Source organism: Melanerpes formicivorus, unplaced genomic scaffold, assembly GCF_026170545.1.
Source record: "Melanerpes formicivorus ecotype bairdi unplaced genomic scaffold, bMelFor1.0.p_v2 SCAF_34, whole genome shotgun sequence".
NCBI lineage: Eukaryota > Metazoa > Chordata > Aves > Piciformes > Picidae > Melanerpes > Melanerpes formicivorus.
This window is the reverse complement of record NW_027142386.1, coordinates 8,565,865-8,684,277: the sequence shown is the minus strand read 5'-3', so window position 1 is coordinate 8,684,277 and position 118,413 is coordinate 8,565,865. Positions and strand designations below refer to the sequence as shown.

The 118,413-nt window shown below is 46.7% G+C and overlaps 3 protein-coding genes and 1 long non-coding RNA gene across 7 annotated transcripts in view; 2 read left to right on the top strand and 2 right to left on the bottom strand.

Annotated features, from left to right (window-relative positions):
- Positions 1–875: 875 nt before the first annotated feature.
- On the bottom strand, positions 876–14,835 carry BNIP3L (BCL2 interacting protein 3 like). Its single transcript, XM_068156808.1, has 6 exons — positions 14,655–14,835; positions 9,464–9,644; positions 7,602–7,674; positions 5,721–5,824; positions 4,797–4,946; positions 876–3,603 (listed from the first exon to the last, which is right to left on the bottom strand). Exons 1-6 carry the CDS (start codon positions 14,737–14,739, stop codon positions 3,555–3,557), a joined length of 642 nt encoding a protein of 213 aa, XP_068012909.1. The 5' UTR covers positions 14,740–14,835; the 3' UTR covers positions 876–3,554.
- A 7,504-nt stretch (positions 14,836–22,339) lies between these two features.
- Positions 22,340–51,288, bottom strand: PPP2R2A (protein phosphatase 2 regulatory subunit Balpha). Of its 3 annotated transcripts, none has more exons than XM_068156807.1 (10): positions 51,066–51,288; positions 48,626–48,700; positions 30,296–30,393; positions 27,473–27,638; positions 26,831–26,943; positions 26,434–26,611; positions 25,647–25,811; positions 24,943–25,112; positions 24,191–24,282; positions 22,340–23,426 (listed from the first exon to the last, which is right to left on the bottom strand). In XM_068156807.1, exons 1-10 carry the CDS (start codon positions 51,070–51,072, stop codon positions 23,147–23,149), a joined length of 1,344 nt encoding a protein of 447 aa, XP_068012908.1. In that variant the 5' UTR covers positions 51,073–51,288; the 3' UTR covers positions 22,340–23,146. The 3 variants fall into 3 exon arrangements, with proteins under 3 accessions (XP_068012908.1, XP_068012907.1, XP_068012906.1); XM_068156806.1 differs by lacking the exon at positions 51,066–51,288 and adding an exon at positions 50,413–50,488; XM_068156805.1 differs by lacking the exon at positions 51,066–51,288 and adding an exon at positions 48,844–49,113.
- Positions 51,289–51,354: 66 nt separating this feature from the next.
- On the top strand, positions 51,355–52,692 carry LOC137450365 (uncharacterized). 2 transcript variants are annotated; one of them, XR_010989572.1, is made up of 2 exons: positions 51,355–51,548; positions 52,330–52,692. It is a non-coding gene; the product is annotated as an uncharacterized lncRNA (long non-coding RNA). The 2 variants fall into 2 exon arrangements; XR_010989571.1 differs by having other exon boundaries at positions 51,355–51,562.
- Positions 52,693–75,260: 22,568 nt separating this feature from the next.
- Positions 75,261–118,413, top strand: part of EBF2 (EBF transcription factor 2) — a 100,792-nt gene continuing 57,639 nt past the window's right edge. The window contains exons 1-6 of the mRNA XM_068156804.1: positions 75,261–75,900; positions 78,329–78,485; positions 79,497–79,560; positions 79,854–79,909; positions 80,239–80,312; positions 86,037–86,105. Coding sequence (XP_068012905.1) covers positions 75,770–75,900; positions 78,329–78,485; positions 79,497–79,560; positions 79,854–79,909; positions 80,239–80,312; positions 86,037–86,105 — 551 coding nt within the window. The 5' untranslated portion in view covers positions 75,261–75,769. The remainder of the gene's footprint in view (positions 75,901–78,328; positions 78,486–79,496; positions 79,561–79,853; positions 79,910–80,238; positions 80,313–86,036; positions 86,106–118,413) is intronic.

Here is a 118,413-nt window from a genome sequence, read left to right as displayed (position 1 = left end):
TCCAGGAGTATCTTAAGGTTTTAAAGTGATGTTTGAACCATACAGCCCAAGGAGCCTTGCATTCCATTTGGTTTTCAAGAACCAAAATGCAGAGGTCTCTTTCTGTATAAGCAAGCATGAGGCACAGAGCCTACAAACACCTGCAGAGAATCAGGGTTTTGTTTTTATTTACTTGATTCTTTTGCAAAACAACTAAAAACAGTCCAAAGCATCCAGTGAGGCTTCCCCCCCAAGATACCTGCTAGGTGAATGTGTTTCTCTCGGTGCCTGCAGAGTATCCATCTGCTCAAACCCACAGCTCTGCTCTCCAAAGCACCAGCAATTCAAACCTTCACGCCCGAATCTGAGCCATCTAAACTTGGACTGAACCACTCTCCACATGACTCCTAGAAATACCCAGGGCACTTGAACCAAGAATATGGAGGTAGATTAACAGGTAGGGTTTCTCTCCCCTATTCTTTAATCTGCAACAGAATTAGGTAACAGAAGAGAAATACAAGGAGTACAGCAGAGTTGACCCACGATACAAAAATCCCCTTGATTGGACTTCACATTTTATGTACCACTGTATTAGTTTGCTTTAAGTTTCCCTGGACAAGGTGCTGGAGGGCTTGGTGCAGGTCTACAACACTGACAATGGAAATTCCTTTATTAGGTGCTTCAGGGAAAGAAGCAAATGATCCCATGTCACTGCAGAGAAAACAAACCCCAGCAAGCTTTCAGAAGATGATTCCAGTCTCTGAACAGCAGCTTCAGGGCTCGTGTAACCCAGAACACAACGGTTGCAGTGAAACACTGCACACAGCAGTCCTGCAAAAGCAAGGACAATAGGAGAGCGAGAAGGGCGCAGCATGAAGTGATTCCAGACAAGAGAGTTTTGTGAGAGCTTTAATGGCACAAAATGCTGGTAAGCTACAACTTATACATGAGCTGTAAACGGTATCTGTTACAAAGTGCTAACTAATGGATGAAGAACGCAGACTCACTTTGGCTCAGTTAACTCCAATATCTCAACAAATGTCAATTAAAAAAGTTTGAGTTTCTAACAATCTTCAGCTTCCACTTTAGAACAGTCAGTCAGCGTGTGCTGCAGTGAGCTCAGCCTGCTGCATCTTTAATGTGCGAGTTTATGCATTGTTTCTTTTTCCTTTGATCCTATTTACAAATGCTCTAGGCCAGTTTTCACTGAAGGTAAGAAAAATTAAGCCTGCGGGTTTTATTTAGTTGTTTTCCAAAACTGTAAACAGGTATAAAGCTTTTTAAACAACATTTAGCAAAACTTCAACTATCAAGAGTTGAAACCCCTTTTCAAACGATACAACCACCTGTTTCTGCTTGTTGTACGAGTTGCAGCCTCTCATCCAAAGCTTATAGCAGAGCATCAGTAAATACTGCATTGTATCACAGCGAGTGTTACAGTCACCACCTCCGCTCCTCCTCCAGAGGTCTTGCCACTTTCAGCCACACCATGGTTCCTTCAGGCACTCCAAGCTGTGTTGACACTCCAGCCACGAGCTTGTAACACTCTTGATCAGATTTTCATTTAGAAAGGAGCCTTTTCCAGTACTCCCTACTCAGTACAAATCTATTTCCCACTATTGCAATTTCCATACAAAACAAGGTGCTGCAATTAGAACTGAAAGTGTTTCAGCCTTTCCCCCACCTCCCTGGGTTTTAGGGCTGTCAAAGGATGTACTTGGTCCTACCTAAAACACCTTTCACCACGTCCCCCCTCCTTGTCCCACCTTTGGGTGAAACCCAGTTATCAATGCTTGGAACAACCAGGCAGTGGCAGGCAGCTCAAGGGCCACCAGAAGAGAAAAAAGCAGATGTCAAGAGAATTTCCTTGCCCAGACTGCCCTTGCACCCTGAAAGCATTCTCTGTCAACAGTCAGCAGTAGAGAATCAATACAAACACAGCTTAGCAGGGGGTGATACTTCTCTTTCTTACTTCATGGGAGCTAACTAAATTCTTTTCAACCAAATCTCACTTGGAATTTAGCTTCTATGCATCAACTGTTTCAGGCAATCGCTGCTGTATCAAATAATCAACTTTGTAGTCTGATGCAAGCAAACAATTACAGGTAGCTGTTCTCTCCACTCCAGCAGACTAGATCTTGTTTTCCACGTGTCAGCCTGCTAAAGATTTTATTTAAATGAGCTTTTTGCTAGTCTTAAAATTAGCACTGGTTCCCTAGATACTTAGTATTAAAGTCTATATCATTTTTTAATATATTCATATATATATATATGTATATATAAAAAAAAAAAGAGTATTCTACCCTTCAGAGTCATGCTACATGTTCTGAAATCCAAGAAAACCTATTTAAGGACAGGCCTGTCCCAATGCTTTGTAACAATTTGGTACTAAAGCTTCACATTTTGAGAAGTGTCACTGAAGGAGGACAACGTTAATGTTCCCTAAGAGAAGAGTTCAACAACATTAGTGATCAGCCTACCTAACATGAGACATCACAAGTGACTTCCAGGTTCCACGTATCCCCAGAGGAGACTGTACAGTACACAGCGAGGGGAATGTCGAAGGCTCCTGCAGAAGGATTCGCAGAACTCGGCAGCTCAGCAATCCTGACGTGCCTGCCAGGCTGTCCCCCTTGAAGTCAAAAGCTCTGCTCTCTGAAACTGCCCTGTCAGTGTGACCAAATGGGTCCACAACAGTCACCCTTTTGTACAGAGTCTAGCTATACTTACAGCTCTTGGGTTTTTCCTTAAGTTAAAAATACTTGAGGAGGAAAATTTCACATTTAAAATTTCCCCTTAAGAAAACAGGTAAGGAAAAGAAAAGCTTCTTCACATGCAAACAATGCAACTCCTCTAATATTTTCTAGGCATCAGACAGGTTTTCCTACAAGGAACAGGGAGCAGACTTCATAGAAAAGACAAGATTACAACAATTACTTAATATTAAAATGTGCTGACAGATTGAGTTATCCTGCTTTCAGTGTACCTTCGCTCTGCCTCCTGCAAATGAAACGGTGTTAGCCAATACCAGGGGCCAAGTAAACTCCCCCAAAAAGCTGATTTAGATTTCTTTATTGCCAGTGATTTCTTGCTTTATTTCACAACCAGCTTGTTTTTCAAAAGGAAAACTCAGTTGCACTCCAATCAGTTAATTTTCTTCCAAGGAAATTTATCACTGTAATGCAGTCAACATTTACACCATGCACAACTGCAATTTAAGTCAGGTTGCACTGAAGAGGCAACAGCATCACTGATAAAATGAAAACTTGCTGGTGGCATTTTGCATTGAGAGAAGCCCTTGCAACATATGGACAGTTGTAAACTCCGTTCGGCAACTCTGACGTGTCTTGCAGGCCAAGAGGCAGGGGAATGGGAGGAGAGGGAAAGAATGTGGATAGCGAAACACCTCAACAGAGTTCCAACACAATACTGAGTTCCAGAGTTAGCAACAACCTGGATATGTAAGGAAAGGGTGAAGTCAGGGTCATGCTTAAAATGGTCTCAAGTCACATGTACTAAATGAGACAGTAACACCTTCACAGGTCACAGGGGCTTCCAGGGTCTGCACTCCACCTTCAATAAGTGCTGGCTGAAGGTGTGGTCAGTCGCTTCCCAATGTAGATGCTGAAACAGAGAGCATAAGGCAGAGGTAGTTCAAGGAACAGTCTGGTCTCCAAACATCCTCAAGCACTCAGCTATTCTGATTTGTCCTTCAAGCATGTCTGATGAGATTCTTCCAACTCAACCCCTGTAGAGTGAGATTTTCAGATGAGCCCAGGAGTTGTCGCCCTACCCATGCCAGTGCAGTGGGCTTCTGCCAGCCCCAAACTCATCTGAAAACCACAATCAAAAACTTCTGTCTTGTTTGTGGAGCACCTGACACAGGGGCTCCTGAACAGCCAGCCAACACCACCAGATTATCATGGCAAAACAAAGTGCTGCCTGCAAAAGGAGGGGGCAAGCTTCCACACAGAGCACTGAGGAGCTACACAAATGCTGACCTCTAATAAATAAATCCTGCAAGATTTACTTGGTCACGGGAAGGCACAATTTGCTGAAGCACAAATACCTCACAACATAGACTCATGTGTCCTCTGACAGTTTGCAAGAATGTGAAGTGGCACTCCATCCCCAGAAACACAGCTGAAGCTGAAGAAAAGCACACTTTGTGTACATGTCTGCCCCGCCAGAGCAGAACATACGATGGATAAACACAAGGTCAGGATTGAAGCAAGCCCAGAGCTTACGTGAGATTAAGCAGGCAATGCAAACACTGCTGCAGGGTCACAGCTGATCTCCCAGAGCACATCCAGCATTTCATGTACCTAAGCATTCACACCTTGACTGTCAGTTGTATCTCACAACTGCAGTATGAGACCCCGAAAATTCCAGGCCGTGTGCCATACCCAGGACTTGGGCACCGTAACTTTTATGTGCCCCTGGAGTGGTTCAAGTTGCAGCAGCTTTCCACCTATTCCATTCTTACTTTGGCTGTGTGATATCCCAAAGCCTAAGCAGAAGGTGTGGACCATCAAATGGCACATGTTATAACTGCAAAGACAACTGGCAATTAATGATAATCCAGGAAACAAAACCAAACCTGATCTAGTCTCAAAATAAAACACAGTAATAGCTGCAAAGTTGCAATTGCTACAGAGTTTTCCTCCACCTCAAGAAGTGTCCCAAGTCTGCCTTGAGCGAGGTGCAGCAACACTCCAGTTATTCTAGACACAGCCCTTTCCAGCAAGCACCTGACACACAAGCCAAACAGCAAAGCCAGATGCAAAAGTTGAGGTGAGAATTAGGTCGATACTTACCCTAGTCCCAAAGCCAAAACATGAGATATGAAGAGAGATGGAATGAAAACCTTGAGAAATTCTGCAGAGAAAATGCCACCTTTTTTCATTGCTCCACTTTTTCTCATACTTAAAGACACTGAACGTTTAGGATGTCTGAAATGAAATTCCCTGAAAGAAGAGGGGGAGGGGGGGGGAAATTCAACAAGGTCTTTTTGTTTCTTTCCCTTTTTGCACACAAATGCACAGATCTCTCTAGAAGCATTTCTTTAAACAGTACAAAGAGCTAGAGATCAAAGCAAGAGATCCCTTACACGGAGTAAGGAACCAAAGAGAATAATAGGAGGTATTGTGGAGAGACCACTTACACAGACAGTACAGAGACAAAGGGAGCAGTAGCTGAAGAGAGAGGTAGGTCCGAGAGAGGGAATTTCAGGATGTGATTTGTTAGCAAGAGCCTCATTTTTTGCTCCAAAGAGAGATACAGAAGTCTGCCAGATTTAGACAGCATCCTCTATTTTAACAAAAAGGCTTTGCATTCACGGGTCTCAACGTTTCCCCTTCCATGGATGAACATTACATATTTTACATAGAAAGAAAAAGAGGTACAGAGAATTTAGGAGATTTCTAAGCATTATCCCCTTCAATAAGCCAAAACTAAATCCCATGAATCCCAGCTCCAAGTACCCAGCTCTCCCAGTAAATACAATTGTGTCAAGAAACCCTCATCAGCTTGGTGTGGGTTTCTATCACTTGAGATTACTTTACTGTTGCTATTAAGATTTTCACACTGAATTGTTTTGACTTTCTAGAGCCTCCCCAGAGAGAAATCTTTCTCTAAGAAGATCCTATGTGGAGAGCCAGAGCAATTACATGTCACTGTGACTTATGATTCTTCTCTCCTTCATATCAAAGAATATCCATTGAAAAAAGAAGTTGACTCACTTGGGAGGAACGTTTTCAGGCCTACTTGACCAGTCTGACACCCAGTCAGTACTTTTCTTCAAAACTTCCAATTCTTTCTCTCCTTCTACTGCTTCTTCTTCAGACTGAAAATAGACATGGGTCAAGCCTTGTAACACTCAATCAGCTCCTCCTTAGGGTGTTAAACTGAGAGCGACAGCATCAGTGGTAAAGTGATAAGCACCAAATGGTGACACCTGATAAATGAGCAAGTGTTGTTGGACTGCTGGTTATGCAGAAGAGATTTGATTATGCTAACAGGAAGATCTGCAGCAGTCAGTACACTACAAATGTTATTGCTATGTTCAGGACATCCATATCCCTCCAGCTTGTCTGGTTGGGCTTTTTAAAACAACCTCCCCAAAACCTCTCTTTATTACACTTAGCATTAAACAGTACTGGGCAAAAAATATCCAGGTTTTACAAACAGCAAAACCTTCAAGTTGATGCCACTGGATTTAAAGCATACAGAACATGGCTAAAGCCCAGGAAAACAGTCAAATAAGAGGGCTTCAAACCCAGCATCTTCACCTTCTTAAAGGTGTTAGTAGTCATTTAGAATTCATACTGCCTGCGACTTGCAGCTTCTACTGTGTGTGTCCCAGATGCAATAGGGAAAGGCAAGCCCCCACTACAGCTGCCTTGAACCAATGACTTCACAGAACATCACTTCACACAGATGTTACTACATAGGAAAAAAGAAAACTGAAAGACCTGAGAATGCCTCTGACTTTGGTACAAATTCCTCCTTAGTAATAAAACAATTTGCTGAGGGACTCTTTGGAGAATCAGATAAACCATTTAGAACATCCCAAAACCAGAGGTAATCACAGAAGTGAGACGGCAGAGCCAACCAGCCACTTCATTCAGAGGGTTCTGGCTCTGTTAGGGCAGAACTGCAGCAGTCCTGCTGTTGGGCCAGGTCTTTGACACAATTAAATGCAAGGTTTCATTCTTCCAGGAATGCTTTTTATTTATAGTGCTGAGAACAGCAAGTTCTATTAAGTGATCGAAGCAAGGGTTCGGCGTTGCTCTCCTCTCAGTTTGCATTATGGATATTACTCACTATCATGTGAGCTGACTGTCTGCAGAGCCATCAACTCAACACCCTGACATCTTGAGCTGAAGTAGAAACATTTCAACAACCAAGCAGGTGTGACACACACAATGGAAGCAGCACTAGACAAGAGACCTGCTACTAACAAGGCACTTCTCAGCGTTAAGAGGGGAAGCCTTGTTCCTCCCCTCACTCCACAGCTATTCCCCTCTAGAAGTCAAATCCCAACTCATGTGAAATCTAAGTTGAAACAAAGTTTACCAACCCTGCCTTGGTACTAGAGATAAGTGTTCTGGAATGTCTTTTAATTAGTAAAATGTAATTCTGAAAAATAAACCTTAAAAGAAAAGGCAATTTAGCTCAGCTGCCATAGGCTGGAGAGCCCAGAAATGGTTTACTACCCCTGTTTATGGGAGGTACCAGACAAGGATCTGGTAAAAAAGCCTGAGTGAAAACCTGCAAGAGCGAAATCCAAGAGAAGTGAAAAGCCTGGCCCAAATGCCTAAGGGACACCTCCACATTTTGGACAAATAAGGTTTATAGAATTCATTTGCTTGCATTGCAGCTAACAGCCAAGGTAAGGGTCTCAGAGGGAGAACAGCTGCTAGTAAGCAGTAGTGTAATGCACGTTTTGATACACCACACCCGTGACATCTTAGATCCTTTGACATAACAGAGAGCTTGCCCTGTCCCTCGAGTACTCCCCACAATGATGTACCCAAAGACAAGATCTCTGCACAACACTCACAACTTTACAAGGTAGCTCTTTGAAGGTTAGATATTTTAAAGGTTAATGAAGACAATACCTGAGAACTACTGTCTTTACTTGTGTGCATTTCCACATCAAAAGTTATCTGTCCATCTTCTTGGGGTGAAGGGCTGAAGAAAAATTGATGTCATGTCAGTTTGCAACACTAGACTCTGTCAGCTAAAGAATTATCAGTGTAACCAGCATTGCAGCTGAATCATTTCCCACACACTCCTGCATGCTGCTCAGGTAAGGCACAGGACATGCTGCCCTTCAGAACACAAACAGCAGTATTAGGAAGCCTTCCAAACACCCTCACCTCTCCCTTTTTTTCTTTTCCATTGATAATCCTACCTGACTTGAGTTTTCAAGAAATCTTAGAATCACAGACTGGGCTGGGTTGGAAGGGACCTTAAAGGATCCAGTTCCAACCTCCCTGCCATGGGCAGGGACATCTCCTACCAGACCCGGTTGTTCAAGGCCCCATCAAACCTGCCTTTGAACACTGCCAGGCTTAGTGCCTCCAGAAGCTCTTGGGCAACCTGTTCCAGTGCCTCACCACCCTTATGGGGAAGCATTTCCTCTCAATGCAGTTTCTCCCAGTTTGAAGCTATCACCCCTCACTCTGTGCCTTTGTAGAAGTCCCTCTCCAGCTGTCCTGTGGACCCATTCAAATCCTGGAAGGCAGCTCTAAGGTCTCCCTGGAGCCTTCTCTCTCCAGGCTGAGCAGCCCCAACTCCCTCAGTCTGTCCTCACAGGGCAGGTGCTCCAGCCCTCTGATCATCTTTCTGGTCTCTTTGGGCCATGCTCCAACAGCTCCATGTGCTGAGGACTCCAGAGCTGGACACAATACTCCAAGTGAAGTCTCAGCAGAGCAAAGAGGCAGAATCCCCTCCCTTGACTTGCTGCCCATGCCTCTTCTGATGACTATCCAAAAAGAACTCAAAACATCATGTTGAAGACCAACTTACTCTGCAGAGCTTTTAGAGAAGCACATTAAGCATCAAAGCACCTCCCCTTTCCTGTGTGCTACTTCAACTATCAAAAAGGCAAATAATTACCAAGATGTGAACCAGTGGAAAAACAAGTGCAAAAAAACCAAACCCAGGAGTCTCTTCTTTCACTACAAATGTGGGCAGTGACTGTAAAACTCCTTGCTAGTAGAACTCCTCAACAACCATCACCTACCAAACATTCCTGGCTGGACTGCAAAGTATGAAACTACTGACAGCTAGTTTCTTAGCAACACAGACGTAAGAAAATGCTCTATAAATACAACCATTCTATTTGAACTATCAGTGTGGCTCCCTTTAAAACACTCTACTCCATTCAGGAATTAGATCAGGCCTAACTAACTTTAAGCAGCTTTTATCTGATCAACTGCTTATATAACAAGGCACACGGCAGACATGAGAGCGTTCACCCAGCAAAACTGAAGGAGGCAGGAGCAGAGGGACAGCTAAAATTATAGACAGAACCCACAAGAGGATTCCCACAGCTGCCCCAAAACTCCCTGGGAAAAAAGGTGTAATGAACACCTAAGAATATCATCGTGCTCACATGCACCTCAAAGGGTTACAGCTTTAGGTAAGAATCATCACAGAACTGTCTCAGCTGGAAAAGACCTCTGAGAGCACCAAGTCAGTGACATTAGGTACTTTGAATCCCGTTGGCATAAATCACATGTGCTAAGTTTAACTGTGATGCTGATGTGAGCTTCCTGCTCCTGGACTACTCAGTTTTCTGTGGTAATGAAGTATTCTTCAATTCTGAGGTGGTTTTTGCTAGCCATGAGCCGGTAAATACTCCAGACACCGGAGCATAACAAATTCAAGCCCAAGGAAAAGCTTTACCCCCACCCTGCACTTAGAGGACGAACACTGCAGTAAGCTGCACACAGGGCAGCAAACATTCCTTTACCTGTCACAGTGGGAGCTCCCCCTGGAACTGCTCTGTCCCGACTCGTGCTGGGCGTCCAGGAGGATTTTCTCCATGTCTCCATTGTGGATGGAGGATGATGAAGGGACGTGCTCCAGGCCGCCGTTCTTCCCAGTGCCGTTATCGTTGCTGTTGCCGTTCATCTGCAGCTCCACCCAGGAACCTGTTGGACCAGCCAGATGTGGCTTAGTGAAAGCAGTGGAACTGAAACCCACCTTCAGGTTATCAATTACACACAGAAAAACACACCAGCATGGGGGATTCAGATAACATGCCCTGCTGCTGGAATAAAGCTCATAAACACCCACTGCAAGCAGGACTGACCTGGCCTTTCCTCTTTCATCAGCATAAACACCCCTAAAAAGTTCTGGGGTGGTGTTGTCTACCTACCCCCAGAGCCAGGCAAAGAGCATGGCCCCTCTCTCCTCAACTGTTCACACTTTAATGGGCCATGTTTCTCTCTGCAGTTTGAAGCTTCAATTACCTGTCTCAATCACAGTAGTCCCCAAGCTTCCTTGCTCTCCTGTGCTCCTACTGTTCTGCTTCCCTTTTTTAAAGCAAAATTCTCATTCCCCAGCCCCCTGCTCTACAAATCCTCACTTGTGATTCCCTCTTCTCCTCCTTCCCTCTCTTCCCAAAGGCCCCCAGTCAACCCCTTGTCTACACACGACACAGGCTGCCCTCCTCAGGCCTCGTTCCACTCTTTGCCCTGGCCCCTAACAAACATCTCCCTCATTGCACGCCAGCTCTCCTATCCTACCATGACCATACTGGGTCATACAACAACCCTGAACTTGGCACTGAGCTTCCTCACACAGCAGAAGGACACAATGACACAAGCACAACTGCAGTCAGGTTGAAACACTTCCCTGCTAGTAAGCCAAACCAAAGAGCTGAGCAGCACGAGGAATCCCAAACTCTCACATGTAGTAAGTTAATAATTTCATTGCCTTGACTTCAGCCTCCTTCCCCTGCCCCTTCCTTCCCTTTCCATAGCCAAAGAGTGCTGCACAGCCCAAAAGTTGAAGGTTTCCAGGGTTTCCCTTTATTGTATAGTCCTGCCTATAGGCTATCCAGCTGTGCACTGGCATTTGACAAGGAGCAAGAGGGCATGGCAAATGCTAAAAGCACCTGCTAAGCTCATGTGCTCCGCAGCAGGGCTGAGGATTTTTATCTTTGCTTTTAAATGTCTTCACTTGTACTCAGGTGCAGAGTAACCAAATGCAAAGCTGTTCATCAGGCACGTGTTTCAACTAGAAACAAACAGGTTTGGGAAACCTGTTTCATTCATAAATAAACTGGTAAAGGCAGAAGAGACTTCTCTTGCTCTCTGTTCCCCATTCAACTGCAGTCCCAACTTCCTCATCAAGCCATGTAAGGAGGATCATACAGCCATGATTAGGGAGCAGAAGATCTCCAATTTCTCAGAAGGATCCTGTTCTCAAGGCAACATTATGTCCCATTATCAGACAGAGAATGTGTGATATCATCACAGCTCCTGCAGAACTTAATCTGGCACCTGAATGTCAGAGCTTTCAGAGCTTGGGTGGGTTTTGTTTTCTGAGGGTTTGGCATCTTCAGCACTGAGGCAAAACCTATTCAATAAAGGAAGCCTAAAGACATGAATCAAACAGCTTCTGTGCACGCTCAGTGTACAGCTTCTACATTTTAACACTGATTTCTTGGCTTCTGAAACGCATCTTAGACTGCCTGCACTCATCTTTTAATTGCAAAGTTTTGGCTGGGGGGAGGGGCACCGGCAACAGCGGGGGGGGGGGGGGGGGGAGGGGAGGGGCACCGGCGACACCGGGGGGGGGGGGGAGGGGAGGGGCACCGGCGACACCGGGATGGGGGGGCACCATCTCATCACAAATTCACCTATTTTCAACGTGATCTTGGGAAGATGAAGCAGAGTTTATCCTTAGCACCGATTATTATCTAGACCATTATGCTGATGACCATGGAAGCACCACAGCCCTACAAGTCCTAGTGGTTTACAGCCTGGTTTCCCCAAGCTGTGCTGACAGAGGAGGAATTTCAGGCTGTGCACGGGCTCTGTGCAGAGGGTGGGCTGCTCAGGGAACGGGAGCAGGCAGCTTTTGCTCAGGTCACTCAGCATGAGGCACAGTGAGCATATTACTCCAGATTTATGATGACTGCTGGTGTCTAGATTTAAAACCAAAAAGGCCATGTTGCGAGAGCCACATCACTAAGGTAGATTTGCCTTGTAGCAACACTTCCATAGCAAGAAGCCATGCAGAAAATCGTGTGGCAGCTGCAGTGAGAAGACAGACCAGAAAGCTGCCCAACACGCAGTTTGGAGTGGAGAGCATCTGCTGGGAGGAATATACTGCCCAGGATCTGCAAAGATATCCACCACTACAAAACCAGCAAGGAGTGGTGGAAGCAAACCAGCAAACACTGTGGGAAGAATAGAGGGGAAAGGTGCAGGGAGAAGTCTCCCTCTGACACCAAGCAAAGGAAAAGCCCAGCAGATGATCAGAACTGGCTGCTCTGGCTGCTCTAAACACTGCTCCACAGCACTGAGAATTGTGCACAAACCAAACCTTTATTAACACTCCCCCCCCATGTTTATCTAAAACGTGTTCTGGAGGAAGAACACCCAAATTAGCCTGTGAGTAAGGAGCCCCAAGCAGCCGAGCGGCAGTTTACATGACAAGCAGCACGTTCTCCCTCTGACCTCACTCATGAGTCAAGGCACATCCGAGGAAGCGCAATCTGACATCAGGCTCAAACATGCTGCATCCTCCCACTGGCAGACACAACCGGTTTGGAGAGGGAGCCAGAGAGCTCAGGGAGTTTCAGAATGGCCAGAGGAACCTGCATCGTTGTTGCTTTCAAAGGACGCACAGGAGCACATCCCAGGGTGAGCTGCCTACCAAAGAGCGTGCCTGCTGCCCCGAGCTCTCCTCAGAACACAGGGACCTACAATCATCATCCACAGGAGAACTCCTAACTTCACCATGTTTCAAACCTGACAGTAAAACAGGAAATGTGGTAGAATTCTTCTCCCTTCACAAATCACCTGAGAGACACTTTGGGGAGGAAAAAAAACCACACCACAACAACACAACAAAATAACAAACTGCCTCATAACTCTTTATCTGAGTGGCATTTTCCTCCATATGGGTGTGAATTTTGGCCATGCTTTAAAGCTCATCACCTCACTATCCGCTGATTCAGGCTGTTTTTCCACAGCTGGTGGGCTGCTTCTACACCAGTACCTAAATGCATTGGGCAAAAGGGGTCTCATGTTGCTTAGCCACCCTGTGACTTCACTTGGGTGGGGGAGATATCAAGCACAAGATATACATTTAATATAAATACTGCATAGTCAACTTGAATAAACTAAGAACTACCACTGGTTGATAAAAACAAAGAAGACAGGCAGAGAAGAACGCTGTTCAGATTCCCAGCATGGTAATTATTAAGCAGATTTTCCATGACAGAGCCTAAGGTGAGATTTCTTGGTTTTGTCAACATGTAAGAGAGGTTTATAATAATTAGAATACAAGAAGCACCCAGAATTCCCATTGCAAGCACCCAGAATTCCCATTACAAGCAAGCCTTCTGCTTTATCTTTGATGAACCCAACAGGTTTATTCCCAGGTCTTCTACCCTTTGAGTCAAGGGCTAAGGGATCTCTGCATGAAAGGCCTTAAAGAGGCACAAATGACAGAGAACAAAACGAATCAGTGTCTAAGCTCATTAGTCTGAAAAGGTTCACTGAAAAGCTCATATAGTGGCAGAAAATGTACCTATAACACCAAAGCATTGTGGAAAGGCTGAACGTCTGAAAGCAGCACTAAGCCTAGATGGAGCTGGTTGGCTGCATTTGTTTTGTCCAGGGAGCACAGACTATCAAACATTTCCTCTCATACCTTGTGCTCACCACCTTCAGTAATCACATTGATTCTGCTAAGCCCTTCCCTGCTGATCCAGCAGTAAGATCTGCGTGGGCAGATCCAGGCTTACAGAGCACTCCTCTCTTGTTGCTCCTATCTCACAGCAGATTAACACGTCCCACAGAGCCAGTTAACTACCAAGAGGAAACAAAGAGTGGATGTTAAAACACAGAAGCATCAGAGGCAGCAGCTTCTAAAGTCAGTGCCCAGTTAGGCATCAGGCATGCCTCAATTCCAAGGTGTCAGAGTTGTTAAAGTCTGCTAACAGCCCTGAATCATTTGCTGAAGTACAGATTTGACTCAGGTGAGCACTGCTGTGAGCTGCCACGGCTCTCACAAGAGGCAGCGCTACCACAACACAACAGCAGTGTTAGGAACGGGCCATGGTTTATCCTTCCTTCACACAACTCCCATTGAACTAGAGCAGCTCAGCCAACCAAGCTATTTCGTGGCCAGTTTAACTTCATTGTAAACTATGAGGGTAACAGTTAATCATTAATGCAATTGATTCACCTCCTCAAGCAGCAGCATCCTTCGTAATTACAAGCAAACGAAGGGCGGCATTGCTCTAGACATGTAACACGAGGGAAAAGCATCTGCCCAAGGACGGGAGCCTAAAGACAGCCCCAGCGTGCCTCACCGATGCTGTGCAAGGGACAAAAGACGGCAGAAGGGCGCTGACAGCGCTGCCGGATACCGCGGGGCAGAGCTCACGTCAGTGGCATTGCCTCAGCCGCTGAACAAACTCATTCCACAGCCATGCTCCTCCCCTGCTCTGCTCCATCCCCATCTTAGCTTGCCAACGCCAGCCACCGAATGAACTCCGTTCCACCACGGAGCAAACCTGCTCCGGCTCGTCTCGCACCAAACCACGGCGCTTGCTCGCTCCTCCGGCTGCCCTCCCCACGGCCGATTCAGCCTCCACCGCCGTGGTAAAGAGCGGCGCCCCCCGCGAAACCCCCGGGGGCTCATCCCATTTTGGGCGGACAGCCTCCTCGGCGCTCCCACCCCGGGCCCCACTGCCGCCAACCCGGCGCCCCCCGGCCCCGCTCCCGCCTCTTCCCCCCGGTGCCCGCCGCCGGACCGATCGGACTCGCTCCGATTGGCCCCCGGCGGCTCGCGCGGCCCCGACTTCCACCAATCACAGCCCAGATAAGGGGGGCAGGGGGTCGCGGCCCCACAGCGGCCTCACAGCCGGGGGGCCCCGCCCGCGCCCTTCAGCGCTCGCTGCCGCCCGCTGCACTCACTGTTGAGGCCCGGCTCGGTCTGCGTCCCCTCGGCCGGCGGGTTGTTGTTGTTGTTGTGCTGCGGCAGCTCCTGAGGGCTGGACATGGCGGCGCAGGAGCGGCAGCGGAATGAGTGAGGAGCCCGCTGGGGCTGGGACAACAACAACAAACCTGGACTCCGCTCCGGGCCCGCCGCCCCGCCTCCCGCACTGCGCAGCCGCGGCCACCCCGCGCCCGCCCTCCGCCGCTGCGCACCACGGGGTTCACCGCCCCTGCGCACGTCTCGCCGCTGCTGCCGCGCCTGCGCCGGGCCCCGCGCACCGAGGCGGGGAAAGCGCGGGAGGGCGGCGGGGCCTGGCCTGTGCCGCCCGCCGGCAACGAGGGGAAATGCGCAGAGCAGCGGAGCCGTGCGGGGCCGGCCGCGGGGGTGTGCGGCGCCGGTCACCCCGGAACGTGCGGCTGGAGTTACCCCAGGCGCGGCCCGTGGCTGTGGCAGAGCCTTCAGGGGGAGCCTGCTGCTCCTCATTTGTCCATTCACGTTCCCTAGCACAAAGCAGCAGTGAGACTGACGTCCCACAAGTTAGTTAATTTGCCTTCCCAGCTTGAGAAATCTTTGCTGGCTTCACTCCATTGGGTGTCACCCAAGGTTTGTTGTTTGACATCATCCAAGGTTTCTTTTGAAGCTGGGAGTCCCTTTGGTGGAGCTTTGTGGCTGGAGCCCTGCCTCACACTCGTGTGGCAGGCGCTCTCTGCCCCGCAGCAGCACAGACCTTCAGTGCCACACATCCCACCCGCAGCTGTAGCTTGGGCTGGGTGCCCTCTGCTGCAGGGTGTGCCCTCTCCAGAGGTACAGCCAGAGGGTGGACACAGGACGTTAGGTTATTTCCTACCACGATCCCTTGCACCACTATAAGTCTCACGGCAGGGTCTGGCACTTCCTCTTCCCTTCCTCTCCGACACCTGGTACCTGGGGGAGAGGTCTCCCAGCCAGGCCCAGGGGCACGGGGGGATGGGCAGTCTCAGATCTGGCCAGCTGAGACTAGCCTAGCAGTGGGGGGGGAAGGAGGAGCCCTGGGGGTGCACGCTTATAGTTACCTTTGGGACCCCCCTGGTCCCACACTACAAACAATGTTCACAATATATAAACAATGCTTATAGTTACCTTTGGGACCCCCCTGGTCCCAGCCCAAGAGCTCTTTTACCTAGGGGTGCACTAAATGCCTCTCTCCCGCGCAGGGCGTCCCCTCGCGACTTACGGAGCTACCCCTTTCCTAGAAGCACACCTTCTCTGTGCTGGCAGTCTCGTCTGTCCCTGCAGCGACCTGATGAGCAGCGGAGCTCTCCTCGAGAGTTTCTCGGCGGGCCCTGAGAGGTCCGGCTCCTCAGCAGGTCCTGCAGCCAAACAGAGTCGTCCTGCCGCGGTCGCCAAATTGACTTCAAGAAGGATACACGAGAGACTCAGTAAGTTTCTTGTGTTATGCTTCTATTCTGGCGCCTGACACAGGTCTTTTGAAATGATTCTACCTGTGTCAGGCGCCAGAATAGAAGCATAATACAAGAAACTGAGTCTCTTGTGTGTCATTCTCTAAGTCACCCTCAGGTGGGGATGGGATCCTTCTGGGCCTGTTTTGGGGTTCCTCTGGTTTCTGGCTCTCTGCACACACTCACTGTTCTCTGTTTAAACTTTCCATCACTTTTGCAATCAGTTTTGTCCAAGTCGTTATTTCTGCCCGTGGTGGGGAGGGGGTTTGCCCCAGCCCATTACAGCATTGGTCACAACAACCCCAGGCAGTGCTGCAGGCTGGGGACAGAGTGGCTGAGAGCGGCCAGGCAGAGAGGGACCTGGGGGTGCTGGTTGATGGTAGGATGAACATGAGCCAGCAGTGTGCCCAGGGGGCCAAGAAGGCCAATGGCATCCTGGCCTGCATCAGGAACAGTGTGGCCAGCAGGAGCAGGGAAATCATTGTACCCTGTGCTCAGCACTGGTTAGGCCACAGCTTGAGTCCTGTGTCCAGTTCTGGGCTCCTCAGTTTAAGAAGGATGTTGAGACACTTGAAGTTGTCCAGAGAAGGGCAACAAGGCTGGGGAGGGGTCTGGAGCACAGCCCTGTGAGGAGAGGCTGAGGGAGCTGGGGTTGCTTAGCCTGGAGAAGAGGAGGCTCAGGAGTGACCTCATTGCTCTCTACAGCTACCTGAAGGGAGGTTGTAGCCAGGTGGGGGTTGGTCTCTTCTCCCAGGCAGCCAGCACCAGACCAAGAGGACACAGTCTCAAGCTGTGCCAGCGGAGGTTTAGGTTGGATGTTAGGAAGAAATTCTTCCCAGCAAGAGAGATTTGCCATTGGGATGTGCTGCCCAGGGAGGTGGTGGAGTCCCCATCCCTGGAGGTGCTTAAGAAGAGACTGAATGAGGCACTTGGTGCCATGGTTTAGTTGATTAGATGATGTTGGGTGATAGGTTGGACTCTATGATCTCGAAGGTCTTCTCCAACATGGTCTGGTCTGGTCTATTCTATTCTATTCTATCCTATCCTGCCAGGAGAGTATAAGGTGGGATTTTAAATCAGGAGTAGGAGTTCCGTCACAGCAATGCCACCAGAGACTGGACTTGCACAGACACATTGCCATTAACATTCTTTGTTGTCTCCCCATTACACACAGAAACCCCCCTTGGTGTCGGTGTCAGAACTGCTTCAAGCTCAATAAAAAGCCTGTAGATACAACTGTCTCATCTGTCCCGTGCTGGAATGCTCATTTCAAATGTTCTCACCTGTCCATCAGCACTGTGTTGATGATCATCCAGGTGGCCCTTCCAAACCCACCTTTCCTAACGCAGCACCACGCCCTGCAGGACTGCTCTGAATGCGTGGTCGTGTAGGAAACCTGGATGTCTCGGGGGGTATTGCCACAAGAGGATTAACCACATGCAGTAAAGAGAAAGCATCCATTTAAATGATTGAATAGAACAGCTGCTTACAGGCAGAAGGGCCACAGATAGGCTCTGGATTGGAGTCAGAACAATGAGCTGCTCATGACTGAACAGAATCCTGCCCAGGTAACCCTGTCCTCCTTTGCAGCCCTTCCAGTCACAGGTCTGTGGCATGAGTATTTGTCATCTCCATCATTCAGGAAGCATTTGCCATCATACTTGTGACATGAATATTTATCAGTGCAGTGGGACTAATTAACATTTCTGAGTCATAAATAAATTGATCAAGATTATAGAGTGAGCCAATGCAGAGCCAGAAATAGCATTCACAAGCCCTGACTTTCAGACCTGTGCTTTAACCACTACACAGTTGCCTTAGGGCAACTGCATGATGTAATTAATGTTTGTAAAGTCCTTTGAATCCGTGGATGGAAAATGCTCTGACAACAGCAGGGTTGGAGGGACAGAAAACCACTTGTAAACAGAAGAGAAACAGTGGCTGTAAACTGGGAAAGGCCTTTGTACTGAAGTGCAATGTAAAGGTTTTTCTTCTAGAAAGTTATAAAGAGTCCTTAAATTGACACCAAACAAGAACTCCTCTGGTGTATCTCAAAGAGCTGAGCCAAGCTCAATGCTCTCAATGCTTGAAGCAATTTAAGTAGATCTAAAGTCTTAAACGTGCTGCCATCGCTTCTGTTTTCTTCATTTAGTGCCCCACGCCTGCAAAAAGTGCTCCCTGATGCTCAGATGGATGGCACCCAGCAAAGTTTTCTCCCTGTGCACCTCTGTTGGTTTCCTTATGCCGGGGGCAGTGATGACCTTATTGTGGCCTTCCAGTATCTGAAGGGGATCTACAAGAAGGCTGGGGAGGGACTTCTCAGGATCTCAGGTTGTGATAGGACTAGGGGGAAGGGAATGAAGCTGGAGGTGGGGAGATTCAGGCTGGACATGAGGAAGAAGTTCTTCACTGTGAGAGTGGTGAAGCCATGGAATGGGTTGTCCAGGGAGGTGGTTGAGGGCCCAGCCCTGGAGGTGTTTAAGACCAGGCTGGATGAGGCTCTGGCCAGCCTGATCTAGCATGAGGTGTCCCTGCCTCTGGTGGGGGGGATGGAACTAGATGGTCCTTGTGGTCCCTTCCAGCCCTGACTGATTCTATGATTCTAAGTCTACTGGGATCCTGGCATGGTGAGGGTGGGAAGGGACCCACACCAGCTTGTCCAGGATCACACTGTCCAGGTGAGTTTGGAATCTCTCTGGAGAAGGAGACTCCACAGCCTCTCTGAGCAGCCTGCTCCAGGGATCCAGCACCTCAAAGTAAAGAAATTTCTCCTTAAGTTCAAGAGAAACCTCCTGTGTTTGTGCCCATTGCCCCTTGTCCTGTCCCTGGGTACCACTGAAAAGAGCCCAGTCCCATCCTCTTGCTGAGCATTGATCAGATCCCCTCTGAGGCTGCTCTTCTGCAGGCTCAACAGCCCCAGGGCTCTCAGACTCTCTCCCCATCATGTGGATGCTCCAGGCCCCTCAGCATCTTCCCAGCCTCTGTAAGACTCTCTCCAGGAGTTAGTTCTCTGTCCCTCCTGAATTGGGAAGCCCAGAATTTATATTCTCTTAGCAGCAGCTGATCAGAGTTCTTGCAGACAACTGGTGGATCCACTGGATCCCTTTCTGGAGCTCCTGTCGCTGGTCGGTGATGCTTTGCCTCCTAGTGGGGAGCACCCACACAGAAAAGCATCAGAGCAAGCCACAAGCACCGCTTCCTGGGAGGGAGACACAAGGGCTGTGTTGTTTGCAAACGGCTGAGATTATAAAAATGCAGGAGTAGGTTGTGTAGAGAAGTGAAATTCCCACTGCTAGAGGCTGTCAGCTGGATCACAGCAGGAGGAAGCCCTCAATCCAGCCACTGCCGCCCTTCTCCTGCTGCTCATTTTTCCAAGCCAGCACCTTTCTGTCCCAGGTTAAACAAGACCTTACAGACCAGCACTAAAGAAACTGTGGTTCTGCACAGCAGCCTCACTTTCCCCACTCCACCCACTCCCAACACACCTCTCCCTACCTCAATGCCACGTCCCAGTCCTTCTACTTACAGCAGCTTATCACAGGGCAAAGGGCAGAAGGAAACATCTCCTGCCAGCAGGCAGCAGCGATGTGCTGCGTGGGGGGCTCATCACCTACAGCCCGAGATAGAATCTGAGGCCAGTGCACAAGAAATTATTTCCCAGCTGTGTCATGCCTGAGAACACCCAGTTTGGCCTTCTTTTCTCCAGGCTGAACAACCCCATTTCCCTCAGCTGCACCTCACTGGACCTGTTCTTTGATACCATCTATTCCACCACCCAGCAGCCTCTGAGAGGGCAGGGGGAAGAGAAAAAAACCCAAGGGATTTCTGCTCACCAGCACCAGCAGAGCCTGTTCAAACTAGGCTGAGAACAAAACAATGTGCAGTAAAATACTAAATGCTGAAGGTCCAACCCCACCAGAAGAGCAGAGGCAAGCAGGCTGCAGCTGACTCTCCATGTTTTCAAGGCAGCAGACACTTCTCAGCAGGACAATGAAGGGCCTCCAAGCACAGAAGTTGCCTTCATCAGACCTCAGCATTGGTGACAGCAAGCAGTGAACGCTGGCAGTGACATTGCTGCAGTTCAGCCTGGCTGCAATCTTGCAGACACTAGCTGCCTAAGGGGCAGTTGTTGGATTTGGGTATCATCACTGGCTTCATGACAAGACACTAGGGAGCAGAACTCCTTTTCTGTGTTTAGTCCAGTACCCAAGGACTGAGATGGGAGAATTCAGAGATTTCACTGGAAGAGGCTGCTGGAATGAAGCATTCATTTCTGTAACTGTGCCTGTTGGTGGAGGGCAGAATTACACACACCCCCTGCCTGGCCCAGAAACCACAGCACAGGAGTCAGAGAACTGCTCAACTTGCAGAAGGGGAGAGCTCAGCAAGTGCACAAACACCTGTAAAGAGAGAAAAGGAGAGGGACTAGGCAGAAGATAAAAAGCCACCTGACAAAACATATTCCAGGCATACTTTTATTAATAAAATATAAGATTTACAACATGTGTCAAGGGACAGTGTGCTTAGAGAATTATCTAGTTGGATAGTATGACAGCAAGGTCAGTAGCTGGTTTTGGTGAGGGCAAGTTAAACATGCCAGGGGTCACCACTACTGACAAAAACCAGAGCTCGTCCCAAGCCCAGCTTTAACCCACTTCCATCCCAACACACAGGCTGAGGTCCCAGAGGCAGTTTCACTTGGGTGTGGTATTGCTGGGAGGCTATACTGTGCTCTAGGGCAAGCTACCTGCTTAGTCTGTGTCCTCTTTGCATCCTCACTTCTTTGTGTCTGTGCTAAGCACCTTTCCAGGTGTTCAGTGCACAGAGTCACAAGAGCAGCAGTCCCCACACCTCTGTCTTCCCAGAGCAGCAGGCCCAAACCTTGTGCTGTTCTGCACACAGTGCAGATGAGTTTTACCTGCCCTGGTGTCAGTCTCATTACCTCTTTACCCTTGCAGTAAGAACAAACCTTGGCCCTGATCCTGTAAACACCCATACACATGATTAACTTTACTCACCAGTTGTCTCCTCAACTATATTAGCAAGTAGTCATTTGAGTACAATTAGTCACATGCTCTGTAGGCAGGAGTAGGACCTACTACTGCTTCATTCACCCACTGGAAAACAGCTGCTCTCCCTGGGGCAGTTAAACATTTTTACAAGGCTAACAGGTGAAAATAAAAAGGTCAAGTCCTTACAAAGGCTCATGGTCAGGCATGCATGGTGCAAGACAAATACTTAAGCAAACCAGATCTAATAAATATTAGAATCTTTACATTTTCAAACCACTGCACAAGGACTTAAAGAAATTAAAGTATGTCTGCAAGAGTAATCTTGTAACAACCTCACCCAGCCACAATTTTACAGCAGAAAGAGTACCTTAGCTGATCAAATAGAGGCATTAGAATATCTACCCAGAACAAAGCCACAGAAAGAATTTCAATATAGGTAACTGAAAAGCGAAAATCCTCCCAGTCAGGGCAACTTTAAATTCCATCTGAACCTCTCCATGAAGGAAGACTAAACCTAAAAGCACAATTTGCAAAAATACCTGGCAGTAAAAACTCATGAGCCTTACAAAGCATCAATATCTGGTTCATCTTTGGCTAAACCTCGTTTGCTGAGGACTTTCAATCTCTCAACTGCAAGCGTTTATGTCATGCAGCTGCTGCACTCCAGGCGTTTCTGATCTGCACCATGCACCTTTCTGTAAGTGCAACTCTGCAACACCAGAAGGCAGGAGAAACACCTGTACAGTCAGTCAGACCACAGTTCCAGTGCTCTTGATAGCAACAGACAGGAGAGCAGCTCAGGATGCTGCAGTGAGCTCTGCACGTGCTCTGCGTCTGCACTACAGACAAGAACTCAGACAACTGAAAAAGCCACAGGGGACTCAGCGCTCCAAACAAGGCATTAAGGTTTGCATTCTAACAAAAGGCAATCAAGAAACCAGGACAAAACTCAACATTAAGACATTATTCCCATAAAGTGGATTTCTAGGCCCAAAATCTCACTTCCTGTTCCAATTAAAAATAGGGAAAAAAAAAAAGCAGCAGCCAAGCCTTTGGGGCCACTGCCAGAGGAAGTGCCCTGCTCAGGTGGCACAACTGAAGCTGCAGAGGTCAGCATACACCGCAGCTGGTGCTGCTGCCACTCACGGATGTGGATTCTGCTGAAATCCCTCCCTCTCCTCATTCCCATGAAAAAAATTAATACTGGTTAAAATCTTTACAAAAAAACCATCATTTTATTTCCATGCATCTAAGGTAGAACACAGAGGAGTTGCATCAAGAGGTAGATTTAAAAAAAAGAAAACAGATTCTCCATTCTTTGTCACTTTTATTCAGTAGTTTGTTATTGTCTCCTGTTTGTTTTTTTTTCCCTCCTCGTTTTGGTGCCAGACATGGCAAGGAGTGATTACAGTCAACTGTTTATTGAACATTTGTTGCAACCCAGCCCCCCTTTACCACTGACCCCAAACGGCCCCACTTCGTGTGCTTTCTTCTGGTTTTTCTCTATACACCACCACCGAAGCGAGGTGGAGGGGGATGAAAGGGGAAGGGGAAGTCCAGGAGGCCAGGAGGAGGAGGAATGCTACAAGCCACAGCAAGAATGAGCTGTCTTTAATAAAAAAAGGGGCCACAAATGATACAGTAATGAGGTTACACAATTAAATCCCATAGCATGATTGAAGGCTTTCCCTGTGTCTGACGTCATCACAATGGAAGGCATAAAAAGTGGAGTAAACCGAGGTCGGTAGAGTCCAGGCTAGTCCATTAGGCAAGATGGTGCAAGTAGTCATCTTAAATTAAAAAGTGCCCTACCCTCACCTAAATGGCTGGCAGGCATGGAGGGGAGCAGCAGGGCTCTCTCCATGCAGCTGTGAAGTGTGTTGTCATATGGCACATGTCAAACACTGCCAAGGGGGTGCCACAATGGACCTCTTGCTTGCTCTCCGTTACAGGTACAAATACTAGATTCAACTATTTCAACTATGCAGGAAGTGGACTCTCCAGTTAGGAATGCCAACCCTAATTCATTTTGTCTTGAAATATATACAAGTTGTTTGTGGTGGCTACAGCTATGATGTTCTCCTTGGGGTGCCAGGCTGTGTGCAGAATCTTCTTGTTGAAGTCCAGGCTGTCCACGCTGATCTCATCCTTCTTCCGCTTGCCGCTAGCGCAGACCTTGCGTGGCTTCAGCACCGTGCGGGGCTTGTTGTTCTCCCGGGACGCCTCCAGGGTGACATCTCGCTTCGTGTTCCTATCAAACATCCTGAAGAAGTTGTTGTAGGACCCTGTCATGACTATGCTGCAGGGAGGGGAAGGAAGAAAGGAAAAGTTCAGCCAAAAATAACCTCTCCCTATTTTAGGAGCAAAGATCATGCCTCAAGCATGCACCTTCTGCAGTCTCAGGTGAAACTCAAACCGCTTGAGTGCTTTGTGGATTTATTTAGCAAGGAGCATCTTCCTCCTTCACTGGCCCTTTGAGGTACACAGACAAGGAGAGCCAAGAAAAAGCTCCTGCAAGTTTTTTCCCCTAGTGTTCCACCTTTTGACAAGACAGCTGAAACAGAGAGCTTCTACACCAGCTGCCCAATGGGCCTGGCGTGTTCCCATACAGATCATTCCAAAGTCAGATCATAGCAGATGACACTGAAAAAAACCCAAACCGACCCAAAAACACAAGGCATAGGGATAAAGCAGCTAGTGGACTCAAGTATGGGTAGTGCTGCCCCAGAAAAAAAATGTACAGCACACCATCTCTGACCTTTCTGCACTGCCAACCTCTCCAGTCTGAGCAGCAGCTGCAACATTTCATTGCCATTTCACTCTGGCAAAGTCACACACCTCAGCTCCTAGTCCCACTACATCCCTTCGGCACACCAAGGCACCTGTCCATTGCTGCAGCACCAAGGTTTCAGAGCTAACATAAATCAGCATCTACTCAAGTACTTCAACATCACCTAAACCAGGTCATGAACAAAAACAGGTGTTTGAGCCATGCTCCAAGGTGCCTGCTTCAAGAATAACTTGGAAAGACCTTAAGTGCGTACAGAAAAGAATTAAACTGACCTGTCTGATCCATTCCAACAGCACTCAAACTTATCAAAGATGCAATCATTCTCATACAGGGAACAAAGTTTACTTCTGAGGTATTCATGCACCTGGGAGAAAAAAAACACAGTGAACTGAATGAGACTGTTCCAGAAGCAATTGCTCACCCCCTGCCCAGATACAAAGCAGCATGAACAGATGCAGGAGCTCACAGGTCCTGCTCTGCAGACTTCCAAAGAACTCAGCGGCAGTTCACTCAGGGTGGGGAAAGCAGAGGCTTTCCCTCTGAGCCCATCAGCCCCTCACTACCCCTGCAGGTATCCAAAAGGATTTATCAGACTTTGCTTCTCTCTCAAAAATGTGCTTTGATGACTGATCTTCCTCCTGTCTATGATGAAGAGGAGCCTTTCACAAATGCTCTTACAAAAGAAAACACAAAAGCCATTCTCAGTGCTGGATTCTGCAGAGAAATGTTTTCCCTCTGGCAATTACAAAGTCACCTGCAGACTCTGAGGGCCGTGCTAGCTCATGGCTGAAGGTTACCGAGCCACATTTCCACTCTGTAGGAGGGAGGCTTTTTCATACCCAAGCATGGGTTTGAGTTCTGCAATCAGTGTGCAAATAGCAAGATCCTTTAGACACGTCTGGAACCCACAAATCTTATTGATGCTTTTCCTGGACATGGCAATCTCTAAACAAAAATGTAACTGCCAGCAACACAGCATCCTCCAAGGCTCTCCTTTCGAGCCTACATCATCCTCACCCAATACCTGGTATGTTTCCACAGGTCTGTTTTCCATATTTAAGTCCCAGATCTTCACTGACAGGTAATCTCTAGTCATCATATAGCGACCACTATGGCTAAATTTGACATCAGATATGGAAGAGATGATTTCAGAGAAAAATGATCTGTTGCTAGGATCTTCTGGTTCTTCAAACACTGTATAAAAACAAGAGAGGTATTTCAAGAGGTAAGTTTGGCTTTTCCAGCACAAGACACAGCATTTTCTCCAGCAGCTTGCTGCCCTGGGCTCCTCCGCCTGCCTCACACACTGCAGCTTTCTGCCAGAAAGCCCTAATGGTACAGTGACAATACTCTCCAACATTTCACAGTGAGTCAGGGGCAGCCTCTAAGTGCACTGCTCACCAAGACCTGGAGTCTTTATTCACACAGGGAAGATGGCTTGCATCAATGGCAGACAAAACTCAACCTGTGCTTGACCTCCTGAAGCCTGCAGAAAGTCATTCCCACTCCTCCCTGGGCAGACTGCCCCGCTTAAGCTGGTCAGATTTTGGGTGATTTTCGCCAAAGTAATGAATAAAGATAAATCTACTTTTAAAATCTAGATTTTTGGGATTAAATCCATTTGGCAGATTGCAGAATGCAAGACAAGCACACACACACACACACACACACACACTGCAGGGTGCTTCCTTCCACCCAGCAGCAAGCAGGTAACACACTGGAGCTTACATTTTGAGTGCCGGTCACAGAGCGCTGACGCCCTCATGTCACAGAGGCGAATGGTTCCTTTACTGCTGCTGTACACAAACGTGTTGCAGCTGTTGGGGTGGAACTCTGCAGCTGTGATCACCTCTGTCAGCTCTTCCATGTTGGCAGGCTTAATGTCTACAATATCTACAGCATTTGGTTAAGAAAATGCCTCCAGATTTTCCTAACATTTTTCATTCAGCAAAGCCTCTTCAGCTCAGCACGCACCTGGAATAGCCAAAGAGAACTAGAGCAAGCCAATGAAAGCCAAATACTGCCTGCAATTTGGAAGCAGGACAAGATTTCCATGCCAAGGACTGCGGAACCCAGTTAAACTGGACAGGAGTTAAAACATGGTTTAGCTCCAGCTTTGGAACAGTTAGAGAATGGTTGGGCTGAATGATCTTACAGGTCTTGTCCAAAGTGATTGTGCAATTCCCTAAGATGTGGATGGTCGTCCTCTGACTTGCCTCCTGCTGCAAGCCAAGGAAAGTCTCACACCATAGTCTGCTGTGATCCTGCTCTTCAGAATTGCCCAGCTCACTTGAACCCCTGCTCTTTAGCCTTTACAAGAAGCTGTTTTTCACCATTCAAATGGGTACTACTCATACTGCTAGTGCTGGGTGACCTCTCGAGTAGTCAAGTCCTCAACAGCTGCTAGGGAGAAACAACCAGGAAATGGAGGCACATGCCACATGGAAAGCCTTCCACGAAAGGAAATACAATCCAGTGGCCATTCCCACCGTGTACACCACCCCAAAGAGGATACTAAAGCTTCTGTCTGTGATTTCTAGGTGCCACAGGTTGATCCGCAAGTCGTCGGCAGACAGGTAGGTTTCGTAATCGCTATTGATGGAGATGGAGTTGATGTGATACGTGTGAGCATTGGCAAATATTCTTCGTGGACTAGCTTCAACCATGAGGTCCATGGGCCTGAACACTGGCACCTGCAAAATACAGACCAATGGAAGCTTGAACTGCAGATGCATTACAAACACACCAGGCTGACTAAAATAGCTCAAAGTCACCCCAGGAGTAAATCTGTCTGCCAGCTGGCATCGCAGGACACAGGTTGCACCTGGGGGCACGTCTGACAGAGCCACAGGTTCCTCTGTGTGCTGGGGTGAGAGGAATCCCTTCAGTGCAGCTGAGAGCGAGCTACTCACCCGTAGTGTTGTAACTGTAGTAGGATCCCTATACCGTCCATCTTCTTCCTTTAAATTATAACCCTCTGGTCTCTTGTCCCTTTCACTGATTTTCCATAACTTTATTGTTTTATCTGAAATAAAGCAGCCACAGTTTGCAATCAGAGCTCTAGCAAAGACACTTGGCTTCAACTGATGCACTTTAATATGAAGCCTTCAAACAAGACAAGACCACCTCCATGTACCAAAAAAAGACAAACACTGCTTGGAGAAAACAAGCTGGAAAAGCATTAAAAAGGCCTCCTCCACAGTTTGTTCTTTTTATGAAAGTTACAGCAAGTTGCAGTCAGAATCAGGATTGTTATGAATGACTAATCCAAGCTCCCACCAGAAGCACCAAGTGACATTTTAGCCAAGTCCCTCTGCTACAGAGCAGCCAGATCAGAACTGCCTGATGTCACAGCCCATGCTGGGGGACTTCTGGAGTGCAGGCAGCAGAGCAGTTCCACAGCACAGCTCTGGGGAAGCCACAGCCCTGAGTAGTGGCATTGAAAGCCAACTCATTTCCAGCCCTCTGACAGTGGAGGATTAGACAAAGTCCCCAAAGCAAGCCTATGTCACAACAGGTCACCATGCAAAAGCAGCTGTGTAGGCAGGACTTACCATTTGTAGATAACAAAAACTGAGCAGCATTTTTCTGGGGTAACCACCTAATTTTGTTGATCTTCTCTTCAATTTCTAAACTTTTCAAGTAGTCAAACTCTGGTTCATGGCTTTGAAAGGTACTGTAAACATTGTATTCTCCCCTACTGTGAGACTGGGTTTTGTTCTAAAAAGAGAATTAAATCATCAAGGTATGTATGCAGTTAACAGAAGGCTTTCAGGCTGCAGGCAGATACAGACAGAGGTACGGATGCAGTCAGACACACAGCCAGAAAGCCCAGCACCATCAGAACAGCTCAGGACTGCCACACACATTGCTGCCTATGCCTGATGTGCCCCACGTGTCCTTTGGTGCACAACTTGCCTTACTGTAACGAGCCTGCACAACCACAGAATGGTCTGGGATGGAAGGAACCTTAAAGGTTCCCTAGTTCCAATCCCTCCTCTTTCTAAAAGCTGTATTTTAGGTACTGGCTTCCTAACACCAATACTGCACTGCGTGGACTAAGCCTGCAACAGGTACAGTGCCAGAAAACTGGAACCATTTCTGAAACAGCACCCACTGGGGTTAACTGATCTGATTCAAGCTGCAGGTTCTCAGCTATTGCTGTACCACCCACTTCAAGAGGTTGCACCATCAGATGCCTTTCCTGTGGTATGTTCCGTTGCCCATTCCTTCTTGTGTGGCTCACGTCCAGCCATTCATTTCATCCCTTCACACCTCGAAAACATACTTCTTGATATGATCCTTCCTGGCCCACATTTGTCACATTCCTCACATCATTCTCTCTTGCTTCATACCCTGACTGGCAGGAATCCTGACATTTTATTGCTGTGGGGGAGAGAAAAGCAGCCCAAACACTTAGAAATAAAGGCTGGCAGCAGAACACTGCCCCAGACCTCTGAGTGACGCTGCCCTCCCACCCCAGGAACAGGAGGAACTGAGCTCAGTGAGACCCAGCGGGTTAGGCAGGGTCACTGCCTAGGACAGACTTGTGAAGTACATTCACTGTGCTTCAGGAGATGCTGGACTGTGCTGTGAAGGTGCTGGAGCCGGCTGCCCAGAGAGGCTGTAAGGTCTCCTTCTCTGGAGACTTTCAAATCCTAGCTGGACACATTCCTGTGTGACCTGCCCTAGGTGAAATTTGGCAGTGGGGTTTGGACTTGATCTCCAGAGGTCCCTTCCAAGCCCTACCATTCTGTGATTCTAAAGGACCAGAATAACAAAAACAAGTGATAACAAATGCAATCCATCCTTGGGACAAAAGCAGGACTGAAGCCATCAGACCACCCCATAGCTCTCAAACCCAGGAAACCAAACAAGAAGAGGTGTTGACCCAAGCAAGCACCTCACATGAAACGTCTGTTTAGGTAACTGCAGGTTGCCCAGGCCAGTTCCTCTCTTGGCTTCAATTAGTGACTGTGCTCACTTCCTGCATGACACTTGAGCAATGTCCCTTGCCTGGGCTTGCAGAAGGGCTGCCAGACTGCAGCCCAGAAGTGGCACTGCTTTGGCAGCAGGTGAGTTACACCAGTTCCTCTAACTCTGTACAGAGCTCTTGTGCTTTAGAGTTCTCCTTCCTGCACAGCTCTCTGAACACAGTGTGACAGAAGGTGCTACATGAATGCACCCAAAATACTTGAACAGTTGCCTTTTAGATACTACTACAGCTAAAACTTACTCCAGACAGTGGTGCACATGGTGTAAGTATTGATGCATTAGGAAATCCAGTCCCCACCTGCCACTGACTAGACTGAGGAATCAGTATCATGACAAACCCAGTTATGTGCAGCTCCATCTGATGAGCCAGGTGGCTCCTGCTATACCTAGATCTAGAGGATATGAGCCATGGGTTATGCATCAAAACCTGAAGTAGTCAAAGACAACTCACTTGAGAGCTGGTGATTAGCTAAAAGGCTTTAAGATACATTAAAGTATCCTTAAAGGATGCAAGCTACAAACCAGAGTTTAAAAAACAATCGAACAACAAAAGAGCCCAGAAGTTTGTGCCTGGCACTGCAGAAGGTTACAGCAAGGATGAACACAGCAGGTGAACCATTTCAGACTCTGGCCCAATAAAGCCCAGCAGAGGCTGGCCAGCCAGGACACCCCACTAGATGGCACCAACCGACCACAGAGAGGGATCCACCAGGAGAAGGTCCTGCCCTCCTGTGTCCTGCTAGCAGCAGCCAGCCACTTGCCCTGAGCAGCTGTGGAATGTTGTAGGCTTAGGATTTTTAGACTTGAACTTGGCTGCAGTAACTGCATGGCTTTTCTAGGCATCGTGGCGACAGAAGTGCTCTTTATCATCTCTCTGAAGCAAACTCTAATCAGTCAGCATCTAACCACAGCCATAGCTGAAACCCAAGTGCTCCATCTCTGCTTCCCCCCCTTTCACGAGGGGGCAGAGGCCTTCTCCTAGCATTGGAACATCTGCAGAATTCTGCAGAGACCACAAGGATCAATGAAGAGAGATCTCTCCTTCTAGGATACCATAGTTTTGCCTGGCTGATAGCAGTATGGAAAAGTGCATCTTAGGTCATCATAAACCCACCAACTTCAGCTTCCCCCCCAAGGTCTCTTTGTGTCCTACCCCCCCACCTCTTTAGATGGCAGCTAAAGTGTGTTCAAAGAGAGTTTACTTTCTAATACTACCACAAAGCCATCACTGATTTCTTCGCTCCTAAATCGAATTTCTATCACTTATTACACAAGCATCAACTGTGGTACACCTTGCAAATAAAAGCATTCTCCTTGTCTTTAAAAAGAGAATGACCAGGGACAGAAGAACATGAAATGTCCTTTAGGTAGGTAGTACTCACCTCCTGCTCCTGTTGAAAGATGACAACTCTCCCTCCTTTGTCTCCTGTCGCTAACAGCTCTCCAGAATGGTTAAATTCTACTGTAGAAATTATGTCAGCTGCAGGGGAACAAAAACAAACACTGCACAGTCACCACCAGGTCCAGAGAGCTAGAGCTGAGAGAAAGCAAAGGCACTCCTCAGTTTGAGCTTCTGTCACAGAGCTCGAGGGGGGCTGCCTTCAAGAGGTTTTTTCAGAGCTGGACATTTGCAGGACAGTTATCAACTGGCCCTGCCAGAGTTACAAGCTCAGTGCTGTCACTGCATTGACTTGAAGGGGCTTGCACTCCTAAGAAGTGTTCCTCTTCTACAGCTGCTGCTCCAGCTGAGCACAGCCATGGACCTCCAGTCTGTGCTTCAACCGCAGACACCACGACAGGCAGACTCCCATGCTTCCTGATGGTCATTACCTCGATGAGCTGAGCCTCTGCTTGCTGGTCCTTTTGGTTGTTGCTGAGTTTTGGGGGCTGTTCTGAGGGTGGTGGTTTTCTTGTGTTTTAAGGACTCTGTACCAATTTGCCAGCTTAAGGACAAAAGGCATTTGGTTGGCAATGTTCAGACACCAGTGTCTAAGGAACACAAGGGTGGGGAACAAGAGGAGCTACTGAAAATGAATAAACAAATTCAACAGCCTCTAACAAAGTCAGCATCTCCAGGGGAAAGGGAGGAAGGTTGGCATTAGCACAAGCATTATACAGAGTGCTAAAGTGAAATAGTGAATCCACAGTGACAAAAGCCTGGTCACACGGATCTGGGTTGTTGCAGTTTGAGCTGGGTGCCCCCCTGCAATGTTTACTTCCTGTGTCCAGAAGTCCAGCCCAGAGGGGTGGACACAGGAAATTATGTAGTATTTCCTACCACAATCCTTTGCACCACTATAAGATGCAGTGCAGAGTCTAGCACCTCCTCTTCTCTTCCTCCTCCGTCAGCCAGTAACTGGGGAGATGTCTCCTGGCTTTGGGCCTGGCTAGGCCCAAGGCCTTGGGGGGATGGGCAGTCTCAGATCTGGCCAGCTGAGACTAGCCTAGCAGTGGGAGGGGGAAGAAGGAGCCCTGGGGGTCTTGGGTGTACCCTCAGGTGGGGATGGGACCTCTCTGGGTCTGGTTTGGGATCTTTCTTTGTCACTGTGCTTTTGGCTCTCTGTAAAAGTTCACTGCTTTCTATTTAAACTTTCCATCACTTTTGCAATCCGTTTGTCTGAGTGTTTATTGTTGCCAGGGGTGGGGAAGGGGGCTGCCTCAACCCAGCACAGGGGTACACAGCAGAAAGGACAAGGTGTAACCCCAAAACACTTTTTCAGTCACACACATACCCCTCACTTTTAAGCAGCAGAATCAGAAGCCAAATGATTCTCTGAACCCCAACTTCAAGCTACACCTTAGACACAGATCTCTGCTGAAGGAAGTACCTCAGATTTTTACACATGCAAGTCTGCAGCTTTCGTGTCGGTCAACTCATGATAATCAGCAACAACATTTTCCACTGCATGGTTCCTTCATCCTGTTCTGGAGTTGCAGAAGTTTCTGGTACTTGCTCTACAGACTACTTGCTGAAGAGAAGCGACTCAGTGAGTTCACACAGACACTATTGTGCAGCACATCACAGAAGCTATCACAGACAGCAGGAGGCTTATTGCACATGAAGAAGTGAAACCTGCAGGATTTTCCTCTCATTCACTTCAGTATCAGAATGAGCTGATGTCATTCTGGGGCTGCCCCAGAGATGGGTGGTGGCCACCAAGGCCAGAGGTGAGGTGAGCTGTGCTGGCTGCACTCACAGCAGCCACAGGCAGGCAAAGTCTGCCCCAGAGCTGCCCATGCAGAGCTTGGGCATGCACAAACTCAGCTGTAAGGTCCTCAGAGGCAAGAGATGCAGAGTCAGCCTCCTGGCACAGCTCAGCTGTGTTTGCTATACATCCAGCCTGCCATGCAACAAAGGTGAAACAAGATCATCCTGTCTCCATCAGCCTCCCTTGCCATGATTACTTGGCACCACTGGAAGCACAAACAAGCTGCAGTTTCTCAAGAACACTGTGTTAAGGACAGAAATATGATGTCAGCTTGTGTGAAGATAAACCAGGATCCAGATCACACATAAGAATCCCTTGATTTGAGTGCACACATTATTTCCCCCCTCTGCCTGGAAGGTAGCAGTTACTTTAGTCATTAATTTGTGATCAAGATGAAGTGATTGATCTCCCCTCTGTAAGACTGACAGCTGCACACTGTTCAGTGTTCACCTTGACAGGTGAGCAGGGCACAAGGATAACACACAATTAATCAAATGCAGTATGCAGAGTGAAGTGCAACTCCAGCAGGCTGATTGTTACTCTTCCACACAATGCAATGCAATCCTCTGCTAGGAGAAGGCCCTAAGGAAATGATCAGCTGGAGAAAACCAAGATGACTCCCCTCTCAGCAGTGAGAGGAACACACAGTAATTACTGATTTGATGTGCACAGATCTAACACTGTGAGCTCTTCAGAGAAGACATTACAGCAGCTACCAGCAGATCTAAATATGGACATGGATGTGCTAGGAGAACTGAAAGAAAAAAACCCACAACTCAAAAATCTTACAAATCTACATCCACCTAAACCCATGGATAAATTCATCACACTACTTACTTGGTGTACAAGGGCAAAAGCCTTAGGCTTCAAGCCCTGTGGTTAGAACAGACAACAGCTTTAAGTGAAGGGCTAAAGCCTTTGCTCAGCTCTGCTGGGGTGCTGGAGACTGCAATTGCACAAGGCTCTCATGCAGCAGGAAGCTGACTGCTCCTCTTTAAGTGTTCCCAACCTTCTTCCTCTTGGCATCTACTTTAACTTTCAAGATTATCCAAGCTTGCTACTGGTGATCTCCAAGCTGATGAAGTCCTGCTTGGTCTATACAATCAACTGTGTGACGGAACTTTCAGCTCTAGTATCCCCCACACACCTCCAAAAACGTCCATCAGGCTGGGGGTGACCAGGTGCTGAAAACCCTTGGATGCCTGCCCAACACCATGCAGATGATCTTTCCAAGTACTTGGATTGATTTGTAAACAAATTACATCCCTTAGCAGCAATCACAACAGAAAAATAATTAGCTGTTGGGATGCAGCACACTGGAATCTTGGACTGCTCTGTTTCCAAGGGCAAACCAAACACGCTGAAAAAGTAGGCAGAAAAATTATTTCTGCTTGACTAATCCCAAAGCAGGGTGAGATCAGCAAAGCCACCACCAGGACATTGTAAAGCAGTAACTCACCATTGAGAGCATTGCATTCCCATACCTTGGTCAAAAACACAGACAGACCCCAAGGTACTGGTGCTGAATGGGGCAGGTTTCGTGCTGCTTGAGAGCTGGCAGGGGAACCATCTCATCTTCCACAGTGCACCGATCCGCTCCTGGATCTTCATCAGGGTTAACACCCTCCTTGCCATGGCAAACCATCAGCACTCCCCTTTTCTGTGCAGAGGGGGACTCCAGCTCCTCTCTCAGTTACATGCTGGGTTATTTAAGTCCTTTGGCATCTCCAGAGCGTGCTGCCTCCTCCCTTGCAGGCTGCTGATTTTGCTACAGTCCCTAGGTGGAGTCTGGCAAGCACAGAGGGCTGCTCTCACTGTCCAGAAGCATGGAAATGATCCCTGCTATGCCAGACAGCACCAGGGAGGAGCATCTGAGGGAGAAGCAGTCGTGTAGTGCTCTGTTGTCACCAACATCGCTGGCTTTTGGAGATAGGATGCATTCTGTTGTTTACTGCTGACTTCATTTCAATGCCCTCCTCTTCAAGCACCAGCGTCTGAGACAATAACCAAGTCCTCACCTGATAACCACAGCCCTCAGAGGACACATACTACTGTCTGTTAAGAGACTTCCACGAAGTTACCCACGCTTGGGAGATCAGATTTGTCTCTCTCCTCCCCCAAAACATCTTGAGACACCCCTGGCACCAGGATGAAACGTGGCATTTCAGGTGCTAAGATTTAAAACACTGTAGGGCAACATCAAACACACTTGAAGGCACCATTCTGACAGCAGCAAAAAACCACCCCAAAACCCCCAAACAAACCAAAACCACCAAATGCAAGCCAGGACAGCAAAGTATCTGCATTTCTGAGCTTTAATTCAATCCCTTAACATTAGTGCACCAATACAAGGGAAGAGAAGGAACCACTACCTGGAGACTACTATTTCACAGGGCAGACACCTATCAGGATGGCTTTGAATATACAGATGCATTTGTAACAGGTTCTTAGATAACCTAGAGATAATGCAACTGAAGTCCCAAACCTACAGAAGACACACAAGCTACAGGGCCAGCCTGCACTGTCTGAAAACAATCCCAAGCTGGTGCCTTGACCCCATTTCGGCTATCAGACAGCTACATGGTTTTGTGTTGGTTTCAAATTAGTTAAGAAAGTGCTTGAAAAATGACTGTGAAAAGTCCTCTCTCAATAAACACACAACTACAGCAGACAGAAGAATGTTTTCTCCATATAAACACAAGCAAAGCTGTTTGGTTTCTGTATAGAAACCATTAACCCTCACACCCCTGATTAATTACTATTTTTAAACCTTAAGATATTACTGCAGTTCCTTTCAGAACACAGGCACAGGAAACCAACCTCTTCCACTAGGTGACTGAACCAACTGATCACAGCAATATCTCTGGGCTCACAAGAAGCTGCAAGCCAACAGAGCACTCTCCGTACAGTTAGAATGGATGGTCCAGATGCAAGCACCCCAAGGAGCTCCTGCTGACCAGGCACTGCTTGTTCAGTTAATGAGGCTAACTGGCTCCAGAACTGCTTGATACTTAAAAAAAAAATTAACAGTGGAACCAGCAAAACATAAGTTGGGAGTCTCCTTAATATGAGGAACAAACCTGGTTAAGAAAGCAACAAGAAGGAAAATTCTCCTCTCCAGATCTTCATTATCTAGGTTTAGAGTTTTGACCTGAAGAGCATCTATAAAAACAAATGGGATTCTGTCTTCCTCTAGTACTGCCAGCATATTTAGAAAGCCCCACACACATGCATGTACATACAGGGAACATCTTACCAGGGACAAAAAGCAGAGGATGAGCACTAAAGTCTCTTAATACCTAGGCTTCTCCAAATTCAAGTTATTCCTTAAAATATGAAGGGAAGTGCCTATTTGCTTCTCCTATTCACACTAGCTCAGGTCTATTGTTGGCTGAAACAAAGCCCTTTCAACCTGCATGACCCGTTCCCAGGACATTTGACACCAGTTTATTAATATCACAAACACAAGAGGCACAAATGGCAGAAATCCAGACCCATTCCTGTGCCAGTTTTGAATGACCTTAGCCAGGCAGGTGAACAACCTCATGGGCTGTCCAATTACAACGCTTGTTCACAACTAGGAACAAGCAGTTAAAGGTCAGAGTTTCTCCTTCAGCCTGTTCTTTGCAGCCACTGCTATACCATATAATAAAAAAACAAAAAGCCCAAAGAACCTCAAATCTGCCCACAGGCTTTCCTCCCTCCAGCCCGTAGAACTGCTCTGCCTCTAACCAAAGAAGGTAACCAACAGTGGGCCCAACATTTCAGCACCCTGAAACAGCAGCCTGCTGCTCCGTGTCGCGGCTCCTGGGGCTCCATTTTCTGAACATCACAGTACTTAGATGCTGACAGCTTCCAACCTGGGAAGCTTAAAATCAGTTTTTAGGTAGAGAAAGGGAAAAAGAGCAGCGATTCTCATCCTACGGATGTGTGACACCTAGCTTTATATCAAGCTCTCTGCTTCTACAGTTTGTACTGGAGAGGAAGCAGGTTAAATACTACTCCAGACAGTGGTAAGGAATTGAAGGAAGAAGAGCTTTTCCCCTTTGAATTTTCCTGTTTCTAACATTTCCTATCACAGGGACCATGTCTTTCAGGCCCACATTATGTCTTTAAACAAATTATTTAATGAACCAGCATGAGAATGGTCCACACCAGTTCTATTTCCACCCCATAAACAGTGTTCAGCCAGCAAAATCTGCCCTGATTACTGAGAGGTCCCCCAGCCAGAGCTAACAGAAGGGTTAAGTTGTATTGGTACTATGCAGAATTCATTTGGATAGTTACTCATCATTTTTGTCCTCTGTACAAACACCAACAGATCAGACATATCTAATTATAGGAGAACAAAATTAACTCCAGCAGGAACTAACTCCATGCCCAAACAGCTTCATACAGGACCCCCTTAGGCACCTGCATGTTCTATGACTATCACTCATGAAACTGAGGAACCTATTGAGCAGTATGAGGAGAACTGAGACTAAAAGGCTTATATCTATCAGATTTGATTGCTCTAACACAGCCATCTGTACACAGTGCTCTGGTACACGCCTTGTTCCAACATGTCTTCTACCTGCAGAGCTTTACTGTACAATGCTATCATTATTAAAGCTGCAGCAAAACTGGTTCTACATATATAATTTTCAAGAAGCATCTCAATTTTAGCACTGCTGAGGACAAAAATTCAAGTTTACTGATTTTTCCAGAGTAGACTTTATGCTGGAACAGAGAAATTAGCCTCTGTTAAGAGGAAAACAGCACTGTCACTTCTGACCTCTCTGACAACTTTGTTGCTGACCTGCAGATCAAGAACATCCTATTAACCACAGGCAGAGTGAAGATGCAGGAGACCAGAACTCCACCTCAAGCCTCTTCTCTGGAAAATCTGTATTCCTAGAGCTCAGTCATGGTACCACACACAGCAGGCTCCTCAGAGCCATATACAATGCCTACAGGAGGGTTCCATATCCTCACAGGGCACACACCATGAAATGCAAGTTAGACATCATACAACAATTCCCCAAAATGCATTAAAAACTTTGGCCTAAGCCTCAAGCTTCATTTCCTCTTCTTCTGACAAGCACATTTGCACTTTCCCACAGGCCCACTGCCCCTTGACAGCAGGAGTGCTTTGCTACTTTAGTTGTACTTCCATTTCCTTAGGGAACTGCTCTCAATATGCTGAGGTGGAATGAAAAAAAAATTCTTGAAGAAAAAGAAAAAAAAATAGGCCTGAAAGCAAGTGTCAGCAGCTGAGCTGCTCCCCCAGCAAGCGAGACCCAGCTGATGGCACAGAGGCACTCCCTTGGCTTGGGCATTGGGGCTCACTTCCATCCAGGCCCAGCAGGCAACTCAATCCCCACACAAATTCTAGGTGTTCCCTCACCAGAAGTTATTTCAGACAGTGTAAAGAGTCATTCCAGACTTCAGATACCCAGCCCATGGGGAGCTAAGCTTTCAAACACATGCCTCTGAGCCTGCAGAATCTCTGCAGATGAAGGGTTTTCACTCAAAGACCAACAGCAGTAACCGGTTCATCTGAAAGATTCTGAGAATGTGCTAACAAGCTCCCAAGGTCCTGTCAGCCCCATTCTCTGTGATGCCCTCCTCATCCTGCTGTGACAGCTGATAAACACATTTGCTTGATAGCAGGGGCCAAGAAGGACAGCGCAGTCTGCCGCTCAGAGCGTGGCTTTCACAAAAGCCAACGCTGTTTTCATGCCCTCTGATTCCCTTTCAAGGGAGATTTCTGCAACGAGCAACAGGACTAGCAGAAAATCAGCCCTGTGACCAAAGCAAAACATAGGAGCATTTACTTTCCTCTTCATCTAGTTCACAAATGTTTACTTGCTTCTCCCTCAAGACTAGAAATTACCTTACTCAGAATCACTGACAGCAATTAAAGCTGAACACACCTACACAAGAGCTGCCCCTGTGTTACTTATTCAAGAGCATGTTCATCTACGCACTACAAAATGAGCTGTGGATTAATCCATGTAACCTAACATCCAATTGGTAAAAGCAGTTAAGAGGAAGCTTTAAGGTGGGTGTCTGCTCATTGAAAAACTAAATCATTTCAAGTCCTATTTACTTGACCCACTACCTAATGCCCAAAACAAAAGCCATTAGGTGATGACCAACACTAATGCATATCTGGGTCTCTTCTGCTCACAGATGTGTATTTTAGTGCGTCTTTTCCTTCCCCCTATGCTCAAACCAGGTGGCTCAAGTCCCTGAAACTAATCTGGATTATGAGCTACCCAAATTCCTACTGATAGCCCCCACAACCTACAGAAGCCTTCCTGTTGCCCCCCTGCCCCCGACTCTGCACTAAGCACACACTAATAGCACAGGCTACACAGTTCCCTCAGAAGATCTCACTTTAGATCTTTTCAGGGGTTGTTTGTGTTCTGAAGTAGTACAGAGCTATTTATGGAAAAAGCTCTGCTGGAGTCAGCCAGAATTTCAATGGGCTGCAGAGCACAGAAAAGCCAGTGGTTGGTTTTCTGTTTGCAAATAACAATATATTTGGAAATAACACACTGTGTTATTGTTTTGCACGTACAGAACAGAAGCCTTCAGGCAATGCCTTTCTTGTCACTGAGAATGCTACAGACTAAGAGCACTGGAAGATCTTGGGGTTTTTTCTTCTTTGTTTGGTTTTTTTTTGCTGAAGTCATTCCAAACCTTACTGCAAGTGAAAAATTAGAAGCAGTGTTTTAGAAGAATATCACAGTTTGGCAGTGCCTTTCAAAATCAGCTACTAGGATGCTGTGGCTTGATGTGCACCGCTGTCATAGCTATAAAAACCACCTCCTAGAAATGATCCTGCTGCTTCAGACTTAGCTCCTTTGAGCCTTTCTATTCTTTGCTTCATTCTTTCTATTCTGTTACTTCAGGTGCAAAAGCTAAGACAAAAAATGTCTAAGGCTTTTCATCTTCAGGTGCAGAATGAAACAGAGCACGGCACCTCAAACACTCCAGTGCCTCCTTCTGGGGAAAGAGAGGGACGGCAAACATTGACTCTCACCCACCCCTGGGGAAGGTGGGGCAGACGCAGACTCACTAGAGGAGTTGCAGGCAGTTTGCCGGGGAAGAGAGCGCCTGTGAAGGTCACAAACACAGCTGAAGTTTCCAGCAGGGATGAATGCACTGCTCTGGCTTTCAAGTGAGGGTGGAATAAAACGTTACAAGTGCTTCACTATGGGCATTCACTCCTTTAGCAGCTCATTTTAGTACTTGCTGCATTTTTTGTGGCACTTGGAACCCGAGAGAAAAAAAGTCTTCCCTTTACCAGTTGCCTCCTTTCCCCCCCCCTCAACTTGGCAAGTATTTTGCCATGTTTCTATTCTGGCCCAAGCACACATGCCTCAGCTTCTTTAAAAAAAAAAAAAAAGATATAAATGAAGCAGAGGCCAATCCTAGTTCCTGGCCTGGACTTTCAGAGATTCTCAACACTCACTTCTTTGCATGCAAAATGGCATCTACAGCTACCAATTCTGCAAGGCACATGGTGATACACATCTCAAAAATGGGCACCCACCAATTTGCACAAAATACTTCAAGTTTATTATTTTACATCTCTCACCTTCTCTAATGCTGCCGGGGAAGGCTGCCACCACCTCTCTAAAGCACTGCCATTTTCTCACTGCTCAACTATGGAATGAGGTTTGTGAGTTCCATCTTCAACTGCCGTTTGTTCATACTGATCTGTTAGAAGAGATGGCCTCAAAGATGAATTCAGTTCCCTGGGAGCAGAGTTTTGCCTGTGAGTGAGCACCTATCACCTGTGAGCACAAAAGGGCTGCGAAAGAGGCTTGAGCAAGCTGGTCCGTGCCTTAGTTTCTCAGGTTGCCTTAAAGTCATTATAATTTCTCCAAGAGAAGCAACTCCTGAGTAAGATTCATTTTATTCTGAGTTACTAGCTGACAGCAAATAACCCCAGGCATATAATTTTAATTCAGTTTCCCAGGTGAGCACTGGTGAAGGTCCCTGCCAGCTCAAAGCAGGGGCTGGTGAAGGTCCAAAGAAGGGGCAGCTCTTTCAGAAGCGGCAGCTACTTGAACTGACAATGAACCTAGAAGCAAGTCAGGATGCAACAGGAATTCTAATTCCTCCTTCCATTTCAAGCTCACAGTTCAGAGCAAAACAAGCTGAACAGGACAGTTGTTCAAAGCCAGTCCCAGGGCTGTTGTTTTAAATGATCTCCAGTACATCTATAAATGAATCCTTAGCCAGTGCTCCAAGAACTTAGAGGTTTGTTAAGTAATTCCACTGGAAAAGAGTCCAGGAGCTCTCCAAAAAGTGTCTTTGAGAATTGCTATATGGCTGCTGCAGCTAAGGTTTATTTCATTAGGCAGCTCTTTTCTGCTGGACCAATTTAACCTTCGAAGTTGCTTGAAAAGACCTCCATTGATAGTCAAACACAGAGACAATTTCTGGGAAGCATCTTCCACTGACCTACTCACAGGAGAAAGGCCAACTGAAATCACTGCTTTTAAGAGTCAACAAATGGTCCATGGAATACTTTTTGTAGTCATGAGGGGAAAAGGAAAGTGGAGCATTTCTAGCATTTAACAGGCAAGAATATACTGGTAATTACTCCACGTTTTAAATAAGCAGCCATAGGATGGAGTCAGTTTCCTTACCTGCTCCTGAATATACTCAATTATTTTATTTCTCTCAAGTCTCCAAAATCAGACTGCCAACTGTGTGTGTTTGGAGAGCACATTATTCCCAGGTCATTAATTTAAGAACTGCAATCGAAAATGTAAAGAGAAACATTCCTACCCAAAAAAGCATACCTGGAAACCACTCTTGCCGTGCAACTCTTTAAAACCCTCATTTCCTGACCCTCACATTTTCTTCTAAAATGAGACACAAATGTAACTGCTTGAGGGTTTAACATATGACCTAAATATGCTGAGTTTCTTCATAGTGCTATCACTTGTGGCTTGCCAAGAGGAAAACGCATTTCTGTGAAGAATGGCTGCTTCCTTCCAGAGCTCAACAAAAGCATGGCAAGTTAGAAGCTTACAGCCACTGCTGTTTCTGCTGCTGAACTACAGGCATGCACAGAAGCCTCCAAGAAATACTTGCAGTCGTACTGTCAGGTACTGCTACTGCTGCACAGTAGCTGTGGTTACCTCTTTTCCACTCATGTTTAAAAGTCTACATTGCCCAGATGGGGCTATTTTGACTGCAGGGCCTAGTGCTGCTTCCTGAAAGACAATGTTCTCAGCTAGTTCCTGTGTGCCCAGGTGGTCAAGGCCACCAGCATCCTGGCATGGATCAACAATGGTGTGGCCAGCAGGACCAGGACAGGAATTGTCCCCCTGGACTGGCCACTGGTGAGGCCACCCCTTGAGTATTACCACAGCAGTCTGCTAGCTGTTGTCTCCGTTCACATTCACCACCCATGTGCCCACCTCTACTAAGACTTTTTACTCAGTTAAATAATTTCATAAGGCTAAGTCTCAGTTTCACCCTGCAAACCCTGTGCAAACCCTATGCACAGTCAGGGTACTGCATGCTATAAAGCGCTGAAAACAGGGAAAAGACCCCTCAAGCAGTTGTAAAAGCTTCTCATACTATTAACACTGCTGTGGGAGGACAGTGCTTCCTGAAGAACAAAAAGCTTAGCTTGAGTCCACCAGCAGCTGATGGTTGCACTACAGGAGCACACAGCAGATTTAATTGTGGTCCCCATCCACAAGAAGGGTCTGATGGAGGAACCCAGAAACTCCAGGCCTGGCAGCCTGACCTCAGTGCCAGGGAAAGTGATGGAGCAGATTATCCTGGGGGCAATAACTGCGCACCTGAAGGATGGCCAGGGGCTCGGGTCCAGCCAGCATGGATTTAGGAGGGGCAGGTCCTGCCTCTCCAACCTGATCTCCTTCTGTGATCAGGTGACCCATCTGGTGGATGTGGGGCAGGCTGTGGATGTGGTCTACCTGGACCTCAGCAAGGCCTTTGACACCATCCCCCACAGCAAACTGCTGGCCAAGCTGTCAGCCCCTGGCTTGGACCACAACACTCTGTGCTGGGTTAGGAACTGGCTGGAGGCTGAGCCCAGAGAGTGGTGGTGAATGGTGCCACAGCCAGCTGGTGGCCAGGCACCAGTGGCGTCCCCCAGGGATCAGTGCTGGGCCCCATCTTCTTCAACATCTTCATCGATGATCTGGATGAGGGGATGGAGTCAGTCATCAGCAAGTTTGCAGATGACACCAAGTTAGGAGCAGATGTTGGTCAGTTAGAGGGCAGAAGGGCTCTGCAGAGGGACCTCGACCGACTGGACAGATGGGCAGAGTCCAATGGGATGGCTTTCAACAAGTCCAAGTGCCAGGGGCTGCACTTTGGCCACAGCAACCCCATGCAGAGCTACAGGCTGGGGTCAGAGTGGCTGAGAGCTGCCAAACAGAGATGGACCTGGGGGTGCTGATTGACAGCTGCCTGAACATGAGCCAGCAGTGTGCCCAGGTGGCCAAGAAGGCCAATGGCATCCTGGCCTGCATTAGGAACAGTGTGGCCAGCAGGAGCAGGGAAGTCATTGTGCCCCTGGACTCTGCATTGCTTAGGCCACACCTTGAGTCCTGTGTCCAGTTCTGGGCCCCTCAGTTTAAGAAGGACATTGAGAGACTTGAAGGTGTCCAGAGAAGGGCAACAAGGCTGGGGAGAGGCCTTGAGCACAGCCCTGTGAGGAGAGGCTGAGGGAGCTGGGGTTGTTTAGCCTGGAGAAGAGGAGGCTCAGGGGAGACCTCATTGCCCTCTACAACTACCTGAAAGGTGGTTGTAGCCAGGAAGGGGTTGGCCTCTTCTCCCAGGCAACCAGCACCAGAACAAGAGGACACAGTCTCAAGCTGCGCCAGGGGAAGCTTAGGCTTGAGGTGAGGAGAAAGTTCGTTACAGAGAGAGTCATTGGTCATTGGGATGTGCTGCCCAGGGAGGTGGTGGAGTCACCATGCCTGGAGGTGTTCAAGAGGGGACTGGATGTGGCACTTGGTGCCATGGTCTAGTCCTGAGGTCTGTGGTGACAGGTTGGACTTGATCTTTGAGGTCTCTTCCAACCTCAATGATACTGTGACACTGTATGCAGCCCTCAGCAGCACCTAAATCAAAGCAGGCCCAACTCTACCCAAAGGTAAGACAATCCATGAGTTTAGGTGAAGTCAGACCCCCAAACAAGGGATCAGTTCTTCAAATCATATTAAGAGCTCTAAGACACGACAAGAGCAGATTATCATTTTCCAGATTCTTTTTGAAATGCTTTACAGGGAAGCAGTCAGTAATCCACCTCCTGTCTAAGTGGTGCTCTGTCCTACAACAGCTTCCAAGAAAATGAACTGCACTGATACCAACACAGAGCTGTTTACTAACAGCTAGGAATGGTGCTGAGTAGATCTTATCTCCATGCACTGCTTGTGGGGACAACAAAGGAAGAGAACCTGCCCCATGTGTGCTGCTTTAGCTGCAAAAAGTGCTCCAAAAGATGATTTACAGCACAGTGGTACATGGCATTTTGTGTGCACATCCCTGCATGTGTTTGTGTGACCTGCTGTCACACAAAATCTACATGCTGCCCCCAACCACACATTCCCAGCACCCCTACTTTACACCTCTAGTGTACCTCCACACAGATGTAAGTCCAGGAATCTCATTTGACTACAACCTAACCCAGTAAAAGAAAACCCCACCCAAACAACTCTAGGCCCATTTATTTTCACAAGCAGCACACACTTGGAGCAGCTTCAGTCTTTATATCCAAAAGTGATGCAGAACCTCTGGCAAGTGTTAAGTGCACCACATCAGACCTTCAACCGTTTCACTCTGCCAGTATTTTAGTTCAATCTCCTCAGATAATACACAAGAGCAATGCTGTCATGGTGTTCCATTGCTGGCCTTCAGATAGCACCTGTTCAAAGGCTAGATCTTGAACAGGTTGAAAGTCCTGTCCAGCAGCAGCAGAGCACCTGGCGATCAGGAACTTGTGTTGACTGTCCATAAAGTCCTCTAAGACACCAACTCTTTTCCAGAGGTAGGTCCTTGTGTTGCCTTGAGCCACTTGATCACTCTACCCCGTACTGGCACAAGCACACACAGAGCTCTAAGAACCAGAGTAGGGCTCGATTCAGCTGAAAAACAGTCTGGTCAAAATCACAGTTTTAAGAACTTTTCAGCTGTATCAGCTTCCCAAACACACTCATTCTGCATTTACAGCAACACTTGTGTCGGCAAAGTAGGAAGGAGTGCCTCTTCAAGCAGAAATGCTGCCAAACATGTAGCCATGGCCTAAATAGGCAAGCCAGAAGAGAACAGAAAGAAGGGAAAAAACAAAACAGGCAGACAGCAGAGCTAGGAACACCCAGCTCTTAACTCTTACTTCAGCACTGCTTCCACAAGGAGCTGCACTTCTCACTTTTCTTCTTTCAAAACACACTCTGTGGAGCTACAGCTACCACAGAAAACAATTTCTAAGGTAGAAATACCCAGAGCAGAATTGTTTAGGCAGCACCTCTAAACCTACCAGTTATGAGGCATTAAAACTGACCAGGAGCTATAATCCACCAGGACTGCCAATGACATTCAGTTGCATTCATTTGTATTGTTGGAGTCCTGACCACTGTAACTTCTGCATTTACGGCACACAGACCTCACTCCTTTTGCCAACCGATTTTTAGTTCAAGCCAGCGACACAAGAAGAGCAAAGCATCCCACATCTTTGGATTACACTTGAAAGAAATTTAGATACAGAAATCTGACTCTTCCTTCTGCCAAGTGATTAAACCAAATTTGACTTCATTTGTTCTGAAGTACAAACTCAGTTCATTAAGCAAGTGTCTAGTTTTCAGAGACAGTTTAAACTCAGCTCTTGGTTGTTTCCAACTGGAGTTGCAATCATGCCACTTCTTGGACAACAGAACAGCATAAGAGTAAAAAGTCTTAAGATGAAGCAATTGCTGCAGAAAATCCTTGTCATCCTTGCCTGTGATCATTGCCACAAAGGAAGCTTCTCCTATGCAAAGAGAGCCATGTGCTTGTGGACAGTTAAGTCTTACTTGCACTGAAACAGTGCCAGCACAAAAGGAAAAAATCCAACCGCTACAAGATGCTCTTGATAACCTGATCACTGAACTTACCAAGGGCAATGACTCCATGCTCCTCTGGAGAAGTCCTGACTAATCCAAATGTCCTGGCTCTGGATTCTCCAGAGCACATAAAAACAAGTTAAACACAGACCTTGCAGAACTGGGCTCCAGCAAGACAAATAGAAAATGAAGAGGGGAGGAAGACCTCTGCTGAGCAAAGAATCTGCTGTTTCAGAAACAAGAGCACAAGCTTCAACACCCTTGCCCTCACCCAGGAGACTCCTAAATCACAAAAAGGCAAACTTTTGCCATTAGTTAAAATCAATGGCCTAAATTATAATGATGCTGACACTCAGATTTCCATTTATAACCCAATTTCTGTGCTTAACTTTGGGATCCAAGAGAGACAGGCCACAGCTTACAGCAAGGATAGATTCCACACTTATCAACAGAAGAGAGGCTACTCTTCTGCCTCCTCACATTTGTACTCCATGAATCAGAAAAGCTCTGCTGCAGCAGAATGGCACAGGCAGTCCCCAGATACAGATTCACTGTCATCTCCTCTCCTTGAGCTGTCCCTCTTCTTTCCCTTCCACCCTCACTATCTCCACAAGAAAGTCACATCCATCTATCACACAGTGCTGAGAAAGCCAGAAAAATCAAAACCTGTATGTGTTAGAGTTCATGTTTCAGCCAAAGCCACCAAATACTGACCTTGCAATAGCCAGACAGGCCAGCCTGAGCACCCACAGCAACACTGGTTCTACAGGAGAGGTTACAGGGTCAGAGCTGACCTGCAAGGCCCTGGAAGATGCCTACCAGCCTTCTCAGGAGGCCTTTTCCAAGTTGCTGCTGCTGTTACTGTATTATTTTTTTCCCCTCCATCAGCCATGTCTCACAGATCACCTTGTGGAGAGGCCGCAGGGTTCACGCTCTGCTGATCAGTGCAATTAACCGGATGCCTTGTTCCCGGTCAACACTTCCCGATTCAGCCTAAGCCAGCTTTCCAATACAAACATTGCAACACTGCACTGCCAAGGGGAAGAAAACAGAAAGTGAAACCCCTAATTTCCTTCAGGTTTGTTTTCTTCACTCTGGTTTTAGTGAAGTTTCAGCATTCCACAAGTTCTCCTAAAATAGGAGATCTGATCTCTCTGTAGCCTCTCAAAAGACAAAAATCCACATCCTAGGTATGACCACACAAAACTGGCACTGTCCTCAGGCACAGCCATGGTCAGAGCCCACACTCATCAGCTCGCAGATCACAGTGGTTAAACAACCATCTCACTTTCAGACAGCATGATTTTCTTCATCTTTCAGCATGTTGCCTGCCACAAGAAAGCAGGCAGAAACAGAAAGACAGGGAAGGAAGAAAAGTCTCCAGACTACACTCAGAGCCACTGTCAACTTTTCCTTGGGTATTCTGAATGAAGACCAGCAGCATGCAAAGCTTTTTCAAGAACCACACAAGGCTGTGTTTCATTGGAGTAAACTCCCAAGCCAGAAATATGACTAGAGAAGGAAAAAAGCAACCACCTTGATGCATTATTAACCCTTCCAACAGTATCACCGGAAGTCTTGAAGGACAGCATGGAAGCTGAAACTGCATTTCAATTAGACAACTGGCTCTTAACCATCTCCAGCAGGAATTGTGGGAGCTAAACATACAGTAGGGAGGGAGAATTTCAGCTCCACAACTCATTACAATCAAGTATCAAAACCAGCCTTGGAAGCTGTCTCCAGGATCTAGACATTTACATTTCAGGATGTCTTGCAGTCTATCAAGGCTCTGGCATTTTCATCTTAGGATAAGTCTTAAGTCAGCTACAGCTGATGCTGAGGTGAAAGTTCTCTTTGGGTCACCAAATCAGAACGGCTACGTCTCCCATAAAGTCAGAAATGGACATTCTTAGAAGTTTTTGGCAGCCATCCTGCCTGGCTTGCTGAAAGTGAAGCCAGTTAATGAACTTACAGTGAAGTCCCCCAACCACAGCTGCAGTCCATGCAGTGCACTGCTAACCTGTCAGGAAGCACAAGGCTGGTGAGTTATCTTTCCCAACACAAAGCACAATGCTTCAGCACAGCCAAGGAAGTCAAGGACAGCCTATTTCCTGGCTTCTGCATGTCCAGAGCCCCATGAAAACTGCTTGACCACACATATATAGAAAGTTCATCTCTATTACATGCATGTCAGCATGTTTGTTTTAATGCAGAATTACTTGGAAGCACCTGCCACACAGACAACTTCAGTATCTGAACTTCATCAAGGATTTAGTTGGTTTCAGAATTTGAAGTCTGACGAGGAAGAAAAAATTACATTTAACAATAGCTTTGAGTTCAAGCTTTGGAACATATTTCCCCAAGAACTCTAAATGAAACTTTACAAACATAGTTACGGCTTTCTTGTCCCCTCTCCCATCACTGAAGGCATATTCTCTGCCACGTGCTGCACCAACAGAAACAAGTCACTGATGTCTACACTGACATACTGGCCTCTGAAGTTAGTGAGCCACAGGTGGAATGTGGAAACAATGGAAGCTGTAGTAATGGCTTCTCTAGACACAGCATGAATCTTGCTTGTAACTCAGAGCATTCAAGATACGTACAGAAAGAAAAGTGCCCTGCAATCGCCTAACTGCCAAGGGCCAGCTGCTTGCAAAGAAACATTTAACTCCTGATCTTGCAGGCTCTGTTCTGCAAACAGGACTTCACAGACGAAGAAAGTCAGAAGTCAGTGGGAGTCTTCTCACAGAAGAGAGCCTGCTCTCTCGCGCAGCGATGCAGCAGCACAAAGCGTGATTCCTCCGATGATCCCCAAGCCCAGTAAAAGAAAATGAGAAAGACATTTCTCAACCAGTCACAACTAGAGGCAGCCATCTTAGTGTGAGATGACATTTGGCACTGCCACCTTGGGAATACTGCAGGCAATTTCCAGTATTATTTCAAACACACACCTCCTTTACTTCCCAAGACAGTGCACAGATACTCAGATTCCTTCCTCTTCTCGTTAAGAGGAGCTGGAGAGGTTGGGAAGATGACCTAATCTTTATCTAACACTTAGATTTTCAAAGAGTACCAACATTAACTATCTCTCATAGAACTTCCCTGTGAAATGCAAGTATCATATTCCCATTTTGCAGATTAGGAAAAAAATAAATCAAAAGCAAAACATTTAAGCAGCCTGAATTCAGCCCTTCTTAGAAGTGTGCAGCACAGTACACACAAACCCGTTCCGTCCCACCCTGCACTTGGGTTTCCGAATGCACATAATGTCTATTTGCTTTGCTCCAGTTGCTTACAGAAGCTCTGAGGTATCTCAGTAAGATCACATCCACATCCCCCTGCCTCAGGAGTGGCTAAAAAAATATCAGAAAATATTCAGTAAAAAAAGCAACAACAAAAAATATATTGCTCTTACCTTCTGCTACATCATCATCCACAGCGCCTTTCACCTGAGAAAAACACCACTGAATGTCATTGCCTCCTCCAGCTCCTGAAAAAAACCACAATCAACGAAAAAAATGAGAGCCTCCCGCAGGAGCAAGCACACAATAGTCAGCAGAACATCTCAGCCAGCGCGGTGCACGCCCACTTCCCGAGCAGCGGGAGGCACAGTCCCAGGCCGCCCCTCCCCACCTTTTTCCTTTAGAGATTGTTTTGGCATTAGCGGGACACCAGCGCTCAGCGCAGCAGCCTCCGGCCGCCCAGAGCTCGCTGGAGTCGGGCACATCCACCAAGCTAACTCGGGACAGGCGTTTAAAGCCGACATCATCTTGCACGGGAACCTTCTTCCTCCTGCAGAAGTCAGAACCCTCTACAAACACACAAAACCAAACTTAAGCTGCAGGCTTTGGAAAGCTCCAATCCTTCATCCAACGCAAACCGAGGGCGCCCGTAGCCTCCTTCGCTTACACAACACTCAACTCGACCTCCACTAAAGGCTGAAGAAAAAGAGTTTCACCACAGTTTTAGTCTCTTCGCCGAAGTAATGAAAACATTTATCAGTCTTAAAAACAAAGGGCAGCAAATCTGAGCAGAAAAGCAAGCAAACAACGTGATGTGAGCGAGCTCTACTACCATAGAAAACGGATCGCAGAGAAAACTTCAGGAACATTACTGGCCGGGCGGAAGGCAGCGATTCATTTGAACCCTGCCACCAAAACGCACCAAAAAACACCACCCATTTCTTTTGCATTTCGTGCTGAGCAAATCACTGCAGGGCTGAGCACATACAGGAAGAAGCTAAAAGGGACTTTTTTTTTTTTTTAATTCTTTTGAAAGCCACTGTCAAAATGGAACTTGTCCTCAGCACAGCTCCAACAGGCTGAGCAACAGATGGCATTTACACACTAATCCAGAGCCCTGCCACGGCTCTGGGGACAACAAAGCACAGAGAAGGGACTTCTTCATGCTTCTACACTAACTTAAAGGGGGGGAAAATGTCCAAGACAAGGAAACCAGAAACCTCAAAATAATCTTTGCACAAAAAAAAAAAACACCAAAACCCCCAACAACCCAAGTGACTCAGAACGCTGAGAGAAGTACTGGAACACAATCAGAGTCCAGTCTGCATTTTTTCCTTGCCTTAAGTTCTTTTCTGAAGGATTACAGCCATGCAAGGCAGGCAGCCTGAGGAGGCAAAGGCAAGTCCAAGCACCCACCTATGCGAGGGACCTGCTTGACGCTGCCCTGGAGAGCTCTGCCTCGCATCTCCCCTACCATTCCCCAACACATCGACAACACATCCCCTTTCCTCTCTCCAGCCTCATTTGCCATTTAGCAGCTGCCACCATGGAAGCACTTGAAGGGTGCAGCTTGTAAGAAATCCACTGCTCCTTCTAATTACGACTAAAATTTTGGCTTGAACCGAGTTGGCACTTTCCCTCCCCAGGATTACAACAAAAAGAGGAGGGTGGAGCATGGGCATATGGTGTGGGGGAAAAAAACCAAAGCACAAACCTAGTGCAGCCCCTCCTGCTTGCTCCTCCAAATGCAAGGCCCTGGAAAGACAATTAACGTGCAGGGAAGGGGGCGGAGGCATTTCCAAATTAAGAAATCTCGAGGAAAAGTAAGAAGGAGAAGGCCTTATGCATACACACTTCCAGCCTACCAAAAGCACTTTGGGATGCAAAATGGGGAGCGAGCACAGGAAGAAATAAGAAAGCAAGCACAGCCAGACTGGTATTATTTAATTACACCCCGTACCTAATTTTACTCTCACTCGCAGATGCTTAAAAGCTGCAGCCTGCAGAAGGTTGCAGTTCATCCCCGACACAAGCACGTCTGCACCTCGACACCTCCCCGCGCACAGCAGCCCTGTGCAGCCCACACCAACTCCACCTGAGCGCACAGCTCGGGCAGGGACCCGATTCCTAACGCCTGTGGGGCGGAAAACACAGCCAGGAGAAGGAGGCGAAAGACCCACCCAGTCCGCAAGGCTCCGGCGTGCCCAACTTCAAAACACACCCCTGCCCCCACCGAACCCCTCCGCCTGCTTGCCTGCTTTTGGGGTGGGCTTTTTCCCCCCCTTAGAAGGGAGGGAAAGGTATAAGGGGGGGGTGGGAAAGCAAGACGACCCCCCAGAAGGGAAAAAAAAAATAAATCGGGAGGGCGCAGGCGAGACAGAGAAGAGCGGGGCCGGGGCAGCGACCGAGGCAGGGGCAGCGGCACGCCGGGAGCCACAGCTCGGGAAAGGCAGCGGCGGGCTGCGAGGCCAGGGAGAAAACCCCGGCGAGCTGAGGCAGGCGGGGCACGAAGGTTGCCCAGTGCCCGTGGCCGGCAGGCCGCTGCCGCAGCCTCACCTGCGCCCCCCGCCCGGCGGCAGGGGCCGGTGCCCCGCGGGGGCAGCCTCCCCTTACCTGCCATGTTGGGCTGGCGATAGCGGCCGAGGCGGGTCGGGCGGTCTCGGCGCAGAGCGGCTGGGCCGCAGGTGCCGGACGAGGGGCGGCGGCAGGGGGCGGATGGCGGCGGATGGCGGCGGGGGTGCGGCCGGCTCCGTTTCTGGGGCTGCCCCCGCTCCGCGCCTCGCTCCGGCCCCCCCCCGAATCCTCCACTTTCAAAATGGCGCCGGCCGAGCTGGGGGTGACGTCACTCGGCGGGGGGCGGGCGGGGCGGTGCTCGGAGAGGGCGGCGCAGAGGGTCCCTCATGACCCACCGTAGCAGCAGGCCGCCCTCGCCGGCCCCTGTATCGCGAGGCAGCATGGCGGGCTGCTGCTGCGCCCGTCCGCGCTTCCTCTTCGCCCTCGGCTCGGCCCTGCAGGGAAGGCTTCTTCCGAGGGCTCCCTGCCTGGCAGGACGCTCTGTGTCTCACCCTTTATTTCCCTCCTCCGCGGCGTCGTTTGGTTTTTATTGTTTTGTTGGTTGGATTTTGTGTGGTGTTGGGTTTTGGTTGGTTGGGGGTTTGTCTGCGGGTTTGGTTGGGGGGCTTGGGTTGGTTGGGGGTTTGTCTGCGGGTTTGGTTGGGGGTTTGTCTGCGGGTTTGGTTGGGGGTTTGTCTGCGGGTTTGGTTGGGGGTTTGTCTGCGGGTTTGGTTGGGGGTTTGTCTGCGGGTTTGGTTGGGGGTTTGTCTGCGGGTTTGGTTGGGGGTTTGTCTGCGGGTTTGGTTGGGGGTTTGTCTGCGGGTTTGGTTGGGGGTTTGTCTGCGGGTTTGGTTGGGGGTTTGTCTGCGGGTTTGGTTGGGGGTTTGTCTGCGGGTTTGGTTGGGGGTTTGTCTGCGGGTTTGGTTGGGGGGGTTGGGTTGGTTGGGGGTTTGTCTGTGGGTTTGGTTGGGGGGGTTAGGTTGGTTGGGGGTTTGTCTGCGGGTTTGGTTGGGGGGGTTGTCTGTGGGTTTGGTTGGGGGGGTTGGGTTGGTTGGGGGTTTGTCTGTGGGTTTGGTTGGGGGGGTTGGGTTGGTTGGGGGTTTGTCTGCGGGTTTGGTTGGGGGTTTGTCTGCGGGTTTGGTTGGGGGGGTTGGGTTGGTTGGGGGTTTGTCTGTGGGTTTGGTTGGGGGGGTTGGTTTGATTGGGGGTTTGTCTGTGGGTTTGGTTGGGGGGGTTGGGTTGGTTGGGTGCTTCTGTGGGTTGTTGTTTGTTGTTGTTTTTTTAACTTTCCCCCACTCCCTTCTCCTGCCTCTTCCTCACGCAGCAGTTCCTGGCTGTAGCCATAGAACCTGTTTGATGCACATTTTCCGTCCTCTTGGATGCTTTCCATAACGTCTGCAGACTCGGTCTCTGATTTCACCGGAGAAGCCCAGCGCCTCTGTGCCGTTCTCATTGCTATTCGCTGCATACACCCAGCCATGCTCCGAGCTGTGTTTGGGCTCCATCCACCTTTCACACAGACAGCCAGCAAGAGCTGCAAAGAAAGACCCAGCGGAGCCCAGCTTGGCACCACTCCCGCTGGCTGGGTCTTAGCTCACTGGGTCCCAGTTAAAATCTCAGCTGTGCTTAACAGAGAGGAGTTGGATAATTGATTCAGTATAATTTATTAAAGATTTAGAGAAAGTCATCTGTTTCCCTTCGCAGATGTCTGTGCAAACGTTTTCTTCTCAGGCTGGGTATCGTTTGCTGTCCCGGGTTGCCCTTGGGAGATTCATGAGTTTACCCTGAAAACCCAGCACTGCCACAAACACAACACGCTTTGAAACAAGCCTTCTGTAATCACATGTACACTAGCTTTGTACTTCCAGCTAACACCACCCAAAAGGATGCTTTTCTTAAATGAGAGACCACTGAATTCCTAGTCTGGTACAGCCCAAAATGGCACTGGAAACTGAGCATCCTTTAAACACAGTCAGGCTCTGGGTGTGAGAGTTAACATCAGAAACCCACCCCTGTCTGCTTTGGAGGCATGCTGATGTACCTCTATGTCCCTGATAAAAGATTGCACATGCAAATTAACTGAGAAATCAATCTTGCCAACAATAATGTGTGGAGGAGCACTCAGCACATGTGGGGCGTTCTCAAAAACCGAATCTCACCTAGGTTTGGGAGTATCTGGAACCCAGTATTTTCCTTAGTCCATTTTGAGAGCAATCAAAAAACCTAAACCCAAAGACACTGTGAGTCTGAAAACACTCACAGTCAAGACAGACTCTCTTTGGATCACTACAGCATTATGGCCCTTCTCTTAACACCCAGCTCCACCCTTCCTCACAAATTCACTCAGTTCTACAGATTGGTGGCTGTGTTTAGTTGATACCCAATTGGGACTGAAAATCTGACATTTCCTTCCACACCCCCACACACCCTGGATGCCTTAAAAAATCCTTTCCAACCTTAGCCAGAATTGCTCTGCCACCATTTAGCAGGAAAATTTGCAACTAAACTCCAGTTCATTCATTGCCTTCTCTACAATTACTGCAGAATTTGACCCTCATGGTAGAATGAACATTGTTTCAAGAACTTCTGCTGCATTGTAGTAGTTTTAGGCTATGCCTTTAAATTTTTTTCACAGATCTTGAACAGAAAGTAGTAAAATGTAAATGAATTACTATTGGGTGTAACAAGGAAAATAATGATAGTTCTAAACAATCCCATTGGAAGAGATAAGAGACTTAAACTAGTTGTACCAAACAATGTCTTTTCTTCTCACCTCTTCCTTCTGGGAGGTACTACCTCCTTCTGCTTGACCTTGGCTGCATTGTTTTGGCTAAGTCTAACATCTCTTTGCTCCTTTCTCTTATCCCTTTTATGTACAAGGGGGAAAGGAGGGGCAGGGAGGGAGAAGCTATTAGCTTCCCCCGGTTTTTGGCTGGGGGGGGTGCTTGTGCTGTTTATTAATTGTAAATACCTGTAAATATTGTAAACACTGTATATTTTGTGCATATTCATTGCATTTCATTGTAGATTGTAGTTCTGCTTGTAAATACAGCTTTCATTTGCTTCCAGCTGAGCTGGTCTGGCAAATTTAATGTTGGAGGGGACTTTTCAACCCACCACATGCATTAAAAACAAAACCAAACCAGCCAACCAACCAAGCAAACAAAAAAAAGAACAAAAAACCCCAAAACAAACAAAAAACCCCAGGCCTGCAATTAGTTCTGTAATATAAATTAATGAAGCTTTAGTGCATACCTTATAATTAAACCTTTTCTAAGAGGGATTGTGTCTTAATATCATTGTGCCAGGAGGATGGATCATAACTCCAGCATTTGAGGGTTTTGGGTTTTATTAACTGCTACAGAATATAAAGAAGTATAATAAATAATTACCATTAAATCACAACCAGGGTAATTAGTAAGACATCTTGGAAATCACAGTCTTTGCCTGGGTGTTCACTCGCTTGTTAATTCAGGCAACACAAGGATTCAAGGTGGTGTGAATAGTTTGTGCAAATGAGCATGAGCAGGTTTGGCAGCAGTGGGTCACTACTGTGAGCACATCCCAGTGCCCCTCAGATTTCAGTGGGGTTTAAGCATTTGTTCAGGTTCTCAGGGCAGCCAGGAACTGTATTACATTAAATGTATGCACAGCCACCCACAGCACAAAGCTTTGATGAGCATTTAGCTATTGCAGTTGCGCTTTAATTACTAATTCTTACTTTATGGACTAAAGAACATCTCCAGGAAAACTGAGGAACATCTTGGGACAAGGAACCACAGAAAAACATTTCTGGTCGTGTTTCTCAAAGCACAGTGAACTTCATACAGAGTGCTCAGTTCACACTAGCATAGATCAGGAGCTGCAGAAGTGAGAACAAGTTAAAAATCAAAGTGCAAAATATGACTGGCAGCTAGTAAAACCAGATTTATATTAAATCAAACCAATGATCAAGCAACCCAGAGAGTTCTTTTGGGAACTCATCTTGGATCTGCTTTAGCTTCCAAGTAATTTGAGCCGTTAGACAAGACTATAATGAACTACAACAACTCAGGGAGTAATTATTACCAAAATTATCACTGGAATTTAGTAACAGCTGAGCCGTCAGAGGTCACGCAGAGGCTGACATCAGGGCAATGCAGCTCCCTGCAGCATTCTGTCCCTCATTCTGTCTGCAAGTGTCTCAGCAAGAGCTTGCATTGCTTTTTGGGACATTTCACAGCCAAACACCTTTTGCTCCTAGAAATGTTTGCTAATATTCACATTGTGTTTCCCCAGTTTTAGTTTCATATCATTGTTTCTGTCTGTGTAGCCACTTAATTAACAACCATTATCAAAACAGTGCTGAGTCACATCTTAAAACTGCTATGTGGAATTTCATGCTTAACAAAGGGGCAGGCAGATGCTGGCTCTGCAGTGAGTTTCAGGCAAACTCCCAAGGTAAACTGCCTGTGGTGCAAGTCCCAACCCATCCAGCCTCTGCATGCCACACCAACACCAGCTTTGCTCAAGTAGGGAGGACTTCTGCACTATTTGCAGCGTGTCAGCAAGTTTTCTGTTGGCACACATCTTTCATTGGCTTTTTCTGTCAGGATTTACTCAACCCAAAGTCACTTTAACCAGGTCCCACTTCTAAAGCCCCAACTACCAGTAGCCAGAAGTTTTTAGCTAAACCCAAAGTTTAAGCATTTCCAGCTTCAGTTCCTGCCTCACTACTCTAAACTTGTGCACTACAAAGACATACTTTGTGTCCTACTTCACTAGAGCAATTCTAAACTCATTGGGGGTTAATCTTCAAAAGAAGAAAACCTAAATAAAACATTCTATCAGCTCTGAGCATCTGCACTGCTGAGGAAATACTGAGTAACATAAAAGCATCATCTCTCCTGCTCTGTCATGGGGAAGCTCAGTAGAAGTATTAACAATGATAAAAGCTGAAGAGGATGGTCCACAAGTTTCAGTTTCCTCTGTAACTATCAGTAATTTTCTCAAGAGTCATTTCCCAAACAAGGCAAGGTGACAGCACTACCTGCTGCTCCCCATCAGTGTGCAAACCTGGGCAATACAAACTCACTAATTGTGGCAAGCAGGCAGCTTGTGTCATCTCAAAAGTGGAAAGTTCATTAGATTCCAGTTCTGCTATTCCAAAAGGAAGGCTCAGCATTTTCTTTCAGAAATTACTAAGGCCTTTTTTCCTGACTTTAGCTTGGTGAAAGCAAACAGAACAGCTAATTACGCTTGGGAAGAATTCCATATGATCATTAGACCAGTAGTTTGCAAGACAGGTTTAATACCAGATCCAAAGGTGATTTGTTTAGAGCAGGTCTAAACTACAATGGTTGAGATGAGATCACAATTTGCAAAGTATTAGTTTAACGTGTTGTTTAAGTGTGGCTTGTACAGGATTCATGCACCTGCTTTTTGGCAGGAGCTTTATTTTAAAGCAAGTGCAGAAATACAGGCAAGGATAGAGGGGAAACTAAGGATTCTGGAACAAAAGAGGGAACTGTTGAGTGGAAGCTTTCAGAACCAGAGCTGCTAGAACTAGAACTAGAACTAGAACTAGAACTAGAACTAGAACTAGAACTAGAACTAGAACTAGAACTAGAACTAGAGCTGAGGATAACTTGGAGACCTGCTAGCCATAGAAAAAGTGAAGTGAGAACAGTTTTGCTAAAGTAAGCACCAAGAACACAAGGCAAGGCACTCAGAAAGTGTTTTTATCCCAACTAGAATGATTAAATGCTGAACTACATCTCTGAAAATGTCCACAGCACATCCACCACCAGGCACTTTTAAGAGCAGATTAGATAACCATCTACAGGGAACAGTCTAAGTAGAGCTGCTCCCTGCCTAAAGGTAAGAGATGCCTTAGTGCTTCCCAGCCCCAGTTTTCACCACGTTTTTCAGCCTGAAAACACAGGTTCTTTGTAGCAGTGACAGAGATCTAGATACACTGAGCCAAATAAATCCCCACTCAAAAACCACTTTAAAAAGTATCAAGAATTCCTTCTGTAGAAAGGCACAATTAATACTCCCCAGTCTCTTTGAATCCTTGAGATCAATAGAGGAAACATGATAACAACACCAACAGCTGTAACAAGAGGTTATCTGGGAGGTAAAACCATCCCTTCATGCACAGACTGCACTGTTAACATGTTGCATCTAGAGGAAGCCCTGGGTCACCCTCAAGTGAAAGGAGCCCCACTCATCACCTTCATGGAACAGATTGCAGGAAGAGGGGGAGCTAAGGCAAAGACCTGCAAAGAGTCTCCAGTAGCTTCCATGTGAAAAACAGGCTGGAATCACAGAAAGATGTAAGAAATCTGGCTGAAATTGTTCAAGTTGGTTATAGCTTTTGATTCCAGAGGAAAGTGTGAATGTGAAATGTGACTTCTAAAACAAAAGGGAAAGCTAATGCCAAGAAACATCTTGATTCATACTATACATAGAAATATTAGTAGTAACTTACTCTGAGTAGTAACTCTAGTATTGCTTGAGTCATGTGTGCAAAAATGACACATGCCGGTAGCTGGCATGGTTGGCTTTAGGCATTCGTTAGCTTACTCCTTGCTGTATGAGTTTGGTTATCTCTGGTTTCATTTCTCACTAACAACTGCAGGGTATTTCTAGGATATTTAAGTGTTTCAAACTTTAATTCAACAAGCATTACTCAGGTATTTGCAGCTGAAACTGTTCTGAAACATTCCTTGCTTGCTTTGCTTTGTCACCCCCTGGTGACAGGCTGGTAAGGCTCTGAAGGTAATGCCAGGAATGAACTGAGAGAGGAAGGAAGGGAGGCTGAAACAGCAGAATGAATTGTTCCATTCATGTGGCTTTTCTGCTAGGGAATAAGTTCACTTTGTAAACAGGAGAGAGGTGTGGTTTGCAGATCGGACAGGAAATCCTTAGTTCTAATCCTTGCTGTGTTGTTGATTCCCTTAGAGACCTCCAGCAAATGTTTTCTGTTCCTATTCCTTAAAAAACTGGAAATAAGCAGAGAATGGTAGCACTTCACTGGGTCCTAGGAGTAGCCTTTCAGTTAAAACATTCATAACATGCTTTAAGAACAGGTCATGGAACATGCTTGAAAAGTGGGTTATTTGTCTGGGGCTATTTCCTGAACTTGTTCCTGGGGCCAGGGTCCTTAGGGGAGCCAAGCTACCAATGCACATCTAGAGGCTTTATTTTTCTCACTTGTACCAAAGGAGTGCAGATACCTTACCAGGGGTATAAGGAAATGCAGCAGGCATTGTCTGGTGTGGTTTGTGGTCAGGCAGCCTTCTCTGTCGTGCCCAGAACATACTGACTGCGCTTAGCCTTGCTGCACAGACTCCTTAATGCTCTCCCCTTGGGTTGCAGGGAGCACACCGGCGAGTGAAGCTGTGTGAGGAGGGGCTGTGGCTGAGGGAAGTTCCTGGAGAGGGCTCTGTGTGTCAGGCCCTCATTAGGAGATGCATGCTCTGGCTGTTGAGCAGCGTGGTAGTGCCTTCCACCTCAAGAGCCCACGCAGTAGATGCAGGTGTCTGGCAAGCTGCTCCGCTGTGTCTGATGTGGAGGGTCCTGGAACCAGCAGATGATGGTGCTGGGAATACTGAAGCAGCAAAGAGTCTGGAGGTGTGGCAGCTCTGCTGGGAGTCAGGGCAGAGATTCTGATGGTTTTAGTGTGGTTCTGTATCCATGTAAATGACTGGTTCCAACCCCCTGCCCTGGGCAGGGACACCTCCCACCAGCCCAGGCTGCTCAAGGCCTCATCCAGCCTGGCCTTCAACCCCTCCAAGGAGGGGACAGCCACAGCCTCCCTGGGCAACCTGTGCCAGTGTGTCCCCACCCTCACTGTAAAGAATGTCTTCTTAATATCTTCTAAATTTCCCCTCCTAAAGCTTCAGTCCCTTCCCTCTTGTCCTGTCACTGCAAGCCCTTGCAAAAAGTCTGTTCCTAGCCTTCTTGTAGGCCCCATGTTTTTGCTGGGTGTTTCTTCCCTTGTGTTGCATGGAACACTGCATAAAGAGGCAATTGTTTGCTTAAACCACTGTATCTCTATTGTCCTTTTAGAACAGTAATGAGCATGAGGTAACTGGACTTGGGGTCTGCCACAAGAAATAGGAGCAGCCAGCCCAGAAAGTGAAGCTGCAGTGCTTCTTTGAAGGGGTGTTTTCTGCAGCAGCTTGCAATAGCTTGCTGTTTCCTCTGATTCCTTCGTGCAGTGCCAGCATCAGCAGAGCTGTTGCAAGCAGCCTGGGTGTAGTCCTGGTTTTATCCAGCGTTGCCAAATTTGCAGCCTGACCACTCTTTCCCTCCCAAGTCGTAGTCAGCTGCTGATTTCAGCGTCGTGTTTGCCACCCTCACAGTGTAGATGATGTGATGCAGTGCTCTAAATGGAATAAGTATCTTGCTTCTGTTGTGACTGTAATGGGTGCTTTGTTTACCAGGAAAGCCCTGTCCCCATGAGTCAGTTCTGAAGTGGATTCATTCTGGGTGCACCACCAGAATCCTCTGTAACTGGCCGGATGCTGGTCCTGAGGGGAAGGCTGGGGAAGCAAAATCCAGTGAATTGGAAAATGCCATCCACAGGGCCCAAGCTGGCAGCCATGAATGTGCACAAACCACAGTGATGTTTATCCAGTGTTAATCCCTGCACTTAGAGATGTGCTTTTGGCCATGAAACAACTCAAATCAAGATCTCCATGAGGCACATTCCAACCCACCTAGGACTTCTGTTGACAGCAGTAATGAGCCAGCAGTAATAAGCCACCAAACCTGTGTTTTCTAAGTGTCTGATGTTTCTAGGACTCCTGAAAAGGCCACAGCTACATGCACTGTTAAATATTGCTGCCATTCCTCATCTTGGCTTGGTACACATCCACAAAACAAAATAATCCAGACAAACATTTGTAGTTGCATCAAAAATCATCCCAGAGTTGAATGTAAAGGTAAAAAAAAGTTAGCTGCTCCTGGAGACAAGCTTTGCTTCTGAATGATCTGCATTCCCAATGGTTTTAGGATGGTTTTTCACATTGGAACTGCTCCTTTTGGTTTACAAGCTGTGTCAATTGTAGCAGCTGCTCCAAACAGCACTGAGATGCAGCCCTTTCTGGGGTAGATTTTCAAAACTGTTCAGTGAAAAAGCTTCCAGCACCTATCAAAAAAGGACTAATCCTATGGGTTTTCTTTATGAAAATCAATGGTAAGTTTTAAATTAAAGACTGATAAGGAACTTAAGGGATGTGTATTTTTTCCTCTGTTCTGTTTAGCATGAGCTAAGCAAATAATCTCATCTCTTCCTTCCCTTTTCCCTAAAAGCAGGAACAATAATAGTTTCTTCACTAGGCTCATGCATTTGGGTTATCCCACAGCATCTAACACTGTTTTGCTGCACAAATAACTCTAACTGCTATTTACTAAGGGAGACCTGAAGTTCCTTTGGATGTCTGTGTAAAATACGCTCTGAATAAGATTTTTTGTGATGCCAGAATAATTGCAAGAGAAAACAAAGATGAAAACATCCTCTAAAACTATCTGGGAAATTCAAGTCAGGGAATAATAAAAAACCCATTTAGAATAAACTCTTTAGAATAAAACCATTTAGAATAAACCAAACCAGGTTGGAAGAGACCTTCAAGATCATTGTGTCCAACCCATCAACCAATCCAACCCACCCAAACAGCTAACCCATGGCACCAAGCACCGCAGCAAGTCTCCTCCTGAACACCTCCAATGATGGCGACTCCACCACCTCCCTGGGCAGCCCATCCCAATGGGCAATCACTCTCTCTGTGTAGAACTTCTTCCTAATATCCAACCTGAACCTCCCCTGGCGCAGCCTGAGACTGTGTCCTCTTGTTCTGGTACTGGGTGCCTGGGAGAAGAGACCATCATCTGCCTGTCTACAACCTCCCTTCAGGTAGTTGTAGAGAGTGATAAGGTCACCCCTGAGTCTCCTCATCTTCAGGCTGAGCAACCCCAGCTCCCTCAGCCTGTCCTCATAGGGCTTGTGTTCCAAACCCCTCACCAACTTTGTTGCTCTTCTCTGGACTCGTTCCAGCAACTCAACCTCCTTCCCAAACTGAGGGGCCCAGAACTGGACACAGGACTCGAGGTGTGGCCTAACCAGTGCAGTGTACAGGGGCAGAATGCCCTCCCTGCTCCTGCTGGCCACACTGTTCTTAACCCTTTGTGGAACATGCCAAGAACTCTCTGAAGAGCTGCGGTGCTATGCAGGTATCCTAGGCTCTTTAGAAATGCTTAACACGGAGGAAAACAAAGTCCTTGTGCCTAAAAATGTACACAAGGAGACAGGATCTTGGGTTTTAATTCCCTTCTGAGGAGGTGTAGAATTTCGAGGGCTGTGCCAGGTGTGAGGACACGATGCTAGGCAGCTCCAAGCAGAGTGGACATTGCTGGGTTATTTTTGGACACAGCTCTTTAGTCAATGACCCTGGTGCTGCAGCTGCAACAAAGAGAGGTTTCTGCTTTGCTGTGGAGGTAAAACTTGAGGGAGGAAGGGAGGAAAAGAAGATGAAGAGTGGATGGCCTGACCCATATCACGTTTTGCTAATGGCATTAATTCATTGTTTAATTAAATAGTTAATTAAGTTCGATGTGTAGACTGGAGAGAACAATTAATCAGCTGCTCGTTTGGGTTTTCGATTTAAGAAAACAAAATTCAATTCATCATCACCCGGTGAATTTGGCTTCCCTCAGAGCACTGATCTCATCAATGTGACAGACACTAGCTGCCCTTTGCAGTATTAATGGGTCATGGCAGAAGAGCTTCCCATGCTTTAGGGAGAATATTTAGAGAAGACTGGGAAAATGTGCTGGAGTAGGAATGGGAATCTGTTTGAGGCTGGCTTTTAAAAGGGCCTTTCAGTGTGGTAGTTGAAATGAGGAGGTGCCTGGGGAGAAGGCTTTACTGGAAGGAAGGTGCAGAGTTGTGGCAATGCCAGCGACGAGCAGTGTGAGCAATCTGGCAGTGCAGGCCTAGAGCCTGACATGCTGGTAGGCCATAAATGCAGAATCAGCTAGCAGTGTAGCAAGACAGTGCTGTGCCTGCAGCATGTAACTAAAACAAGACACTGGTAGCTATAAACATGGACAGTTATCTTGGGACAACAGGACATGCACCTGCATCAACAACCTCGTTGTGTTATTAGTAGTTGGACCAATAATCTGTAATAGTGCAATGTGTGGTCACTCATAGGGAACCAATGGAGCTATGCCAACGAGGCTCCCCGAGTTTAGACAAGTTGTAGCAGTTGCCTTGCTACGCACTTCTTCTTCTTCTGCCTTTCCTGTCTCCTGTTTCTTCTACACTTTACAGTGCTATACTTGCACTACAGGCCCGCACCATAGGCCTGCAACACTGGAACAATAAAGGAACAATACTCGATCACATTGGTCAGCCGTATTGATTCCCAATCTCCGTTGTCTACACAGAGTCATGAAAACAAACCCGAGAAATAATAACAATAACAATAACAATAACAATAACAATAACAATAACAATAACAATAACAATAACAATAATAGTTATTATTATTACTATTACTATTACTATTATTAGCAATAACTAAATGCAAAATGCAAATGTCCTCTTGTTGACTTTTATTTGTGGGAATATGGCTGTTTGTTAAACACCTTTATTAGAATAGAATAGAATAAACCAAACCAGGTTGGAAGAGACCTTCAAGATCATCGTGTCCAACCCATCAACCAATCCAACCCACCCAAACAACTAACCCATGGCACCAAGCACCCCAGCAAGTCTCCTCCTGAACACCTCTAATGACGGCGACTCCACCACCTCCCCGGGCAGCCCATTCCATAGCGCAATCACTCTTTCTGTATAGAACTTCTTCCTAGCATCCAACCTGAACCTCCCCTGGCGCAGCCTGAGACTGTGTCCTCTTGTTCTGGTACTGGGTGCCTGGGAGAAGAGACCATCATCCGCCTGTCTACAACCTCCCTTCAGGTAGTTGTAGAGAGCAATAAGGTCTCCCCTGAGCCTCCTCCTCTCCAGGCTGAGCAACCCCAGCTCCCTCAGTCTTTCCTCACAGGGCTGTGTTCCAAACCCCTCACCAACTTTGTTGCTCTTCTCTGGACTCATTCCAGCAAGTCAACAAAAAGAGGAGGCAAGCCTGGAGAAGTTGTACCTGACTTTATGTAACATTCATTGTCAACATGAGAATTTACAGCCAATGATTTTTGCTAAACTGCAGTTCTCTAATTTTTTAATTTTTCTTTGGTAGAGACTTAACAGAATTCTCAAAATGCTTCAAATGAAGGCTTCAGTGAAAACAACCAAACAAAACCCAACCACTCTTTCTCCTCGGGAGTTTGTTTTGTCTCCTTGCCAGAAATGAATCCTGGGCAGGCTTGGTCAGCTCTCTCCCATTTATATGTTCAGCAAGGTTTGTGGCATTTCGGTGAATGCTGCCAGGAATGCTTCTTCAGAGCAGCTCAGGGGATTTATTCTTGATTAACCTGACAACAACAAGTGGTGTGCACAGTGTTTGCTGTATCAGGGTGGCAAGGAGGATTGAGCTGGGAGTTCCCTCGTTCTGGATAATTTCTATCCTGTCTCAGGTGCCAAATGATGAGCCAGCAAGTCTTGCAAAACAGCAAATGTCTTCTCTTCAGCCTTGTCTGCAACGCTAGGGTTTTGCAATTTTCTCCATGTTTTCTAGGCTGAAGTCAGCCAGGAGAGGGAAGCAAAAGCATAGCCATGTGAGGCAGGTATGAGATAACAGGCAGCTTCCTTTGGGACATTTTTTACCAGTATCCTCAATACCAGTAAGCAGGAATCCTGAGCCATGTGCATGTATGAAGCTGATGAAGCAGATGCTTGGGCAGCTGAGTAAAATCAGCCCACGGAGCCTTCTGTATTGCTGTGTGGACTGCAGCAGGAATTGTGCCTGTCTTGGGGAGGAACTCTGCTAGTTCTCCTTCTCCTCTCCACTGAAGATGTGTGAATGCCAGTACAACCAGTTCAGGTCTCACAATGAGAACTGAACTGTACCAGCTTAAACTGCATTGTCTGAAACTTTAATTACATCAGTGTTGGAGTTTTCTCGCCTCATCAGTGACGAAAGAGAACACGCTGTGCCAAAAAGCTTGAAAGTTTGATGAATGGTGCCTGGTGAGAGCAGCTCTACAGAGCACCACTGCCTGGGTGGCAGTACTGCAGAGAATTCCTGGAAAGTTGTTCCGTGGGTGCTCCTCTGGATTCCTCCTGGAACTCTGCAGTCATGCTGCCACCTATGGAAAGCTCCCCAGCCCTGCCCCGGCAGCCTGGCTCGCTGCTCCGCAGCTGTGCAAACAGGCTCTGAGCTTACACCTCTGATTGCTGATAAAACTCCTCTCTGTTTTACTGGATCTTTGTTAATCTCGACATGAGATGGCTCAAATTCTCTTCCCTTGAAATAAATTAGTTTTGAAATTGAAATTGGTTCCGGAAATTGCTCCTTAGGACAATATTTTTCTTTGACACTGAGGCACCAAGGCCTGCAGAAAGAGGAGTTTGTTCAGAAGTATTTTCTCGTGCTCTCTGCTTTGGGTTGTTCTTTTCCTCAGTACACCATTGGTGTTAGGTGTACTATGAATGTTGCAAAGAAGCTGTAGCATTTGTGATGAAGAAATTTCCAGGTAGTGTGTGAAGGTATCAAATGTTGTTGAGATCTGGAGGAAGGACTACATTGGCTAAAACCTTCAAAAGGAGCTCAAGGGAATAGGGTGCTCAAATGCTTATAGAAATTGGACCCTAGAGCTTATCTGAGTGAGAAAAGTGACAAGAATAACTCCATAACTGTTCTTAATCACTCCCAAAGCAAGTATTTCCAGTCCTGAAATCCTAGTTTGTCTTGATCTGCTTCAGAGAAAATAAGAACAGTAGTAAAATGGCTGATTCAGCAATAAAACATTCCCCACAGAGTATAGCCTCTGCTATTTCACTGGCAGACTTCTGAAGCTGCTCCACATAGACCTGAAAGAAGCAGGAAGGTAAAAGAGAGAAGGCAGTATCTCAATGGTTTTGGAATGAGATTGACCACAACATAAAGCTCTCTCTGAGGTCTGTGACTACTTGGCATGTATAAGTTAAACTGAGGAATGGAACTGCAAATTAACCTGGTGAGACAACTCTAAATCCAGAAAAGCAGTGTGTGTTGCCTCCAGACAGAGGGTGTAACTCTGCCTCTGAGGAGGACACTGCAGGCTGTCAATGTCCATTCCTTGGTAGCTGTGCTCTTGGCTCTGATGTCACCCTGAACCAGTTCTGTGTGGGTGACTGCAGGGGAAACTGCTGTAAATGTTTGTGAGCATCCTGGAAAGCAGCCTAGGTTTGCATCACACAGGATGTCTTGATTATATCAGTAGCAGATATCCAAAGTATTTTTGTTTCTTTATGGCAGTTTCATACAGAGTAAAACTGAATTTTATAATAAATAGTCATGTGGCCAAACCTGATGACTTTTATATCTAATTTGTTTTGGCTGGCACCTCAGGATCTTTAATCATGCTGCAGAGGTGTGATAACCCTGATTTAGAAGGCCAGGAAAAGGAGATGAACTTGCTTCATGAGATGCCTCATTAACAAAGCCTGGAATTGCTGATGCTCCATTTATTTGCTCCAGTTTGCTGTTAATGTCGTCTGTGTGGCACTGAAAGTTGGGTCTAATCCAGCAGGCAATTCCCCTTCCTGCAGAACTGCTCAGGACGTGCTTTCTCTTGCTCCTCTGCATAGCATAACTTCAAATCTATGCTGCCATTTGTGCTTGGAGGGACAGAGAGGAAGGCTTCTTATGGACCAGACTCTATGAAACAGTTTTGATTGAGGTCAGAAGCAAAGTGTGTATTTACACTACTCAAAAGCAGAGTAGCAGGACTTTATAGGAATCAGTCTGGCCTTAAGATGCTATATGGAAAAAGAAAAGTTTAGATGGGAAAGTCTGTTGGAGTATAGTATGGGTCAGGAGACAGAAGAGACTTCTCTGTCAGTACAGTGGTCCTGGGAAGGCATTTTTTTCGGGGTTACATGAGCAGGAGGCATGTTCAATCAGTAACTATAGCTTTCCACATCTTGGGAACAGATACCAGCTTTGTAATAGCAACGACTAAATGCTCATCCCTCATTAAATCTAACAGCACATACCAGAGCTGTTGAGGTTATCCATCAGTTGAAGTCTAAGCAAAGTCATCTCAGAAGAGAAGAGCAGGACAGCGCTGGATTTATTCCCTCCTGGAAGCAGCAGTTCTAGCAGTGGCGTCACCGTACGGGCCACAAGGTGGTGGCATTGCCCAGCTAAACCATCCTCTCGGTACTGGGACTTCGATGGGTTTGTGTCTTGTGCAGCTTCGGGGAAAGAAAATCCCCTTGAACGTTTTACTCTGTTGCATAATTAATCAGGAACATAAAACACACATCTTGATGGGAGTGACTTTTTTCTCTTCCTCTTCTGCTCCCCCCAACACCAGTTATTAGGCATTTTGAATAGCATTTACCTGTCCTTCAAAAGCACTGAATGTGGTTTGTGCCCTGGGAGTTGGAGTAGGTTCAGTCCCTGACTTCCCATGTGATCTCGGGCGAGTGGCTTAAATTTTGTGGAGCTCTGTTTCTGAGTGGTGAATTAGAATTCCATTCCACCTGCTCTGGTTCACTGTGCAGCCTCTTCAGGCACAGCATATGCACACAGCATCCTGTCTCTTCTGGACTATTCAAAGTACTTTTGTAATCTTTGCAAAGAGGTACGGCCCCAAAATATTTCATTTAATTGTTGTTAACTAACTTGTACAAATGAGTTGAGCAACAGGAGCTCAATGGAGATGTGCACCAGTGGGCAGCCTCTATTGAGTTGGTGCTGAGCCCTATTCCTTGACCTCAAAATTTGGTCTTATGTTTAGGATTCTGCTCCGACAAGTATAAGGCTGGTGTGTGGTCAAGTCAGCGAGCAGATGGCCAAGGGCAGCTTCACTACTGCTGAAACTAATGGCAGAACTTAGGCAGCTCACCCAGTTCCCTGCTTATCTCTTGCTTGTACTCATGAACAAGTGCACCTAAGATACTGGGGGATGGGAAATCAGTGCAGGTGTTAAAACATGACAGATGATCAAATATTTAGTGCCTGTCTTATGAAATAATAAGGCCAGGAGATTCTGTCAAGTGTTAAGTCTTGTAAACTGTATTCCCCACTTCACAAAAACTGTGGAAGTGGAACCTTTCCAACTGTGGAGTGAATCTCTTAATAGTTTACCAATATCTGCAGTTTTACCTTGGGAGCCAAGCTAAAGAAGTGCAACTTTCTATGTGATCGGCGTGGATGCGTCCGTGTGAGGAGTGTGCAAGTGTGGTGAATTGAGTATCTAGATAAACCTGGCAGTGCCAGTGCATGTCCTTGGCTCATTAACCAATACTTGGTGCAAAGGTTGTCTTGTTCCCAGCCCACAGCATGCTTCTTAAAACAGATGTTTGTGTCTTGGCTTACCTCTTAAATGTTATTTTGCAGGGTATGTGGCAAATGTGCCAGTAATGGAGCCTTGGGGAAGTATTTTCACATTTTCATGGATAACATACTCCCAGAATCCAGAAGCTCCTGAGATCAAATCCCCTCTCTGCAGCTGACCTGCTGCAATTTGACTTCCAAGTGCTCTCCTTCTGGGCTCACCAAGCAGGAATGATGCAGTAGCATTGACTCAGTGCAGGTGCTGGGAGACTTGCCTTGGTAGGTGTATTGAAACGGGGAAAAGACACAGCAAAAAGCACATCAAAGCTCCCACTTTGTAGGGCTGCTGTTATGGAAACTAGCTTGCAGTGGTCAACAAAAGTAGAAGCAAAAAAAAAATAACAAAAAATGGAAAACTTAGGAGAAAACATGAAGAAATTAACTGGGCCAGTCCTTCGAAAAGCACTTTTCCAAGGTGGACTAATCCCTGAAGAAACTTTGATTCTTGCACTTCTGACCTTGAGTTGTGAGATGAGAAGTGTTGGTTGAGGTAGTTTATTAGCATATACAATTGCCTAATTGGTGCTGTTGTCTGCTGATTACTCTGCCTGGTTTAAAAATCAGTTACCCATGCACAACAATAGTAACTTACTACTTTTCTGATACTCACTCATGTTGAGATGATGCCTGATAGGCTGGCTAGCAAAACCCGGCTGTGCAAGTGTGTTCAAATGAAAGCTGGAGCTTTTTCATACTAGGGCTGATCTTGCTGCAGATTGTGAATGGAAGAAAGAAAATTATCTGCCATATGCTTCAACATATTCTAGACTTCAGATGCTCTGAACACATGGTCTGGAAAACAACAGAGGGTGTTTTCCTTCCCTAAAGCCAAAGAATGCCTGTGGACCACAAAGCTGTCTGCTCAGGGTAGTGTTCTCAAACCCCCTGAACCTGCTCATCTGTTTTGTTGTGTTTGATGTCTCATGGACTTGGTGTAAGCAAAGGCTTATCTTTCGTCTTTGGCAAGGAGCTAAGGGGGAGGCTGCATATCAAGAGCTGTTCTTCTTTACTTCTCTACACCCCCTGCCCCATGTTAGTCAACTGGTACACAACGAATCTCTAAAGCTGGTGCTGCCTGCCATGAAAGGATCATCCTGAACAGAGCCATCTTCTGCAGAATCACAGCTCAGATGACAATTCTTCCATCTACAAGAGAAACAAACAGATCTGAACTGATATCATGGCTTATTGTAGCTCTTGCTATGGTTTCAAATACCTTGTGGTTTGTCATCATGAAGTTTGCTCTGGGTAAATCTACCAACCATAGAGCCTGGCTCTGGTTGGGTGTCATAAAGGTGCCTTTTTGTTTAACAGCTCTTCACCAGCCTAAGCCTAACCTGACTTCTGTACTTGTCTGGTACCAGCTCGTTCTCACTGATGCCCTTAACTTGGTTCTTAAATTGGACTGATTTGAATCCTCAAGCTTGTGGAAGATCAGAATTATACTGGTTATGGGACCCTAAGACTGGAAAGACCTGTGGAGGGCATTTGGCATCGGGTACTATCAGCTTCACTGCTTGTCACACAAGTGCAAATGCTTGCAGGATCAGAATCAGCCTGTGTGGCTTGGCAGCTTTTGAAATGCTGTCCTCTGAGGCAGAAGTCCATTTGGCTCTGTGAAGTTAGGTGTGTTAATAGTTCTGTTTCACCAAATAAATACACACCCCCACACACACCTTCACACCCTCCCCAACTCTTCAGGTTATTTAATATACTTCAGAGAAGAACCAAGTTGCCAGTCCAAGGCTGTAAAGCTCTAATTGCGATATACTGAGCTTTTAACTACCTCTTCTTACCTTGTGGAAAGAATGTAGGAAGAGTCAGATTAGATTTGGCTTCTTGTGTATGTAATCTTAGCTTCCAGCACCAGATGCTTTAAAGAAGGCATGGGAAACTTTGCAGGAGGCAGATGTTTTGATTATTGACCTTCCCCATGAGGTATTTTCCTAATCTCAATAATTTATATTATGGTTGTAGCAATAAACTCCAGTCAGGGATTTAGAATCTGGTGAGATTCCATATTAAGCTAAAAGATTAAAGCTAGTTCCTCCTGGAAGAAGCCTGCAAATGCAGCCCCTAATAACACAACCTGCTTTGATTTTCAAATTGCAAAGCTCAGTGCCACTTTCAGGATTATTTTGCACTACTTCTGTAACTCTAGACTGAAAATAGCCTCCAACGGCAACATACCTGCACAACCAGCAAATCTGGGATTAAACACAGCTCACACACTCCTGCTACAATGCTAGTTTGCATCAAAGCAATTTTGTATCGCTGTAAGCCCAGGGTCCAAATTTCAGTGTGAGGCTGCGCTGTACAAACTGAAGAAGTGTAAAGCTCTTTGCACTTCTTACGTTTTCAAACTCTTCAAAAATCAAGGGGTTTTTATCTAGCAAGTTCCTTAAGGTTTGCTGACTTTGGAGCAGGCAAAGTCTCCCTGTGGCATCACTCGAGACTGACTATTCCTGTAATTAAAGTCAGACACCTGTTTGAGACAGAGCTCCGTTGAGCTGAATCTGGAAATAAAACTTGGGCCTTAGCTGTACAGATGTCTAAGCAGGAGGTTAAGCACATGGATATTGTCAAGTAATTTTTGTAAGACCACTCAGGTGACTAATATAGGTTAAGTGCCGATATAAGAATGTCTGTAATGCTGGGGACCACTTTTGATTTGCTTCATATGCTAATGAATTTAATTCTGTTCCCCAATATGCACTTATCCAGTTGCTGGTGAGAAAGTGTCTAACAGCGGGAGCTGGGTCACCAGTGTGTGCAACTAGAAAAGTCACAGTCTCCTCTTCCTGTTGAATATTTTAGATATTTTATATACAAAGCCATATTGAAAATCTGTCTTTGATTGCTGTCCATAAACTGCAAAATGAGAGAGTGGATCCCAGCACAAATATACACCCACTTAAAGCCTTTTTCCTGCCTGTGCTTGCTGCTTCAAACCTCCATGTGGTTAGAAAAACAAACTTGAGCACTAAGGCTGCTCAAATCTGCATTATAAAATAAAATGGAACGTACACTCCCCATGGTAAAATATTATTTGCTAACGTGTTCCAAACCCCACGCTAGGCAAAAGGCAGAAAAAGTGTCCTTACAAAAAACAGGTTAAAAAAACCCTTGGATATAAAACCTAGCAGATGTATTTTTCTGTTCTGGTGGAAGGAAAAAAGCACCTACTTATTGGAATGAATGGGGAGACTCAAATGATGATCTGATGGGTACAACATTTCCCCTCTTTTGGGCAAGAAGAGGTGGAGAAGAAGTTATTAAATGTTTACTTATGCATTTGTAAATTTGAAAGCATTCCTTTTTTCCCTGCATAATTATAAACGTGATCAGCTGAATCTCTGAAGCTTTCCCATTTTGTAGGTGCTGATCAGCGTGCAGAGGGGCTGCAGCAAATGGTGCCTTTATGATGCGGGAGGGAAGGGGGAGAGAAAGGGAGAGACCAGGTACAGCTCCTAATGTCACGGCTCTGAGCTGCGTTCCTGGTTACTGCTCACGGCACGGCGGGGGTGAGGGTGTGCGTGGAGGGGGCCGGTGTTTCATACATGGGGGTTCAACTTGCCAAATGGGGGACTTCTTTTTGAGATTATGTAAACCTGGGCTTCAATAAATACAACCAAGGGGACTTCAACGGTGAAGTCTCTGGTTGGTGCTTTCCACTCAGAGTCAAGAGCTCGATTTGCTTTCAGAACTGAGTCGTGTGCACCTGAGCTGCTTTAAGCCTCTCACATTAAAAACCTCTTAAGAATGTTTTGAGGAGTTTGTTTGTTTGTTTCCCCTCAGGCTGTGTTCTTATTTAATTTAAATCAAAGGTCTGGTAAACCAGGAGTAGGTTTACATCAGTCGGAGTAAACTTCACATCCAGCTCTGCTCTCTGCACAGGTCTCCATGCCAGCTCAGGGCACAACTTGTGCCAGTTTCTTGTAGCCACGTTTCTGTTGAAGGGTGGCCCGTGCCAGTCAATGTTTTGTTGATGTTTGTGTTTGGCTGTTGCAAGTTGTTTTCGAGGACTCGTTTGTTTGTCAAATATCGGTTTTTTGAAGGAATGGGATGTCTGTGTGCTTGCCTTGTGAATAACTTAAAACTTCGGGCTGCTAACAGCTTCACGGAACGTTTACAGCAGACACTTCTATTTCTGGTACAAGGCTACCAGGAAAATGAACTTTTGGGTGAGATCAGTGGGTAAAGGGGGAAGGTCAATTTTTCTCCATCCTGACAGTGATAATTTTCAGCTATGACTCTCGCCTTAAGACACCTCAAGGAAGGTGAGTTCTCACCGTGGTTAGGAACAAAACCGAAATGTTTCAAGTGCCGTCTTCAGGTGTAGTTTAACTTTCTCATCGACGTGTTCTCCTTAAGCGCGTGAGGAAAACAGGAACGGTTTAAAGTTGCGCTTTTGAAGGGCTTAAGTATTATCTGCAATATTTATATTTTGTCCTGCTGGGAGCTGCTGAGATGTGTCAAGCCGTGAAAGTTGCCTCCGACGCCACTGAACATCTACATCGGCTTCCCTTCTTGTCACCGCAGCGTGTGGCAGCAGGGAGGGGATCGCTCTCCTCCGAACGGAGACGAGCAGTGCTCGCCCCAGCAGCCGGTTTTTGGGTTTCGTTGGGGGGGTTGTTTGTGTGGGTTGCTTTTTTTCTTTTCTTTTCTTTTCTTTTTTTTTTTTTTCCCCCAGCCTCGGGAAACCAGGAGCTTCCAGCCGTTCGCGGGAACGGAGCCGCTCGCTGCGGCACCTCTCCCAGTGGTGGAGTGCAAAGCCAGCCCTGGCCCCGGCCCCGAGCGAGCCCCGGCCCCGAGAGTGCGCGGCCCGAGCCCCTTCCGAGCCCCGCTCGCCCGGTCTGTGAGCGGCAGCCGCCCGAGGCTCCGCACCGTTCCCTGCCGACTTGGAGCCGTTTCCCTCGGCGCCACGCGCCTCCGAGAAAGCCGCTCCCGGAGCCTTGTTGTTCGGGTCTCCGCTTCGTATTCGGAACGGCGGGCAAGCATGCTGTGGAAGACCCGCTGCTGGAGGGGCCCTTCCCGTCACCGAGGTTTCCTCCTCGGCTCTTGCGGTGGATTTTTGCCAAGCTAACGCGCTCATCCCTTTCGGAGTTACACAGTGCCCATTACCTGCGGCGGAACTGGCTCCCGTAGACCGCACAAATCTCTGAAGGGCAAATCCCCATTAAGCGGCGGTTGCACCAGTGTGAACGCTGCTTTCACTGGGTGAATTTACATCGGAAGCGTTTGAGAGGTGGGCTTTTGCTAGACGGTGTTTACACCGTCGGCATGAACTAGGGAACCTGGATCAGGAGTTTCTCATGTCAGAAGCATTTCCAACTCCTGTGCTTGATCTGGATGATCTCCGGAGGTCCCTTCCAGCCCCTATTGTTATGTCATTTAAGATACGCTGCAAAGAAGGGAAACTTAATTTGAAGGGGGAAGAGATCTGCCGCCGAAAGTGCTTCCTCAGGCGAGGCCCGTGCCGCCCGCAGCTCCGCGCTTCTCGGTGCTTCCCGGCGGGCACGGAGCAGCTCCCTCCTCCTGGGTCAGGGGAGAGGGAAGGCTCCTTTCGTTTGTTCCTGAAGTGCAAAATTGAGGTGGCAGCTGTTTGGAGCGAGGAGAGTGCATCTCCCGTGACCTGCGGCGCTGCCCTCTGACCCGCCGTGAATCCGAGAAGCGGGAGGCTCCCGAGGGCCTCGGCACACGAGTCCCCATTGTTTCCAAAGCTGGCATCGTCCCGCCGGGCACGCACCGGGGGGTTCCTTAAGCGACCGGGCTGAGACCGAAGGAGCATCTGAGTTGGATCTGAGCGGGGCCACCTTGAACGCCTTCGGGAGACAGGCTCGGCTGTATCCCTCGGAGCGAATGACTCCGGTTATTAGGGAACATTTTTCTTCCTACGAATGCATCGGCCAAGGTTAGATAGAGTGCGAATTCTGCCTCCTCCCCTTCCGTCTGTCTCAGGTTTAGGAGTAAATGCAGAAACGGTCAGAGTGGCATTGCCAAAAACGACCTCTGGACAAAGAGGGGGCTTTTACTCGAGGAAATGTACCCACGCTAACTGTGAAACAGTCAACAAACAAAATCTCCAGACTATCTTCCCATTGCCTGTACACTTTCATCGCACGTTCTTGTTTTCTCACTCCCTTCCTTTTGTTTGTTTGAATATCTTACCCTCTTTGGTTGGATCAGTTTTACTTATGCTGAGAAACTGAATCTCCAAGATGAAAATATCATCTCTGAAAGCTTGGTCTCCCCTCCGTAACGCCATCAAACTGCTGTTGCTTTTCTTTAACGTGCAAATAACGCCAGCCTCGCCTTTGCTAACCTGGCGAAATCACTTGCTGCATATTTATCAGTCTGGGGAGGTGGGTTAGAATGGTAAATATCCTTGAACAAAGATCGTCTGAGGTGTATTAGTTCACCCGGTGCCATGTCTGTCACTTAAGTAGACAGAATAATTCGGAGTCCCGGCTCTGCCCTCAGTCGTGCCTGAATTAAGGATACATTTCCGTGAAAGTTTTATGGGATGGTTTTAATTTGCTTTTTTTTTTTTTTTGGGGGGGGGAGAGAGAACTGTCTGAAACTCCATGAAAATAATTTGGCATTGGCTAGAAAGGTTCTTTTTGAAACGCAGATGAACAGGGATTTAGGTTTATTCTGAAATGGAAATGATAGTTCTATCCCGTAAAAAAAAAAAAAAAAAAGAAAGATGATAAAGCAGGTTAAAGAGAGAAGCTGTACATAATGAGTAAAGGAAATCCTTGCGCTGTCCCTTTAACTACCGAACATCTGATTCCCTCATCTGGCAGATGGTCTCTGAGCACAGATTTGCATTCATTGTCCTGAAATCTGTTTTCGCGTTGGTGCTATATAGATTTCAGAGGCAGATCTATACACGGATCAGAATACAAAAGGGCCGGGAGGAAAATATCTCCAAGGCAGAGTGGTTTGGAAAAAAAAAAATCGACACTAAAAGTCGGCGCAGGTAGCGCCTGGCGCACCGCGGGCTGAGCGGGGCCAGCGCCGGCTCCTTTCACGGGGAATTTTGCCTCTGTGGGATGTTATAAAAAGTTTTAAGGCTTGGTCCTGACAGCTCGCCCACAGAGAGAACTGCAGGCTCTGGGCGCTGCAGTCTCTCTCCCCTCCCTGTGACTGGCGCAGGCAGTCTGGGCGCACGGAACCCTGGCAGGCTCCGCGACCCGCTTCGTTCCCCCGGAGCAATTTGGATTCACACGCCCCGCCCGCAGGCAAACCAGCGCTCGCTTTGTTACCGAGTCAATGAACCGTTTCGGCCGGAAAGGGCCTTTAAGGTCATCGAGCCCAACCATTCTGCGACTCATCCGAGTCCGGTGCTGAACCATGTCCCTCAGCACCACATCTTTGCGGCTTTTGACCCGCGTGTCTCGGAGATGCGCACGAAAGGAGGTCTGCCAGCACGATCCGGATTTACAGGAGTTCCTGCTTCTGGTGCAATGCAGATATGAGGCGGCAGGGCCGCTGGATGCGGGGCTGGCAAGCTGTGACATAGGGTGCAGGTGAGGGGTCCCGCTGCCCGGGGTCCTGGGGCCTCTCCCACCCCGCGGTTAATGCGAGCCGGCAGAGCCGGGAGCGCGGCCGGGCTGCGGGCGACCCGCGGACAGCCAATCAGAGATGGCCATGCAAATAAGAGCGCCTAATATGGGCGTGGGCCCCGCCCCCGCCGCTCCCGCCCGCGGCCCATTCATGGTGCGGGGCCGGAGCGCGGCCCGGGCGTGCGGCGCGACTCCAGCTCCAGCTTCTCTCTGCCGCCTCCGTCCCGCAGCTCCCGGCCGGCTTCATTTTTTCCCCTTCTTCTTCTTCTGTTGTTTTTTTTGTTGTTTGTTTGTTTTTTTTCCCTACCCTGGATTAGGCAGCGCTCAATCCTGCTCCCTCTGTCTGTTGAGAAACAGGTGATCCTTGGTAACAGCGATCCTTTCCTGGATGCGGTTTCCTCGCCTGCCTTTGAAGGATGATGACACCAGGGAAGACTGAAGCAGCGTAACTTTTACTCTGCAAGAGGAGAAACTTCCCCCCCTCCCCCCCCGTTATCTGAAGGCATTAAAAACACGTAGCATTTAAGAGCAGAAGAAGTTGGTTTTAAAGCTGAACTCCGTTTTTCTGGGATTTGTGTGTGTCAATTACAAAAGCTGCTTTTTTTCTTTTTCTTTTTTTTTTTTTTTTTAACTTCCTTTCCTCCTTCCTTATCTCCCCAAAGGAAACTGTTGGTAGTTGGAATAGACTTTTTAAATGTTTGGAATTCAAGATACTTTAGGAAGAGGACCAATTCTGAAAGATAAATCTCTAGGTTCCGAAATGGATTCCGTCAGGTCCTGGGTCAGAAACGTTGGGGTTGTGGATGCAAACGTAGCAGCACAAAGGTAACCATCACTATTTCTCTCCAACTTTCCCCCAGCCTTTAAAAAATTTTCTTTAAGCACGACGATTCTTTACTCGCTGTTGTTATTTGCATTTCATATAACATTTATTTTCTCCTTTTCTGTCCCCCTCCCGGTCTCCTCTAGTCAGTGCCAATTCAAAGTAGCACAGCTAGGACTAGGGCGAAGCTCCGAGCCCGCTGAATACCGAGTCCTAAAGCGCAGTGCGGGGATCATCTGTCGGAGACCTCAGGCCATTCCTTCTCCTAGAGAAGAGAGGTGTGTGGAGGGGTGGACAAGTTGTACCTAGGGTACAGGCTGCTCCTGCTCGTCTCTGGGGCAGACAGCCGAGCAGGAGCGGACCAAGACAGGATTCACTTCCCTGTAAATCGCTGCCCCGCTCCCTCCTCCCGGCCTATCTTGTTTACTGAATACAGCGGCCACACAGCTACCGTGGGCACTGGTGAAATCCTGACCCGCGGGTCCAAGGCTGATGATCAGGACAGCACGAAGCTGGGCAAGAAGGGGAGTTCACGAAGCTGGGCAAGAAGGGGAGTTCACGGAGCCTGCAGCCTCCTGCTCGCTTGCGGGTAGTATCTGCCTGAGCCTCCCGGGATCTCTGCTGAGCCGGAACGCCGGTCCGCACCCCGAGCTGGGGGCTTGGTTGATCGCTCTGGACTTGTTCGAGGGGGTCAGCTCCCACTCTGCGTCTTTACTTTCTCTTCCCAGCCAAGTCGGCAGAGGACTGTTATTCCAGTCTTTTCCCAGAAGGGGCAAGCCGATTTAAAAGACTCCTTTTAAGTAAAATATTTTTCTCTTCACTCTCTGGATACTTTAAAAAAGGGTTAGTAAAGATAATAATAAATAAATAGAAATGTTTTTAAAAGTAGCGTCGAGGAAGGCTAAATTTGTCCTGGAATTAAGTTGGGTTTTATTTAGTATAGAGACAAGGTGAAGGGCACCTAACAGCAGATAGGACTTCAGATGCAACACAGAAATAGTCCATCTATGCCCCCACACACAGCCTGAGCATAGTTTCCCGAGCGCTATGGGAGGAGTTATCAGAGTTCTACGAGCGTCAATAGACGGTTTAATAAATACCAGGTGGAAGGGGAGATGTTTATTCCTGGAAAAAATGAAAGTAAAAGGAACCAGCTTCTAAGAAACCTGCAATTTGTGGGAGCGATGCGGTCACATCACACTAGTGGTGGCACCACTGTGTTTATTCAGAGATCTGTAAAACAAACCAAGAGATCCCAGTCCCTACATGAATGAGAAGCCCCAGAGTAGGGGAAGTTGTGGCGCATGTGGTGGGTTTACACCGTGCCTCTTCGGCTGTGGTAAACTCGGGGAAACAGCTCTAGCTCTCCTAAAGAGTCAAATACTTTTGCCACTGCAGTGAAGCTACTTTGGAGGCTGAAAAAGAAGGTATTCTGACTCCAAACTTGTCTGGCAGATAGACTTAATCTGTCTGTTGAGTAACAGAGAGGTGCCCATGTGCACCTATTCTCTGCAGTAGGTACAAACTGGCAATAGGGAGAGGGAGCTGCAACGAGTGTCACTTTCCAAGGTAGCTGCAGTTAAGGATAGCGTGGGTAAGGAAAAGCATTTCCATCTCTCCAAGCCGAGGACTGCGTGGGAAACGTCGCTGAACTTTCTGCAGCCAGGGATAAGATTTGTCTGAGGGGTGATTAACTCAGGTCTATTCCCCCCCTCTATTTAAATCAGAAACTGAAGACCCAGACATCGGTTCAAATAGATCAGTGACTAAAAAAATACATGGACAAACTTGGCTGCTGAGGAACTAGTTGTCCTCAGTTGTCTTGCCCAAAATGCAGGTGCCTCAAGCTGACGGGGAATGTGCTGAGCTCGCTCGACTTCTCCTGCAGGAAAACTGAACGGTGCTGGGGTGTACAGAAAGCACTTCCAGACTCTCTGCAGTGTTAACTCTGCTTCACCCGCCTCATGTTGCCCCCCAGAATCAGTGTGACAGGCAAGAGAACAGGCAGAGGAGGGAGTGAAACACTTCCTGCGTTTAGCAATAACGATCCCGGCGTTCGGGCTCCGTGCTCGTAGCACAGCGGCACACACAGCGGCGCCAGGCCGACCCCAGTGACAGCTTCAGGCGTTGCAGTGACAGCTTCCATCCCTGCAATGACAGCTTCCACCACGGTCACGGCCCCTTCCTTTCCGCGCCGGCTCCGCCACCGCTCCATCCCGTCCCGCGGCGGCCAGGAAGCGCCCAGGTTGGAGCCGGTGCTGGCGAGAAGTTGTTTGTGACCTCTGTGGCACCAGCACCAGGAGGACAGGGGCTCCTCGGCTTTCTCTGTGCGTGTCCTGATTTTGCTGTTGTTGTTTTGCTGTTGCTGCTGCACAACCTGGTAATGTCTTTGTCTCTCCCCCCACCCTATCCCGTCTGTTTCCTCCACAGCGGAGTAGCTTTGTCCAGAGCTCACTTTGAAAAGCAGCCACCCTCCAACTTGAGGAAATCCAATTTCTTTCACTTTGTTCTGGCTCTCTACGACAGACAGGGGCAGCCCGTGGAAATAGAGAGGACAGCTTTTGTGGACTTTGTAGAAAATGATAAAGTAAGGCTTGTTATCTTCCTTCCTCCTCTTTTCCTCTCCAAATTTGATCGTTTTCTCCTCCCCCGTTGAGCTTATAACTCGTAATACCTGTTGCCCCTACAAAATACAACCAGCTCGTGGTCCGTGGTTCAGGTGCTGCAGCAGCGATGTTAACTTCCGTGCTGCTGCATTTGAAAAGGCTTGCAAGCCTCTGCTGTACCGGGAACACAACGGGGAGTGCATGCATCCAGTAAAAATAACATTAAAAAAACCCAAAGGGGACAAATGTGCAGTTATGATTGTTTAAATTTTATGTTTTGCTATCTACCAGATCTGCCAAGTTTTATTAGCTCCCCAACAGATGGGGAATCTGACCTGTAATCCCTCACAATATCTGTTGAGCTCGGTTATAGATAATGTCCTAAGACTCCTAAGTCAGTGGCAGGACTTGAAAAACATTCGCTTTTGGATTTGAAACCCGTGTGTTAACCACTTCACAATGTTTTTACAATGGTTTTCTCAGTCACGGGCAAGATTTTTTTAGTTAAGAAGGAGGCTCATAAATAATTATCTTAGAGGAAATGACAATAAAAAACCCCCCCACAAGAATCATCCCTGCAACACAACCTTCAGGAAATAAATATCAATAACGACTCAATGCTATTGCAGAGTAATGAACACATTAAAAACAGAACCCAGGGAGCTTTCCCACTATCAATCTGCTTTATATTAACTGACTCGAAATGTACAAATTCATCTCGGTGTATTGCCTTGGGAAAGTCGTCGAGAGGATAATAGCAGATATGAAAGGAAAAGAACTCCTGAACTCCTGCAGGAAAAGATGTCAGCAGCGTTTTGTAGTTTGTCCTGGGTCATTCACAAGGTTAATATACCCCAATCAGTGGCTTCACCTCTCAGAATTTTAATGAACTGCGTCACCATTTCCATCATGATTATCAGTTTTTGCATTTTAAATGTGCCAAGTATAAGTTTTGGAACAATATATTTATTTATTTAAATTCTCTCTTTCAGGAGCAAGGCAATGAAAAGACGAACAACGGCACGCATTACAAACTGCAGCTGCTTTACAGCAATGGTGAGTGCCCTCTCCAGTCACCTTCTGCTGGCTCTGCAGCAGGGCAAGGCTGTGGGGGTGCTGTCACTGATTTCTAAACCTCAAAAATTCCTTCTCTTGATGCCCCTTCAGTCTAGGTACGGGCTCTGAACTTTCCCTGGTCGGAATGGGCTTGGGAAACACTCCTGAGGCAAAATGGAACGGTCTTTCTGAGGGTGTTTAATCTGGCACTGGGTAGAATGAGATGGGTTTGTTCTGATGTTTGGGGAAGGTGCCTGTCACACATTATTGATCACGCTTCTCTCTTGCTCTAGGTGTCAGGACTGAACAGGATCTGTATGTGAGGCTCATCGATTCGGTCACCAAGCAGGTGAGCAGAGCTGATGTATGCCCTGCTTACCCTGTCCCAGCCACTGCTTTCCTTAGCACTGCTCTGCAACTCTTTATTTCTGGCTCATTTTTGTCTGTTTACCTGTATGTGCACCTTATTTTTCACAGCAGTTGAAAAGTGATGCTGTAAGTCTCTTTTTGCCTCATCTACAGATTGTAGTTTTTTAACAACCTTTCTGTAGAAGCTGTTTTCCCTGCTTGTAAAGGCTTTGAGGGAAGGTATTTATTTGTGAGCCTTCACCTCAGATCTGATTATTGTGACAAATAAGGGACTCCCTGACCCTGCTGCTTTTGCCTTTGTTTTTGTAGCCCATAACTTATGAAGGACAGAACAAAAACCCTGAAATGTGCCGAGTTTTGCTTACCCATGAAGTCATGTGCAGGTAAGAGGACTTTATAACAGCCTATCATTGAAAGTTGTGTCTGTGGATGCTCAAAGGGCCTTTCCAGGGAAGTCCCAGGTAGGAAGAGTTTGATCTGGGGGCTGGTTGTTTTGTTGTGGAGTCAGAGAGATTCTTTATGTGGGAAGACTTCCTTTTTACTTGTGGAAAACATTTGATTTGGGCTCAATATAGATTTGAGGGGGGAAGAAGGGTGTGGGAGGTGTTTCCTCATTTTTGTTTTGTGGTTGCCTTCCCCCCCGCCATGAGATTTACCAGCCCCAGGTCCACAGTCTGAGCTGTGCTGTCTTGGTTTAAACTAGGCCTTTGTATGTCTTGTTTAAATCAAGACTTTTCATACCCTTATGTCTTGCAAAATCTGTGTTCACTGTTTGAGCAGTTGAACTGGCAGATTTTTACCTGGCAATCAAAAGGCATTCCTCATGTAATTTTCTCTGGCAAAATATTTCAGTGTTCTGAATTAAATTATTATCCTTAATGTTAATTTTGCTTAGCTCTCTCCCAAATGCAACCCCTCAAACCAAAACACCAATCCATCTTTTCTGTACTGTGTAAGCAAGATTTAGGGGGCTTCCACCTTTTAATTTTATAACATTGACTACTTTTGGCATGTCAGGTTAGAAACTAGAGGGTCAAACGAGTTAAGGCTGTTTTAAATAGCATTTGTATAAGTCTGAAGTTACATCTACTTCATGTATATACCTCATGCTTCCATGGTAACTTATTACTTTTCCTGTTCTTGTGCAATTAATTTTTTTCCCCAATACATGTAACAATGCAAACAGCCAATGTTCTTAGATTAAAATGTGTTGAATTGTGCATCAAATGTACTTTCATAAAATGAAAGGCAAACCCAAGCTTGACCTTTATTAAACACAGTTTGTGATTTATTATATTTGTGGGAAGGGGTTAAGCTGTTGGACTAAATGTTGCTTCTTTTAATGTTACAGTTTGCTACTTGATGTCTTTATTTTAGAGCAGCCTTCTAAATGGATATAATGATAAGAGGAGCTTCTTGTCAGGAGAAAGTCTCCATTTCAGTACTTAGCAACTGTGACAGCAGTATTCCTTTTAAAGAATACTGGGAATCAGATGTATGTGAGTGCTACTCTGCTGTGCTCTGCTCTGGCTCACGAGGAACACGAGCAGTGTTACTCCCAGCAGCACTCACCGTGTGCACAGTCACAGCCTCCACAGTGTGTGGGAAATGCTTCTGAGTTCCAGGACCTGTGGATGTAGTAGCAAAGTTTGAGGATAGATGTGTTACTTTCTGTCGCATCTAGAACTTGTGCTTTGCATTAAATATAACTGCTATGCATCCTGTTGGAAGGTTTCACTGTAATTAGGTGAATGTTAGAGAAGGAAAATCTTTGAATTGCTCTGCAGCTGGCTCCTGGTTGTGATAACAAGATAGCAGTTCACGTACTTCATCTCGCTCTGCTCTTCCTGCCTAGACTGCAGCTCTGTTTCAGCAGTTAAAATATTTCAGTGGCCCACATGCACCTTCCCATCGAAATATACTTCTTTAAGGTCAGATTAATTTGGCTTTTCCCTGCTTTTCTCTCCTTGCCTTTGTAGTGCCAAGGGCTCTGTTCAGCTATTGTATACCTGGGCTCTGCTGATGCCTACAGCCGTGTTCTGTGCTTGATTTAAGGTAGTGTTCTAACAAATGCAAGCCGTAATTCCCATTATCCCAAACTCTCCTGCTTGATAGATTAGCTAAGGAAGCGTTACAACTCGGGGATGCCCTTTCCATGTAAAACACAGATTAGGGAAGGGACTCAAAAGTGCTCTGTAAGCTGATCAAGGCATTTGATTTGAAATGTTGTGTTTTCCTAAATCATCTCTGAATGTGTGCTCTGAAGAGGCATTACAGAGATCACTGTGAATAACGCCAAGGGAGTGGATCCAGCTCTAGTTAAACTTGACATTTTATTTTATTTCTTTTAAGTACAATAATCAAATCTTCCTCATTGTGTGCTGCTTAAGTGGCAGCATCAATTTTTAAAGGCCCTGGTTTAGTTTGCATTAGTAACAGTAGATAAAAATTTAATGTGCTGTACCCACTCCGCTGTCCAAATTGATGCCTACTGCTTTTAAAAAGAAAGGGCTGCCTGTCTTTCTGCTTCTCCTCTCCCACTCCCTGCTAGCTGAAGGCAGGCTTTTTGGGGGGGGGGGGGGGTATTTTTCTGTACCTAATCACACAGGCAGATATTCCTGCTGCGTTTGAAACTCCGCAGCTCCCGCTCCGGCAGTGACAGATGCGTGCTTAGCAGGAAAGTTGTCTAAATATTGATAGGGCTGCGGCAATCTGTCACACCAATTGAAAGTTAAACTCTCAATAATTAGAGCTTTCAGTGAGAGGCTCTATTTATTTATTTGCAGAGCTGAATTTTATTATTTCTTTTAGTTTGGGTTCTTAGGGCCTAATGGGAACTGCTCCTGTTAGATGGATCATAGTCATAGGATCCTTTTGGTTGGAAAAGAGCTTTCAGATCATGGAGTCCTGTCTTATGTGCAGAGTCCATCCCCTCAATGGTTTGAAATCAAGGTAAAGAGCCTCCTCTCTTTGAATAACTTTTCTTCCTCTTCTTCTTTTTCTTCCAATTATCGACTAAGAGGAAACTAGTTGTTATGCTGCTGCCAGCAGCCCCCTATGCCCTCAATGCTCAGAGGGTTAAAAGGTATTATAATTTGAACAGAAGTAGTCTCAGGGCCTACAGCTGGCTAATAACAGAGCTGCATTGAGCGCAGGCGAGCCCCACAGCTGTGACTTTCGCCACAAGGCTCAGGCTAGACGGGGGCTCTAATCAGCTGGGCCAGGCGGCCACTGGGGCTGTGTCTTTATCGGCCAGATGGTGTGAATTTAGACACTTTTGTTATGCAATTGCAGGGAGGAGTTGGGGAGAAGAAAACAAAACAAAGGCCACCATGCTGTGAGCTTATGTGAGTTTGAAATTAGAAACAGATTTTTTTTTTTTTTGGTGAGGAGGGAAGTTGAGAGCTGAATTTTAAAAGCATTTTAGTCGAGTGTGAGTAGGGGAAGGATGTGAGTTTGCCTTTGACGTGAGTCTTCTGGAGGTTCACTCTGCAGATCCGGTGGTGCCTGGCCTTGTCTTATGGCTTTATGCTTGCATTTAGTTTTTTTCAGGACAGTTCATGAGGTAAAGCATGGAAATAATTTCCCAGCGTAGATCTTGTTAGAGGGGGAAGTATAATGAGGAAAGGCATAGAAAATAGAAGTCCTAGGCCTCGATATTTGTGTTTTAATCAAATAAGCATCTCTAAAGGCATCTTCCTAGCACAACACTGTAGGAGAAACGTAAATATTGGTGAATTCATCCCAATAAATTACTTTAAGAGAATATTGAATTTAAGAGCATTTAAGAATTTCAAAGAAGGGTTGATCCTGGCTCACCCTCGTCTGAGATTTTTGCCATTGACTTAAACTGGGACAAGTCACTTCTGCTACAGGCAGCACTTGTAAAACAAACCCAAGGGGAGTGCTTGGATGCTGCAGTGAAATACTTGGAAACAAGGATTTAAAGATTTGAGAGATACTTTTGCTAAAATGATGGGCTGAAACATCCTCAGCCTTGGACAGCACTCCAATTGAGGGTGAATGAGTTGCTCAGTGGAAGTGACTAACTGCTTAGGCACTGCTTTCCCTAGTCAAGACTCAGCTAAGAGGGAATGTTCAAAGGCAGAAAAAAATTATCACTCTAACAAAACTCTGCTAGCCAAGTGTGATAAGAATGTTGGTATGTTGATGTTTGTAAAATGTTTGGAGACCTTCAGCTGGAAGCCACAGCTCTAGAAGGAAAATTTTGTAAATATTACAAGTGTAGTTCCTGAGTGTGATAATTGTGCAAACTGAAATCACAGAGTCACAGAAACATCCAGGTTGGAAAAGACCCTCGGGATCACCAAGGCCAACCAATAACCCTGCTCTACAAGGTTCACCCCTAAAGCATAGCCCCAAGCACACATCCAAACTACCTTTAAACACATCCAGGGTCGGTGACTCAACCACCTCCCTGGGCAGCTCATTCCGGTGCCTGACCACTCTTGCTGTGAAAGTTTTTTTCCTCATGTCCAGTCTAAACCTCCCCACTTGTAGCTTGAGGCCATTCCATCTTGTTCTATCACTAATTACCTGTGAGAAGAGATCAGCACCAGCCTCTCTACAACGTCCTTTCAGGTAATAAATAAACCAAGAAAGCTCATTTCAGAACCCAGCCGCCTTGTACTCCAGTCTCACATAGCTCCTTCTAAAACACTTCTGATGCCAAGAAGTGGCCACCTCTCTTGGAAGGGTATCAGAGCTGGGGAGATGTGGAGGTGCTGATGGTGTGTCCTGCTCGAGCATTATTTTTTAGGGTGCATAAGTAGTGCATAAGTTGCACTACTAAAAGATACCTCGTTTAGGGTTATTGCAGGGAGAGGAAATGCCTGCTGCTTCAGCTGGCTGTAGAAACCAAAACACTGCCAAACTACTGTAAAAACTGAGTTCCTTGTGTGTTGTTGTAGCAGTGTGTAAACCAGCAAGGTGTTTCCTCCTGGTTTTATTTCCACCTGCGTTGTTGCGTTGCACGTATCAGCAGGGCAGGCCCAACTTTTACTCTTCTGAGAGAGGGTTTTCAGCTTTTTTTTTTGGGTCTATTAATTTTTTTTTCTTTAGAAAATATCTCCCATTTTGTCTCTCTAGTACAAGAATAAACAATCATTAAGCAGTGAAATGCATGAAAGATGCACTCAAAGCAAAGTTTAAGTGGGCGGAGGAGGGAGTGGGTTATTCTTAGCCGGTGTGAATTACCATAGCTGTGCTGGAGCCGATGGAGCTGTGACAATTTACAGCAGCTAGAGGGTCTGCCCCAGGGACATTTAAATATTTAGTGTATCCTTTTATTTTCAAAGAACCAGCATCAATGAGTAAGTGCAGGTTGCAGGCAAAGGAAGTGTAGAAACATTGGAACAGTTAGAGCTGCTCTTCAAATAGATCTGCTGCTTGTAGCTCGTCTCATTGGGCAAGTTCACTGTGCAAATGAGAAGTTCCTGGCACTGCTGTAACTTAAGGAGAAGAAAACTGCATCTGAAAAGGATTCTTTTTGGAAGGAGATTTTGGGGTTTGTGTGTGTGTGTTGTGTTGGTTTGGGTTGGCTTTGGTGGGGTTTTCTTTTCAATGCTTACTTTAGGTATTCATAATGGAATATTAGGCCTTTCAGGACAAAAAGCTCCTCTTTCCTATTTTGTGCTACTGTAGCGTTGAAGTTCCCTGTGGGTGTATGGAACACAGAGATTCCTAGATACTTAATAATGAACAAATCAGTTACTGGAGGATCAATCACGAGGCTGCCGATCGTCAGTTCTGATGCCTCCTTTTGGTGGACTTGGAGCCATACCTGACCCCTGACACACTTGTAATGTCACTGTGGCAGCTGCCAGACAGCACCGCGGGCTAATGTGTGGCCACATTCCTCTTCAGTTCTGGCTGCGGGGAGCCAAGTGCCAAGCTCCAGCTAGAACCAGCCAGGCCCTGGGCACCCAGTTCCTTTCTTTTCCCTTGTGAAAACCAAGCCAGGGTTGTCTCAGTCACTCTTCTAGGCAAATCGTGATTCCTGAAGATCAGCAGACAAGACTTTAGCTGTTGCTTTGCTGTTAGCTGTCCTAGAAATTTTCTAACTTTGCTTTTCTTTCTCTCTCTAGTCGCTGCTGTGAGAAGAAAAGTTGTGGCAACAGAAATGAGACTCCATCTGACCCCGTCATCATTGACAGGTAGGAAAAAATTCCTCCTTTTCCCACAAAAGCAATCCCAAATTGTTGTTTGTGTCTTGGGGGTGGCTCAGGGTCTTTCTAGATGGTTCTCTGTCAGTGGCTGCCACCTGGGGCTGTCTGTGTTTCGTGATTATTTAGTTACCATCCCAGCAGTTGGTTTGCTTTGGTCCCTCTGGGCTTACCTTGATAAAATAGTTGATGTTTATTTTTTCACATTCAATTCTCTCCAATTTTTATTGTGACCAAATATTTCCTGTATGCATCTGGAATATTTTCCATCCACTAGGGATATGATCCAACTGGATTGCTTAAACCTCCCTTTCACCTGTGTGTGTGCGTCTCGAAACTGTGAGTGAGCTTGGGAGTTCAGCAGGGGTCATACGGAGGCACCGAGTCAGGCAGAGCTGCCTTACCTGGCTCTAAGGGCAGCACTAAATCAGCTTAGGCCACAGGAAAGAAATGATTACTAAGCTGTACTGCTGCCTGGAGGTTGAGGGGTTCGGTGATCTGTATGCTCCTGTCTGGACTGGACATAGTTAACAACTTAGGGTACCTCTAAGGCTGGCAAAGAAGCAAGAGATACACACTGCTGCCTGTGCTGCTGCAACTTCTTGGTTTATTGAGGACTATTTTTTTCCCCCTGAGGGGTTCATATGTCAGCTCTGTCTGTGCCATGACTTCACCCTCTGACCACCCTGGAGATGCACCTTGCAAAACTCCTGAGACTAATGAATCATTTATACCAGTTGAAGTAAAAACCTGCCATGCAGTGCTGCAGTGAACTAAGCACATGCCAGATTAGCCAAGTTCAGGGACCAGTTGCTGCAGATGAACATGACTCCATCAGCAGTGCAGACTTCCCCCTTTTGCTTGTTCTTCTTCCTGCTTCCTTGCTTGGTGTGCTCCGAAAGACTGCGGCTAGATGCTGGTGTTCGTGTTCCTGTTTGCTGCTGTGGGGAGGCTCAGCTCATTGGTGCTTGCCAAACCATGGAAACTTCTAACCCTGTTTATAAAGGAAGAAATAGTTCAGTGGGAAAAAAATGTCAGCCATGTTGTTGTTGTTTTTTGTCTTCTGGAACAAATTCCAAATGTTCTTATGCTGAATAAAACATTTCTGCTGTGACCTCTGCTCTGGGGCCTAGATTTAGATCTAAGGACCTTGCAGTCTTTTCTCCCTCTTGGAAAGCAGCACTTTCCTGTATGGCAGGGAGCTGCTGCTCTGCGCTTTACTGTGCACCCTCTCCCACCATCAGAGATCTGTAGGACACTTCAGAGCCTCTGGGTTCCTGCAGTGTTCTGAGTTGGAATTCCAGTGTGATGCAGACCAGGATCTGATCTCAGGATGCTGCCTCTGTTTTGCCAGCAGTGATACAGCTCAGAGGCTGCCATGCTGCTACAGCAGGAACAGATCTGACTCTACTGAAGCGCAGGACTGAAAGGACCACCTGAACAACTCACTGTGGTTGTACTCTGTGGAGGCTCTGGAGTCCTCTTCTGTTTGTGAGCTGATAGAATGAGGCCATTTAGCTCAGATGCTTTATAAATCCCGGGTTCAATTTCTCCTGCTGTTAACCTAAAGTCTTCTTAACTGTGCTGTAAGAACCTGTCGTGTTTTGTTAGATCTTATCTACTTATTTATCTACCTTTTATCTACTTCTTTCTTGCAGTTGTTACTGGGGCAGTGATGGATGGGACTGGAGTGAGCTGCTGGGCTGTGTGAAGTGCTGCCGTGGGTCGAGACAAGCAGTAACCAGTGGGTGGAGGCATGGGGCCAGGTCTGCAGCTGGGCCAGCAGGGCTGCCTGGGCTTCACCAGCTGAGCTTGGCACGCTGGTTTCAGGAGATGGTGAGCTGCAGCACTGGCAGCTGGCCCAGGCTGTGAGCATTTAGGCTTTCATTATTATTTGTAAGGAAAAGCTCCAAAGCATGGGCACAGCTGGCAGGATTGCTGGCATCTCTGTGAGGAAGCAGAGGAAGCTAGGTTCCAGCCCTGTGCCATGGGGTCCATCCCATCAGGGCAAAAATGGGGTGGCATGGCCAGGGGGTGTCCTCACTGCTGGCACTGGTGCTCTGGATGCTGCACAGATGAGCAGAGCAGTGAGGCCTTCTTGCCTTGCACCTTTCACAAGCACTAAAAGTCACTTTAGGGAGGAAAGCTGTGGCCAGGCTTAAGCATTCTGACTGCCCCTGTAGCATCCATGCTGTGTGCTAAAGTGCTGTGTGCGACGTCCACAGCAATAGGCTTGTGCTTTATGTTTTCTTGTGTTGCTCACTCCCCTCCTCTCAGTTCTCTTTCCCTAAAAAAGGCAAGAGGGCACAGAGATTATCTTTCATTTTGAAGGATCTGGCTTTCAATAAGTTCAGACTTCTGGCTGTCCAGGGTTGTTTTGGGTTCAGGTTAATTTTGTTTTACATTTCTCTTAATCTCAGCCATCAAAAAGGTTTTAATCCCCTCCAACTCCCTTTCAGGCTGATCCCAAAAAAACACTGGGTAACACAAGGATATTTCACAATGCTTAGAGGTGGAACAGCATGAATGGAGAGGCCTGTACCAAATTCCCACCAGCACTAAGTTGCTTTGTCACTTTAAACAAGCCCCTTGACTCCATGCCTCAGTTTCCCCCTTGTTACAAAGTGTTAGCACTTGCCTGGCTGTGGGAAGTGGATTCAACTCCTTGAACAGGAGTGTTTGGGTTTATTTTTCATGTTTCTACTGCAAGGAGGATTTCCTCCGAATAGCAGAGCTGAATTGCTCTTGTTCTGCGCTGTTCTCCATGCTCCTTGTAAGCCGGCCAAGGTAGAATGAACGTCATGAATCTGCTGCTGCTTTGGGGTGAAGCTGGGAGCCACAGATCGATGCAGCCCTCAGCTCCCCACATGCTCCAATCCCCCCTTCCAAGCCTCCAAACCCCACAATGATCTCTTCTCTTGTCCTAGGGAGTCAAAGTCCTTTGTTCACTGCTAAACCCTGCTCTCCTGCAAAGAGCTGCTGTTGTGCCATCTGTCTCTTTATGAATTTTTTAGTAGACTGGATGTTTGTGGGGAGTCACTAACTCAAAGTGCACTTCCCAGCCATTTGACAAGTGGTTCTCCTGGTGCCTAATTTGTTTGTTTCTCCCTCGCCCCCCCAACCCCCCCCCAACCCCCCCTTTTTTTTTAGGCAGAAAGAAAATTTCTTTACTAGTTTGCTGTCCAAAGTATCTTGAAATCTTTGATGTGTACAATCAATTCAAGCTTGTAAATGGAGTGAACTGCAGGCTAGCTTGTGTCACTTCATCTTTTTCTTTTAATGTCAACAGACAGCAGATTTCCCAGCAAGTGGCGAGTCAAGAGAAGCTTAAAGACCTCCCTGAGCTTGCTAGAAAAGTGAAGAATGGACTCATAGTTGAGTTTGAACTATGGAAGTCCTGGCTTCTGCTCCTTTCTATTGCAGGCTCCCTTTATTTTTTCCAGCCATTCCCCTAGTCTCTCTTGAACAGTAACCCAGCTGTAAGTGCCTGCTTTTCTCCCTTCCACTGGTAACACACAGACAAGTGCTGAAGCCGATGTGTGGAAATCCTGTGGTGGTGTGGAAATCCTGTGGTGGTGTGGAAGGCTGTGGCCATCAGGGCAGTCTTGGAGTGATTTAAAAAGTTGTTCTTCTCCTGCATTGTTCTTTGCTGCTGCCTGGGCTGAAGGTGTTACTGCTTCTGAAACAGAAAGGAGTTTAAATCACTGCAGATTCCAGGGCCAGATTTATTAGAAAGCTGATTGCCAGCAGCTGCTTGTCTGAGCATGCTCCTGCTCATGGGCTGTCACTGTGTGACTCTGCAGCCGTTCTGGCTGCAGCCCTGGCAGTGGAGTTGTAGCTTGCATGGGTGTGTTTGAGGGGAGAAATCTCATGGGTGAGAAGCCTTGACCAACGCTGAACTGTGAGGGGAGCATGGTTAAGCCTGAGCAAGGACATATTATATAATTTAAAGAAATAAACCCTGACATTTGCTACTGCTGCCTGGAAGCCTTAAGAAAATAGGTCCAGACCCAAAGGATTTTAGCAGTTTTGCATAAATCAGATAAGCTTCCATGATGCTTTAGTGCAGCTTGGGCAGCAAGCATGGGTGGATTTCAGCCTTGTTGGGTTAGTTGTGCTTTAGCTGGGATAAAAACTTGGATGCTGGTGACTGACTGAATCCTGGCTGAGCAATGCAAAGTTCTGAGCAAAGTGCAAATAGTGTGTGGAAAAATCTGTGTCCCTTTTCAATGGAAACTTTTCTTTGCAATAAGGAGAATCTGGTCCATTTTGTGTTGTGTTGTCAAGAACAGCAAGAGAGGAGGTTAACTGGCTGATCTCCACGCACTAGCACCTCTGGGAATAGAAACCAAGGATAAATTCACTGTGCAAACAGCACAGAAGAAATTGTGAGTGTGTGGAGCAGCACTGTGTGACGTGGGATCTCTGCAACCCCTGTGTGAAAAAGGGTCTCTGTTTGCCTGCACCCATCATGCAAATTCATCCTCCCAAAAGCATCCTCTGTGTATTTATGGCCTAAAATACTCTTCCTTGTCACTACTGCACTCCTCAGCCTCTGTCTAGACTTGGTTTTATGGACTTGTCACTTCATCTGCCCTAACCTTCTTTGTTACTGTCTCTAGCTTTCCTTTTTAACCTTTTGTTTTTGTCCATCCCTTCCTTGTGTCTTTCTTTCACCATCTGTTTCTGATGGGATCTCAGAATTTTCTGCCCTGTAATCATCCCAGGACTCCAGCCTCTCTGAAGCAAGTGCTTCACGTCTGAAGAAGGCCTCCCAATTCATGTGTAGTGTTTCCTGCTTTCAGATAGGAGATGAAATAATTTGTCCTGCTCAGAACATCACCCAGAGTCCTTGTGAAATGAAGGCAAGGCTGAGATCAAACATACAGGAGGGATGTCTGGCACTTGCCTAAGCTGTCTGGAGATGGGCTCATGTTTTAAAGTTCTTGCCCAAGATCATGCAGGAGACAGTTTGTGAGAGTGCCGAGTGGAATCCAAGTCTGATGTGCGCCAGGCTGGATCACATCAGCAGGTCCTGCAGCAGCACTTCCTCTCCTCAAGTGTACCTCATCTGTTTCCATCTTTCTCTCTGATTGGATCTCTATCATGCTGCTGCCACCCACCTCGTCTTTCTTTTTACTCCTTCTTGTTCTTTCCTTCCTTACCCTCTCCATCTCCTCTTCTCTGCTGATTCTCTTCACAAATAAGTGCTTATTTCTCCATGGGCATTCCATTTATAACTCCATGCTTGCTGGCTTTTCCTTCAAGTGGAGTCCATTGAGCTTGTAAATTGTACTGGATCAGTGAGCCCATAATGAGGCTTCTAAGTCCAAACAGTGCAAGTCTGCCGGGATTTTATTGTTCATAAAGCTTCTTCCCGGGGGAGTGATAGAGCCATTAGGTGTGTGCTGTGTTTAATATTTGGTCATGACAGGAAGCAATAATTTTCTATCTTTTACTGTGGCTCCTGAGTTGTTTTTAAGCAGTCAGCTTATTTGAGTCTCAGTGACTGTGAGCCCATTAGGCAAAATGAGTTGCTCTTTCCTACTGGGTTTGTATCTTTCCTAAACTGGCTATATCAGGAAAATAAACTAGACTAAAGTGGCAACTGATTTGCCCTGTGGTGGCTTGAATTGCTTGCCCCTCTCATGAACTCCCCAGTGCTGTCACACCTGACAGGAGATGGCACAAAGCTGATTTCACCAGACCATGGCATTTCTCATGCTGAGGGAATTTTAAGAGCCCTTTTCCCTCTGCTCTGTTTTGGCATGAAGGTAGAAAATTCTGCTTCCTGCTTTTTTTCATCCCCTTAAAGAAAAAAGGAAAGAGTGGAGATTCACTGGAAAAGTGAATCTCAAGCAAAGTAAAATGATACCATAACTATCACAAATGCTTTCAGGATTCAGGCTTTGTAGCCTGTTAGGAAGATGCTCCTCTGCCTCTCTGCCGTATTGCTGACGCTTCCCTCACAGAACTTGTCGCCTCTCTCTGCAGGATGTGCCAGCAGCTCTGCATGCTCCCCACGCTTTCCATTGTTGCTGCTGGCTGCTCCACCAAGCTGATTATTGTAGGTGTTCTCTCGCTCTGTTCCTGTGCACCAGGGGAAAAGTTTTCCACTAAACATTTTCCCGCTGGGTCCTTGCCTTGATCTTTGCAGCTCAGTGCAAGAGGCTGGTGTCAGAAAGGGAAGAAATAATTGCCTTGCTGTGGTGGCTCTGTCCCCAGGAGCTGTGTGGCAGCGTGGCTGCACGAGGTGCCTGTGCCTCAGCCAGACACACGCAGGATCTTCTGCAGAGTGCCAGACCTTGGAGCAAGATCATCCAGAGCTGGAAAAGAGGTGGCACACGGAGGGTAATTACAGAGGCGTTTGCAGCAGCTGAAAGCCAGTATGCAGTGAGCAGATGAAATTAGCTGATGGCATAAAGAAATTAGACCTGAAGCTGAGAGTGCTGGTGCCAATACAAATTGGATTTAATTATTTTTGAAGAGCTGGGGCTAGATTTTCTTATGCAACGCTGATAAAAAGCTATTTCAGCAAATGGGTCCCGATTCAGCAAAGCAATTAGCACTTGATATTGTTTAGCATCAACATCAAGAAACCTGTGCATAAATATTTTGTTAAAAATAAGTCCTGAAAAGAAAAATGAAACCACTCAGATTCCCACGTGGGCTTTTGGCTTGTTCCACATCTGCAAACTTTGTGTATGGAAGTGCAGTTGTTGAGATTGAGTCTTGGGACTCTCACCTTCACAGGAATCTAAAGCAAAAGGGGCTGCTTTGGAGGATGAGTCGAGATGAAGATGCCTCCTTCAGACAGGCCACTTATTTTGGGGATCTGCCTGAAGGTTTTTCTCCTTTCAATGATCCTTCTGTTTATAGCTACTAGAAGCTGCACTGGGTCTTCAGATTGTGAGTATGAGTGAAATCTTGGATAAGTGATGTGTCCTCTCCTTAGAGACGTGGGTGCTCAGGACCTTGAGGAAAAATAACGACAACTTTCAGGGTTGAATCCGTGCTGCTGTAAATCATCCTACTTGATGTTAACAAAATACCTGGCTAGTCAAAATTCCTCTGCTAAAGAGAGGAGAAAAAGTATACAGTGTTGTGTCAGTGTCACTTGTTGACACAGAGCCTCAGAAAAGTCTCCTCTGGGACGTTTTGGTTAAAGGTGGTGTTTTGGGTTTTTTTTTTCCCCTTCCCTTTATCTCAGGCATTTCCCAGCATTCCTGCAGGCACATCTGGTTCTCTCATTTTCTAGCTTTACTTGGTGCCTTCAGAAAGGATCCTTGTCAGTTCCTCTCTGTTTAGCCAAACAACATAACAGGACAGTGGCCCAGACTGATAACTTGCCTAAAATATAGTTGCTCCTCAGAAGCAGTGACCTTAACCCTTCCTGGTGAGGAGCAGTGCAGGCTGGCTGTGGACACATCAGTTCTGCAGAGACGAACCAGCAGCACAGCCATGGCCATGCCCCTGTGCAGTGCCTGCTGGATTTCACAGGCTGCCAAGGTTTCGCTCAGCTTAGCCCTACACATGTTGAGTGTCTCTGTCATCGCCTTCTCCTCCCTGCCCTCCCCAGGTACAGCATTTCAGGTACACCTTGCACCTCTTAACTGGTCCTGAACAGCAAGGTTAAAGCTGAAGTCACTGACAAGATATCTTGATTGGAGTTGCAGCTCTTCCCCTTCCTTAACACATAGATCTCTCTGCAGCTGCTTCTTGCCCACAGGAGGCTTAGGTTGGTCACTGGAAGAAACTTCTCTGCTGGAAGGGCTCTCAAGGACTGGCACAGGTTGCCCAGGGAGGTGGCTCAGTCCCCATCCCTGGAGGTGTTTCAAAGCCCTAGAGATGTTGTGTTGAGAGACATGTCTTAGGCCCAGCCTCGGCAGAGTCAGAGAATGGTTGGGCTGGATGAGCTTTAAGGGCTTTCCAACCCTTCTGTGATAACTTTTCTCCTAAATGGCAAAACATTTCAGTAGGTTCTGTCACATATCAAAACTGCCTTTTAAAAGAAAAAGATGTTCTTTATAAACCCTTGTTCTACTCACAGCATGCTCTTGCCAGATTCTATTTTTTCACCAAGAAAAAGTAGTCTCAGATTTAAAGCTGCAGATAACTGAAGCTGGATTAAATCCTTTATGAAAATTTATTCTACTCTTATGCCCCAACTAATTACTGCTATTGATAGGGTCTCTTATTTCGAGACTACTGGTTCTAATTGATGTTATTTGATCTAATCTGTTTGCTGGTCATTCAGTGGCAGCTGAAACACGAGATGGCTTTCTGAGGGCCTGGGTGAAAAATCATTTACTGCCGTGGCAGTGTCGCTGAGGAACTGGCTGTGAGTGAAAATCCTGCTCAGTTCTGTGCAGACACAAACTCAGGCTTTTAGTCCATTTTTGTCTGTACTCATGTCCCAAAATCTTATGGCAGCAGCCTTGTTGCTGTGCTTCCAAGGTCAGAAGAGCACCAGGCTGTATAGCTGTGTGGCTTTCTGCTCCAGGACTTGTAGCTGTGTTACCGCAGTGATCCCTGCGGAGGCTTCCTGCATGTTATCCTCCTGGACACCCACCGGTAACAAACCCTCAAAACTCCTCCCTTAGCCCACTGAAAATTTCCTGTGCTGCGTGCTGCTGTCTCTCTCCTAAGCCATGTTTTCTCCTGGAGTTCACCATTGTTTTGTCAGCCCACCCATCACAAAGCAGAGGTCACATCAACATGACCTTTTGCTGGTACGAGGAGGCTGCTAAATAATTCACGTGGCCAACTTGATTTCGGGGTCCACATTTGTTTTTTCCACTCTCCTAATCAAGATGCTCATTTAATTCTATTCCAGCACCTGTTCAGCAATTAACACCCTACAATTTGCATCTTACCCTGACATTTGCTATCTTTCCAATTAGTTTTTATATCAGTATAATTAGGTAGGGTTATTACAGTGCATCAAGCAGGGTCGAGGATATTCCCAAGCCTTTAAGCTCTTTCCCAGATTTGTTTAGGGAAGCCACGGAGGGTAAATGGTTGATTAGGATCACTGTTTTTCTTCTTCATTCAGATCAGGAGAAAACTGTTTCCCCACGTGGCTCATGAAAGATCAGGGAAATATGTCAGTCTGTAAGAACTAATATTGTGTAGTTCATGACTTTTGGGGTACATTTACAGGGGATTATTAGGAAGGGTCAGGCTGTGTGGCCACTTGCAGTGGCTTTCACCAGGGGACATTATGCTCTTGCTTTGTATTGCACCCAGCAAACTGCAACAATGCTTTTAATGTTTGAAATCAATTTTTGGAGTTATCCTGTGGGTAGGGGGAAGGAGTCCCAGTTAGAGGGCAACCCAACCATACTGAACACTTAAGCTTAATTGGTAAAGACTATGGGAGTGAAGTGGCTTCTCTGAACACCTCTCAATTTGAATTCCACAGAGGGAAGGTCTTGCTGTTCGCCTGTGACTAGCCTGGGTTGTAGGCTCTTGGTGTTAAAAATTGTCAACCAATGTATATTGGGTGTGGCCCTTCCGCCTCCTCCTGCATTGCCAGTAGCAGAAGAGATAGCTCCTTGCTGTTACTGTTGGGTTTTGTTTTGTTTTCCTTTCCTTTTGATCCCCCCGCCCTCATCCCCTATACAGTGCTGACATAAGGGAGGCTGAGATGTATGCAGGGAGGTGAGACACAAGGAGATGAGCTCTATTGTGTGGATCAGAGGGAAGTTTCCTTTCTGCTCTCACACCACCCAGCTTGCTACTTCTTTCTTACATGTCGTTTGAAATTATCTCACTCCAGCCCCCAAATTCCCCTGTATCTCTCTGGAGTCTGTAGGTGCACACAAAGCCTACATTATCAGGAGGCAATATTGCCCTTGGCGAAATTGCAGCAAAGGGAAGTGTGTGACGGTAGGAAAATCACACCTTGCCTGGCAAAGAGGTGGATCAAAAACCAGCCCCAAATCCCCCACTTCATGTCTGGTGCATTGCTCCTGGACCTGGTTGTTATTCTGAGTCTTTCTGCAATATACCTTAATGATGCTCTCTAGACCTTGGTGGGGAGGGATACAGGGGGCCCAAAGGAGGAATCAACCCACTCTAATTCCCCAGTCTGGAGAAGCTGGAGAGAGGCAGAGTTTTCATGTGCTGAGCTGGCACAGCCAGAGCCACAAGCTGTTCTCATGTTTTTGAGTGTACTGTAGGGTTACCCCTGCTCAAATGAATAATCTAATTGTAATGAGCTTCACCTCTCCCCACTGCGTCTTTGTTTTTAATCACTGATAGCTTTACATGGGGAACTGAGCAGGCTTAGGTAAACAGTGTGGAAAACTGTGAAATTGGAGCAACAAGGAAGAAATAGAATGGGAAAGGTGGATGGAGATGGATAAGAAACATAGGGACATGAGGCTGGTTAAATGGAATGATCAGATCCAGAATGAGAAAACATAAGCATCAAGCAGGCAAGTTTTGAACATCTAGTCTCATTGCTGTGGGCAGGATCTCTGTCTTAGTCATCCTCTCTAACTAATTTTTAAAGTGTTAGCCCTGCTGCTTTTCATGAGATCAAATCCATGGGAAAGAATTTTCGAGACCAATTGGTAAGGAATTAAATTCCCAAGATCTAAGAAGGTTTCAACAGGGCTGCGACACCACCACCTCCCTCCCCCCCTGCTCGCCCAGGTTTAAAGGCAAAGCAGAAGATGGAGATGTTGCAATCCGCTCCCTCTGCTGGTGAAGGCATCGGCCCTGGCTAACTGTCTTGGTTTTTTCCCTGTGTGTCAGAGCAGAGCCTGGTCTGAAAATTTATTACTTTGAACACTGGATCAGGCTGTACTAGCAGATAAAAACATGAGAGTGCACTGAAAGAAATAGGGTTACGAAGGAGGGGAGCAGGAAAGAAAAGGAGTCTTGCAAGGGTTGAAACTGAACTTGGGAACAAGTCAACTGGATGAAGAGATCTGCCCAGCAGACTTTACTGCCTTGTGCTGTGAGCAGACAAAGCCAACACTCACCTGCGGTGTGTCTCTCAGGCTCTTGTCTTGGCCAGCAACCTGGTTCTTCAACTGAGCTCTCTTGATGAGCACAAATGAGGTTCTACGGAGCCAAGGCTGGGAATGTGCTGAGAGGAATGGGAGAGAAGGGTTTGTATAAACCCTGGGAAAAAAGAGGAGAATTTGTATGGAGATCTCCTATTCCATTTTTCAAACTCATAGCCTTCATCTGGACCCTTATCTGTGCTAAACCCTGAGCAGTGTGAAGCTTTGCCCCTGATGTTCACCTCTGTATCTCCTGTGGAAATCTGGAGTCTTGTGTGCTTGGTAGGTGGGTGGGAGAGAGAGTAAACAAACAGTTCAGTTTAAAATGGTAACCGTACCCTGCATTGTGCAGATCATGTCATTATCTGATCACCTTGTCTGCACTGAAATCTTACACTTCATCTTTCCCTGTAATAGATTTCACCCTGGAATGCAAATGCACTCTGGCATTGCTGAGCAGTCTGGTTTGCATTGCTTCTGGGTGCTCTGGGCCAGGAAGAGAGGCTCTTAATGTGCCCCAGAAATCACTCAGAGTGCTGAAAGGTGAGCAGCTTCTCATTGCACGGCAAGCAGATCATCTCCAGCTGCTCCTGGTGACATCAGGAAAGGTTGGGATTTGTATGTGTGTGACACCACTGTGAAGGGCTGAATCTTACTGGTGCTGGGTGTGGATTGTTTCTGAACCAGCAAATGAGAGTTTTGGGGCTGGTCTGCTTATGGACCAAGGTCTTAAAAATGTGACCTTTAGCTGCCCTGTCACTATTCAGGCTGAGATGTTCTGTGTGGCCTATGAGTTTAGAATGGAAAGTCTAATGTCTGGCATGGACAAAATAGCCCAGAGGCAGCAGCTGATGTTACAGAACTTGCCAGCTCTTAAGGACTTTTGAAAATGAAGCCATTTCTAGCCTGGTGCTTTTCAATCTAAGAATTCTGCTCTAAATCATCTTACCTCATAACACGAGTGACCTCTTTTCAGGAGAAAGAATGAAGTCAGTCTGAGGAATCTTTTACCAGTGTCCAAAGAGAAAATGCACCCTGTCACGTTCAGAATGCACTCGTGGCGGCTTTGTCTGTGAATCTGAGCTGTGGGGCTCTTTTGTGAATGACTCAGACTTTTCAAAGTTAGGTCTTTTCCATCTCTATTAGGTCACCCAGTGCCCACCCTAGTGTGGCCTGCTCAGGCATCTCTAGCTGTTTTGTTGATACCTGTCCCCTCTGTAACTTGGTGCTTTGCTTCCCTGAAGGCAGGTGTCCAACACTAGAGGGAGGTGGATTTGCTAGCAGAGGGATGTGCCAGCTCCTCAGTTTGCTGTCTGTGGTAAGGGGGGAGGAAAGATGTTAGGAAGAAGTTCTTCATAGAAAGAGAGATTGGCCATTGGAATGTGCTGCCCAAGGAGGTGGTGGAGTCACCATCCCTGGAGGTGTTTAGGAAGAGACTGGATGGGGCACTTGGTACCATGGTTTAGTTGATTAGATGGTGTTGGATGATATGTTGGACTCATTGATCTCAAAGGTCTTTTCCAACCTGGTCTATTCTATTCTATTCTATTCTATTCTATTCTATTCTATTCTATTCTATTCTATTCTATTCTATTCTATTCTATTCTATTCTATTCTATTCTATTCTATCCTAATGAATAATAATATTAATGATGTTTGCCAAGTCTCTCACCTAGTGCACTAGGCAGTGTAATTGCTGCAGTGCTTTGTGTGAAAGCCAGCAGGCTGATGGAGAAATAGAAACAGAATTGTTCCCCTCCCTTCTTCCCAAACAAGAAGACAGCCACTAGTAAGGGCTCTTTGTTTCCTAAAAAGAGGAGCATGATGTGTGAGCAGGCAAGGTGTGTGCGAGCTCTGCTGCCAGCTATCCAAGTTCCACTAGTTTGGGGGGGGCTGGGGGTGTCTCTCAGAGCTTTTAGAGTTGTGTTAATACAATATTGGTGTGTGGGAAAACCTGCAGGGATCAGACTGACCTGATTTAACAATGAATGATTAGACTGAAATGATGTGAAACTCTGCAAAGCCTTTTAAATATCTAAAAGCAAAGTTTGGTGAAAATGAAAACAATCATGAAAACAAAACAAAAGAAAACAACAACAACAACAACAACAATAATATCACTTTAATTTTAAAAGCTAAGCCCAAGTTTAAAAGAAGGCAGAAGTCCTTCAGCTTAGGTAATATAGGCAGGGTGTGCGACTTCTCCAGTTGCCCTCCTTTAAATCCTTTTGGGATGCATTCAGGGACTGCAAGCTGTCAGGAACAAAAAGAACTGGCTGCTGTTTGGAAATAAATTAATTTGTAAGATGAAAGGTCATGCAAAATATTTGGGAATTTTGGAAGCACTGCAGCTGAACTTGGTTGGCACCAGGAGCAGCTACACAGCTGTATAATTTTTAGGGGGGCATGGAGAGGGACTGGGATGGGAAAGGGGAACCTGGTGAGTGTTTTGCTGCCTGCAGCAGGTGACCAAATTGATTAGTTGCTACTGTGTTTTGTTCAAGGAGGGGTCAGGGAAGAAAATACATGTGGGGAGGGGACCAGGCTCTGCATGCTCGCATTTTAACACCTCCTCCGCTAAGCAGGAGGCCAGCTTGGGGTGCTAAATTCCTGTCTGTGGCCGTCTGTGAAATAAATCCGTGTGTCGTGCAGTCCCAAGCTGTCAGCAATGGTTTGCAGTGATGGACTCTGAAAGAGGTTTCCTCCGGGCTGGCGGCGTGGCCGGCAGCCGCTAGGGAGCTGTCGTTAGCTCCGATTCCGGAGCCAGCTCATTAGAGCAATGACGGCAGGCACCGCTGCTTTCTGCAAGGGCTTGTCAGCTCCTGCCTGTTTACAGCGCTCTGGCTAGACAACAACATTGCATCTCCCTCTACCTGCAGCAGAAGACATTGACTACAATGCCAAGTTAGTTGGAGAAGAGAGTGGTGGTGGTTGCTCCTTACCGAACAGAAAATACGGTTTCTCTTGCTGTCCCTCTGCCTCCCTCTTTGGTCTTGCCTAGATCCTAAGGGCAGGGGGACTTGAATCCAATGATGAGGATGAGACTCCTGGAACGCTGTAGAACTGACCCCAGGAATCATTCATACCATACATCTATCACCGTAGCTCTTCAGTTTTGTGTCCTCCTTTGCTCTTCCACAAGGGACATCTTGGCTATCTGGCAAAGATGTGACTAACTTGCACTGCACTGGAGGCACCAGTGGTGAGCTGGCACTTTGAGCTCATTCCCTGCAGCAGCAGTCAAATGAACAAGTACAACTCACAGATATCTGGCAAAAAAGCATTGGCAAACTGAGTATTAATTAAACAGCTGATAAAGTTTCATTTGGTTCATTTCCCTGCAATAAACCACTAATTATATCAAAACGAGAACATTTCTGAGCATTGCAGCAGAATGGGATTGAAAGGGCAGTGGCTGTGCCAAGGCCGATGCCACCCAGTCCTCCCACAGGCTGCTGTGCTGAGCAGAAGAGGGGCACAGTGTGCTCAGAGCCAAGGTGTGGAATCTGGTGACAGAAAGAGGAGATGGTCTTTGGTTGCTCAGCCTTTTATTTCCAGTAAAAAGCATCTCTGTCCTTGGGCTGCTGGAAGGAAACTTCCTCTCAAGCAGCTGACAGGGGTGGAAGGTGGTTGGTGCTTGAGGTTTGCATTAATGTTTAGACTTTGTACACAAAGTTTTCCTCTCTTAACAAGAAACTCTTGAAACTTGGAAATGTATTTTCAGTTGTTGGAAAGAAAAAAACAACAATATTTTTTTCCTAGAAGAAGAGGAAGAGTTGCACTGCAACGCTGCTGGAGGTCAAAACACCTCCTGGAAGGAACATGAGTAGTGAGGGAGATCACTGTGTGACAGTGGTTCAGAAGCTTTTGGGTAGAGAATTTGAAAAGGGTTTGGGGACCCAGAGACCAAAACAAAAGATAAAATTGCAGGGCATGAAGGAGTAGGATTGATTAGCACTGATTCTCCAATGAATGTAATTAGTATCTTTTGTAGTATTAACAATTCTATTCAGTTAATGCTCTCATTACCAGCTTACCATTTTGATGACTGTGTGCTAATTCCAGGGTATCTTTCTTAATTAAGAACCACCTTCTTTACTACTTTTTAATTGACTTAATGGATTTTGCTTTCCAAAGTGTAACCAGTCAGACTCACAGTGCCAAAATTAATCCATGATACGGACTTTGATCTGGGTGTTTAGAATGTGTGTCTGGAATGTGATCCTGGGTGCTGAGGCTGACAAGGCAAGGTCAATCATCTCATCCTGAAAGGGTTACATAATTCTTTGTGGTAGGAAGTTTGGGCTCTTCACAGCTGTGTTACAATTTGTGCTGCTGTTCTAGACTGCCAATCTCTTCATCTGGACAGAGATTGTTTGTAGCCCAGGGACTGAAACAGGCCAACAAAGCAAGTGCCTGTATGTTTACTAGAAAAATCTACTTCCTAACAGCAATTAGCCTGCTTGTGTGCTCCACTTACCTGTTCTGCACTGTCAGCAGAAAGCTCTCATTCTTTCTCTAGATTTTAGTTTATGGAGATGCTTACCAGGCTACAAGTTTGGGGTCTTGCTGCCTTTGCTGCTGCTGTTCTATACAGACCACTGTTTCTTCTCAAAGACTTCTCTGAGCACAGGCCTGCAGGCAGGAGCACAAACCAGCATCCTTTCAAGGTCTCTTTCAGTGCTATTTCTTCTAAGGACCAAGTGGTATGTGTCCTAATTTCCTTCAACAGCAAAGATGCTGCAGTGCTGAGCACTACTGTCCTGGTAGTGGCTTTCTGGGCCTCATCTGGCAGCTGTGTTGCAGGCAAGGTGTTCCCAGATGTTATCAGGGCGCTAGTTTCATGCAGGATTTTCTCTAAAGGAAACCATGTTGTCCCGGTTGTCTCTCTCATCTTTTCTCCTCCCCCATCTCCCCCAGCCTAGTGTGGATGTTGTTTCTCCTCTGAGGTTAAGCTACAGTTAGAGAGAATAAAATAATGAATGCAAGGAGGAAAGGCAACTGGAGTTGCTTTTTAGCATTTCAATTTTATTTCTGTCAAATGACACTTGAGGAGCTGGAGCCTGTTAATGCTCTCTCCAAGGAGCAAGGTTTCTTTTGAGAGAACAACTACAGGGAAATGCAGTAGCAACAACAAAAGTGCACCAGAATCCTTCAGACCTGGGCATTCTCCAAAGAGCTCTGGCTGTCATAATTTACACACCTTGCCTAATTCAGAGCACATGTCTGAGCTACAAGAGGCATTCAGCAGACACGCCGCTGTCTTCCTCTCAGTGGGCCTGCTGTGAGTTTGTCAGCAGTGCTGTTAACAATGACAAAGTAGTTCATCAATATATTTTTTTTTTAACACCAATATCCTAGAAGCAGCAAAAATCTCATGTGCTATTCCTACACAGCCTTCTCTGCTGCAGCCTTAGGGTAATAGAGCTTCTGCTGCTGGATAATGAAGCCCTGTTCTGCTGTGATCAATACCTTGGCAGCTTGTCTTTAGTGCAACACTGCCTGTGGCTCATCCCAGCTGAGTGAGTTGACCTGGGCTCCTGGTGGCTTCCACAAGCACAGAGCTCAGCAATCCTGCAGGGCCCAGGATGTGCTGCTCTGGAAGCAGTGCTCAGTGCATATCTGCACGGGTGCCCTGCAGAGCCATTCGTACTTCTGCATCACGTTTCCAGCACTTGTAGGTCTGGCAGTGTCCTTGCACAGGCTGCCTTGTGGGGCTGTGGGGATATGGCAGGCCTCAGCCTTCTCCTGTGTCTTCTGGGTGGGACATGACTTGGGAAACACTCCTGGATCCAGAAGCTCTTGCAAACAGGGTGTAGAGATATTTGAGCTGGCTATGCAGGAAATCCATCTGGATGATTCTGTTTCCTGGAGACTTTCCTACTGCTGCAACATCTAATGACAACTGAACTGCACTTTATAATCCCCAAATCCTCACTTTTGTTTGTCCATGTACCTCTGAGCTGCACATTTGCCTCAGTGGGACTGATTGGACCGGATTAGAAATGTATTGAAACTAAAGACTGATGACTTAAAAGCAGCAACATCAAAACCAAATTTAACTTAGAAATGGTCTTGGAAGCTGGAGCAGTTTAACACAGTGAAAAGCGGAAGAGTGTGGGATGAAAATCCTGTCTAGCCTGGAACTTGTGAAGAGATTTCGGTGGCACAAAGAGCTGCATTTCTAGAGCAGCACTGCTGAAGTGAAAATGGATAAAAAGGTCACATGAAGCAGTGTGCAACAGTACATGGCATGGACCAGGGGCATAGTTTGTTGTAAGTTAAGCAAAGAGAATATTCAATGAAATGGAAAGACTGCAGACAAAGCAGCAGCAGTGTTTGGGGCTGCAGCCAGCCTCTGGCATTCGCTGTCAGTCAGTGGTAAGAAGTCAAATTATCAAGGTCTATGGATGTTCTGTATGGATGGGATATGGAGGGAGAGCATTTTATTTCATGGATGATGTGGCTCACTGGTTGGTGAGTTTGATGCTGATCAACAAATGTAAACATGCATTGTCAGGTTTTCTAGAAAGGTCTTTGATGCTGAGGTGCTTGGCAGGACTGTTTGTAAGGGCTGTATCTGTCTTGCTGCCAGGCTCTGGTGCTCTGCAAGGTGGCACTGGAGTGTGGAATGGGCAGGCTGGCAAATGGCCCCAATTTTAGCTGATAAAGGAACCCTCAGCTCTGCTTACCTACTCCCTCCCCCTCCCCACTGCTTAAGGAGCTTGGTCTGACTCATGTCTGGCCTTTGCAACATGTGGTAAGAGTTAGGAGGAGGGGAAAAAAAGTTTAGAAAGTTGGGGGAAGGGTAGGATGGGAAGGTTCCACAGAATTTAATAAGCCTGCTTAGAATTTATGCTGAAATCCTATGGGGAACGTCTGCTCCCCTCCCCCCCACCCCCTGGTGTGTGTGCACTTTTAGAGCCAAGAAATGTAACATTTGGGTGGAGGTGTCAGAAAAGACATGGAGGTAGGGCTTGCAGGTAGAGCAAATGAAGAAAGGGGAGTTAAAACGAACACAAAGTTAGAACCTGGGCTTGGTGGAAGCAGTCCCAGGGCTGCTGAGCTCACATCCCATGTGAGAGCAGCTGGAGGTCTATGCCTCTCCCAAGCTGAGGTCGGGAAGGCTGATTGCGCTCACGCTTGGCTGCAGTGTTGGGTAAGTGTTTGAAGGAACAAAATTGATGTTGCTGAAGCCAAAGCTGCAGAGTCCACGGGGTTTGTTTTCAATCCTATCCGTATTTTTCAGTCCCATGGAAGATGGTTTGGAATTATTTCTAAGTGCAAGGATTTGTTCAAGAGTATATCTTGTCTGCAGCAGTTTCAGGCCTGGCTTTGCTTCAGACCTGCTGCTCTAAGGTCTATGGGAATCACTCTCGAGCTCGTCGCTGAGCAGGGTCTTGGTGTTGTGCTGCTGTAGACTCTACAGGGAGGGTTTGTGTTTTCCCTTCCATGTCTTGAGGACACATTCACTTGTGTTACCTCTGTGTGGGCTTTTTGGCTGCTCCTCTGCTAATTTGTTGACATAAGAATATAACCATCTTTTCAAGCTGCATCTGCTTGTCTTTCTTCCATGAATTCTGCATATTTTCTTCTCTGTTTTTCCAAAAGCCGCTGGGCCTGCATCCAACAACCTCTCCCCAGCTCTCCCAAAAAGTGTTTCCGGCAGTTGCCCAACAGCCTGAGCGAGGCTGAGAAAAAAAGACATTTTCTGCAGGAGAACAACTGCAGCAGTGCAACAAACTGGAAGCAAAGGAGCCCACTTCCCCCAGCATGACCTGCCATCAGTGGAGCCCACAGCAGTGAAGTTTTAAAAGCCAGGCCTTGGGGTACAGTTGCAGGGCTATAAAATCAGTTTGAAATCTTCTCACTTAGGGCTTTGATTTGTGTTTATTTACAGTACATTAGTTTCAGATGGTGCCTCTCTTTCACTGCAGAGCTGTGAAATGTGCCTGCCTCTTACTCCAGTTATGGACAAAGACGTAGCTCAGCGGCCACTGAGGGTGCATTTGAGCTGAGCTCAGCTGGCTCTGATGGGCAGGTAGCTGCTGCCAGCTCTGCTCTGAGAGTCAGCTTCAGAAAAAGAGCAGTTTTGCAGAATGGTTAGGGTTGGAAGGGACTTCTGGAGATCATCCAGTCCAAGCTCCCCTGCTAACCCAGGTTCCCTTAGATCAGCTTGCCCAGGATCACAATGTCCAGGTGGGTTTTGAAAGTCTCCAGAGGAGACTCCACAACCCCTCTGGGGAGATGGCTTCAGGGCTCCAGCACCCTCACAGCAAAGAATTTTCTCCTTAAGATCAAGTGAAAACTCCTGGTTTCTAGTCTGTACCTTTTTTCTCCTTTTCTTACCACTGGGCACCACTGAGAACAGTCTGTCCCTGTCCTCTTGTCCCCCAACCTTCAGCTCTTACTGAGCATTGATCAGGTCCCTTCTTAGGCTGCTCTTCATTAGGCTGTACAGCCCCAGGTCTCTCAGCCTCTCCTCATGAGAGAGGTGCTTCTGTCCCCTCAGAATCTTCATGATCCTCTTAGACTCTCCCATAGTTCTCTGTCCCTCTTGAACTGGGGAGCCCAGAACTGGACACAATATTGCAGGGTGGACTGACAAGGGCAGCATAGAAGGGGAAAAGAACCTCCCTCGACCTCATGGCCACACTCTTCTTACTGCACCTCAGAATACCTTTGGCATTCTTGGCCACGAGGACACTTCTCCAAAGCTTTTATTGAAGCTCACAGGCATATTGGTGAGTGCTCATACAATAGCATGTCACTTGTGCAGGTATCTTGATGGAAACCAACTGAAGGGTGAAACCTGTAAAGGAAGAGGTTGCGTGCTGGCCTCATGCCTCCTGGGTCGCGAGCGTGGATCGCAAGCTCCTGCAGCAGAGATCAATCTCATGCAGTGCCAGATACAGCTCTTAATTGCCCTGTCGTAACGCGTTACTCCTTTGCTAATAGTTTGAGTTATTTCTTTGTTAACCTTTACACAGCCAATAACAAATTAAACATCATTATCTGAGTTTAAAATAGGCTGTAAATCTCGAAGCCTTGGTTCATACTCAGGTACCTACAACGAGGGAGCAATAAAAGGGCATTTAATGACACCGAAACACAACGTGGGAAGTGTTACAAGCAAAAGAGAGGAAAACAGGGCAGTTATGAATTGTCTGTGGAAAGAAGAGTTTACATAAATGACAGTGTTCTTAAAACATGTCCCTGATCAAAGTGAGGAGCTCTCCTTCTCCAGCTGCAGGCAAACTGCTTCTCTCCAGCTCAATTCTGCACAGTAAAGTTTTCAGCACAATCACTTGGTGTTCTGCAAATGACATGGGCATGAGAGACACAGAACTGAGCTGAGGGATGGGAGATTTTGGTCCGTTATGAGTCTTTATCCCTTTGGTTTGGCCCAGCTAGCTTCTGTTTGCCAGGGGTGCTCTTTGGTTCTCAAGCTGCCTGTTACATGCACCACACTGGCAACCTCTGCTTTCAGCATTGTCAGGTGGGGCTGGGGGCTGGAATTAGGTGATTTTCCTCAGCATTACAGTCCCTCCACCAAGGCTGGGGGCCAGGCAGCTAACAGACACTTAGCTGTGTGCTTGGGATGGCAGTGTTGCATGTGTGTCTGTATCTACACCCGTCCCATGCCTGGGCATCTGAGCACTCCACGTGCCTTAGTGGGGTAGACACATCTGCAAAGAAGCCTTTAGCACAGCTCCTCAATGCTGCTTGACTTGTTTATTTATTTTTCACTTGAAGGGACTTTGGAAGTTGGTGGTGCAGAGGGGCAGCAGGATGTCAGGGAGGTGGACTCTGGGCATCATTAAAGGTGTCAAAGGTCAGGGATCTCAGAAATGACACACTTGACCCATTTCCTTACCACGCCGGACCTTGAGTCTGGAGTGAGCTCCCCTGGGGACAGTGCAGTGGGTCTGAAGCTGAATCTTCAGCCCTTCCTTCCCACGAGGTATATAATTCGATATTTACAGCCTTTCTCTCCAACAAGGTCTATGGCACCTTGGGGACCCATTCCATAAAGAATGCTGATTCCCTTTATGAATTTTTGATGGGGGAGGAGGAGCGAGGGAGGCCACAGGGGGGACTTGTGAAATGTTAATATTTTCTTCTTCTTAGCAATGTTATGATCAGCCCCTCTGATTGTGTTTGCCGGGATAAAGTTGTCTGAATGTTCCTTCTCCTCTCTTGCCCCCTTCTCACCTGCAAAGCAAGAATACAGAAAGGAGCATTGCTCACCCCACAGCTTCTTAGCAATGCACAGATTTTTCTGCTGCTGTTCTCCTAAAACACAGATGATCAGTGAAGAAGATATTTTCCTTGAATATGGCCCAAATGAGCCTCCTTTGTTCTGCTTTATTTTGGTGGTCCATGGGGGTGGCACTCCTGGGACTGGGAGTGCCTGGCTGTATTTCAGTGCAGAGGAGGAAATGAGGCTCTGCTTTCCCTTAGTGTGTGTGAGTGCATGTTACTCAAGTTGTGATTTTTCTTTTCCTGTCATAAACAAACAAATGTTCACCCCTGCTGCCTCCTTGCAGGTGAAATGTCCACCAGTGTGACTTTGACCACAGTTTTCATCAAAGAGGGGGTTTGGTGGGGTTTTGTGTGGTGTGTGTTTGGGGTTTTTTTGTGTGTGGTGTTTTGGTGGGGTTTTTGGGGGAGGTGGGGGGGGGAGGACAGGGGTGGTGTCCTGTGCTCTGGAGAAGTCATTGGGCTCTGGGCTTTAGCCTTCAGGCCAAGTATTGATGCACTGCTTTTATTACTGTGCAGTAAGTACCCATGACACACGAGAAAGCAAGATGCAGGGCCAACTTGAGTTTCCTCCTGCAGACACTCCAGCATCTTTCCTGCTCTTGGAGAGAGGCTGTGTGAACGCTGGCCATGCTCTGCCTCTGTCACATCCTCCTTCAGTCATTGAAGCTTAGGCTCCAAGCTCTGGGTCACTCCACATGCAGAAATCAGATTGCTTTTAGAAGGGCAAGGCTATTGGCAGAAGTGGTTGAATGTTCTGCTCTCACTCATGCTCTGCCTCTTCCCACCTTCAGGTAGAGTTTTATGCTTGCTGTGAAGTCCTATTTGAATGCTCTCATCTGTATCTGTCCCCATAATCCTTATCTGCTTGCTTCCTCCTCTAACGAGGTCATACTGACTCTCTCTGAGCTGTGAAACCTCTAAGATAATGTAAAATGATGTTGCAAAGACCCCTGTCAAAGGCTTTGAACATGAGAAGCTGAGCCTCCTCTGGGGTGCAAGACGATGCAGGCATTGCGGTGATTAGTCAGACAGCTCCGAATGGCAGGAGGAGGCTGAGATTTCTGAGCCCATCTGAGCCCATCAAGGCCTTTTTACCTTGGCTGGGGGATGTCACAGATCTAATATCTGTGTTGTGTTGTGCTTTTGCTTTTGATTGACTCCTAAAACAATATTTGTGAAAACAGAGGTGATTCCTGACTTTAGCTTCAATCCTGGAGATGCTTAAAACACATCCTTAGCCTTGCTGTCCGGAGCAGTCCTGGGAAGTCAGAGGGTACTTGCTGTTGGTCTGCTGCTGGACTGGTAGAGCAGGAAACTGGAAAAGAGGGCTCTCAGTGTTCTGTGTTGTCCTCAGTGGTGACTATTTTCTAGGAGTGAGATGAAAAGGATATCAGGGAATAAATGAGATCTGCTCTGTTGTGATTTGAGAAGAGGGGGGTGGAAAAAGAGGTCTGGACCTTTGCCTTAGATTCTCCCATCTGTTCAACAGGCATTAAGGTGCTTTCTCTGCTTCCCCTCAAGGTGTAAAACTTAATGGATTAGATTAGCTGCTGTTTGATTCCACCTGCTAGGTACTGTGTTATCAAGCTTGCTAGATGCTGTGTTTTCCAGCAGCACCTTGCTGTAGAATCTTTATCCTCATTGCTTTTTCTCAAGTCAGTCAAACTCTTTTTCTTGTGTTTATTTCCCATTCCCAACTCATTAAACACCTCTGGGAACACAAAATAGATCTCCCAGTGTTTTTTATCAAAATAACCTTTAATACTAATGTCTGCAATGAGCCACCCTGCAGTCTTGATGCTCTACTGGTTGACTTCGTCTTCCTTCTCTCTTCTTTACGATGTTAACTTACAAGTTTGCGTAGTAAACCCTGTGGACAGCCAGTGTTTGTGCAGTTTATTGCCAGGCATGCTTGAGTTTCTACCAGTGCTTTGCAAATATTTGCAAAAGGGCTGCTTACACTGAGATCTTGTTGGGAACTGTCTTTAGCATTAGCAGAGAATAGGGACAACAACTTTCCTACCTAATAAAACCAGCTGAATATAAAAAGTCTTCACACAAATGTGTTAAAAGTAGACTGTTAGGACCTCTTAAATAAAGCATCCAATATAAGCAAAGTGCAGCAGGCTATTAAAAACATACATTCCCCTCATGATGGAAGTGGGCTTAGTACAAACAGGGCTAAATGCCTCCCATTACAGAAGCAGACACTTCCACAAGACCTATGGAAACCTCCCCAGCAGCAGGAAGGTGCAGCAGGCAGCAAACACTTCACAGAAGCCTTGTTCACCACAAGCAAAGCAAATTAGCCAGGCAAATACCACTGGCAGATGTCAGTGGAATCCCTGATCTGTTCTGAGTGACGTGGGGCCTCTTGGTTCCTCGCAGCCACAAGCTCCATGAGAGCTGCTCCCTGAGGCTGGGTCCCTGACGACACCCAAATGGAGATGATGTTCAGTTGCAAAGCAATCCTGGCACTTAGGAAACTCTTCATATTCTTAGCAAAGCTGGTGGCAAAACACTCATCAACCTCAAATGCAAAGCAGCTGATCTTTCTCGTTTTGGTGCCAGCCTCTGATCCACGTTACCCAGCTCTAGCTCCCGTTTGGTTTCATGGCTGTGTGTGACTGCAGCCAAACCAGACACCTGCCCCAGCTTCCCTAGCCATGGCTACAGGATTTGTGTAGCATCTCCAGCCTTTTGTTCTGTGTGAATAACAACCTACTCTATCTGTTTATGTTGATGAGCTCTGTGTTACTAGAAATGCTAGTGGGAAGCCAGGAAAGCACCTCCTTGAGTGTTGTACCAGTGCCTGCCTGCTGTGGTAGGCAGTGGAATCCAATGTTTGTCAGGGGCCAATTTTTGTTCTTGTGGGAGTGAAAGTTTTATCAGGTGTGGAAAAGGAAGAGTGGTCATCTGAAGTTAAAGTTTAGTGCCTAAATGGCCTGCTTTCAGTTCTGTACTTCGTCATCAGCTTCCTCAGTGGCTTGGGATTACTCAGTTCACTTCCACAAGCCTTAGTTTTCCTGTCTGTGAAGCAGTTATTATGGAACTTTCCTTACAACTAGTAAGTGCCTGGGATTCGTGCTGATAGTGCTTCACATATGGATTGGCAAGAAAAAGGACAGAAAGTTGCATGCTTAGTGTCTACAAATATCTTGTGTGGTTTGCTTTGGAGACAGTTACAAGGCTGAATCCTGCTCCTGCTCTCCTGGACAAGGACTTCGGAGGAGCTTTCCCTGTTTGCAATCTAATATCTTCCCAGCTGACCTTCTGGTTAGCAAACAGAAAGTGCCAACTGCTGATGGTGGTTATCAGTGAGTTACTGCTCTGGGTTATTTTGTTCAACTCCAGCTTTGGAACTGCCTCTTTTCTCTATTCCCTAAATGGATATCAGTCAGAAAACAACCCAGTCCTGGGAACATGAGATTTTAATGTGCAGTGAGTAAGTACCTCGAGACTGAAGCCTGTCACTAGAACTCATCTGGAATTGCTTACCACAGGGTAAATTTGCTAGAAGCTGAGAGTTAAGACTGGACTTTAAAAGGTGGCACCTAAAGAAATCCTCTTAGTGTCTCAACAAGCTGATGTTGACAAGTTCTTTGCGCTGAGGACTTATGGCAGAGTCCAAATCCTTGCTTGGTATGTTAGACAAATAATTACAGAGAATTTTTACCTTGATCCCTTGCTCCAAGGTATCCATTCATAAAGTATTCACAGCAGCTGCAGAGGATGACAACCATTTGGTGGGTTTTATTCCTTTCTTTTTCTTCTCTCTTCCTAGAACCATGATTTGTAGAGTTGTCAGAATGAAAACCAGGCTTTGTGGTTTTTAGCACAGACATTTCTCAGGTGAAACTGAAATTCTTTTCCCTGTAAAATTCTGTCTGACTCTTTGGTGGCTTGGTGTTTTTGTTGTTGTTGACATTTCAAGCACTGGAAACCATACATCAGAATAACTAACAATAAATGTGGGGACTTGTGCCCATACGAGAGCCTGTTGAGCTGATCTGGGCTGTGTGTTTGTCGAGCTAACTCCCACTTGATGTCATTTTCCTGAGTCTCTTGCCCAGAATGTTATGAGTGCTTCTAAAGATGTCAAATCACCATCCAGCATCTACTGGGGGCTGCAAACCTTTATGGAAGTGAGAGAGCTTAGCACTCGAGTGGTGTTTAATAGCAGTCTGTGATGGGAGATTGCCAAACTGGCTAAATTATACTGATTTTGATTGTGAAGTGGGGAAATAACATGGAAAAATTGCATGTGGGTTTAAGAAACTATACTCAAGAATAATTTAACAATGTTAACCACATCCTACCTAAAGAAAAAAAGTAATGTACTTTTATGAAACCATGATGTGATTTATCTGGTGAGGAGTTTGTTCACTGGAATCAGAAAGATCAATGGGAACCTGCACTGGGTGCCTCTTCTCAGCCAGTTGTTTTGCAGGGCAAGGTGCAAGTTCTAACAGGCAGGGGTGGCTGGGACGTTGAAAATGTAGGATGTAATCAGTGACCACAGTGAATGAGTGCACAGAGACGTGCGAGGGAATGGAAACAGTGATTCTGGGGTGGATTCTCTCTTCAGGTATGCAAACAATTTCGCGTTAGAAAAGGAGGAAAGATTGCTCTGGCACTTCTTTGCTTAAGTCATTATTTCTCTTGGAGGAAATCATTTTCCTGCCTAATTTATCCAGCAAAAACTGTAAGCTGTTAGCTGGAAATAAGAGCCTCAACAGGAATAATTGTGCTGGGTTTGGTGCTGTGCTTTCCTTAGAGCCACAGAGTAATTTAGCTGCTTTCCAAACATTGGCAGCTTTGTTCTAGGTGCTTACAGAATGATCTAGAAAAAAGGCAGTTCCTGTCCAAAGTACTCACAAGAGTTTCTAATTTTAGATGGTAGAAGGCTTTAAGAGATTCAGACGTTCTTCCCACAGTCAGTTTTCCTGGGTGCCAAGCAGCACTTTGGGAGAGAGGCTGGCAGTGACTTTTATTTGTTGGGCTTTTTGGGGTGGATGCCAATTGTGACCGAAAAGCATTAAACTACTCAAAGGTACAAGAAGCAGACTCTCAAATGACTCCTCTGCCTGTGGATTTCTCATTCCCAGTGGTGGGGGCGATTTCTCTACCCTGGTGTCAGCTTGGTAACGAGGGGGGAGGCACAGCCAGTAGCTTGATTGTTCTGGATGAACTATCAGCGATCCACAGGGAATGCTGGTACCTTGACCTCCCTGACCCTCAAAGTGCTGAGTGTGGAAAATGTGAAGTCTCCATGGGCCTCAATATGTGCAAGATGTCAGAAAAATGCAGTTCTTGGAAAACCTTTTTTTAAGGTTGCATCATTGTGCTAACGTTACAAGTTCGCCTTCTCTTTGTGTTGTTTTGTCCCCAAATCCACCTTTTCCTGCTTCATCCCTGCAGTCACATTCACATTTTTGTTGCATTTAGGGTGCTTACAGTTGTCCCTAGAGAAGGAAAAATGTAATAGAGGATTTTAAACACAGTTACACCGCAAAATTGCATTCTGCTGCTGCCTCCACCGTGGAGCTGGGATCTCTTTTAATAATGTCTTCCCCACACTTAGCCAAAATCTCTGCTGAACTTGAGTAAACTTCCTACAGCTCCTTTTGGACTCATTAAGGGCCAAGCTATATTTCAATCTTGATATTTGGGTGTTTCCTTGGCAACATTTTTTTCATTTGGACACACAGAAGGTTATGGATCATACACTTGCTCCTCTGAATTCCCAAGCATTGTTGGTGTAGCAGAGCACAGCCTGAAGCGCACAGTAACAGCCTGCTGCTCACCACCGGTGCTGCAAGTCAGGATTTATAAGTATTTCCAGATTGTTTTTGTCAATATCCAGAAATGTGTATGGTGAGCACACAGCTCACAGAAAGTTTAGTCAACAGTTTTAGATTTCAGTTAGTGAGCCAAGAGTTGCTTTTTCCCCACCTCCTACTCTGAGGACAGAAGGGTGTATTTGATTTAAAGTGTATACACTGTGCCTCTTCAGGCTCTGCTGGTTTTGTTTTCCTGATGGCTATTCACACTCTGAGCACCTCTGCCCTCGCCCTACTGCACAGCACCTTGATTCTCTCCCGTTTTCAAACGTGGTGTGTACTGCTGAGTGTGGAATTAGGAGCTGAGAGTAAAAGTTCACCTCAGGCTGGCTTGAATAAATTAATTTTTCACTGCATGTGCTTTGGTTTCTGTGTCTTGAAAGGTGCAGACTTAAAGGGAACTGAGACTGAATTTTTAAGGAGTCTGAATTGTTTGTTGTTGCAAAGGAGAACTTAATCTCAGCACAGATGCTGATAGCAGCACCAGGCCTTGTACAGCCTTTGCTAAACTGTTATTAACATTCCCTGGTTCTGGATCTGATTTCGTTAGTGGATCCAGGAGCATCTTATGGAAGAGCCAAAGTAGTTTGTTAATTGGAGTTCTTTTGACATGGATGACGGGGTTTTGGTTTTCTTAAGATGCTGTACTTAATGAGGTGTAATCATTTAGACATGCCAAAAAATTCTTCATTAACTGAAGACATCAGCAGACATAACTAACGCAGTTAAACCAATCTCTGCTCCCTGTAGCCCGGATCCAAAGCAATTCTTGCTATGTAAGGCCTGCTACTTGCAAAAGACCATTTTGTCTTTGCCTTTTACTTTCCATACGAGCCAGAATTTGTTAGCATCGGCCTTAACTTCCAATTTCCTGGGGTTTGTCAGCTTAAGCCAGACACTTAACCTTATTCAGAAATGTTTTGCTTTAAGGTTTTTTTTTTTCAGGGTTTATTGAGGTAAAATGTTATGAAAAATTGGGGAGGGGGGAAAGAAGTCCTGACTTAAACACATTTGAAGACCAAACTTAGTTTTCAGTTTCTTGAAACAGAAGGTGAAAAATGCTGATTTTTTACCACTTCTTCCCCAGGGAAAAAGGGGAGGTTGGGGAAGGAAAATGTCTTGTCTCTGTTTATGCCTTTGCAAATATAGTTCTGAAATCCAGATGTATAATTAAAGCCAGCGAGTCAGAAACCTGTAAATATTACGGCAGCCTTCGCCAGCATGCGGTGAGCTCCTGCTGGCTCAGGGGGAGTAACGAAGGGAAGGTGTGGGGTTTGTGGTTCATGAACCTTCAGCATGTGTGGCATACATCTCCCTATCAGTGCTGGTGAATGACTGAAAATGCAGCTACCATTTGCCTGCAAGCCTTTTCCTTGTAAACATCTCCTTCTGGACTTTGCTGTGTTATCATTCAGGATTCATAATCAATATCCAGAACCACTGGTGTGTTGCTTGCATCTTGCCCATGGTGTTCCTAGAGGTTTTCCATTAGGAACCCATCCACAGTGTGTGTGAGAGTGAGGTTTGGGAGCTCTCCCCTCCCTCCCTGCCTTACAACAACCAATACATCACTGGTGGATGTGGTGCTGAGGGATGTGGCTCAGCAGCAGGCTTGGTAGTGCTGGGTTAATGGCTGGACTCAGTCTGAAAGGGCTTCTCAAGCCTAAACAATTCTGTGATTCTAAACCCTTGGAGATCATCATTATGAGCACAGTTTAGCTCAAGTATTTGAGGAGAGCTTCCTGTCAGGTTTCCCAGCTTATAATGGAGGCAATCCAAGATTGCTGCAGTTAAATGCTGAAGAGAAATGGACAAATGGTTTATTTTTTTCTCAGGAATTAATGGTGTTCTTTCCACTGCAGCACTAACAATGCTCAGTTCTGGCTGGAAGGGTTGTGTCAGTGGGGACTGTGCTCTCTCCTGAGTTTGCAAGAGGAGTGGCACTTTGGGATCCCGGCCTGTTATGAGGGGTCTTGGGATTTTTCAAGCCACAGACACAAATGGGCCAAAAAAACCTTTACCTTAGGAGAACTTCCAAAGTGTTCCCTCTGTGAGCACCTTTCTGCCAGAGGTGTGAAGCTGTGGGAGAGATGATCCATGAGCTGTGCTGTTTGTTGTGGGCTGTTTTATTAGGGAAAGAAAAGCACCTCACCCAGTTTGCAAGTCTGAGGAGAGCTTAATTAAACTGATTTTGTGTTACTTTAAATACATCTACACCTGCTTCTGTGGTGCTTTGAGAGGCTCCAGGTCCCAGAAGGCCAGGGCAGATGGGGGGAACAAGGAGAGTCATGTTCCAGTTTCCTTTTTTCACCCAGACTTGTGAATCTTGGACTTGTGTGTTTGGATTTGAGTGGATGCATGGTGCAAAAAGGAAAGGCAGAGCTTTTCAGGGGAGAGAGTCCCAGCTACTGGCAAACTCTTTTCTTGATTCTTTTAAAATACAGCATTTAGAATTTGGTTGTTCATAAGCCCTAAATAATTTGGTTTGCTTCCTTTGTTTCCTGTTCTGGAACTTTTTCTAGAAAATTAAGGCTAGGGAAGAAGACAGGAAAATAACAAAGGAACAAAATCTCCCTGCCTCTTGCCCAAAGATGGACATTTGGGCCAGAGGACACCCTTACTGAAGAGCTTCGTCAAGGGCACTCTGCACTGGAGAGAGTAGTTTAAAAGCCAGGAGATGTCCTTCCTTGAGAAGCTGTGCCTTGCACAGCCCAATCTTCTGGCCAGTCTCAGTGTCGTGATGCAACACAATAAACATGGAACAAGCAGTAAATTGGATCCTGTGCATGGTTATGCATTGTGTTTACATTCCACCTGCAATAAAGTCAGTACGATTGCATTCATTAATGAACTACAGTCTCACAGTATCACTAAAGTTGGAGGAGACCTCGAGGATCATCGAGTCCAACCTATCAACACAGACCTCATGACTAGACCATGGCACCAAGTGCCACATCCAATCTCCTCTTGAACACCTCCAGGGATGGGGACTCCACCACCTCCCTGGGCAGCACATTCCAATAACGAATGACTCGCTCGGTGAAGAACTTTCTCCTCACCTTGAGTCTAAACCTCCCCTGGCACAGCTTGAGACTGTGTCCTCTTGTTCTGGTGCTGCTTGCCTGGAAGAAGAGACCAATCCCCTCCTGGCTACAACCACCTTTCAGGTAGCTGTAGAGGGCAATGAGGTCACCCCTGAACCTCCTCTTGTCCAGGCTAAACAATCCCAGCTCCCTCAGACTCTCCTCACAGGGCTGTGCTCAAGGCCTCTCCCCAGCCTTGTTGCCCTTCTCTGGACACATTCAAGTGTTTTGATGTCCTTCTTAAACTAAGGAGCCCAGAACTGGACACAGGACTCAAGGTGTAGCCTAACCAGTGCTGAGTACAGGGGCACAATGACTTCCCCTGATCCTGCTGGCCACACTATTTCTCCTGCCCCTCCTAAATCCATGCTGGCTGGACCTGAGCCCTTGGCCGTCCTTCAGGTGTGCAGTGACTGCCCCCAGGATAATCTGCTCCATCACTTTCCCTGGCACTGAGGTCAGGCTGCCAGGCCTGGAGTTTCCAGGTTCCTCCATCAGACCCTTTTTGTGGATGGGGACCATAATGGCCAGTTTCCAGTCAGCTGGGAGTGAGCCAGGACTGGAGGAAAATGATGGAGAGCAGCTTGGCAGCTCATCTGCCAGCTCTCTCAGCACCCTAGGATGGATCCCATCCGGTTCCATGGACTTGTGAGTGCCCAAGTGGCTCAGCAGGTCCCGAACCAATTCCTCATGGATTTCCAGGGCATTACACTGCTCCCTGACCCTGTCACCCAGCTCAGGAGGCCACTCGTCCTGAACTCCTCCTTCCTTGCTGTTAAACATTGAGGCAAAGACCTCAGCCTTTTCCTCATCTTCAGTCACAGTGTTCCCCTCCAGGTCCAATAAGGAGTGCAGGTTCTTCCTGCCCTTCTTTTTAGTGTTAATGTATTTGTAACAATGCTTTTTATTGTCTTTCACAGAGTGTTCAGCTTCAGTTCCAACTGGGCCTTTGCCTCTCTAATTTTATTCCTACATAGTCTAACAACTTCCTTGAACATACCTCGACCCTGGTATTCTCCAGGAGAGAATTCAAATATTGAAATGTTACTCTTAACACTAATCATTGTCTATGAAATGCTGTGGGTTTGATTAAACTTGGGTCTTCTGCAGGACTCTTGTTTCTACTCAACTCGATGCATAGGGCAGCTGGGGAGGCAGAGGCTTTAACACTGCGCTTGCCTTTCCTGCCTTGTCGGCCTCCAGGTAACCAGGACCAGGGCTCTTCTCTTTCATGAGCATTTAGTCATTTAGCTAAAGCTGAGAGGCGGCACCCAGCAGCGTTCGATCGGCTCCGCTGTCTGGAGCGGATTTTTGAAGCCACCTGGTGCGATGCCGAAGTATTGCAGCGATGCCATCCCGATCGCGGGCACCCGGCAGCCATCAGGAAAGCTGCCTGGGGGACAAGGACTGCAGGGGCAGCTCCTGAGGCTTAGCTCTGCCCGTGCCAGTCCTTGTGTGCGTAGGTAACTGGGTGGGACAAGGAATGAAGTTTTGGGTCACTCCTCAGGCTCTTGGTTAACACCAGGGAGGGAAGATGGTTGTGGTGAGGAAAGGCTTGAAACTGCCTGGCTTGTCCTGAGCACCTGCAGGTGAGATCTGGGACCCTCTTGGAGACATGGGAGACTGAAGGGGTTGATAATGTGCCAGCCCAGTGCCCAAGGAAGCAGCTGCACTGATCTTGGTCAGGTCCCCCTTCTCGGTAGCATGGCCACAAACACTGAGTTGCTCTAAAGGCTTCATAACATGAGCAGCTTCATCTGGAACTGGTGGGCATGCACCCACCTCTGGCCTCCGTGTTTGTCAGTGTTTGTGATATCAGACTGAATCCTGTCCTGCTCTTTAGGGCAAGTCTTGCTCTTCCTTGGGGTGTGTGTGGAAAATCTTGGGGTGATTTCTTCCCCTCCCCTCCCCTCCCCCCCGCCTCCAGTGCATACACTGGGACTGCTCTTTGTCTTCTCACCAGCTGAGCCTCAGCTGCAGATTCCAGGCATCTCTTTTTTCCCTTCTGTTCTCAGCAGTGATTTAATAAATATATGTAAAATCACTTTTTCCTTTTCCTCCACCCAGATGCCCAGCTCCCACCCCCATA

Coding starts and splice junctions, on each gene's coding strand:
- PPP2R2A (XM_068156805.1), bottom strand. CDS start 48,979: ATGATGTCGGCTTTAAACGCCTGTCCCGAGTTAGCTTGGTGGATGTGC. Junction 26,944..27,472: donor GTTTTTGTTATCTACAAATG/GTAAGTCCTGCC, acceptor GCTTTATTTCAG/ATAAAACAATAAAGTTATGG. Junction 26,612..26,830: donor CTACAGTTACAACACTACGG/GTGAGTAGCTCG, acceptor TGTATTTTGCAG/GTGCCAGTGTTCAGGCCCAT.
- BNIP3L (XM_068156808.1), bottom strand. CDS start 14,739: ATGTCCAGCCCTCAGGAGCTGCCGCAGCACAACAACAACAACAACCCG. Junction 5,825..7,601: donor GTAAAGACAGTAGTTCTCAG/GTATTGTCTTCA, acceptor GTCTATTTTCAG/TCTGAAGAAGAAGCAGTAGA. Junction 4,947..5,720: donor CCTGAAAACGTTCCTCCCAA/GTGAGTCAACTT, acceptor CTCTTCTTTCAG/GGAATTTCATTTCAGACATC.